This window comes from Salvia hispanica, chromosome 4, assembly GCF_029641045.1.
Source record: "Salvia hispanica isolate PSC_SH4W2 chromosome 4, Shi_PSC_v1, whole genome shotgun sequence".
NCBI lineage: Eukaryota > Viridiplantae > Streptophyta > Magnoliopsida > Lamiales > Lamiaceae > Salvia > Salvia hispanica.
In genome coordinates, this window is record NC_142695.1 from 15,047,995 (window position 1) to 15,192,173 (window position 144,179).

Below are 144,179 nucleotides of genomic sequence, written 5' to 3' on the forward strand. Positions count from 1 at the left end.
TACATCAGCTTGAAAGTCTGAATCTGTATATCCTAAAGGGCAGAGCTCGGCTGCATTGTAAACTAGAACATAGTCCTTAGTCCGATTAAAGTACTTGAGTATGTTCTTTATGGCAGTCCAATGTCCTTGGCCCGGATTTGATTGATATCTTGCTACCATGCCAACAGCAAAGCAAATATCAGGTCTAGTACAAAGCATAGCATACATGAGACTACCAACAGCCGAGGCATATGGTATCCTTCTCATCTCTGTTATCTCAGATGCTGTCTTTAGTCACATCTCTTGAGATAAATGGATGTCGTGTCTAAAAGGTAAGAAACCTTTCTTGGCATCTTGCATGCTAAAGCGTCTAAGTACTGTATCGATGTAAGATTCTTGGGATAAGCACAACGTTCTCTTTGTACGCTTGCGAAGAACCTTGATACTGAGAGTGTGTCCCGCATCACCCATTTATTTCATCTCGAACTGGCTGGACAACCAAGTTCGTAATGATGACAGCATCTTTTTATTGTTTCCAATTAGAAGAATGTCATCTAAATACAAAACTAAGAACACAACATTTCCTTTCTCAACCTTCTTATACACGCAGCTTTCATTAGGGCATTTTTCGAATCCAAACTTTTGAACGGTTTGATCGAAACACTGGTTCCATGATCTAGATGCTTGCTTGAGGCCATAAATGGCCTTCTTAAGCTTCCAAACCATGTGTTCCTTGCCCTTTACCACATAGCCTTCGGGTTGTTCCATGTAGATGGTCTCCTCAAGACTTCCGTTTAAAAATGCAGTCTTAACGTCCATCTGTCATACTTCCCAATCCATGCAAGCTGTTATAGAAAAAAGAATACGGATCGATTTGAGCATGGCTAATGGGGAGAAGGTCTCATCGTAATCGATGCCTTCCCTTTGGTATACCCCTTAGCCACTAGTCTTGCCTTAAAGACTTTAACTCGTCCATCGGGTCCACGTTTACATTTGTTTATCCACTTGCTCCCAATGGCAGTACAACCTTCGGGTAGGATAGAAAAATCATAGACGTCTTTGTCTACCATTGATTGTAGTTCCAAATCCATTGCTTTCACCCATTCGCAATGATCGACATCTGCATGCGCCTCTGCAAGATTCCAGGGATCAAGTACATTGTTGTCCGAGGAGTGATCTATACACTCTCCCAAACCAATGTATCTTTCGGGCTCATGAGAGACCCTCCCACTGCGACGCGGTACTACAACATTTGGAGTTGTAGTTGAAATTTCTGGAATTGTTGTTACACTAGGTACTTGTTCTTGGTTAATAGAACTTGTGACTGAAGTTAGCTCTTCAAGAGCTATCTCACTCCTGGACTTATGATTCATTACAAACTCTTCTTCTAAGAATGTGGCATGTGTGCTCACAATGACTTTCTTATCTCGGAGACTATAGAATTCATAAGCTTTCGATCCTCTAGAGTAACCTATAAATACACATACCTCCATCCTAGATTCCAGCTTAGTTGGATCCTTTTCCAATACATGAGCCGGACAACCCCACACTTTGAGATGTTCTAGATTGGGCTTACGCCCAGTCCACAACTCATATGGGGTAGTAGGAACTGATTTAGAAGATAAATCGTCTAATATATGGCTTGCTGATAGCAAGACATGTCCCCAAAAAGAAATTGGTAACCGTGTATAACTCATCATCGATCGGACCATTTTAACAAGGTCCTATTCCTTCTTTCAGCTACGCCATTCTGCTGGGGTGTGCCCGGCGCAGTCAATCGGGATTTAATTCCCGACGCTGATAGGTAGTACAAACACTCGGCACATAGGTACTCGCCTCCGCGATCAGATTGCAGGCATTTGATACTCTTGTCATGACGCGTCTCTACATTAGCCTTAAACTCCTTGAACTAGTCAAAAGTTTTAGACTTGTAGCGCATCAAATAGAAGTATCCAATTTTCGAGAAGTCATCAATGAAGTTGATGAAGTATCGAAAACCACCCCTTGCCTCGGTTGACATTGATCCACACACATCAGTATGAACGAGCTCAAGTACTTCCTTGGCCCTATTACCCTTTGACCTAAAAGGTCTCTTAGTCATATTGCCTTCCAAACAGGATTCACATTTTGAAAACGGTTCCTTCTCAAGACCTTTAATAAGATCTTGATCAACCATAGCATGAATCCTTCTTTCGTTGGCATGATCAAGTCTAAGGTGCCATAAGTACGTTTCGTTCATTGAAATTGAAGGTTCTTTTCTTTTCTTTGTAACTTTCAATGTAGCATTGAGTTCTGATTTACGTTGATTAAACTGTGTAGAAGTGATTGTGTATAGATTGTTTTCCATGGTACCACGACAGATATAAGAACCATCTTTCTTAATAACGCAATTGTCATTAAAAGAAATCGAATATCCATCAAAAGACAATTTAGAAACTGAAATTAAATTTCTTCAACAAGAAGGTATCAACAAAACATTCTTCAAAATAAAAAATCAATCACTCCTAAAACGTAAATAAACGTCTCCCACTGCAACGACCGCCACTTTAGTAGCATCGCCCAGCTGGACTTCGATCTCACGATCATGTAACCATCTTGTCACCTGCATTAAGTTAGGATCAAAACATATATGATCAGTTGCTCCAGTATCAATAACCCACGTATGAGTAGATGTCGAAGTCAAACATGACTCGACTATTAGAGCATGGTGCATACCTGTAGCCTTGCCCTTTTTAGGACAGTCTGGCTTCCAATGACCTTTCTCTCCACACTTGAAGCATTTTTCAGTAGGCTTTTTATTGGCCTTCTTCTTCTTCTTTCCCTTAGCATTCTTAGCTGCAACTGGGTTTGGTGCCTTTTTCTTTCCTGCGCGAGGCTTAGAGCCAAAGGAATTAGGTGCCAAACTCAGCATAGCTACCTTAGCCTGAACCATGAGGTCCTCCGCCGACTGAAGCTCAGTCAGCAGCTCAGCCAAAGTGTAATCCCGCTTGTTCATCTCGAAATTGAGCTTGAACTGCTAGAAGCTAGGGGGAAGACTCTGAAGGATTATAGTAATCTGGGACTCGGGATCAATCGTCCCTCCCAAAACCTCAATCTGGTTGAGGTGACTCATCATCTCGAGGACATGTTGCCTCACAGATGTGCCTTCCTTCATAGTCTTCCTCATGATACTCCAAAACGCTTGAGACTTAGCCGTTCGATTCTGAGTACCAAAAAGATTTGCAAGATATTGCATAATCTCGGCGGCAGTCGCCATGGCAGAATGCTGATGCTTGAGTACTGAAGACATAGATGCCAACATGTAGCACTTAGTCATCTCATTCGCCTTATGCCACCGTTTATGCGCATTCTGAACTCCCACAAACTTGTACTCTTCTGCTGTGAGAACGATATCCAAATTTTGTTTTCATTCTATGTAATTTTGGCCCTCGAGTTTGTTTTCTTTGAGTATTGCAGAAAGAGGATTAAAAGACATCTTGACGGTTTTTATTGCACTGCAAACAGAAAAATTTACAATTTGTCATAAACTTATGTAAGTAAATTGAGTAGATTAACCATAAAACTTTTCAAAATCTTACAACATCAAAATTAAAAATTTGTACCCTCCAGAGGAGGTTAATACACATTAAAATTTTGGCAATTTTACTGGTCACAACACCGACGAATAGTCCAGAGACCACAAAATGGCATGGCCGCCTAATGTTGCCTAAGCACGACCATCAGATTTAGCATTACAGAACTTTATTTCTACAACACACTCCCATGACAATGTTCATGTGCTGATAACAAAATCAAGTTATCTCATAAATTCTGATTGAACCCTGAAACTCGTAGTTCCTTAGGATAATTGTCCCCACAGAGCAAGTGGTGATAATATTAGGAAGCACTTTCTATTTCATTCTATTTATTATGTGAGAAGTCCGCCCTTATGAACTTACTGTTTCGTAGGTTTATTGTCCCCACAGAGTGGGTGACGATAATATTAGAAACTAGCTTCACAAAATTTGGCAGTCCAACCGATGAAGACCATATATAAACTTTAAGTTCATAACTATCGCTTAGATATTTGGGTTATGGTTTTTAATTAATTATCCTTTAGCCTTAAAGAAAATTAAGACTAATTAAATTCTGTTGGTATTTATGAATTCACTAGATAATTAAATCTTTTATTATCTTTAGTATCTTAGTTTAGGAATTAATTAATTCTAGAATTTAATTCTTATTCATTTAGTACTATAAGATATATCTAAAATAAAGTACATTATTTAAATCTTAATTAGACATGAAAAATTAAATTCAAAATATATCCATGTTCAAGATTAGGAAGAAAATAATTATATTATTTAATGTAATCTTACATATCTATCCTAATTAGGATTCTATATATATAATATTTAAGAATCTATAAAATTGTTCTTATCTATATCATCTAGGATATAAAATATTCCATAGATATAGAAAATAATTAAAATATTCCTAAAATCTAGGGAAATCTTCCCAAAATATTTTATTTCATTAAATTAAATTATTTTTAATGATATTTTTAATTTAGGAATTAAATAATCATCAGAATAATCATTCATCGATATCTCGTTGTTCGAGGTTTGCACGAATCAACGCAATGAAGATGTGCCGGCGATACGCTCGCCGAAACAGCGAGTTCGCCGTCCAGCTTTTTGCCGGCGGCCCGCGCGCGAGGCGCCCCGCTTCCTCTTCCCTCTCCGGCTTGAAAACTCCGCGACTCCCTCTGCCAACATCAACCAGCCCGCGGCTGTCGCCGCGATGTTCCAGCAGATCTCCCTCCGCCGATGTCAACCTGCCGTGAACCAGCAGAATCCGCGCGTGGCGGTGCAGCTCCGGTCCGGCGCCGCGCGGATTAGGGTTCAACTAGGGTTTTGTTTAGGGTTAGGTTAGGGTTATAGTGCCGATGGAGGATCAGCCGCTGCTCTCGGACAAGATGCGAGCTTCGCTATCCTTCTCCGCCGTCAATCTCCGCAGCGCCGGAGTTCCTCGAGCTTCGCGGTCAGGCGGCGGTGTGGACGAGCCCCCGCCCATTTTCACGTCGCCGAAAGATCGCCGCCGCAATACTCCCACTACGAATCGCATGTTGTGCGATTCGTCTCGGCGCAAGCGCCGACGAATCGTATGCCTCGTACGATCGAAAATTCAAGTTCTTTTGATTCGATCGTTCTTGAGTTCATCATGCATAAAATAAACAATAAAAAACAAGAACATGCTTCGTAATCAAATAATACATGCATACATGAATTTCGCGAAATTTAAATCTAAATAATCAAAGCCAAAGACTGGCTCTGATACCAATTGAAGAAACTAGCAGCGGAAGCGCGCGTTTTCAAATTTCATAATTTAATAATTAATCGAACAAATAAATCACATAATAATCAGATCTACTTAGCAGATTATTTAGATAAAATCTATTCGCGTAATTCTCACATGTATCAAGCTCATAACTTGAATTGATCATGCTTTAAGTATATAGAAACCTAAAACATGCTTTTCTACAGAGCAGAAATAATACCTTATTAATTCTCCAAAGAATTGATGATGGCTAGCGACTTCTCCACGTAACACTTTGAATACTAGACCACGGATCTTCTCTCTGGTTCCCGAACTGTACACCAACATCAATGTGGGCTGATCTCACTAGAATACTAGGACTTAAATAAAGAAGACAGAAATTCTACTCCATGGAGGAGAGGAAAATTCAAACTCCTCTCTATAGAGGGGGACGAAAATTTGAGCAATAATAATTATGTTATTTTGTGTCTCCTTTATTCTCCTATTTATATTAAGTTCCTTTTGGGCCCAGACAGGGATCTATGGAAGATTTTGGATATGGGCTCATCCAATTTACTTTTTACTAACTACACTGAACTCACAATTTAATATAAGCTTTAATTGGAATATTACGAGCAGCCACTACAGAAGTAATATTGAACTCTCCCCATCCAAATCCGAAATTATAAGTAATCCGGGTTTCTGTTTTAACTTTCATTTCCTGCGCTTAAGATAAAAATGTCCATTAATTAATTAATGTCTGCTATGGACTTAATTAATTAATTTCTTATTAATTTCAAGAGTGGACTTAGCAAGAAACACTTATTTATTATTCATAGAATAATAAAAACTTGTATAGAAACTCTAACAGCGATAAGCAGCAGGGGAATGGTTTCTCACATGATTGGAGTGCCGCCTCCCCCGCCACGAACCGATCCAACCTTTCCGGAATGGCAACAAGCAGATCATTGCGTACTTACATGGCTCACACAGAATATCGAACCACGACTGGCTGGTCGGGTTTCCAAGCAACCAACGGCTAAACACATCTGGGATGCATTGGCAGTGACATATGGGAGTGGTGAAACAGGAAGTCAGTCACTAGAAGAAACATGGAGTACTCTACAACATCTCTAGTTGTCAATAGATCAAAAACGACAAAATCCCATGAAATACCCTGAAGATATGGTGATTCACGACCAATTCATCCAAGAACAGAGGTTGTTTCAATTCTTGATTGCAATTGATAACAAATATGAATCAACCAAGAGGGAAATAGTCAAAATGGAGCCACTTCCCTCGGTTGATCAAGCTTACAACCTGGTCCGGCGAGAGGAGACGCGGTCTCAGGTTCTACAGCCAGGAACCGGAGCCACCACAGATGGTATCGGCGCTGGATTCGCTGTACGAGGGAGATCGATGCCCAGCCACGGATCTCACGGCGGTTCGCGGGGCGGCAGCAATCGCGGTGGAGGAGGCTGGAACCGACGAAATGATGATGAAGATAAGTCGATATTAGTGTGCTCATACTGCAAACGGAAGAAACACACCAAAGAATCTTGTTTTGAATTGATTGAATACCCAGAGTGGTGGGAAGAGAAGCACGACAAACCTCCAGCACCGACATCTGCTCGCACGCCCTGGAACCGCGGCGGCGGTCATGCTGCGGCGGCCATTGGAGGACAATTGGGGGACGGAGGAAACCATGCTATCACCACCGAGGGAAACCGAGAGGTTGCACAAGCTCGGAGCAGCAACAAAGGGGAAACACACGGAGCAGTTCGGCCAACAAGCTTGACCGGAACGACCAATTTCGCCGGCGGAACCGTGATAGCGAATTGGGCAGATGAACGAAATGGGGAATAGTAAGACGACGGCGGGTGAAGAAGGTAAGTTGGGGTTAGGGGATTACTTTAGGATAAATCCTCATACTCCTAATAAATTGCATATCTCACCCCACTCATTACAAATTGAACCCCAAGCTTCTGATAATTTGCATGTTTTACCCCATCAATTGCAAACTGACCCGTATACTTCTATTTGCTGTGAAAATGCCCAGATTTCATGTGAAAATAGATTTCAACCCCTCGAAAAACTCAGAATTGCATGCAATATGTATAGTGATCATGAGAAAAATAATAGGTGGATATTTGACTGTGGTGCTACTGATACAATTACTTATGATCCATCAGACCTTGAGGGAATTCAAAAGCCTTAGAAATCTCATATTCAGACAACCAATGGCGAGTTTACAAAAGTTGAGGGGGCTGGGACCGTAAAGATATCACCGACTCTGAAATTATCAAATTGTCTTTACATTCCATCCATGTCTCATAAATTATTGTCAATTAGCCATGTCACAAAGGAGTTGAACTGTACTTTGCTAATGCAACCACACTTTTGTTTATTGCAGGATATCCGAAAGGGGAGATTATTGAGCGTGGCACTGAACGCGATGGATTGTACTACGTGGATGAGATAGCTCAAAAAGGAACTGTCATGCTAACTCACGGGTCTGCTGATCGGAAAGCTTGGCTTTGGCATCGACGTCTGGGGCATCCTTCCACGGGTTAATTAAAATTATTATTTCCTGATATTGTTCCTAAGCATGATATGTATTGCGAAACTTGTTTTTTTTTTTTTTTTATCTAAAGGTCATCGTAACTTTTATCCTTTAAGTAATACTCGAGTTGAATCCTTATTTTCCTTTGTGCACTCTAACGTATGGGGGCCTGCACCAATTACTGGGGGGCAAGGTTTTAGATACTGCTTAGTCTTTGTTGATGACTGTACATGCATGACTTGGGTATATTTTATAAAACAAAAATTTGACTCATTTCTCCCACTTCTATAACCTCATACAAACCCAATTTCAGCAGACAGTTAAAATTCTTCGTTCAGATAATTGGGAGGGGGGGAAGGGAGTTCGTCAATTCTGGTATGAAACAATTCTTCCACGAAAAAGGCCTCATTCATCAAACCACCAGTGCATATACTCCTGAAAAAAATAGTGTAGCAGAAAGGAAAAATCGACCCTCCTTGAAATGACCCGATCCTTGCTACTAGAGTAAAAAACCCTAGAACATTTCTGGCCTGAGGCCATTGCCACTTCAGCTTACCTCTTAAACCGGTTACCCACTACTATTCTCCAACATCAAACTCCGTTACAGGTTTTATCCACTCTTACAAACATTCCCCCACCCTTGACCCTTGAACCTCGTGTCTTTGGATGCTCTGTCTTTGTACACATTCCTAAACATGAAAGAACCAAGTTATCTCCATGTGTTGTCAAGTGTGTATTTGTGGGATATGGGGTTAATCAGAAAGGGTATAGATGTTTTGACCCCAAGTCGAACCGCATGTTCACTACAATTAACTGCAATTTCCTTGAGACCGAATATTTATTCATCCATCTTAGCGGTCAGGGGGAGAGTAGTAATCAGGATAATAACGAGAGAGACCCACTAAGCTGGATTTCAATGCCAATGCCAAGTAATCCTGTGGTGGACCTACCAAAGAAGGCAGTAAGCAGTACCGCTGAGCAAGTCCCTGATGTAGTAGAATCCATCATGGAAGGTGACAATGTTTCGACAAACTCTCCAATGCGGAAACCAATGTAAGTACACACATACCTATGGATACAATTATGATTCCTACTGACGCCGAGGTTGTAGAAGGGTCTGACAGTGAAACAGGAGATATTGGTGGGATAGTAGAAGTGGAAGGAATAGATCCAGATACAGGTAGATACATACTTCCTCCAAGACCAAACAGAGGAGTTCCACCAAAGCGGTATACAACAAAGAAGATTAATAGGAAAGCACGATATTCTGCGGTGAATCTAGTGAAGGGGCACCTATCAGAGATGGCTCAGGCATTTGAAGATGCTTTATACGAAGAAGAGGAAATCCCACAATCATGGGAGGAAGCAATGAGGCACAAGCACTGGAGGGAAGCTATGAAAAAGGAGATAGATGCACTGAATCAGAATCTCACTTGGGAAAAGTGTACAATACCGCAAGGGAAATGACCAGTAGGATGTCGTTGGGTGTTCACTATCAAGAGAAAACCTTATGGGTCGATAGAGAGATGTAAAGCCAGACTCATAGTGTCACGACCACACTTACTAATTATAGCAAGATTGGCTATATCGTGACTAAATATAAGGTAAAAGAAAAACGTGAAACATTTGACAAAACGAGACAACCTGAATGGGAAAGGAAAAACAAACATTGACATAATAAGGCGGCTTGAATTAGGTACTCATAGTGAGTTCAAAGGTTCATCGCAAAATAATTAGAGTAGTGAGAGATACTGGTAAATTCTAATAAGTAGTTAGAAGGCCCAATACATCGTGTCTCCATACATGTTGTATTGTCTTGGACATTTCCGCTGCAATGTACTTCCTTTCTATTAAGTTAGGATTTTCGATACTGTTGAACGAGTACCAGTATCTCTCACTACTCTGATTATTTTGCGATGAACCTTTGAACTCACTATGAGTACCTAATTCAAGCCGCCTTATTATGTCAATGTTTGTTTTTCCTTTCCCATTCAGGTTGTCTCGTTTTGTCAAATGTTTCACGTTTTTCTTTTACCTTATATTTAGTCACGATATAGCCAATCTTGCTATAATTAGTAAGTGCGGTCGTGACAGAGTGGTATCAGAGCACCGTTCTTTCGCTCTGGACCCAAGAACCTTCTTCCAAGCCTTAGTCTCGAATGATAGTACTAGACTAGAACATGACTAAAATATTAAACTTAAGGAAACTCAACACCTCGCCTCGTCACGTTCAACTGCAGTAAAGAAGGTAAATACCTATGTTTCTTAAAATTTTCTAAAGGAAAATTTTTTTTTAGTCATGCAAAAACTATGCAACCTTTTTGAAGAAAATGTATCTTTCATGAAACTTTATGAGTTGCATTTGGATGCCAAGTGTAATGTGTTATGCATGATCAACTTTGTGATCTTTGAACTTATGGTGATGATTTTAATAATACGTATCTGGGACTATGCATGTGAATCTAGAGCGCCTAAGAAAGTATATTAGGCTAGAATGCTTAAGAACAAGTAGTTGTGAATGACAACTCTTTCACCTCTTTCAAAAGCGATGGAATCAATGGGAACATCCAAGTTAGGGAGAACCCCTAATTTTTAAAGAAATATGGAATAATAAATGCGAACTACGACCTATTATATTACGACCTCTATATTCCAACGAGGACACGTCCATTTTGAGGACCCTCGTGTTACTCAAAACAAATAGTTATATGTTCTACTTTCCACTTGGAATCACCACTGATCTCTTGATACGACGGCTAGTACTATATCTTTCACATGATGTATATTACTGTTACACTATATATATTCTCCCTTCTCGCGATATTGAGATCCTACCCTTTCGTGCAGATGACATGCCAGCGCTATACCCACCGTAGGCCACTCCGTGCTGGTGCAGATCCCGAGGAAGTCGTTCGCTACTATCGGACTTACTGTCGCTGCCATGGGGATACACTAGTGGAGTTTGTGGTCCACTATGCGAAATTGTGGGATGAGGCCAACCGATATGGGGTAAGGGCCTATGAGGGCATTATGAGACTCGTGGATTTATTTCCCGAGGAGTGGTGGAGATGGATGGCGGCCACCGCCAAGTTGTACACTTCATCTCGGCCACCCACCTATGAGTCTGTTGGGGATATGCCCGGATTTCTGAGCGCGGTCTCAGCAGGGTGTTACCATTTCGGCGATGGGCCCCACCAGAGACGCAGGCACCCGGTAGTGAGAGGTTTCGCAGATTGCCACCATTGGCCCTCATGCAAGGTGCGGACGGGATATTTGAGGAGGGACAGTCATCCCGGGCTCCCACACACAAGAGGGGCCGAGTGGAGAGCACTCCCGACTCGAGTGATGAGACCGAGTCTATGGGGAGCAGCACGGGAGATAAGGATGCTGACGAGGACCCAAAGGAGGAGAGTTCAGACGAAGATGAGACTAGTGGGGAGGACCCCGAAGGAGAGGACACCGATGAGGATCCCGAGGAGGATCTGGAGGGGTGCATGATGGGAGAGGATGATCCCGACGAGGACGAGCCACAAATCGGTAGCCTCACAGACTTGGGGATAGAGTTTGTTCCACCACTTGTCGGACCTCCACCCGAGATACCCCCACCTCCAGTGGAGCCCCACCCTGAGGTGCAACAGCTGTTTCTCCACCCGGTGGACTTGACTTCCTTCAGTGAGCTGTACAACCGCACATGGCGTTTGCGCAGGGATTTGGATATTCCGAAGAGTTACCGTAAGAACAAGGAAGTGGAGTTCTATAATCTGAAACAAGGACGGATGTCCGTTACTGAGTATGACAGAATGTTCTGCGACATGTCTCGCTATGCACCTGATCAAGTTGATACTGATGAAAAGATGGCTGATAAGTTTTGTGCCGGTCTGAGGTACGAAATAAGGATGGCCTTGGCAAGCCTTGGAGGGTTATCATACCCCGAATCACTGAGTCGAGCTTTGGATATTGAGGCAGCCATGCCCAAAGAGAGGTCAACTGTGCCTGTTGCCGCAACACCACCTCAGCAACAACAAAACTTCCGAGAGAAAAGGAAGTGGGATGGAGATCGTGCCCCAAATGAGACTAAGAGACAGCAACTTGCTCTGAGGCCACCACAGAATGGTGGAAGGCAAGCCGCTCTGAATCAGATGGTGGAGTATCGACCTAAGGCTCCTCCCTGTGCTAAGTGCTCAAAGAATCATCATGGGGAGTGCAGGGCTTGATAGGTGCTTCTACTGTGGCAAGGGCGGACATTTCTCTAGAGAATGCCCGGATAAGAATGCTGGAGTAAGAGGGAGACAGAACTATCAGGGGCAGCGTCCGCAACTGCGGGCACTTCAAGCTAAGCCGAAAGGAAAAGCGGCCCTACCCCAAGCTCCACAACACCAGCGGCAGTTACGGCAGAGGCTTCCCACTCAGGCTAGAGCTTTTGCACTGAGATAGAAGCAGCCTAAGATGGAGCAAGGGAACCAGGAGCAGGGCAATCTGGCAGGTATGGGAACTCTCCTCAACATACCTATTGCCATTTTTTTTGATACTGGTGCATCACACTCATTCATATCAGCACCTTGCGTGAATACTTTAGAACTGCCCACTGATGCAATCGAACATAAGACGAGGGTGTCCTCACCCGTAGGAGGCCTTATAGATATCTCACGAACTTGCACTAACGTAGAATTCACTATGGGAAACCTTAAGTTAGTGGCTCACAATTTGCATGTGATGTTGATGTGGAGCGTCGACATCATATTGGGAATGGATTGGTTAGCCGAAAACTACGCTACCATTCTTTGTAAGGAAAGGAAGATCTCGCTGCAATACCCAGGGAAGGAACCCACAATCTTTCACGGAATCTCCATGAGGCGACGAAAGTCCATAATTTCTGCACTACAAGCAACCACTATGATAAGGAAAGGATGCCCTGCATACCTCGTGTATCTGAATGGAGAAGAGAAAGAGGACCGAAAGATAGAGAATGTAGCAGTGGTATGAGAATTTCCAGATGTCTTTCCTGACGCACTACCAGGATTGCCGCTAGACAGACAATTGGAATTTACAATTGATCTCGAGCCAGGATCGGCCCCAGTATCGAAGGCACCATACAGAATGGCGCCTAAAGAGTTAGAAGAACTCAAGATACAGTTACAGGAACTACTAGACCTGGGCTTCATTCGACCCAGTGTATCACCATGGGGCGCACCAGTACTCTTCGTAAAGAAGAAGGACGGAACACTGAGAATGTGTATCGACTACCGAGAGTTGAACAAGTTGACGCTCAAGAACAAGTATCTTCTGCCGAGGATTGATGACCTTTTTGACCAACTTCGAGGGGCTGGTGTATTCTCAAAAATGGACTTGAGATCAGGCTATCACCAACTGAAGGTCCGACCAGACGATGTACACCAGATATGGCCATTACGAGTTCACTGTAATGCCTTTTGGGCTTACAAATGCCCCGGCTGTGTTCATGGACCTAATGAACCGCGTGTTCCACCCGTACTTGGACAAGTTCGTCCTAGTCTTTATAGATGATGTGCTCATCTACTCGAAGAACGAGAAGGAACACGAGGAACATCTGAGAACCACATTGGAGGCGTTAAGAGCCGAGAAGCTCTATGCTAAGTTAGCAAATGTGAGTTCTGGCTTAACGAGGTGAATTTTCCTTGGACATGTAGTAACGGCAGAAGGGATCCGAGTGGACCCTACAAAGGTGGAAGCAGTACAACGTTGGCAGTCACCAACAACACCTAATGAAATTTGAAGTTTCTTAGGTTTGGCTGGATACTACCGAAGGTTTATTGAGGGATTTTCTAAAATAGCCAGACCAATGACTCAACAGCTCAAGAAGGGAGCTAAGGTCAATTGCACGCCGGAGTGTGAGGCAAGCTTCTAGTTGTTAAAAGAAAAATTGACCACCGCACCAGTCATAGCCGTGCCAGCACCAGGAGCAGGTTATATGGTGTATACAGATACATCAAAAATCGGACTCAGATGCGTATTAATGCAGAATGGCAAGGTGATTGCATATGCGTCACTCCAATTGAGGCCGCACGAGTTGAACTACCCAACACATGACTTGGAATTGGCGGCAGTGGTACATGCCTTGAAGATTTGGAGACATCACCTCTACGGAGTTCGATGTGAGATCTTCACGGACCACAAGAGCCTTAAGTACTTTTTCGAGCAGAAAGATTTGAACATGCGACAACGCAGATGGCTCGAATTAGTCAAAGATTATGACTGTGGTATAAATTACCACCCAGGCAAGGCGAATGTAGTGGCAGATGCCTTGAGCAGAAAGGCTACGCCCCAATTGGCCACTTTTCTCACGCAGAATGAGGAGCTCCTACGCGAGTTTGCTAAGATGCGACTGGAAGTAGTAAGAGCACCGGAGACGGTGGAGAGTAGGATCGCCACCTTAGTGATTGAACCAGATTTAAGGGCCAGAATAGTTGAGGCTCAAAGGAGTGACGAAGCATTGGAGAAAATTCGTCTTAAAGTGAGGACGGGAAAAGAAGAGAGTTACCGCGAGGAGGCGGATAATGCCATCACTTTTGAAGGAAGATTGTGGGTACCCAATGACGAGGCACTCAGAAGTGAGATCATGAGTGAAGCGCATGAGACACCCTACACTGCCCACCCAGGAGGTACGAAAATGTATCAAGATATGAAGAAACAGTTTTGGTGGGACGGCATGAAGAGGAGCATAACCTCGTTTGTAGAAAGATGCCTAGCATGTCAACAAGTGAAGGCTTTACATCAACGACCCTATGGAAAATTGCAACCCCTAGAAATTCCCAAGTGAAAATGGGAGCACATTGCGATGGATTTCGTGACAGGATTGCCAAAGTCCCAACGGGGAAATATAACTATTTGGGTGATTATAGATCGCCTCACCAAAAGCGCTCACTTCGTACCAGTTCGTATCACTTACGGATCGGACAAGTTAGCTCAGATCTATGTGCAAGAGATCATACGCTTACATGGAATACCAGTAACAATCACATCTGACCGTGATCCAAAATTTACTTCTAGATTTTGGATAAGCCTGCAGCAAGAGCTGGGCACTAGATTGAATTTCAGTACTACATTCCATCCACAGACAGATGGGCAGTCTGAAAGAACGATCCAGACTTTGGAAGATATGCTGAGAGCCGTATTGCTCGATCGTGGAGGAAAGTAGGAGCCAGTGTTACCACTCATAGAGTTTGCTTACAACAACAGTTACCAGACAACTATAAACATGGCCCTGTATGAAGCACTGTGTGGAAAGAAATGTAGATCACCGCTTTACTGGGATGAAGTCGGTGAGAAAAAGACGCTTGGACCGGATTCTGTAGAGGAGATGATAGAGATCGTCTGTCAGATCCGTGAAAGGATCAAGGAAGCTCAAGATAGACAGAAGTCTTACGCAGATGCTCGTCGAACTAATCTGCGGTTCAAGGCGGGAGACAAAGTGTTTCTGAAGGTATCCCCGTCTAAAGGGATTACGAGATTCGACGTCAAGGGCAAGCTAAGACCACGTTTTATCGGACCCTACGAAATTCTAGAAGAAGTCGGTCCTGTGGCGTATAGATTGACACTTCCGCCGAGTTTCGGGAATGTGCACAATGTTTTTCAGGTGTCACAATTGAGGAAATATGTGTTCGACCCAAAACACATAGTCCACCAAGAGGAAATAGTTTTGGAGCCAGACTTAAGCTTTGAAGAGAAACCAGAGTCAATCTTGGACCGGAAGGTCAAGGAGTTGAGGAATAAATCTGTTGTAACAGTGAAAGTTTTATGGAAGCATCATGGTCACGAGGAAGCTACGTGGGAATTGGAAGACAAAATGAAGGAAAAGTACCCAGAGCTTTTCGAGTGACATAAGCAAATTTCGGGACGAAATTTTCGTTAAGGAGGGTGGAATGTAATACCCGCTCGTTTTTTTTGGTTAAGTTGTAAAAGTTCACCAACTTTGAAATGCATCACTCTCTTGTTACGTTGATATAAATAAGAACTCGTTGCTTTGTGTTTACTTAAGTGTTGATTAGTTGCGAAGTAAAAAGTAGTGAGAGTCGGAACGAACCAAAGCAATTCCATATATTTATGAAACATAACTAACGTGGAAGGATATGAAGAGTTCATTTCCTAACTAGAAAGTTCAACTACTTTCCAAACTACACTTTAGCTTACATAATTAAATACATGTGAGTTTATGAATTTAAGAAAAAGGAATTTTGAATGCTAGTACAAAATATACAAGTATGGGCCTAGAGCTTAGAAGAAAACTATATTTCTATGTAGTGTAGCTTCCACTTTCGGACTTTCTCCTCAGGCCCAAGCCCTTTGGCTCGGCCCTTTTGGTTTGAAATAAGTCAAGTACGAGCGAGCATCTCTTCTGATGCACCTATAACATGAAAAACAAGATCAAATAAAGACCTTGCATGTACTGAGACTAACTGTCTCCCAAGTAAAGAAAAGGGAGCAGCAAACTTTCTAATATAGACCAAATACCTTGCCAAAAAGGGGCAAGGGCAGCTGCAGCTCCTGATCTCCCAACAAGCTCCTGCAAAAACCAACAAATAACATAAATGCATTACCACCAAATTTCAGTTAAAGTTGCTGCAAAAGATCAAAGAAAAGGGAGATTTGCTGCAGGAAAATAACAAGAAAATACAACAGCTTCAATTAAGGCTTCACGAGTACACACTCTTGCCTATAAAATCCCCTCCACACCACCCTTGATCACCCTCCTACACACCTTAAGATTTCCCAGCAACATAGTAAGTTGAGAGTAGGAGATATTGAGTTCTAGGAGCAGAACCAGTAGCTACTGCATAGGTAATACATCTCCATTCTTCTCCCATATGATTTACTCACATCATCATATAGTAACTAAAACCCCAAGCATGTTAGAGCCCCTTCAAAATCTTGACATACTAGAAATGAGAGAAGAACAGTAGCACACAAAGCTCAAACATGCCCTTTTATGACCTTTTATGAAATGGAACAGAAGAAAACGTTACTTTCCTCTTAAACTTAAGATTTCATAACAACAATACTTATCTAATGCTTTTTATAAAAGATTTAGGATTTAGAGCAGACCTCTCCTAATAAAGTCAGATCATCAAGTAACAACTAAGCTTAGCTACTGTCAAATAAAGCCACAACATAAGCTAAATAATGAAAGAAAGAAGACTTAATTTAAGGCCGAGGGGCCGCCTCAGAGACCACCGGCGATGGCACTGCAGGAGCAGTAGCGCGAAATGGCGGCGCCTCGAGCCTCGCCGCGCAGCAGCAGTGAACGGCGGAGGGGCGTCGAGACGGCGTCGCTGGCCGTGTGACGGAGTTGACGCCGGCTCATCATCGCCCAGAGCTAGAAGCTGGCGGTGGAGTGAGCAGGACAGAGAGACGGAGGGAGAAAGGCGATGCCTTTTCGCCGGAGAGGAAAGGCGGAGATGGCTGGAGCCGGCGCCGAGCGACGCAGCAGGCGGCAGCCCTGCTCGTCGGGCAGCCGAGGACTTCTCCGAACTCGACGGAGGGAGAGAAACATGTTGGAGAAGGGGTTCCCACCGACGGAACTCCGAAATTTCGCCGAGGATGAGAGTGACGAATGGCGACGAGCGGCGGTGGGTCTACGTGTCGAGCATCGGAGACGAGTTAGGGAGGGCGCCGTGCGCCGCCGGAGACGCAGAGGAGGCGCCGACCGGAGCAGCGAACGGCGAAGCCGGCGAACCGCCGGCGAGAGAGGGGCGTGAGGAAGAGACGCCGCCGCCTCCCTTCTAATCTAGGGTTGAAATTGGGGATTTTAGTTGAATTGTGAATTGAGAGAGAGAGGCCGATGGTTTTGAGAGAAGGAAGTAAATTGGGCCTCTCCTTTTTCTTTCATTTGGGCTTCTATTAATTAAATACATGGGCTAAGGTTTTATATAGAGAATGGACTAATTCTTTTAATAATCTAAGAAGTTGGGCTAATAATAATTAAAATAAAGTAGGAGTTTGGCTTTAGCCTAATTAAATCATGAGTCCACCTATGTTGCTCAATCAAATAATTGAGGTTAAGTAATGGTCCGCTAATTAATTCCACGATGATAAATTTAATTTCCGGACTTTAGTATTAGCGCTCGAATAATTTATGGTACGCTAATTATTTCTGAAATGATGAATAGACCTCGAGTCTATTTTAGTGCTTGAATAAATGGCATAGGAGGTAACACCCTCTAGTTAAGCATATATTTTTTCCAAATTAATTAAATCTACTGATTTAATTAATATTCAAGAATTCTAGAACTTTTCTAGAAAAATTTAAGGAAAAGAATAAAAGAGCACGCACTTAGGATGCATCCACGTTTAAGCTTAATTGATTTATCAAAGTCTAATTAAGTACTATGTTATTTCCTAAAGGGACGTCTACGAACGTCATCTAAGGCCAAGTTAAGGAAATTACGGAAAGAGCTTTAGCTTTTGAGGTGGGCATTTCTTTCAAAACGTGACTTTAGTATGAAAATGTTATTCTTTATTCAAGTATGTTGTCATGTCATGTTTTGTTTTATGCTTACCTATCTGCTTGGCTATGCCAACTAAGTTAAATCGAATTCGGGTCCCAGTAGGGCCGCAAACCCTACTTGGACCAGTGTACACATAAGGGGAACGTGAGCTAACATAAGAGTTGGCCGGTCCAGTGACCGTCGTGGAATGTGGCCACATTCCCGGTTCACACATGTTCAGATATGGTATAGTTATGTGATGTGATTGCGCAATCAAAATCTTAACGAAAAGAAAAGTATTTAGTGACTCGGGTCTTTTAAGTAAAACCCCGTGATCACTCAACTGTGGCATTGACAAATTTAAAATAGAACTATTTTGGCACTATGTCCACTGAGTATACCAAGTACTAAGCCCTGCATGTTTATTTTTCTAACGTGCAGGTTGAATGTGATCGAGGGACGGCGGTGTTGAGAGGAGAATGGAAAATGCTAATAAGTAGTTAGAAGGCACAATACATCGTGTCTCCATACATGTTATATTGTCTTGGGCATTTCCGCTGCAATGTACTTTCTTTCTATTAAGTTAGGATTTTCGATACTGTTGAACGAGTACCAGTATCTCTCACTACTCTGATTATTTTGCGAGACCTTTGAACTCACCATGAGTACCTAATTCAAGCCGCCTTATTATGTCAATGTTTGTTTTTCCTTTCCCATTCAGGTTGTCTCGTTTTGTCAAATGTTTCACATTTTTCTTTTACCTTATATTTAGTCACGATATAGCCAATCTTGCTATAATTAGTAAGTGCGGTCGTGACACATAGCAAAAGGGTTCACTCAAACGTATGAAGTGGATTACTCAGAAACATTCTCTCCAGTTGCCAAGATGGATACAGTCCGCGTATTACTATCTATAGCAGCAAACAAAGATTGGCCATTACACCAGTTTGATGTGACAAATGCCTTTCTTCATGGAGAATTGAGGAAGGAAGAAGAAGTCTACATGGAAGCACCTTCAGGATTTGCCACAGACTTTAAAATGGGAGGAGGGTGTCGCTTGAAGAAGACTCTATATGGGCTTAAACAGTCTCCGAGAGTGTGGTTCGGAAGATTCACAGGAGCAATGAAGGGATATGGGTATAAGCAGAGCAATTCAGATCATACATTGTTTCTAAAGAAACGAGGTGATAGAATCACCTGCCTGATTATATATGTGGATGATATGATCATTATAGGTGACGACCTCGAGGAGATTGAAAGTCTGAAGAAGAACATATTTCAAGAATTCGAGATGAAGGATTTGGGAGATCTTAAATACTTTCTTGGGATCGAAGTGCTCAGATCTCCGAAGGGGATATTCCTGAGACAGAGGAAGTATATTTTAGACATTCTGGCAGAAACGGGCCTACTAGAGTGTAAACCAGCGGACACCCCCATGGCAATCAACCATGGACTGAAGATCGATGATGGAGTCGAGTTAGCTGACCGAAGTCGATACCAATGACTGGTTGGAAAACTCATTTACCTCTCCTACACTAGGCCTGATATTGCTTATGCAGTCGGGATTGTAAGCCAGTTTATCACAAGCCACAAGCAGACCATATGGAGGCAACACTCAGGATTTGCCGGTACTTGAAAGGGACAACAGGGCATGGAGTGATGTTCTCAAAGAATGAACACCTTGAAATCCACGGCTATACAAATGCTGATTGGGCTAAAATCCGAACGACGGGGAATCTACAGCCGGTTACTTTACCTTTGTTGGTGGGAATTTGGTGACTTGGAAAAGTAAGAAACAAAAGGTGGTAGCTCTCTCAAGTGCAGAAGCAGAGTTCTGTGGAATTAAAAGTGGTTTGACTGAAATTTTGTGGCTCAGAAGGTTAATGAAAGAAATTAACTTCTCACCAAAAAGGAGCCAACTGTACTGCAACAATAAGGCCGCTATCAGCATCTCAGAGAACCCGGTTCAACACGACAGAACTAAGCATGTGGAGGTGGATAGACACTTCATCAAAGAAAACATTGAGAACGGTACTGTCGAGTTTCCTTTTGTTAGATCTGAAGACCAACTGGCTGATATACTGACCAAAGCAGTCAATGCTAGAAGTTTTGAAGAGACATTGCGCAAATTGAGTGTTGGAGATCCCTGTTGGTACTACCGCAGCGGAAGACACGGAAAACAAACAGGTCCTAGACGGATCTATTTAGGTGATTATGCATTCGACTCCAATTTCATGCAACAAACATAGATCTATAGATATAACATCAAATAAACACATAATCATACATATTCGATGTAGATTCGATTGTTACCTCATAATCCATCATTGGATTGACGTTGCTAGCTGCACCACCCAGAGATCCTTGGTTTATCGACCACGAATCTTCCGTACTATTCCCTTGTCCTTGATTCTCCATCCGTGTGGGTGGATCTTAGATAATCAATTAAATAACTTTGAATGGATCTAGGGAAACCCAATACAAACACAAAATTGTCTAGATCTAATCCTATGAATTAGGATAGATAAAGAACAATAATCAAAACCCTAATTCTCCCACGTGCTAGGCACGAAAATCGAGACAAGTGAGAGAGAAGAGGGAGGCGCCGATTTGCCTCCTAGGGTTAGGGTTTTGTGTTGTCTTGGATTGTATGCTAGGGTTTCCATTTCATTCATTATTTATAGTGGACCTTATTGGGCTAGTAAGGGGATCCATGGAATTACTTAAGTGTTGGGCTCACCCATTAGATAATTAACTAATTAAATCAAATTACCCATGATTTAATATATTATCAATGGAATATTATTTTGTTCCACTAAAGAATAATATTGCACTCCCACTTAAATCACCAAATTACAAATAACTTGGGTCCATTTTATTTTATAATATTTCCCTCGTTTAAGATTATCTTGATCCGTCAATTTAATTCTTTTGTCTGCTATGTGACTAGAATTAAATTAATTCTCCAAAGAGTTTTTCTAGTTTGAAACTTTATTTATTATTCGTGGAATCAATTCCAACTGCGCAGTTTTCTGAATAATAAATTCTTTTTTCAAACACCTCTTGGGGATCACCCCTTAGGGATTTAATCATACCACACTGGGCACACGAATTCTATGAAATAATATTCCAATACCTTCATGTTGTTCAATTACTACCAACCAATATATCATGAACTTGAGTTACGTACAAACTCTCACATATTGATAAGTCAAAGTGGCGTTTGATTGAATAAACAATATTGATATTAATATCATAGACTAGAAAATACTAAACTTTCTGAAATATATTCTTTCAGTAGATAGCAATAAAGAATACATTTCGGATTAGATCCTTTCAGTGCTTTATCACACCGGTGTACTAATCTCATCTTAGGTAAGAGAGAATTATCACAAACACCGCAACCGTACCAATAGGTAGCCAAAGCCTATCTAGGTTGTGAATACGTTTTTCTTCTTACTAGATCTGGCCAAGTCCCTTACTGGAAAACTCATGAGGAGATTCATCGAATTTTCCTACTTGACCTTCTTAGTAAAAAGCCTTAGACTTGTTTATTATATTTCAATAATAAATCATTATATTATATTATTTATTCTCATAAATAGGTAAACAAGTGGACGTGGCGTTTCTCGTATACATGCACAAGCTGACTGTACAAAGGCATGTACGCTCGAAGCATCTTTTAGTATACAAACCCCAACAATCCCACCATTCAATTTGAGGGGGATTGTTAGAAATAATAAAGATTTGATTGAGAATCAATTATTCCAATCAAAGATTGATTGAATATATTGTATCGAATAAAGCGATTGATTATAGGAACATACCATGTACATCATACTATATTCTCAATTTAAAGGGAGCAATACTCAATAATAAGATCATCCAATTCCATACAAACCGTATCCTATCTCTCTCTTTTTACAATATGTTTTGTGAAACATTTAACACATTGGACTTTCCACTTGATATTTCAGTTCTTATAAATTTAAAATCGTTGAAATACATTCCACAAATCAATATCTTTTTTGTGTTATTAAAAACATAATAAACTAAAACAACAAGATAATTAACGTTGAATGGCCCATTTTGATATAACTCTCAATAACGAGCTAAAATTGTCACTTAAAATTTTATAAGACTTGAATAATAGTATGATAATTGGAATTGAAATTAAAATAAATAATACTAAGTCAATTTATAAGGTTGTTGTTTCTTCCAAAAGATTCTCTTTGCAAATAAGAATGCTTTGCTTTCCACTTGATATTTCAGTTCTTATAAATTTAAAATCGTGGAAATACATTCCACAAATCAATGTCTTTTTTGTGTTATTAAAAACCTAATAAACTAAAACAACAAGATAATTAACGTTGAATGGCCCATTTTGATATAATTCTCAATAACGAGCTAAAATTGTCACTTAAAATTTTATAAGACTTGAATAATAGTATGATAATTGGAATTGAAATTAAAATAAATAATACTAAGTCAATTTATAAGGTGGTTGTTTCTTCCCAAAGATTCTCTTTGCAAATAAGAATGCTTTGCTTTCCACTTGATATTTCAGTTCTTATAAATTTAAAATCGTGGAAATACATTCCACAAATTAATGTCTTTTTTGTGTTATTAAAAACATAATAAACTAAAACAACAAGATAATTAACGTTGAATGGCCCATTTTGATATAATTCTCAATAACGAGCAAAAATTGTCACTTAAAATTTTATAAGACTTGAATAATAGTATGATAATTGGAATTGAAATAAAAATAAATAATACTAAGTCAATTTATAAGGTTGTTGTTTCTTCCAAAAGATTCTCTTTGCAAATAAGAATGCTTTGCTTATATGCTTATATGCTTTGGTGGCGAACTTTCAATTATAAAACTAACATGAAATTTTAATTGCGCAACGAACAAAGGAATAGGCCAAAAAAAGCGAATAGCATAACTGCTAAAGGAATCATCAAAGTCTTCATACATATTTTTGAGAAAATGATTTTTGCAGCCATCTTTATTGCTGTGAAATCATTGTTTTCAGCCCATGAAGCCATTAGATTAGATTTAGATCTTTCTTTGCTCTTTTTGTCTTTGCTCTTTTTTAAGAGTCCCACTGCAACACAACTGATAGTAGTACTAAATTAATTAAAGCATAAGTGCCAGCTTTTCTTTTATTCTTTCACCACTTTCCGTTGAAAAGAGCAACTTCGAGAGTGAGAAAGATTTTCCTTTTTAAATAAGAGTGAACTACAAAAATGGTCCCTGGACTATGAATTTATCTCGCCCATAGTCCCTGGACTTTAAAAATATCGCCAGTAGTCCCTGGACTAAGGGTTTATCTCGAAATTGGTCCTTTTGGCTTTTTTTGGTACGAAAATACCCTTTGATATTATTTTGGGGGGTTTGGGCAATTTGGTCTTTTTACACTTTTACATTTTAAATATGATATTATCTTAGTTACGTACTAACTTTGATATTATTTCAAAATTATCATTCTTCTTCCATTTTGTTATCCTTCACTGAATTTGTTTTTTTTTTATTTATTTCAATATTAGATTTAATTTTATAAAATTAAATTTAATATTTAGATTTTAAATATCAATAAATTTTTTTAATGAAAACTATTAATTCATGGACACTATAAATATTGATTAAAACTATTAATTTTTGTTATTTAATATAATATTCAATTGAATTGAAGAAGTACAGAAAAATAATATTAATCATGATGGAAAAATAAGAGTTATTCTATTTAGCCTCCGTTCGGTTGTTATAATTGCTTGTGATTAAATATTATGAAGTTGACTAAAAATTTGATCCTACTAAAAATTTTATATATGAGTATTTTTGTTGCAATTTTCTAGTAAATTTTGATTGTTTTTTCAAATTAATAAACGAAAACTATATTAGTCTTACATTAGATGCATATTTATTTCAGAATAAATTGTCTTATATAATCTATTTATGATTAAAGCTACTGTATTAAATATTGATTAAAACTAAGGCATTGTCATACCTTATTGATTACATAGTACTATACACTATCAAATATTGATTATAACTATTAATTTTTGCTATTTAATTATTTTTATAATTAAAAAAATTTATTGATATTTAAAAATTAAAATTTAAAATTTTGTAAAATTAAATCTAATATTGAAATAAAGAAACAAAGTGAAGGATGACAAAAGGGAAAAAGGATGATAAATTTGAAATAATATCAAAGTTAGTACATAGCTGAAATAATATCAGATTTAAAATGTTAAAAGTGTAAAAAGACCAAATTGCCCAAACCCTCCCAAAATAATATCAAAGGGTATTTTCGTACCAAAAAAAGCCAAAAGGACCAATTTCGAGATAAACCCTTAGTCCAGGGACTACTGGCGATATTTTTAAAGTCCAGGGACTATGAGCGAGATAAACCCATAGTCCAGGGACCATTTTGGTAGTTCACTCTTTATATAAAGAGTGAACTACATAAATGATACATGATCTTTCACTTTCGCACGCAAATGGTACCTGATCTTTATTTTATATCGTTTTTGGTACCCAGTGACAAAAATAACCCTAGGTACCAAACATGTTTTTTTTTTTGTTATGGAGGATATTTTTGAAGATTTCCATTGAATAGTAAACATGTGATTATTTTTTTCTTCTCTTCTTTCTTTTTTCTCCATTTTCTTCTTTTTTTTTTAGTATTTTATCTTCCTTTCTTCTTTCTTTTACTCCTTAGTTTATGTTTCCTCTTTTTTCTTTTCTCTTCTTTTTCTTCTTTCTTTTTAGGATTTTATACATAAATCTAATTTCATTCATAATATAAATCAAGAATAAAAAACCTAATTAAATTAATTATTTAAAATAATTAAAGCAATTAAATATTTTTTATTAAATTATTTTATACTCATTTTAGAGTTGAAACACATAACTAAAAATATTCGACTCTTAAATCATTATGAATACACTTCACAATTTTAAATTTTTATTAATACTATATTGATTAGTTATTAATTTAATATAAAATAATAATAATAATAATAATTATTATTATTGTTATTATATAATATTGTGTGATTCATAATTTAAATAATTATATATTAATTTCAACTAGTTTTTATTATTATTACAATCATTAAATATAATTATAACTATAATTATAATTAAGTATATTTGAATGTTAAAAAATAAATAAATTATTAATATATAACATCAAAATAATAATATTAATATTGATTAATAATAATAGTATAAAGAGGGAGAAGAATAAGAGAAGATATTATAATATTGCTTTTGGTACCTAGTTTTGTGTATGTCCAAAATAACATCAAAGACACAAATGGAAAAATGTGTTTGTTTAGAGGACATTTTGGGATGAAAATTGCATCAGGTACCAAAAATGTGATTTATAGGTACCAAAAACGATTTAAAATAAAGATCAGGTACCATTTATATGCGAAAGTGAAAGATCATGTATCACTTACGTAGTTCACTCTTAAATAAAAGATTTGGGATTGGGACCGAGATAAGAAACAAATAAGGTGCGATAGCCAAAAATTAGTTTTTTGATAACAAACATTAGGTTAGTTTCTATAAAGAATTGTCAAATTGACTGGGCAGGCCGAATCCGATCTAGACCTGCCACGGACCATGCAGCCTGCCCGGTGAAGTCCAAGCCCACTTGTTGATGGGCTGGGCTGAGTTGAGCATAAACTTATTTTTGCTTACATTTTTCAAAATTTTCATGTGTTTTCAAACTTTTATGGAATATTAATTAAAAACTATTACTCTATCCGTCCCACTTTAGAAGTTTCATTCGTTTGCACATTCATATAAATCAACCCTCCATATCATTTTAAATGTGGACCTCATTTTTCTGCTCTCTCTCTTGCATTATCAATTGCACATTAAAATACGTGTTATTGATAACTTTGTCTATTTTTTTAACGAATGATGTATTTAAGGCCTCTCAACATAGACCAATAGAAAAAGTTTTAAAATTCATCTTATTAAAATTCTGTTGATTGGAGTTGGAATTTAGTAACTAAACACATAATTAAAAATATGTGGGGACAAAATTAGTGATACTACTAAGAAGGAATATTGTGTAAAAACGAGTAGTAAAAACCAATGGAAGAAAGGGCGAGTTTAGTGCCACTGACATGGTGTCGGCTAACGTGAATACTTGTGTAGTACAACTGAAACAATACTGTACACACATTATGAACAATCAAGATAATGAACAATCTCCACTCTACATATATACACAACTATAATTTGAATAACCGCAAGGATAATCATAGGAGTAATTCAGTTGTAGGAAGCATGAAGATGAGAGTGAAAGAACCAATAATGGTAAAACCAAGGGAAGAAACTCCAAGGGGCAGTGTGTGACTCTCCAATTTAGACTTAGTTTTTCCTAACACCTACCACACTCGGTGGATGTACTTGTACCGCTGGGATGGCGGCGCCGGATTCTTCGACACTGCAACTCTGAAGGCAGCTCTGAGCCGAGTCCTTGTTGAGTTATACCCGTATGCAGGCAGGCTGAGAAAGGACGACAGCGGTCGCCTTGAGATCAACTGCAACAGGGAAGGGGTGTTGTTCGTGGAGGCGGAATGCGACGCCACCCTCGATGAGTTGGGTGATTTCTGCACACCCCGGCCTGACCTCAACCTCGCCCCCACCGTCGACTATTCTCATGGAATTTCCACTTTTCCACTTTTTCTGGTGAAGGTGCGTTTTCAAAAAGCGTAATAGTACTACTAATAGACATCCAATAAATCGAGTCTTTAAATAATTGTGAGTAAGATTTTGATTTTGGTACATGTAGTTAACTCGTTTCAAATGCGGCGGAGTGAGCTTAGGCTTTGCCAACGAGCATCACACATCTGACGGGATCTCCGCAACCCATTTCATCAACACGTGGTCCGAAATCGCTCGCGGCCTAACCACCGTCCCTACTGTTTCCTTGGACCGCCGCGTCCTCTCGGCGCGCAACCCCCCGCAACCCCGCTTCCGCCACATCGAGCACCAACCCCCTCCGCCGCTCAAAACCCCTCTCGATGGCGATGGTGGCACAACATTCTCCACATTCAGGCTAAGCCGCAATCACATCAACACCCTCAAGCAAAAATGCAATGATGGTTCGAATTATACCATGTACGAGGTGGTGGCAGGCCACGTGTGGCGCTGCGTCAGCATTGCCCGCGGCCTGCCACCAGATCAGGAAATGAAGCTGCAGTTACCGGTGGACGCGCGGCAGAGGCTACGGCCCCCTCTCCCGCTTGGATACTTCGGGAACGGGATCTTCTACACCGGCGCATTTGCTCTGATTGGGGAGCTGGAATCGAAGCCGTTGAAGTTTGCGGTGGAGAAAGTGCACGAGGCAATCGTTAGAATGGACGATGCATACATGAGGTCTGCTATGGATTACTTGGAGTTGCATTTGCGAAATGTGGAAGGCATTGTTCGCAGCCAAAACAATGTGAAATGCCCCAATTTCGGGATAACGAGCTGGGTAAGGCTGCCGGTCCACAAGGCGGAATTCGGGTTTGGGAAGCCTGTTTTTATCTGTCCTGGCGGAGCTCTCTCAGAAGGAAAGAGTTTTCTGTTTTCTGATCAGGAAAATGAAGGGATCGTGTTTCTTGCAATCACGCTGCACCAACCACATATGGAACGATTTCAGAAGTTGCTATACAACAACGATTCATGCATCATGTCTAATATTTAAGCATTCTAGTAATAAGTTCCTTCTTTTTATTGTTCACGGTTGGTTAATGTGTGTCCATGTGTGTTTGTACTACTAAGAATTGAACTTCAACTAAGAAATGTTTTTATTTGAACTCATCTACTTATAGTATTTGACTATGAGTATTTTCTATCTCTTTTTTTTCCTACCTTTTTAGTCATGATAATAAAATCTTCTCTTCTATAAATTTCAAAATGAGACATCTTGTTAACTAAAAATTACTCCATCCATCCTATTAATATTGAAGCATTTATTTTGAGAACAAAGATTAAGAAATGAATACTATTACTATTTAACAAGTTAAGTGGAGTGTACTGAGAATAAAACATGAAAGAGAATAAAATAGGAACATTGTAAAAGAATAAAGTGAAAGAGATAAATGAGTTATATTTTGTAAAAGAAAATGACTAAACTTTTAATGGGACAACTTAAAAAAGAATGGAACGGAGAAAATATATTGTTTTATAGGATTTTTAATTAATAATTTATCATGGAAATATTATGGAGTGGTAAATGAGAAATATGTAATGCTTCGTGCATTTCTAAAAAAAAAATAGTCTCTTTTGTTATTTTCATTGATTCTACAAATTGGTCCACATCCAGTTTTAGAACCATGTTCACAACTCATAACCCTTATATATCATATCATGTTTATATTTGTTATTTTCATTGATTCTACAAATTGGTCCACATCCAGTTTTAGAACCATGTTCACAACTCATAACCCTTATATATCATATCATGTTTATAGTAGTACACGAGAGTGATCAATTGCTAACTCATCATTTAATTTCTAACTACAACTAATTTAAGGCCATAGAATTTTAGAAACGTGTGGTCTACAATTTGTCACGTGTAATTTTCTTTTTTATTAATTAAATCGAAAAAGATAAAAAAAACTCCAAATTAGGGTTTTGGATGAAAATGTCAATATAATATTCCGAAAATATAAACACAATGCTTTGAGAATGTCAACACAATGCTTGAAGAATGTTAACACATTGCTTATATTGACGTATTTTATATAGTATGTTGAAATTTCTGTTGTACGAAAAAATTAAAAATTTACGAATTTTTTTTCAAATTTTGACGTCGGAACATATGCTTGTAGGATATCGTTGGATTCCTTATAAAATTATCTATAATTTGATATATGTTATATGAATTTAAAGTTTTGGGATTTCTTTTAAAAGTTAGTTATAACTAATTTTATAGTTAATTGACATTAATACCCCTTATTGATATTTTTTGGAATTAATTCTATGGCCTTATTAACGTTTTTTTTTTATCGTATTGACATTTCAGGGTTGATGATCTAAGCCTTTAATTTGAATATCTAATGGCTATTATTTAGTTGTAATTAGCAATTAAGTATTGAGTTAGCAATATAACACTCCCCTAGTAGTACATTATGCCAAATTTCTCAATAATATTTTTATTATTTGACGGAAATGATAATTTTATGTGCGGTTCGGTTAATGGATAAGTTTTTAAAAATAACTTAAAGTTTATATTGGTTCTTCTAGTGCTAAAATTTATCAGGAGATACTACTATTGGAAAGTACTTCATACTCCATGTTTTATTAAAAAACAAACGTTTTCCTTTGTGGATTATCCCATAAAAAAATTACACATTTCCTAAAATGAAAATAATATTATCTCTACTTTGTTCTCTCCCCACTAAATTTACAAAATAACAATAAATAACATCCACCGAAAAATAAATATTTCATATTTATCGGGACGAAGAATATAAAAGTTAAAAATTATAATATTTATATTTCATATATTTATATATAAAATTTACTTATGTACTACCCCTGTCTACAAAAATTGACCAGTTTTATCATTTTTGGTCGTTCACCAAAATTAGACTAATTTATAAATATGAAAAGTTTTAAACATTAAAATACTATTCCATTTGTCTCACTCTAAGTGGAGCATTTCTAATTCGCATATTTAAGCACTGTTTTTTAAGTAAAGTGGAGAGAATAAAGTAAGAAATGGAGAAAAAGTAGAAAGAACGATGTTTCCATATTTAAAAATATGTCATTTAGATTGGGACATCTCAAAAAGGAAAATGTATGACTTAGAGTGGAACGGATGGAGTACTAGCAATATGGACCTCACAATCCACTAACTCTACTCGTCTCTTATTTCTCTCCGTTCCATAGTAGTGGAAATGTTTTTTTCTGGCACGCGATTTAAGAAAAATTATGTTAAGTGAATTAAGTAAAGAAAAATAAGGAGGAAATGAAAAATGTAGAGAAATGAAGAGAAAATAAAGCTAGAATAAAGTAAGTGAGGAAGAATGTGTTAACTTTTACTTTTAAATAAAGTAGGAGAGAGTAATCAATAACTTAAATCTTATAATAATAGGATATAGGTTAAATACAATATATTTCTATTTAAGCGTGCTCTTCTTCGCCTCCGTTCCAGTGTCGTTGGAGTTCTTTTGCGCACGTTATTTCTTATTTTATGTTTATGTATCTTTCTACTCTTTTCTATTTTGATAATTAACTTTAACTTAAATGTAATTAAATCAAAATTTTAAAAAATAATTTGAATTTAATTTAGTATGAAATATCTTATCCAAAAACTCAAAATGAGATAGATTTTGAGATATCATTAGTGATATTTTGGATTTTACAAATTAGAGATTGCCATTAACCTTGCATATTTTCATTTTTTTAAAAGTATTTTCTAATAAAGTTTATATTGATGAAAATTTTGATAGTTCATGTTTAGTTAATGATAATTTGATAATTCGAGGAAAAACTGTTGGCAAATTGGTTCGATCGGTCTCACTGTTGTCATTTTAAAATGTTGTTATCGACGCATGTTGCCGTTGTTAATCCCTTGTTTTTTTTTTTGTCGTGCAACTTTATTCACGTGTATTGTCATGTTTTCATAATTAAAAATAATCCTTTTGGAAAATGAAACTATAAACATTCCTTATCATTTCCAGAGAATTAACGCCTTGGGCCAATCCTCATTCTTTTCATTCTCCTTTCAAGAAAACTAAACCAAAAAATGGACGGAAGCAGCGTATACCAAAGCACAACCAGTGAATCCAAATCGATCACTTCGCCGCCGGGTAAGAAGCTCCGCCGCGTAAAACTAAAAAAATGGATTGGAAGCTAATTCAATTCCAAATTTCATGTTTGATAAAATGAAGTAGTAATTGATATGGAATTGAATTTGAAGAATTTGTGCGCACACAATATACACAAAATACACACTCACACACACTTTGTCACGACCGCACTTGCTAAGGATAGCCTAGTCGGGGAACCGTGACTCGGGGGAGGGTATAAGAAGCGGGGAAAGAAATAGGGAAAAACAAAATCAAACATTGGTTGCGAGACATGACTAATCAAGTGCTGATACATAGAAGGAAAGATACTCGATCATGAAACTCGAGTAATCGTTTGTAAAAATTTCAATACACCAGAGTTTTGAACAAAATAGACTTGAGTCTTTTAAGATGCACAACGGAAGCAAATGAACGCGGTTCCATGTATGGAGACATGAACCTCCGAGAGTCCTAATCTGACTGAATTAAATGTATTGTCTCAATAGCACTTCATCCACCACTTCGCTGCTCAACCTGCACATTTAGAAATATATGCAGGGCTGAGTACAAAAGTACTCAGTGAACACATTGCCGAAAATACAAATATACATTTGAAAATATTGTCAAGCCACTATCACAGTAACACTCAGGGATTTTATTAAAAAGACCCGAGCTTACTAAAAATCATTTTTCGACTGCAGTGCATTTCTTTCTGTATTTTGCCATATCTGATCATCTTGTGCCGTAGAGATGGTGTTCTCTCACGGTCACATTAACAATCTTGTGCCGTAGAGATGGTGTTCTCTCACGGTCACATCAACATTCTTGTGCCGGGAAGGTGGCCACCTTCCTCGGTCACCAGACCTGCCCTCTGGCCATAGGTCTCCTGTGTACACTAGTCCGAGTAGGGACACCACCCTCACTTGGACCCGAATTCGGTTCACATATCATCATTCACAACTCACTTGGCCTCACGCCAAAACAGATAGGCATCATACACAAAACATTTTGGCAAGACAACATCATTTAAAATAAACAACGAACATATGTTCGAGTTTTTCATAAAATATCACTTCAAAAATAATTTGCATTTTTACATTAGTATGTAGGATAGAAAAGTTCACCTTGTTTTTGCTTCCTAGGATTTTCGTAATTCTCTGTTTCTCAAAGTTATCTTCCTGTATGTTCTTCCTTTTTAGAAACAAAATACAAGCTAAATTTCAGCTTTAAGAATATATATATATATAATAACTTTATGATATGCATCTTATTATATGGTTCTCCTTCTTTAAGCCTTACTCTTCTATTAGGTTTTTATGACTCTCTCTAGAAATTCATTTTCAAATCATTTCATTATAATTCTGGGATTTAATTAGAAGTCTTAAACAACTAATTAAAGAGAAATTTTATTTATTTACTTCCAGAGATTTTATCTTCTATCAAAATATTTTGGTCCTGCCAAAATAATTTAAATTAGCCTAAACAAAGCATGGATCAATTTATAAATCAAGAGCTAAATGGGCCAATTAATATATAGAACTTAGCTCAAGATGAAATTATCGGCAGTGGGCTAAAGGGATACTTCTTACACTAATTCAAATTGAGAAGAATTAATTAAGAATTAGCCCAATTATATATATATACTCCTTACGTCTCTTTCCCTTTCTCCCTCAACTCTCCCTCTATTTCTTCTCCCCCTCGCCTCTCTCTCTCGAATCTCGAATCTGTCGCCGCCGCTGCACGGGCGGCGGTTCCCCGGCCTCCCCACGCCTCGCACTGCCAGAGCAGTTTCCCGACGCCCCGACGGCCGCTGCCTCATCGCCGACTCCTGAGAGGTAAGTTAGAGAAATTCTATCTTATTTTTTTCTGTGTAATTTCTAAAGATTTAATCTTTGATTTAAAGTTTAGGTGTTTCAAACTTGTATATTTTTGAAGGTGGGTGAAATCAGTGATGCATCGGGCTGTGGGGCTGCTACTGTCGTCGATAGGGTGCCGAAGATTAGTCGCCGGAGTCCCGACAGATTTATACTCTCGAGACAAGTTCTTATTTTGTGAAGAATTGCTATTTGTTGTTTTGGTAGCTAAAGTGAAGAATTGTTATTCTTGATCTACATGCTTATATGCAAATTTTGAGAAAAGAAAAGTGCTTGGAGTTTACCTTCATTACGTGGGAAAATGTGTTGTTGGATTGTGGGACTTGACCCTGTAATTGTTTGCAACTCTCCCCCTTTTCTTACTCCTTCTCTCTCCTTTGGATGGTTGAAAGTTTTGGAGTGAGTTCCTATTGTTTTGTAAGTGACGCTGGAAAAAGGAAAGCTCGTTCCCATATATATACATTTACCTTGCCTAGCTTAGCTTGTACATATCTCTGATTTGATATGCTTAGATCTTTAGCAGGGATTTAATATCTTACTTGGCATAATCTGCTCCCTCAATCTCCTGAACAAATCTTGCAATGAGATTATGCATTAAATGTCTACTATCCACTTGCACATTACTTTATCTCCTCATAGTATTTTATTTGATAGAGTATGTGAAAGTGATTGAGAGCAGAAGGAACTTTGTTTCTATTTATAGGCTAAAATAATTTATGTTGCATTCTTTCTATGAAATCTCTGAAATTAGATTCGTATTGAATGCAAATACTGTATAAGATTGGTGATAGATATGAAGAAGTTACCACGTAGTCCCACTTGCAATTATTATATCTATTTCCTTAAGATTTTATTTGATATGGGAATAAATGATCTCCTCAGTAAATCTTATGGAAAATCTTCTCAAAGATTAGCTTAGATTTCTCAATCTATCTCACCGTAGATTTTGATCTTGGCATTAAGTGCAAGATCTTATATGATTTCTACAAATTTTCCCATTTTACGCAGGAACATACATTGGCGGATGTCGGTGACGTGTTGGACTTTGTTGGGATGCTAGCAGTGTTGTCAAACGGGCTGCCCGAGACTTGCACATCTTTCGCTTCCGATCATAATAGGCTAGGCTTTAATTATATTGTAATATTAGACTTGATTCGTGTATCGGGTATTACGACTTTTACTTTGAATTTATTCTTTGGATAGTCATTGAAAATAATTGCTAAACAGCACAAAAGTTTATTAGATGTCTCGTCTATATTTTCTTAACTCAATGTAAGATTCTTTCATATTTTAGTGCCGCTTTGAAATATCTAATATTCGTTGTATCGTGCTTTTATTTAATGTTGTAAAATCCTTTCAAAGTTTTGGGTTGTTACATTCTACCCCCCTTAAAGAAAATTTCGTCCCGAAATTTGTGGTGCTCTTTAGATGGAATATTTGATAATTGTCACCTCTTGTTCGTCTTGTTTCGATAAAATCTTCATGGTTGAGATTGACTTGTTTCGCAGCTGATGGATCATCCGTTCTAGAATTGCCATAGGTTCTTCGTAACTTAAGTTCAGAGATAGGAGGTAGGTCTTTGCGTGAGGTGTCACTTGTTTGTTGTCGAACATGTATGGTAAGGGTTAATATGGTATATGCTTCGTACACCACTTGATCCACTTGTTTGAGATCTCGTAGCGTTGAATAAATCCAGATTTTGGTTTCCGCATAGTATCAATTCTAGATGTTCTTTTACTTCACAAGCTAGACTTCAACTTCGTTCGATTTGTATTGACATACGGCTTTTTCCGGTCTTGTGCCTCCTTGATCATTTCCTAGGTTCGCTTTAGGTATGTGTTGATTTTATTTATTGATTATGGACTAATATCTTTCTTTTGTTTATTTTATCTTAATAAAGTGATGATCAACACTTTCTCCATAAAGATTCTCCTTTGGTGCCATAGTAATGATCACTTGGTAAACATTATAGTATAAGAATTGTATTTGATGTAAGATGAGCTCATAGATGGTTCCTTGGTATCTATTACTGTGTGCGAGTTGTATCACAAGTAAAAGATCAGTTCCTTATCTGCCTCGTTTATCGTGCATGAATACGCTTCTCATATCGTTATGATTTGAATCGCTCTTTTAATTGACAATTGATATATAGAGAGTAAGTTGTGGTTAAACTCAAATTCGTACTCAATTTCTCACGTAAGTTTTCCCCCAAACTCTTGACAAAATTTTATGTTTCGATCCGATGTGAATAACCTTTCCTGTAAGCGCCTGATTTTTCCGCACGTGTAGTTGAGCTAACTTCTCCTATCTATATGCGATGTGGATGGGTACGAGAAATGCCTCCACCTATTCCATGGTTGTCATCTTTTAGCGAATGGTGTAATGCTCGTCTTCATATATGAGGCGTCGTGTGCTTTCACTCGAAATTACGTTCTTTAATACTTTGTCGCAAAATCTTATTTCAAAAGTGTTACGTTTTCTGTCTCTTTCCAGTGCCTTCCGTGGTCACCCAATTTTACGTTCGTTCGTATTTATTTTAGTACTTCATTCATCTTGTCTCCGTGCGTCTACCATTTAACGTCCTAAATTGGATTCCATCACTAAAGTGGCGGTCTTTGTTTCCACTATTTTAAGGTGCTTTACTAACTCCAAGTTCATCTTATCGAATTCTCGCAGTAGTTCTTTTTCTTAGGTAACTAGAATTATTAGTTGTTAAAATTTTTGACTTAGAGCATCTGTTACGCATTAGGCTTGCTACGATGGTAGTTAAAGCTGCAATCGTATCTTCAATCAGCTCGTCATCTTCTGTCCCGCGTGCTCAGTTTCTATTCTCAAAGCGAATATTTAAGATTCTTATGATTAGTGAATTATAGCATCGAACTTTGTACAAGTGATGTCCCCCAAATTTCAGTGCATGTACTATTGTTGTCAATTCTTGATCGTGTGTTAGTATTTTAGCTAGTAGGGCCTAAGTTTCGAGGTGCATAAACGATTACTTCCCCTTTTGCATAAAACTCATCCAAGTCCCTCTTTTTTTTTTTTGTGCGTCTGTGTAGGCTTCAGAACATGCCCTTGGTTCTAGTACTGCTAACACGATGTAGTTGTCACCCCTTTTTTTTTCTTTAGCATCTAAAACTCTCATTCCAATCTACGGTCCACAAAAATTTCGTGCCATTTACGTTCTTCGGCCTTGTATTTAGAGAATCTTTTAATGAGTCCTGCGAAGTAACCTACTAATCCAAAGGAACTTCGAATTTTGTTCGAGGTTATGAGTAAGTTATAACTTTTAATATTTTCTAGCGTGATACTCCACAGTGGTTGCTCACATTTTTCTTTCATCTTAAAATAGGTGGACATCTCATTTTTTTGAGATAGAGATATTCTCTGAACTAAGACCCATCGTATACATTTATTTATTTATTATTTATTTACTTTCTTTTGCATTTACCTTTTATATTTTCGTGAGGCACTTCCTCGCGCAATGTCTACTTTTATAACATATGCATTTGTTGCCGTTCCCAGCCGTACAGACTCCCTTGTGCATTCGGTTGTTCTTAAAATAACAAGCAGGATGTTCTCTTGTGTAATTAGGAGTTCTCTGCCTCTTGAAATCTCGGGAATTGGTTCGTAGAGGTGTTGTATCGCAGTTGACACTGCTATGACCTTCGGCATTGTTGCTCAAATTTCAAAGTTCTTTTGCATATCTTTGCTAGTTCTCTCCTCGTTTCTAGGTCTTCTCCCGTTTATTCTTAGTTGTCAAATCTTCATTTACGTCTCGTCTTAGCATTAGGTCAAAAATAAGTGGGTATTCATACTTTTATTTCTTTGTCATTGTTGTTGTATATATATCTTAATTAGTTTACTTCTTGCTGATCACTTAGTCTTAATTATTTATCGATTAATCACCCAATTGTATACGTTAAGATCTTGTGCACTATGAAGGGACTGATAGGGTCGAATAAAAATTTTCAACAACCATTGTTATGACTCTTTTCTCAAAATCGTATTTTCTAAGTACCTAACGTTCAATCCCCTTGCAGCTCGTCGCATGCAGTGTTTAGTCATAGCATAAATCTAATGGCTTGTCGCTCCGGTCTTGACACTTTTGGTCTGGGCATTATTTTCATAGACGTTCACTTTAGATTATTCAACCTTTAGGCGTTTTCTACAAAGGTCAATACCTTGCCTTCCTCTGGGTCTCACACGAGGGAAATTAGAGGTGATCTAACAGTTTAACTTTGATAGGAACTGAATTTGGGATTCAAAGAGAATTATTCGAATCGTCCTTGCCTTTTGTGGGTTCCAAGGTAACCATGAAAACAAAACGATTATATTTATTTCAATTGCTTGAGTGTTTGGTTTACCGCAAACTCTCACCCGTGGCTTGCAACAAAAGTTTTCATGAAGTGCAAAGACTAGACTCAATCGGGCTCATTATGCTCACTTCAAGAAAAGAAAAGATACAACTTCAAAGGGCTTGAGTTATTTATACCCATAGAATTTGAGAATTTTCTTGTGGGAAGAGCTTGCCAGATGGAATAAATTGCGAAACTGAGGGTACGAATTAACCAAATATAAATTTCAACAATAGGTTGCAAATAATATAATCCAGATGAACAATCAAGTAGAAAAGTTTCAAGTATCCCCAGATGATAACAGTAAGACCTGAGATGGTTGGTCATGGATGGATTTGAAAAGAATAGGAGAAACAAACAATTGAAATTTGCTCAATAACATTGTGATAGAAGATCATGCCAACGAAAATTTTAAAGTTTATAAGTAGCACAAGGAAACTAACTAATAAAGAGGGCAACAAGAGGAAACTAGCCAAGGAAGAAGCAATATGCCAGCTTTAAACATGGAGCTGCAGAAAAACTCGAATTAAGAGACAATAGTCATATTTGAATTCAGAAGATAAGAGTACTCATATAAAATAAAGAGCTTGTCAATAAGTATGTCTGAAAATACAAAGGGTCAAATTTAAAAGTTTAAGGTCTCTCAGATGGCTGCTCCAAATATAGTAAGATTGAAAATGATTGGTCTCGAGTGGATTTGAGAAGGAAGAATAACAAGGAACTACCCTTTTGGGTCAACAACATCGTGATACTATATCACGTTAATGAATTCACAAAGTTTATAACCAAATCACGGAAATTAATTAGTAGAGAAGACAATCAGAGCAAACTAATCCAGGGAGAGAGCAAATTGCTTTAGACTTGGAGTTGTGATAAGACTCGTTTCATGCATCTATTCTGGGGTGAAATTCTGTGATTTTTGGAAACTAACAAGTGATTTGAGCCAGGTGTGTAGAGAATCTTCCGGAATAGAGAATGCATAAGGGAAGCGGGCGGACAACGGATCAAGGAGGAAATGGAGCTATTTTACACCTGCTGCAAACTGATCAAGTGAGCAAAGAGTGGAAGCAGCAAAATGAGATGAAGCATATTTTAAGATCCTGAATTAAAGGGGCAGAATGGACTCTTTTTTTTTTTTTTTTTTTTGACCTTTTTTTTTTTTTGCCCTAGGGATTTGAGCCTCAAGCATCCCTATAAATAGGGAAGGAAAGGAAGATTGAGAAGGACTTATCAAGTTGCTGAAGAGCTTAAAACATGATGGAATAATAATCGTGAAATTAAGAAGAGAGGATTGTTATCTATTAATGAGTGTCACAAGCACATTTGAAAACACAAAATGACTACTAATTATCTTTGAAGAATATATTATCATTGAAGAGACAATTGTTTACGGAAACATGTTCATTCTGAAGGATATAAATAAAGCAGCTCTGTGTATAGGAGTTTGGTGGCAAGAATTCAGAGAGTCAAAGTATTTCTTTAATACAGAACGAGTAAAGAAGGCCTGTAGTCACTGGAGATTATCAGAAAACATGAGGGAGCAAGCTCAAAACTGAAAGTGATTCACAATCTTGACATAGAAGAGGGAAAATAATGGCACATCACTTTGCAAAAGAAGTCATTTAGGATCAAAAAGTATTTTGATCAAGGGGGGTGTGAGAAAATGGAATTCATGGGAATCCAAGTAAACGTTGCTGATGAACCTTCCTGGTTAACTACAATGGTGATACTCCATTGTTTAACTCTTTATAGAGAATGGTAAATGAGTTATAGGCAACTTTGGTCACAAGCTAATTTCACTTTGCGATCACGTCAGATGACCATATGTGGGGATTACGACTCTTTGGTACTCTCGGTTCGTAATAACGCCTATCCTCGTAACACGCCGTTTCTGTTTACTTATTATCGTAGAGCTAGGTTCTTTTGTTTACATTGTAATCATATTCTCTTATTATGTATGTGTACATCGCTTAGTTGAATCAAAGATATGATCCTTTGGAGTGATTAGATTGTCAAGAAAGACAATGGCTACCCCAGATTATTCATGTCATTGGGACGTAGAAAATGGCATCTAACACCTACCATCTTTCTAGAAACATTGTTTTGTTCTATGTTGGATTGCTTTTCTCATGACGAAATTTCTTTATTATCGCGTACCTTTCTTTTCGTCGCTCAGGAAAGCGAGAAATGTTCATACTGCACTTCTAAGTTCGAGTTCATATTGTGTTCTAGAAGGATCACATAACTAAGTATTCTAAGCTCTTAGAAATTTCGATTTCCCCATACTAGCAACATGATTCAATGACTAACTCAAAAAGAGATATTATTTCACAAACTCAAAAGAGACATCATTTCAACAATTGGTACCAGGCTCGTATACTTATACTTTCATGTTTCAGTGCTTTTACTACTTAGGAAAGTTACTTCTTTTATTCATATATTCACAGTCTTTAGCCAAGAAAAGACATGTTAACTCTTTCGTTAAGCACGTTACCCAATCAAGAAAACATCAACTCTTTCTTTAAACTTAGTATTTCATCTGTTCACTCAAGTTAACTGCATGAGTTATTTCTCCATTTCAAACTTTTAAACATCTTCACTTTCTTTTGAAAACGAACAAGTTACCTTTTTCCTCGTTGAGCGCGATGGGTGGGAGTGCTAAGAGCATTTCATGGAGTGCTAAGAGCATTTCATTGATTAGACAGTCTAGTGGAACAAGGCTAAACCAATATTTTCAAAGAAGACTCTCGGGTTCAGAGCGTGAAAGAATGCTCTGCTACCACTCTGTCACGACCGCACTTGCTAAGGATAGCCTAGTCGGGGAACCGTGACTCGGGGGGAGGGTATAAGAAGCGGGGAAAGAAATAGGGAAAAACAAAATCAAACATTGGTTGCGAGACATGACTAATCAAGTGCTGATACATAGAAGGAATGATACTCGATCATGAAACTCGAGTAATCGTTTGTAAAAATTTCAATACACCAGAGTTTTGAACAAAATAGACTTGAGTCTTTTAAAATGCACAACGGAAGCAAATGAACGCGGTTCCATGTATGGAGACATGAACCTCCGAGAGTCCTAATCTGACTGAATTAAATGTATTGTCTCAATAGCACTTCATCCACCACTTCGCTGCTCAACCTGCATATTTAGAAATATATGCAGGGCTGAGTACAAAAGTACTCAGTGAACACATTGCCGAAAATACAAATATACATTTGAAAATATTGTCAAGCCACTATCACAGTAACACTCAGGGATTTTATTAAAAAGACCCGAGCTTACTAAAAATCATTTTTCGACTGCAGTGCATTTCTTTCTGTATTTTGCCATATCTGATCATCTTGTGCCGTAGAGATGGTGTTCTCTCACGGTCACATTAACAATCTTGTGCCGTAGAGATGGTGTTCTCTCACGGTCACATCAACATTCTTGTGCCGGGAAGGTGGCCACCTTCCTCGGTCACCAGACCTGCCCTCTGGCCATAGGTCTCCTGTGTACACTAGTCCGAGTAGGGACACCACCCTCACTTGGACCCGAATTCGGTTCACATATCATCATTCACAACTCACTTGGCCTCACGCCAAAACAGATAGGCATCATACACAAAACATTTTGGCAAGACAACATCATTTAAAATAAACAACGAACATATGTTCGAGTTTTTCATAAAATATCACTTCAAAAATAATTTGCATTTTTACATTAGTATGTAGGATAGAAAAGTTCACCTTGTTTTTGCTTCCTAGGATTTTCGTAATTCTCTGTTTCTCAAAGTTATCTTCCTGTATGTTCTTCCTTTTTAGAAACAAAATACAAGCTAAATTTCAGCTTTAAGAATATATATATATATAATAACTTTATGATATGCATCTTATTATATGGTTCTCCTTCTTTAAGCCTTACTCTTCTATTAGGTTTTTATGACTCTCTCTAGAAATTCATTTTCAAATCATTTCATTATAATTCTGGGATTTAATTAGAAGTCTTAAACAACTAATTAAAGAGAAATTTTATTTATTTACTTCCAGAGATTTTATCTTCTATCAAAATATTTTGGTCCTGCCAAAATAATTTAAATTAGCCTAAACAAAGCATGGATCAATTTATAAATCAAGAGCTAAATGGGCCAATTAATATATAGAACTTAGCTCAAGATGAAATTATCGGCAGTGGGCTAAAGGGATACTTCTTACACTAATTCAAATTGAGAAGAATTAATTAAGAATTAGCCCAATTATATATATATACTCCTTACGTCTCTTTCCCTTTCTCCCTCAACTCTCCCTCTATTTCTTCTCCCCCTCGCCTCTCTCTCTCGAATCTCGAATCTGTCGCCGCCGCTGCACGGGCGGCGGTTCCCCGGCCTCCCCACGCCTCGCACTGCCAGAGCAGTTTCCCGACGCCCCGACGGCCGCTGCCTCATCGCCGACTCCTGAGAGGTAAGTTAGAGAAATTCTATCTTATTTTTTTCTGTGTAATTTCTAAAGATTTAATCTTTGATTTAAAGTTTAGGTGTTTCAAACTTGTATATTTTTGAAGGTGGGTGAAATCAGTGATGCATCGGGCTGTGGGGCTGCTACTGTCGTCGATAGGGTGCCGAAGATTAGTCGCCGGAGTCCCGACAGATTTATACTCTCGAGACAAGTTCTTATTTTGTGAAGAATTGCTATTTGTTGTTTTGGTAGCTAAAGTGAAGAATTGTTATTCTTGATCTACATGCTTATATGCAAATTTTGAGAAAAGAAAAGTGCTTGGAGTTTACCTTCATTACGTGGGAAAATGTGTTGTTGGATTGTGGGACTTGACCCTGTAATTGTTTGCAACTCTCCCCCTTTTCTTACTCCTTCTCTCTCCTTTGGATGGTTGAAAGTTTTGGAGTGAGTTCCTATTGTTTTGTAAGTGACGCTGGAAAAAGGAAAGCTCGTTCCCATATATATACATTTACCTTGCCTAGCTTAGCTTGTACATATCTCTGATTTGATATGCTTAGATCTTTAGCAGGGATTTAATATCTTACTTGGCATAATCTGCTCCCTCAATCTCCTGAACAAATCTTGCAATGAGATTATGCATTAAATGTCTACTATCCACTTGCACATTACTTTATCTCCTCATAGTATTTTATTTGATAGAGTATGTGAAAGTGATTGAGAGCAGAAGGAACTTTGTTTCTATTTATAGGCTAAAATAATTTATGTTGCATTCTTTCTATGAAATCTCTGAAATTAGATTCGTATTGAATGCAAATACTGTATAAGATTGGTGATAGATATGAAGAAGTTACCACGTAGTCCCACTTGCAATTATTATATCTATTTCCTTAAGATTTTATTTGATATGGGAATAAATGATCTCCTCAGTAAATCTTATGGAAAATCTTCTCAAAGATTAGCTTAGATTTCTCAATCTATCTCACCGTAGATTTTGATCTTGGCATTAAATGCAAGATCTTATATGATTTCTACAAATTTTCCCATTTTACGCAGGAACATACATTGGCGGAGGTCGGTGACGTGTTGGACTTTGTTGGGATGCTAGCAGTGTTGTCAAACGGGCTGCCCGAGACTTGCACATCTTTCGCTTCCGATCATAATAGGCTAGGCTTTAATTATATTGTAATATTAGACTTGATTCGTGTATCGGGTATTACGACTTTTACTTTGAATTTATTCTTTGGATAGTCATTGATAATTGCTAAATAGCACAAAAGTTTATTAGATGTCTCGTCTATATTTTCTTAACTCAATGTAAGATTCTTTCATATTTTAGTGCCGCTTTGAAATATCTAATATTCGTTGTATCGTGCTTTTATTTAATGTTGTAAAATCCTTTCAAAGTTTTGGGTTGTTACATTCTACCCCCCTTAAAGAAAATTTCGTCCCGAAATTTGTGGTGCTCTTTAGATGGAATATTTGATAATTGTCACCTCTTGTTCGTCTTGTTTCGATAAAATCTTCATGGTTGAGATTGACTTGTTTCGCAGCTGATGGATCATCCGTTCTAGAATTGCCATAGGTTCTTCGTAACTTAAGTTCAGAGATAGGAGGTAGGTCTTTGCGTGAGGTGTCACTTGTTTGTTGTCGAACATGTATGGTAAGGGTTAATATGGTATATGCTTCGTACACCACTTGATCCACTTGTTTGAGATCTCGTAGCGTTGAATAAATCCAGATTTTGGTTTCCGCATAGTATCAATTCTAGATGTTCTTTTACTTCACAAGCTAGACTTCAACTTCGTTCGATTTGTATTGACATACGGCTTTTTCCGGTCTTGTGCCTCCTTGATCATTTCCTAGGTTCGCTTTAGGTATGTGTTGATTTTATTTATTGATTATGGACTAATATCTTTCTTTTGTTTATTTTATCTTAATAAAGTGATGATCAACACTTTCTCCATAAAGATTCTCCTTTGGTGCCATAGTAATGATCACTTGGTAAACATTATAGTATAAGAATTGTATTTGATGTAAGATGAGCTCATAGATGGTTCCTTGGTATCTATTACTGTGTGCGAGTTGTATCACAAGTAAAAGATCAGTTCCTTATCTGCCTCGTTTATCGTGCATGAATACGCTTCTCATATCGTTATGATTTGAATCGCTCTTTTAATTGACAATTGATATATAGAGAGTAAGTTGTGGTTAAACTCAAATTCGTACTCAATTTCTCACGTAAGTTTTCCCCCAAACTCTTGACAAAATTTTATGTTTCGATCCGATGTGAATAACCTTTCCTGTAAGCGCCTGATTTTTCCGCACGTGTAGTTGAGCTAACTTCTCCTATCTATATGCGATGTGGATGGGTACGAGAAATGCCTCCACCTATTCCATGGTTGTCATCTTTTAGCGAATGGTGTAATGCTCGTCTTCATATATGAGGCGTCGTGTGCTTTCACTCGAAATTACGTTCTTTAATACTTTGTCGCAAAATCTTATTTCAAAAGTGTTACGTTTTCTGTCTCTTTCCAGTGCCTTCCGTGGTCACCCAATTTTACGTTCGTTCGTATTTATTTTAGTACTTCATTCATCTTGTCTCCGTGCGTCTACCATTTAACGTCCTAAATTGGATTCCATCACTAAAGTGGCGGTCTTTGTTTCCACTATTTTAAGGTGCTTTACTAACTCCAAGTTCATCTTATCGAATTCTCGCAGTAGTTCTTTTTCTTAGGTAACTAGAATTATTAGTTGTTAAAATTTTTGACTTAGAGCATCTGTTACGCATTAGGCTTGCTACGATGGTAGTTAAAGCTGCAATCGTATCTTCAATCAGCTCGTCATCTTCTGTCCCGCGTGCTCAGTTTCTATTCTCAAAGCGAATATTTAAGATTCTTATGATTAGTGAATTATAGCATCGAACTTTGTACAAGTGATGTCCCCCAAATTTCAGTGCATGTACTATTGTTGTCAATTCTTGATCGTGTGTTAGTATTTTAGCTAGTAGGGCCTAAGTTTCGAGGTGCATAAACGATTACTTCCCCTTTTGCATAAAACTCATCCAAGTCCCTCTTTTTTTTTTTTGTGCGTCTGTGTAGGCTTCAGAACATGCCCTTGGTTCTAGTACTGCTAACACGATGTAGTTGTCACCCCTTTTTTTTTCTTTAGCATCTAAAACTCTCATTCCAATCTACGGTCCACAAAAATTTCGTGCCATTTACGTTCTTCGGCCTTGTATTTAGAGAATCTTTTAATGAGTCCTGCGAAGTAACCTACTAATCCAAAGGAACTTCGAATTTTGTTCGAGGTTATGAGTAAGTTATAACTTTTAATATTTTCTAGCGTGATACTCCACAGTGGTTGCTCACATTTTTCTTTCATCTTAAAATAGGTGGACATCTCATTTTTTTGAGATAGAGATATTCTCTGAACTAAGACCCATCGTATACATTTATTTATTTATTATTTATTTACTTTCTTTTGCATTTACCTTTTATATTTTCGTGAGGCACTTCCTCGCGCAATGTCTACTTTTATAACATATGCATTTGTTGCCGTTCCCAGCCGTACAGACTCCCTTGTGCATTCGGTTGTTCTTAAAATAACAAGCAGGATGTTCTCTTGTGTAATTAGGAGTTCTCTGCCTCTTGAAATCTCGGGAATTGGTTCGTAGAGGTGTTGTATCGCAGTTGACACTGCTATGACCTTCGGCATTGTTGCTCAAATTTCAAAGTTCTTTTGCATATCTTTGCTAGTTCTCTCCTCGTTTCTAGGTCTTCTCCCGTTTATTCTTAGTTGTCAAATCTTCATTTACGTCTCGTCTTAGCATTAGGTCAAAAATAAGTGGGTATTCATACTTTTATTTCTTTGTCATTGTTGTTGTATATATATCTTAATTAGTTTACTTCTTGCTGATCACTTAGTCTTAATTATTTATCGATTAATCACCCAATTGTATACGTTAAGATCTTGTGCACTATGAAGGGACTGATAGGGTCGAATAAAAATTTTCAACAACCATTGTTATGACTCTTTTCTCAAAATCGTATTTTCTAAGTACCTAACGTTCAATCCCCTTGCAGCTCGTCGCATGCAGTGTTTAGTCATAGCATAAATCTAATGGCTTGTCGCTCCGGTCTTGACACTTTTGGTCTGGGCATTATTTTCATAGACGTTCACTTTAGATTATTCAACCTTCAGGCGTTTTCTACAAAGGTCAATACCTTGCCTTCCTCTGGGTCTCACACGAGGGAAATTAGAGGTGATCTAACAGTTTAACTTTGATAGGAACTGAATTTGGGATTCAAAGAGAATTATTCGAATCGTCCTTGCCTTTTGTGGGTTCCAAGGTAACCATGAAAACAAAACGATTATATTTATTTCAATTGCTTGAGTGTTTGGTTTACCGCAAACTCTCACCCGTGGCTTGCAACAAAAGTTTTCATGAAGTGCAAAGACTAGACTCAATCGGGCTCATTATGCTCACTTCAAGAAAAGAAAAGATACAACTTCAAAGGGCTTGAGTTATTTATACCCATAGAATTTGAGAATTTTCTTGTGGGAAGAGCTTGCCAGATGGAATAAATTGCGAAACTGAGGGTACGAATTAACCAAATGTAAATTTCAACAATAGGTTGCAAATAATATAATCCAGATGAACAATCAAGTAGAAAAGTTTCAAGTATCCCCAGATGATAACAGTAAGACCTGAGATGGTTGGTCATGGATGGATTTGAAAAGAATAGGAGAAACAAACAATTGAAATTTGCTCAATAACATTGTGATAGAAGATCATGCCAACGAAAATTTTAAAGTTTATAAGTAGCACAAGGAAACTAACTAATAAAGAGGGCAACAAGAGGAAACTAGCCAAGGAAGAAGCAATATGCCAGCTTTAAACATGGAGCTGCAGAAAAACTCGAATTAAGAGACAATAGTCATATTTGAATTCAGAAGATAAGAGTACTCATATAAAATAAAGAGCTTGTCAATAAGTATGTCTGAAAATACAAAGGGTCAAATTTAAAAGTTTAAGGTCTCTCAGATGGCTGCTCCAAATATAGTAAGATTGAAAATGATTGGTCTCGAGTGGATTTGAGAAAGAAGAATAACAAGGAACTACCCTTTTGGGTCAACAACATCGTGATACTATATCACGCTAATGAATTCACAAAGTTTATAACCAAATCACGGAAATTAATTAGTAGAGAAGACAATCAGAGCAAACTAATCCAGGGAGAGAGCAAATTGCTTTAGACTTGGAGTTGTGATAAGACTCGTTTCATGCATCTATTCTGGGGTGAAATTCTGTGATTTTTGGAAACTAACAAGTGATTTGAGCCAGGTGTGTAGAGAATTTTCCGGAATAGAGAATGCATAAGGGAAGCGGGCGGACAACGGATCAAGGAGGAAATGGAGCTATTTTACACCTGCTGCAAACTGATCAAGTGAGCAAAGAGTGGAAGCAGCAAAATGAGATGAAGCATATTTTAAGATCCTGAATTAAAGGGGCAGAATGGACTCTTTTTTTTTTTTTTTTTTTTGACCTTTTTTTTTTTTTTTGCCCTAGGGATTTGAGCCTCAAGCATCCCTATAAATAGGGAAGGAAAGGAAGATTGAGAAGGACTTATCAAGTTGCTGAAGAGCTTAAAACATGATGGAATAATAATCGTGAAATTAAGAAGAGAGGATTGTTATCTATTAATGAGTGTCACAAGCACATTTGAAAACACAAAATGACTACTAATTATCTTTGAAGAATATATTATCATTGAAGAGACAATTGTTTACGGAAACATGTTCATTCTGAAGGATATAAATAAAGCAGCTCTGTGTATAGGAGTTTGGTGGCAAGAATTCAGAGAGTCAAAGTATTTCTTTAATACAGAACGAGTAAAGAAGGACTGTAGTCACTGGAGATTATCAGAAAACATGAGGGAGCAAGCTCAAAACTGAAAGTGATTCACAATCTTGACATAGAAGAGGGAAAATAATGGCACATCACTTTGCAAAAGAAGTCATTTAGGATCAAAAAGTATTTTGATCAAGGGGGGTGTGAGAAAATGGAATTCATGGGAATCCAAGTAAGCGTTGCTGATGAACCTTCCTGGTTAACTACAATGGTGATACTCCATTGTTTAACTCTTTATAGAGAATGGTAAATGAGTTATAGGCAACTTTGGTCACAAGCTAATTTCACTTTGCGATCACGTCAGATGACCATATGTGGGGATTACGACTCTTTGGTACTCTCGGTTCGTAATAACGCCTATCCTTGTAACACGCCGTTTCTGTTTACTTATTATCGTAGAGCTAGGTTCTTTTGTTTACATTGTAATCATATTCTCTTATTATGTATGTGTACATCGCTTAGTTGAATCAAAGATATGATCCTTTGGAGTGATTAGATTGTCAAGAAAGACAATGGCTACCCCAGATTATTCATGTCATTGGGACGTAGAAAATGGCATCTAACACCTACCATCTTTCTAGAAACATTGTTTTGTTCTATGTTGGATTGCTTTTCTCATGACGAAATTTCTTTATTATCGCGTACCTTTCTTTTCGTCGCTCAGGAAAGCGAGAAATGTTCATACTGCACTTCTAAGTTCGAGTTCATATTGTGTTCTAGAAGGATCACATAACTAAGTATTCTAAGTTCTTAGAAATTTCGATTTCCCCATACTAGCAACATGATTCAATGACTAACTCAAAAAGAGATATTATTTCACAAACTCAAAAGAGACATCATTTCAACAATTGGTACCAGGCTCGTATACTTATACTTTCATGTTTCAGTGCTTTTACTACTTAGGAAAGTTACTTCTTTTATTCATATATTCACAGTCTTTAGCCAAGAAAAGACATGTTAACTCTTTCGTTAAGCACGTTACCCAATCAAGAAAACATCAACTCTTTCTTTAAACTTAGTATTTCATCTGTTCACTCAAGTTAACTGCATGAGTTATTTCTCCATTTCAAACTTTTAAACATCTTCACTTTCTTTTGAAAACGAACAAGTTACCTTTTTCCTCGTTGAGCGCGATGGGTGGGAGTGCTAAGAGCATTTCATGGAGTGCTAAGAGCATTTCATTGATTAGACAGTCTAGTGGAACAAGGCTAGACCGAATATTTTCAAAGAAGACTCTCGGGTTCAGAGCGTGAAAGAATGCTCTGATACCACTCTGTCACGACCGCACTTGCTAAGGATAGCCTAGTCGGGGAACCGTGACTCGGGGGGAGGGTATAAGAAGCGGGGAAAGAAATAGGGAAAAACAAAATCAAACATTGGTTGCGAGACATGACTAATCAAGTGCTGATACATAGAAGGAAAGATACTCGATCATGAAACTCGAGTAATCGTTTGTAAAAATTTCAATACACCAGAGTTTTGAACAAAATAGACTTGAGTCTTTTAAGATGCACAACGGAAGCAAATGAACGCGGTTCCATGTATGGAGACATGAACCTCCGAGAGTCCTAATCTGACTGAATTAAATGTATTGTCTCAATAGCACTTCATCCACCACTTCGCTGCTCAACCTGCATATTTAGAAATATATGCAGGGCTGAGTACAAAAGTACTCAGTGAACACATTGCCGAAAATACAAATATACATTTGAAAATATTGTCAAGCCACTATCACAGTAACACTCAGGGATTTTATTAAAAAGACCCGAGCTTACTAAAAATCATTTTTCGACTGCAGTGCATTTCTTTCTGTATTTTGCCATATCTGATCATCTTGTGCCGTAGAGATGGTGTTCTCTCACGGTCACATTAACAATCTTGTGCCGTAGAGATGGTGTTCTCTCACGGCCACATCAACATTCTTGTGCCGGGAAGGTGGCCACCTTCCTCGGTCACCAGACCTGCCCTCTGGCCATAGGTCTCCTGTGTACACTAGTCCGAGTAGGGACACCACCTTCACTTGGACCCGAATTCAGTTCACATATCATCATTCACAACTCACTTGGCCTCACGCCAAAACAGATAGGCATCATACACAAAACATTTTGGCAAGACAACATCATTTAAAATAAACAACGAACATATGTTCGAGTTTTTCATAAAATATCACTTCAAAAATAATTTGCATTTTTATCCACATTAGTATGTAGGATAGAAAAGTTCACCTTGTTTTTGCTTCCTAGGATTTTCGTAATTCTCTGTTTCTCAAAGTTATCTTCCTGTATGTTCTTCCTTTTTAGAAACAAAATACAAGCTAAATTTCAGCTTCAAGAATATATATATATATATAATAACTTTATGATATGCATCTTATTATATGGTTCTTCTTTAAGCCTTACTCTTCTATTAGGTTTTTATGACTCTCTCTAGAAATTCATTTTCAAATCATTTCATTATAATTCTGGGATTTAATTAGAAGTCTTAAACAACTAATTAAAGAGAAACTTTATTTATTTACTTCCAGAGATTTTATCTTCTATCAAAATATTTTGGTCCTGCCAAAATAATTTAAATTAGCCTAAACAAAGCATGGATCAATTTATAAATCAAGAGCTAAATGGGCCAATTAATATATAGAACTTAGCTCAAGATGAAATTATCGGCAGTGGGCTAAAGGGATACTTCTTACACTAATTCAAATTGAGAAGAATTAATTAGGAATTAGCCCAATTATATATATATACTCCTTACGTCTCTTTCCCTTTCTCCCTCAACTCTCTCTCTATTTCTTCTCCCCCTCGCCTCTCTCTCTCGAATCTCGAATCTGTCGCCGCCGCTGCACGGGCGGCGGTTCCCCGGCCTCCCCACGCCTCGCACTGCCAGAGCAGTTTCCCGACGCCCCGACGGCCGCTGCCTCATCGCCGACTCCTGAGAGGTAAGTTAGAGAAATTCTATCTTATTTCTTTCTGTGTAATTTCTAAAGATTTAATCTTTGATTTAAAGTTTAGGTGTTTCAAACTTGTATATTTTTGAAGGTGGGTGAAATCAGTGATGCATCGGGCTGTGGGGCTGCTACTGTCGTCGATAGGGTGCCGAAGATTAGTCGCCGGAGTCCCGACAGATTTATACTCTCGAGACAAGTTCTTATTTTGTGAAGAATTGCTATTTGTTGTTTTGGTAGCTAAAGTGAAGAATTGTTATTCTTGATCTACATGCTTATATGCAAATTTTGAGAAAAGAAAAGTGCTTGGAGTTTATCTTCATTACGTGGGAAAATGTGTTGTTGGATTGTGGGACTTGACCCTGTAATTGTTTGCAACTCTCCCCCTTTTCTTACTCCTTCTCTCTCCTTTGGATGGTTGAAAGTTTTGGAGTGAGTTCCTATTGTTTTGTAAGTGACGCTGGAAAAAGGAAAGCTCGTTCCCATATATTTGCAATGAGATTATGCATTAAATGTCTACTATCCACTTGCACATTACTTTATCTCCTCATAGTATTTTATTTGATAGAGTATGTGAAAGTGATTGAGAGCAGAAGGAACTTTGTTTCTATTTATAGGCTAAAATAATTTATGTTGCATTCTTTCTATGAAATCTCTGAAATTAGATTCGTATTGAATGCAAATACTGTATAAGATTGGTGATAGATATGAAGAAGTTACCACGTAGTCCCACTTGCAATTATTATATCTATTTCCTTAAGATTTTATTTGATATGGGAATAAATGATCTCCTCAGTAAATCTTATGGAAAATCTTCTCAAAGATTAGCTTAGATTTCTCAATCTATCTCACCGTAGATTTTGATCTTGGCATTAAGTGCAAGATCTTATATGATTTCTACAAATTTTCCCATTTTACGCAGGAACATACATTGGCGGATGTCGGTGACGTGTTGGACTTTGTTGGGATGCTAGCAGTGTTGTCAAACGGGCTGCCCGAGACTTGCACATCTTTCGCTTCCGATCATAATAGGCTAGGCTTTAATTATATTGTAATATTAGACTTGATTCGTGTATCGGGTATTACGACTTTTACTTTGAATTTATTCTTTGGATAGTCATTGAAAATAATTGCTAAATAGCACAAAAGTTTATTAGATGTCTCGTCTATATTTTCTTAACTTAATGTAAGATTCTTTCATATTTTAGTGCCGCTTTGAAATATCTAATATTCGTTGTATCGTGCTTTTATTTAATGTTGTAAAATCCTTTCAAAGTTTTGGGTTGTTACACACTTTATACAAAATACACATATTATACATACAGACACACTTCACACACTAAACACTCTACACATGCTATACACAAAATACACACAAAATACACAAAATACACTTAAAAGTATTTTCTAACAAAGTTTATATTGATGAAAATTTTGATAGTTCATGTTTAGTTAATGATAATTTGATAATTCGAGGAAAAACTGTTGGCAAATTGGTTCGATCGGTCTCACTGTTGTCATTTTTAAATGTTGTTATCGACGCATATTGCCGTTGTTAATCCCTTGTTTTTTTTTTTGTCGTGCAACTTTATTCACGTGTATTGTCATGTTTTCATAATTAAAAATAATCCTTTTGGAAAATGAAACTATAAACATTCCTTATCATTTCCAGAGAATTAACGCCTTGGGCTTATCCTCATTCTTTTCATTCTCCTTTCAAGAAAACTAAACCAAAAAAATGGACGGAAGCAGCGTATACCAAAGCACAACCAGTGAATCCAAATCGATCACTTCGCCGCCGGGTAAGAAGCTCCGCCGCGTAAAACTAAAAAAATGGATTGGAAGCTAATTCAATTCCAAATTTCATGTTTGATAAAATGAAGTAGTAATTGATATGGAATTGAATTTGAAGAATTTGTGCGCACACAGTATACACAAAATACACACTCACACACACTTTATACAAAATACACATATTATACATACAGACACACTTCACACACTAAACACTCTACACATGCTATACACAAAATACACACACTGCATAGAGAGTGTGAAGTGTTTGAAATGTGTGTAGTGTGTGAAGTACGTGCTGTGGATATATAGTGAAAATATTTAATTTTATAACTGTTTGGAATTCTAATTTTCTACTTTTGATATGGAATTCAAATTTTGGAATTGAAAGATTTGGAATTGCATTTCAATTCCAAATCTATGGTACCATACATTAAATTTGGAATTAAAGACTCCAATTCTAATTCCACCCCTTCAATTCTTCTCAAACATAGGCTAAGTGACATTGCAATCAAGAATTATAGGTAGATAGAAACATTTTGTTCGTGAATTAATGTTGCAAAATGGAGTTAGTTTAATTCAATTCATGGTTAGTTATTGGTTTCGGTTCTCTTTTAAAACTGATGTAGCCGAGCGAGCATAGGTTCAATACATGGTTGTAAATACTACAAGGAGGTCATCCACGAGCCAATTTGTTATAGGATAAGAGTGGCTCATGAAGAGACCGATTTCAGTTCTTTTAACATTGATAAAAGATATTCTTATATACTTTCTCCATCTCTGAAAAGTCTGCCACTACATTAATAGTTATGTGGACCTCATTATCCACTAACACTATTTCTACTAATCAAATGTTTATACACTCTTTGTCCCAAGTAAAATACTCAATCCTTAGGCGACACGTGATTTTATGCAACTTTATTTTGTCTGTTAAGTAGAGAGAATAAATTAAGTGAAATAAATGCATATATATTTTTAGTAATCAGTCATCTTGGTTGAGATAAACCAAAAAAGAAAAGTGGTCATTTTCAAGGGGACGGAGGGAAGGGAGTATAATATTTTATTTAAAATTTTGGCAACACAGTTAACCCGATTCAAATGCGGCGGAGTGACCCTAGGTTTTGCCGGTGAGCATCTGATACGTTGCCATCGGCCGCACAACAACAGCAGGAGGCTAGACGGAACAGAGGAGTACAGGCAGTGGACAGGGAGAGCTGGTAGAGGCACCAGCGGCAGTCAACGAGGCTTCAATCTCGAAGACGAAGCCCAAGCGAAGCGTGAAGCCTCCAAACAAGTTCGGCGACTTCGTCGCCAAATAGTTATCTTAATATCTTTTATTTATTTATTTTGCATAGTCAAACATTAGTATTTTCGTAGTTACTGATTTATCTTTTATTTTTGGTATTTTGGCGTCGAGCGTAATTATAAGCTCTGTCAGGTTTTTTTTGTTGGTTCTTTCTTGATGTTTAGGATTAGGTCGAACCAAACCTAGGGTCCTTTTTGTTCATAATCTTCTCATGAATGAAATTAATATTTCCCCAACATCTCGTTGATATTTTACAAACCCTAGGAAATCCTAGAACACCGCCGACCCGAAGACGGGCACCGGTAGGTCAGTTGCCGTCGAGAGGAGTCTGCGGAGTGTTTGAGGGAAAAGCCCTTAACATCTGGTGCTTTTTGTTCGTACTCAATGAAACGCTACAACAACAACGACAAAGGAGTATGGGGGGCACCACCCCCAGACGCGTCGCGCCGCTATCAACTTTCTTTTCGTCGGGATTTTGGTGGCCTGAATCGACAGCCGTTGGATGAAACCGATTTGGATGGACGACTTACCGAGGACCCACCATCGGGTGACCCGGTTAACGTCAAGTTGGATCGGCTTCTAGACCGATTCGATAAACTGGATGTATGGAGGGATGAAACGGACCGAAAGTTTGATAATCTGGAGCCGATGATGACGCACGAATTCGAACCGCCGCCGGGTTATGGGGATGGTGAGGAGTTTGGGGAGGATGACGGTCGTCGCCGACGATCGTGGGACAGAGGGCAGCGTCCCCGATTTCAGAATTCTGGTCGCCGGGACAATAGGAACCGGGACAATTGGGGTACCGACTTCTCGCGCAATAGGGGCGGAGGATTTAACCCTGGGTTCGACAGGCCAGCATCTTGTTGGGACCCCTGCAGCGTTTTCGCAGGGATACGCAACCGTTTGAGAAACCACAACGGGTTAAGATGGATGCACCGAGGTTCGATGGATCAGATGCGACGAATTGGGTATCCCGAGTTCAGTACTATTTCGATCATATGATGATGCCAGAGGCTCAACGTTTGCATTACGCAGTGATGCTTTTCGATCCCCCTGCGGCGGAGTGAGTGTTTAATTACTGCGCAAATAATGACTTTGTAACTTGGCACGATTTTTTGGAGGATGTGAGGCATCGTTTTGATAGGCAGAGCTTTAAGAATTATTTTGGCCTTATAGAAAAGTTAACACAGACGGGGTCGGTTCTGGATTATCACGACACGTTTGAGAAGAACCTAAACCGGGTCCAGGGCATTCCCGAGTCAGAGCTATTTACACTATTTGTTGCAGGTTTAAAGCCAGATATACAAGAGCGGCTGCACCTACATCGCCCCTCATCCTTGGTTGAGGCAATGACGCTCGCTTTGGAGCTGGCAGATTCACAGATTGACCGACAACAGATTCAGACGACATCTAGACGTCCGTGGCAGAACCGGGACAACCGTAACCAGCCACCCTCGACCACGGGTCAGCCGCCTCCTCCAAAGGGTCAAGGAGCAGGTCGAGCCGTTAAGGAAATTACGGAAAGAGCTTTAGCTTTTGAGGTGGGCATTTCTTTCAAAACGTGACTTTAGTATGAAAATGTTATTCTTTACTCAAGTATGTTGTCATGCCATGTTTTGTTTTATGCTTACCTATCTGCTTGGCTATGCCAACTAAGTTAAATCGAATTCGGGTCCCAGTAGAGCCGCAAACCCTACTTGGACCAGTGTACACATAAGGGGAACGTGAGCTAACATAAGAGTTGGCCGGTCCAGTGACCGTCGTGGAATGTGGCCACATTCCCGGTTCACACATGTTTAGATATGGTATAGTTATGTTATGTGATTGCGCAATCAAAATCTTAACGAAAAGAAAAGTATTTAGTGACTCGGGTCTTTTAAGTAAAACCCCGTGATCACTCAACTGTGGCATTGACAAATTTAAAATAGAACTATTTTGGCACTATGTCCACTGAGTATACCAAGTATTCAGCCCTGCATGTTTATTTTTCTAACGTGCAGGTTGAATGTGATCGAGGGACGGCGGTGTTGAGAGGAGAATGGAAAATGCTAAGAAGTAGTTAGAAGGCCCAATACATCGTGTCTCCATACATGTTATATTGTCTTGGGCATTTCCGCTGCAATGTACTTTCTTTCTATTAAGTTAGGATTTTCGATACTGTTGAACGAGTACCAGTATCTCTCACTACTTTGATTATTTTGCGAGACCTTTGAACTCACCATGAGTACCTAATTCAAGCCGCCTTATTATGTCAATGTTTGTTTTTCCTTTCCCATTCAGGTTGTCTCGTTTTGTCAAATGTTTCACATTTTTCTTTTACCTTATATTTAGTCACGATATAGCCAATCTTGCTATAATTAGTAAGTGCGGTCGTGACACATAGCAAAAGGGTACACTCAAACGTATGAAGTGGATTGCTCAGATCTCCGAAGGGGATATTCCTGAGACAGAGGAAGTATATTTTAGACATTCTGGCAGAAATGGGCCTACTAGAGTTTAAACCAGCGGACACCCCCATGGCAATCAACCATGGACTGAAAATCGATGATGGAGTCGAGTTAGCTGACCGAAGTCGATACCAATGACTGGTTGGAAAACTCATTTACCTCTCCCACACTAGGCCTGATATTGCTTATGCAGTCGGGATTGTAAGCCAGTTTATCACAAGCCACAAGCAGACCATATGGAGGCAACACTCAGGATTTGCCGGTACTTGAAAGGGACAACAGGGCATGGAGTGATGTTCTCAAAGAATGAACACCTTGAAATCCACGGCTATACAAATGCTGATTGGGCTAAAATCCGAATGACAGGGAATCTACAGCCGGTTACTTTACCTTTGTTGGTGGGAATTTGGTGACTTGGAAAAGTAAAAAACAAAAGGTGGTAGCTCTCTCAAGTGCAGAAGCAGAGTTCTGTGGAATTAAGAGTGGTTTGACTGAAATTTTGTGGCTCAGAAGGTTAATGAAAGAAATTAACTTCTCACCAAAAAGGAGCCAACTGTACTGCAACAATAAGGCCGCTATCAGCATCTCAGAGAACCCAGTTCAACACGACAGAACTAAGCATGTGGAGGTGGATAGACACTTCATCAAAGAAAACATTGAGAACGGTACTGTCGAGTTTCCTTTTGTTAGATCTGAAGACCAACTGGCTGATATACTGACCAAAGCAGTCAATGCTAGAAGTTTTGAAGAGACATTGCGCAAATTGAGTGTTGGAGATCCCTGTTGGGACTACCGCAGCGGAAGACACGGAAAACAAACAGGTCCTAGACGGATCTATTTAGGTGATTATGCATTCGACTCCAATTTCATGCAACAAACATAGATCTATAGATATAACATCAAATAAACACATAATCATGCATATTCGATGTAGATTCGATTGTTACCTCATAATCCATCATTGGATTGACGTTGCTAGCTGCACCACCCGGAGATCCTTGGTTTATCGACCACGAATCTTCCGTACTATTCCCTTGTCCTTGATTCTCCATCCGTGTGGGCGGATCTTGGATAATCAATTAAATAACTTTGAATGGATCTAGGGAAACCCAATACAAACACCAAATTGTCTAGATCTAATCCTATGAATTAGGATAGATCAAGAACAATAATCAAAATCCTAATTCTCCCACGTGCTAGGCACGAAAATCGAGACAAGTGAGAGAGAAGAGGGAGGCGCCGATTTGCCTCCTAGGGTTAGGGTTTTGTGTTGTCTTGGATTGTATGCTAGGGTTTCCATTTCATTCATTATTTATAGTGGACCTTATTGGGCTAGTAAGGGGATCCATGGAATGACTTAAGTGTTGGGCTCACCCATTAGATAATTAACTAATTAAATCAAATGACCCATGATTTAATATATTATCAATGGAATATTATTTTGTTCCACTAAAGAATAATATTGCACTCCCACTTAAATCACCAAATTACAAATAACTTGGGTCCATTTTATTTTATAATATTTCCCTCATTTAAGATTATCTTGATCCGTCAATTTAATTCTTTTGTCTGCTATGTGACTAGAATTAAATTAATTCTCCAAAGAGTTTTTCTAGTTTGAAACTTTATTTATTATTCGTGGAATCAATTCCAACTGCGCAGTTTTCTGAATAATAAATTCTTTTTTCAAACACCTCTTGGGGATCACCCCTTAGGGATTTAATCATACCACACTGGGCACGCGAATTCTATGAAATAATATTCCAATACCTTCATGTTGCTCAATTACTACCACCCAAGATATCATGAACTTGAGTTACGTACAAACTCTCACATATTGATAACTCAAAGTGGCGTTTGATAGAATAAACAATATTGATATTAATATCATAGACTAGAAAATACTAAACTTTCTGAAATATATTCTTTCAGTAGATAGCAATAAAGAATACATTTCGGATTAGATCCTTTCAGTGCTTTACCACACCGGTGTTACTAATCTCATCTTAGGTAAGAGAGAATTATCACAAACACCGCAACCGTACCAATAGGTAGCCAAAGCCTATCTAGGTTGTGAATACGTTTTTCTTCTTACTAGATCTGGCCAAGTCCCCTACTGGAAAACTCATGAGGAGATTCATCGAATTTTCCTACTTGACCTTCTTAGTAAAAAGCCTTAGACTTGTTTATTATATTTCAATAATAAATCATTATATTATATTATTTATTCTCATAAATAGGTAAACAAGTGGACGTGGCGTTTCTCGTATACATGCACAAGCTGACTGTACAAAGGCATGTACGCTCGAAGCATCTTTTAGTATAGAAACCCCAACAATCCCACCATTCAATTTGAGGGGGATTGTTAGAAATAATAAAGATTTGATTGAGAATCAATTATTCCAATCAAAGATTGATTGAATATATTGTATCGAATAAAGCGATTGATTATAGGAACATACCATGTACATCATACTATATTCTCAATTTAAAGGGAGCAATACTCAATAATAAGATCATCCAATTCCATACAAACCGTATCCTATCTCTCTCTTTTTACAATATGTTTTGTGAAACATTTAACACATTGGACTTTCCACTTGATATTTCAGTTCTTATAAATTTAAAATCGTTGAAATACATTCCACAAATCAATATCTTTTTTGTGTTATTAAAAACATAATAAACTAAAACAACAAGATAATTAACGTTGAATGGCCCATTTTGATATAACTCTCAATAACGAGCTAAAATTGTCACTTAAAATTTTATAAGACTTGAATAATAGTATGATAATTGGAATTGAAATTAAAATAAATAATACTAAGTCAATTTATAAGGTTGTTGTTTCTTCCAAAAGATTCTCTTTGCAAATAAGAATGCTTTGCTTTCCACTTGATATTTCAGTTCTTATAAATTTAAAATTGTGGAAATACATTCCAAAAATCATTGTCTTTTTTGTGTTATTAAAAACCTAATAAACTAAAACAACAAGATAATTAACGTTGAATGGCCCATTTTTATATAATTCCCAATAACGAGCTAAAATTGTCACTTAAAATTTTATAAGACTTGAATAATAGTATGATAATTGGAATTGAAATTAAAATAAATAATACTAAGTCCATTTATAAGGTGGTTGTTTCTTCCCAAAGATTCTCTTTGCAAATAAGAATGCTTTGCTTTCCACTTGATATTTCAGTTCTTATAAATTTAAAATCGTGGAAATACATTCCACTTTAAAATTCTTTTTTGTGTTACTAAAAACATAATAAACTAAAACAACAAGATAATTAACGTTGAATGACCCATTTTGATATAATTCTCAATAACGAGTTAAAATTGTCACTTAAAATTTTATAAGACTTGAATAATAGTATGATAATTGGAATTGAAATTAAAATAAATAATACTAAGTCAATTTATAAGGTTGTTGTTTCTTCCAAAAGATTCTCTTTGCAAATAAGAATGCTTTGCTTTCCACTTGATATTTCAGTTCTTATAAATTTAAAATCGTGGAAATACATCCACAAATCAATGTCTTTTTTGTGTTATTAAAAACCTAATAAACTAAAACAACAAGATAATTAACGTTGAATGGCCCATTTTGATATAATTCTCAATAACGAGCTAAAATTGTCACTTAAAATTTTATAAGACTTGAATAATAGTATGATAATTGGAATTGAAATTAAAATAAATAATACTAAGTCAATTTATAAGGTGGTTATTTCTTCCCAAAGATTCTCTTTGCAAATAAGAATGCTTTGTTTTCCACTTGATATTTCAGTTCTTATAAATTTAAAATCGTGGAAATACATTCCACAAATCAATGTCTTTTTTGTGTTATTAAAAACATAATAAACTAAAACAACATGATAATTAACGTTGAATGGCCCATTTTGATATAATTCTCAATAACGAGCTAAAATTGTCACTTAAAATTTTATAAAACTTGAATAATAGTATGATAATTGGAATTGAAATTAAAATAAATAATACTAAGTCAATTTATAAGGTTGTTGTTTCTTCCAAAAGATTCTCTTTGCAAATAAGAATGCTTTGCTTTCCACTTGATATTTCAGTTCTTATAAATTTAAAATCGTGGAAATACATTCCACAAATCAATGTCTTTTTTGTGTTATTAAAAACCTAATAAACTAAAACAACAAGATAATTAACGTTGAATGGCCCATTTTGATATAATTCTCAATAACGAGCTAAAATTGTCACTTAAAATTTTATAAGACTTGAATAATAGTATGATAATTGGAATTGAAATTAAAATAAATAATACTAAGTCAATTTATAAGGTGGTTGTTTCTTCCAAAAGATTATCTTTGCAAATAAGAATGCTTTGCTTTCCACTTGATATTTCAGTTCTTATAAATTTAAAATCGTGGAAATACATCCACAAATCAATGTCTTTTTTGTGTTATTAAAAACCTAATAAACTAAAACAACAAGATAATTAACGTTGAATGGCCCATTTTGATATAATTCTCAATAACGAGCTAAAATTGTCACTTAAAATTTTATAAGACTTGAATAATAGTATGATAATTGGAATTGAAATTAAAATAAATAATACTAAGTCAATTTATAAGGTGGTTATTTCTTCCCAAAGATTCTCTTTGCAAATAAGAATGCTTTGTTTTCCACTTGATATTTCAGTTCTTATAAATTTAAAATCGTGGAAATACATTCCACAAATCAATGTCTTTTTTGTGTTATTAAAAACATAATAAACTAAAACAACAAGATAATTAACGTTGAATGGCCCATTTTGATATAATTCTCAATAACGAGCTAAAATTGTCACTTAAAATTTTATAAAACTTGAATAATAGTATGATAATTGGAATTGAAATTAAAATAAATAATACTAAGTCAATTTATAAGGTTGTTGTTTCTTCCAAAAGATTCTCTTTGCAAATAAGAATGCTTTGCTTTCCAATTGATATTTCAGTTCTTATAAATTTAAAATCGTGGAAATACATTCCACAAATCAATGTCTTTTTTGTGTTATTAAAAACCTAATAAACTAAAACAACAAGATAATTAACGTTGAATGGCCCATTTTGATATAATTCTCAATAACGAGCTAAAATTGTCACTTAAAATTTTATAAGACTTGAATAATAGTATGATAATTGGAATTGAAATTAAAATAAATAATACTAAGTCAATTTATAAGGTGGTTGTTTTTTCCCAAAGATTCTCTTTGCAAATAAGAATGCTTTGCTTTCCACTTGATATTTCAGTTCTTATAAATTTAAAATCGTGGAAATACATTCCACAAATCAATGTCTTTTTTGTGTTATTAAAAACCTAATAAACTAAAACAACAAGATAATTAACGTTGAATGGCCCATTTTGATATAATTCTCAATAACGAGCTAAAATTGTCACTTAAAATTTTATAAGACTTGAATAATAGTATGATAATTGGAATTGAAATTAAAATAAATAATACTAAGTCAATTTATAAGGTGGTTGTTTCTTCCCAAAGATTCTCTTTGCAAATAAGAATGCTTTGCTTTCCACTTGATATTTCAGTTCTTATAAATTTAAAATCGTGGAAATACATTCCACAAATCAATGTCTTTTTTGTGTTATTAAAAACCTAATAAACTAAAACAACAAGATAATTAACGTTGAATGGCCCATTTTGATATAATTCTCAATAACGAGCTAAAATTGTCACTTAAAATTTTATAAGACTTGAATAATAGTATGATAATTGCAATTGAAATTAAAATAAATAATACTAAGTCAATTTATAAGGTGGTTGTTTCTTCCCAAAGATTCTCTTTGCAAATAAGAATGCTTTGCTTTCCACTTGATATTTCAGTTCTTATAAATTTAAAATCGTGGAAATACATTCCACAAATCAATGTCTTTTTTGTGTTATTAAAAACCTAATAAACTAAAACGACAAGATAATTAACGTTGAATGGCCCATTTTGATATAATTCTCAATAACGAGCTAAAATTGTCACTTAAAATTTTATAAGACTTGAATAATAGTATGATAATTGGAATTGAAATTAAAATAAATAATACTAAGTCAATTTATAAGGTGGTTGTTTTTTCCCAAAGATTCTCTTTGCAAATAAGAATGCTTGCTTTCCACTTGATATTTCAGTTCTTATAAATTTAAAATCGTGGAAATACATTCCACAAACCAATGTCTTTTTTGTGTTATTAAAAACCTAATAAACTAAAACAACAAGATAATTAACGTTGAATGGCCCATTTGGATATAATTCTCAATAACGAGCTAAAATTGTCACTTAAAATTTTATAAGACTTGAATAATAGTATGATAATTGGAATTGAAATTAAAATAATTAATACTAAGTCAATTTATAAGGTGGTTGTTTCTTCCCAAAGATTCTCTTTGCAAATAAGAATGCTTTGCTTTCCACTTGATATTTCAGTTCTTATAAATTTAAAATCGTGGAAATACATTCCACAAATCAATGTCTTTTTTGTGTTATTAAAAACATAATAAACTAAAACAACAAGATAATTAACGTTGAATGGCCCATTTTGATATAATTCTCAATAACGAGCTAAAATTGTCACTTAAAATTTTATAAGACTTGAATAATAGTATGATAATTGGAATTGAAATTAAAATAAATAATACTAAGTCAATTTATAAGGTTGTTGTTTCTTCCAAAAGATTCTCTTTGCAAATAAGAATGCTTTGCTTTCCACTTGATATTTCAGTTCTTATAAATTTAAAATCGTGGAAATACATTCCACAAATCAATGTCTTTTTTGTGTTATTAAAAACCTAATAAACTAAAACAACAAGATAATTAACGTTGAATGGCCCATTTTGATATAATTCTCAATAACGAGCTAAAATTGTCACTTAAAATTTTATAAGACTTGAATAATAGTATGATAATTGGAATTGAAATTAAAATAAATAATACTAAGTCAATTTATAAGGTGGTTGTTTCTTCCCAAAGATTCTCTTTGCAAATAAGAATGCTTTGCTTTCCACTTGATATTTCAGTTCTTATAAATTTAAAATCGTGGAAATACATTCCACAAATCAATGTCTTTTTTGTGTTATTAAAAACCTAATAAACTAAAACAACAAGATAATTAACGTTGAATGGCCCATTTTGATATAATTCTCAATAACGAGCTAAAATTGTCACTTAAAATTTTATAAGACTTGAATAATAGTATGATAATTGGAATTGAAATTAAAATAAATAATACTAAGTCAATTTATAAGGTGGTTGTTTCTTCCAAAAGATTATCTTTGCAAATAAGAATGCTTTGCTTTCCACTTGATATTTCAGTTCTTATAAATTTAAAATCGTGGAAATACATCCACAAATCAATGTCTTTTTTGTGTTATTAAAAACCTAATAAACTAAAACAACAAGATAATTAACGTTGAATGGCCCATTTTGATATATTTCTCAATAACGAGCTAAAATTGTCACTTAAAATTTTATAAGACTTGAATAATAGTATGATAATTGGAATTGAAATTAAAATAAATAATACTAAGTCAATTTATAAGGTGGTTATTTCTTCCCAAAGATTCTCTTTGCAAATAAGAATGCTTTGTTTTCCACTTGATATTTCAGTTCTTATAAATTTAAAATCGTGGAAATACATTCCACAAATCAATGTCTTTTTTGTGTTATTAAAAACATAATAAACTAAAACAACAAGATAATTAACGTTGAATGGCCCATTTTGATATAATTCTCAATAACGAGCTAAAATTGTCACTTAAAATTTTATAAAACTTGAATAATAGTATGATAATTGGAATTGAAATTAAAATAAATAATACTAAGTCAATTTATAAGGTTGTTGTTTCTTCCAAAAGATTCTCTTTGCAAATAAGAATGCTTTGCTTTCCAATTGATATTTCAGTTCTTATAAATTTAAAATCGTGGAAATACATTCCACAAATCAATGTCTTTTTTGTGTTATTAAAAACCTAATAAACTAAAACAACAAGATAATTAACGTTGAATGGCCCATTTTGATATAATTCTCAATAACGAGCTAAAATTGTCACTTAAAATTTTATAAGACTTGAATAATAGTATGATAATTGGAATTGAAATTAAAATAAATAATACTAAGTCAATTTATAAGGTGGTTGTTTTTTCCCAAAGATTCTCTTTGCAAATAAGAATGCTTTGCTTTCCACTTGATATTTCAGTTCTTATAAATTTAAAATCGTGGAAATACATTCCACAAATCAATGTCTTTTTTGTGTTATTAAAAACATAATAAACTAAAACAACAAGATAATTAACGTTGAATGGCCCATTTTGATATAATTCTCAATAACGAGCTAAAATTGTCACTTAAAATTTTATAAGACTTGAATAATAGTATGATAATTGGAATTGAAATTAAAATAAATAATACTAAGTCAATTTATAAGGTTGTTGTTTCTTCCAAAAGATTCTCTTTGCAAATAAGAATGCTTTGCTTTCCACTTGATATTTCAGTTCTTATAAATTTAAAATCGTGGAAATACATTCCACAAATCAATGTCTTTTTTGTGTTATTAAAAACCTAATAAACTAAAACAACAAGATAATTAACGTTGAATGGCCCATTTTGATATAATTCTCAATAACGAGCTAAAATTGTCACTTAAAATTTTATAAGACTTGAATAATAGTATGATAATTGGAATTGAAATTAAAATAAATAATACTAAGTCAATTTATAAGGTGGTTGTTTCTTCCCAAAGATTCTCTTTGCAAATAAGAATGCTTTGCTTTCCACTTGATATTTCAGTTCTTATAAATTTAAAATCGTGGAAATACATTCCACAAATCAATGTCTTTTTTGTGTTATTAAAAACCTAATAAACTAAAACAACAAGATAATTAACGTTGAATGGCCCATTTTGATATAATTCTCAATAACGAGCTAAAATTGTCACTTAAAATTTTATAAGACTTGAATAATAGTATGATAATTGGAATTGAAATTAAAATAAATAATACTAAGTCAATTTATAAGGTGGTTGTTTTTTCCCAAAGATTCTCTTTGCAAATAAGAATGCTTGCTTTCCACTTGATATTTCAGTTCTTATAAATTTAAAATCGTGGAAATACATTCCACAAACCAATGTCTTTTTTGTGTTATTAAAAACCTAATAAACTAAAACAACAAGATAATTAACGTTGAATGGCCCATTTGGATATAATTCTCAATAACGAGCTAAAATTGTCACTTAAAATTTTATAAGACTTGAATAATAGTATGATAATTGGAATTGAAATTAAAATAATTAATACTAAGTCAATTTATAAGGTGGTTGTTTCTTCCCAAAGATTCTCTTTGCAAATAAGAATGCTTTGCTTTCCACTTGATATTTCAGTTCTTATAAATTTAAAATCGTGGAAATACATTCCACAAATCAATGTCTTTTTTGTGTTATTAAAAACATAATAAACTAAAACAACAAGATAATTAACGTTGAATGGCCCATTTTGATATAATTCTCAATAACGAGCTAAAATTGTCACTTAAAATTTTATAAGACTTGAATAATAGTATGATAATTGGAATTGAAATTAAAATAAATAATACTAAGTCAATTTATAAGGTTGTTGTTTCTTCCAAAAGATTCTCTTTGCAAATAAGAATGCTTTGCTTTCCACTTGATATTTCAGTTCTTATAAATTTAAAATCGTGGAAATACATTCCACAAATCAATGTCTTTTTTGTGTTATTAAAAACCTAATAAACTAAAACAACAAGATAATTAACGTTGAATGGCCCATTTTGATATAATTCTCAATAACGAGCTAAAATTGTCACTTAAAATTTTATAAGACTTGAATAATAGTATGATAATTGGAATTGAAATTAAAATAAATAATACTAAGTCAATTTATAAGGTGGTTGTTTCTTCCCAAAGATTCTCTTTGCAAATAAGAATGCTTTGCTTTCCACTTGATATTTCAGTTCTTATAAATTTAAAATCGTGGAAATACATTCCACAAATCAATGTCTTTTTTGTGTTATTAAAAACCTAATAAACTAAAACAACAAGATAATTAACGTTGAATGGCCCATTTTGATATAATTCTCAATAACGAGCTAAAATTGTCACTTAAAATTTTATAAGACTTGAATAATAGTATGATAATTGGAATTGAAATTAAAATAAATAATACTAAGTCAATTTATAAGGTGGTTGTTTCTTCCAAAAGATTATCTTTGCAAATAAGAATGCTTTGCTTTCCACTTGATATTTCAGTTCTTATAAATTTAAAATCGTGGAAATACATCCACAAATCAATGTCTTTTTTGTGTTATTAAAAACCTAATAAACTAAAACAACAAGATAATTAACGTTGAATGGCCCATTTTGATATAATTCTCAATAACGAGCTAAAATTGTCACTTAAAATTTTATAAGACTTGAATAATAGTATGATAATTGGAATTGAAATTAAAATAAATAATACTAAGTCAATTTATAAGGTGGTTATTTCTTCCCAAAGATTCTCTTTGCAAATAAGAATGCTTTGTTTTCCACTTGATATTTCAGTTCTTATAAATTTAAAATCGTGGAAATACATTCCACAAATCAATGTCTTTTTTGTGTTATTAAAAACATAATAAACTAAAACAACAAGATAATTAACGTTGAATGGCCCATTTTGATATAATTCTCAATAACGAGCTAAAATTGTCACTTAAAATTTTATAAAACTTGAATAATAGTATGATAATTGGAATTGAAATTAAAATAAATAATACTAAGTCAATTTATAAGGTTGTTGTTTCTTCCAAAAGATTCTCTTTGCAAATAAGAATGCTTTGCTTTCCAATTGATATTTCAGTTCTTATAAATTTAAAATCGTGGAAATACATTCCACAAATCAATGTCTTTTTTGTGTTATTAAAAACCTAATAAACTAAAACAACAAGATAATTAACGTTGAATGGCCCATTTTGATATAATTCTCAATAACGAGCTAAAATTGTCACTTAAAATTTTATAAGACTTGAATAATAGTATGATAATTGGAATTGAAATTAAAATAAATAATACTAAGTCAATTTATAAGGTGGTTGTTTTTTCCCAAAGATTCTCTTTGCAAATAAGAATGCTTTGCTTTCCACTTGATATTTCAGTTCTTATAAATTTAAAATCGTGGAAATACATTCCACAAATCAATGTCTTTTTTGTGTTATTAAAAACCTAATAAACTAAAACAACAAGATAATTAACGTTGAATGGCCCATTTTGATATAATTCTCAATAACGAGCTAAAATTGTCACTTAAAATTTTATAAGACTTGAATAATAGTATGATAATTGGAATTGAAATTAAAATAAATAATACTAAGTCAATTTATAAGGTGGTTGTTTCTTCCCAAAGATTCTCTTTGCAAATAAGAATGCTTTGCTTTCCACTTGATATTTCAGTTCTTATAAATTTAAAATCGTGGAAATACATTCCACAAATCAATGTCTTTTTTGTGTTATTAAAAACCTAATAAACTAAAACAACAAGATAATTAACGTTGAATGGCCCATTTTGATATAATTCTCAATAACGAGCTAAAATTGTCACTTAAAATTTTATAAGACTTGAATAATAGTATGATAATTGCAATTGAAATTAAAATAAATAATACTAAGTCAATTTATAAGGTGGTTGTTTCTTCCCAAAGATTCTCTTTGCAAATAAGAATGCTTTGCTTTCCACTTGATATTTCAGTTCTTATAAATTTAAAATCGTGGAAATACATTCCACAAATCAATGTCTTTTTTGTGTTATTAAAAACCTAATAAACTAAAACAACAAGATAATTAACGTTGAATGGCCCATTTTGATATAATTCTCAATAACGAGCTAAAATTGTCACTTAAAATTTTATAAGACTTGAATAATAGTATGATAATTGGAATTGAAATTAAAATAAATAATACTAAGTCAATTTATAAGGTGGTTGTTTTTTCCCTAAGATTCTCTTTGCAAATAAGAATGCTTGCTTTCCACTTGATATTTCAGTTCTTATAAATTTAAAATCGTGGAAATACATTCCACAAACCAATGTCTTTTTTGTGTTATTAAAAACCTAATAAACTAAAACAACAAGATAATTAACGTTGAATGGCCCATTTGGATATAATTCTCAATAACGAGCTAAAATTGTCACTTAAAATTTTATAAGACTTGAATAATAGTATGATAATTGGAATTGAAATTAAAATAATTAATACTAAGTCAATTTATAAGGTGGTTGTTTCTTCCCAAAGATTCTCTTTGCAAATAAGAATGCTTTGCTTTCCACTTGATATTTCAGTTCTTATAAATTTAAAATCGTGGAAATACATTCCACAAATCAATGTCTTTTTTGTGTTATTAAAAACATAATAAACTAAAACAACAAGATAATTAACGTTGAATGGCCCATTTTGATATAATTCTCAATAACGAGCTAAAATTGTCACTTAAAATTTTATAAGACTTGAATAATAGTATGATAATTGGAATTGAAATTAAAATAAATAATACTAAGTCAATTTATAAGGTTGTTGTTTCTTCCAAAAGATTCTCTTTGCAAATAAGAATGCTTTGCTTTCCACTTGATATTTCAGTTCTTATAAATTTAAAATCGTGGAAATACATTCCACAAATCAATGTCTTTTTTGTGTTATTAAAAACCTAATAAACTAAAACAACAAGATAATTAACGTTGAATGGCCCATTTTGATATAATTCTCAATAACGAGCTAAAATTGTCACTTAAAATTTTATAAGACTTGAATAATAGTATGATAATTGGAATTGAAATTAAAATAAATAATACTAAGTCAATTTATAAGGTGGTTGTTTCTTCCCAAAGATTCTCTTTGCAAATAAGAATGCTTTGCTTTCCACTTGATATTTCAGTTCTTATAAATTTAAAATCGTGGAAATACATTCCACAAATCAATGTCTTTTTTGTGTTATTAAAAACCTAATAAACTAAAACAACAAGATAATTAACGTTGAATGGCCCATTTTGATATAATTCTCAATAACGAGCTAAAATTGTCACTTAAAATTTTATAAGACTTGAATAATAGTATGATAATTGGAATTGAAATTAAAATAAATAATACTAAGTCAATTTATAAGGTTGTTGTTTCTTCCCAAAGATTCTCTTTGCAAATAAGAATGCTTTGCTTTCCACTTGATATTTCAGTTCTTATAAATTTAAAATCGTGGAAATACATTCCACAAATCAATGTCTTTTTTGTGTTATTAAAAACCTAATAAACTAAAACAACAAGATAATTAACGTTGAATGGCCCATTTTGATATAATTCTCAATAACGAGCTAAAATTGTCACTTAAAATTTTATAAGACTTGAATAATAGTATGATAATTGGAATTGAAATTAAAATAAATAATACTAAGTCAATTTATAAGGTGGTTGTTTCTTCCCAAAGATTCTCTTTGCAAATAAGAATGCTTTGCTTTCCACTTGATATTTCAGTTCTTATAAATTTAAAATCGTGGAAATACATTCCACAAATCAATGTCTTTTTTTTGTGTTATTAAAAACCTAATAAACTAAAACAACAAGATAATTAACGTTGAATGGCCCATTTTGATATAATTCTCAATAACGAGCTAAAATTGTCACTTAAAATTTTATAAGACTTGAATAATAGTATGATAATTGGAATTGAAATTAAAATAAATAATACTAAGTCAATTTATAAGGTGGTTGTTTCTTCCCAAAGATTCTCTTTGCAAATAAGAATGCTTGCTTTCCACTTGATATTTCAGTTCTTATAAATTTAAAATCGTGGAAATACATTCCACAAATCAATGTCTTTTTTGTGTTATTAAAAACCTAATAAACTAAAACAACAAGATAATTAACGTTGAATGGCCCATTTTGATATAATTCTCAATAACGAGCTAAAATTGTCACTTAAAATTTTATAAGACTTGAATAATAGTATGATAATTGGAATTGAAATTAAAATAAATAATACTAAGTCTGTCACGACCACAACTTCCTACGTGGGAGTGACTGCCTCTATACTTGCTTTAAATAACATATCAGAATCAAAGGGATAGAGTAAGCATGATTTGTAAGATGAAACTGGGATAACAGTCTCACAGACGAAGGTGAAATAGGTCAACATAACATCAGAGTGCTTCCTGGGTTCATAAATTCTTATTTCAAAATCTTATATCAGCGGAAATGTCCAAGACAGGGTAGCATGTATGAGGACACACTACTCTGGGCTACCTAAAGACTTATTTAAAATTTTACTCCCAACACCGTCGTCTGCCCGTCCACGTTCAACCTGCACATTAGAAAAGAAACATGCAGGGCTGAGTATTTGATATACTCAGTGGGCACATTGCCAAAATAATTTTCATAAAGAGTTTTGTCAGCCCGTTGAGTGAACACGGGGTTTTAACTTGAAAGGCCCGTGTCACTAAAATCCTTTTCATTTCATAAAGTTGATTGCGCAATCATATGACATAGATCTACCATATCTGAACATTGTGTGAACCGGGAATGTGGCCACATTCCACGACGGTCACTGGACCGGCCAACCCCTTTTGTTAGCTCACGGTCCCCTTATGTGTACACTAGTCCGAGTAGGGTTTGCGGCCCTACTGGGACCCGAATTCGATTTAACATATATTGGCATAGCCAAGCAGATAGGTAATCCATAAAAACATAAAGTGGCATGACAAAACTTAAGTAGCATAATTTTCACATAATCATGAAAAAGGCAAGTTCACATTTTGAAAGAAATGCCCACCTCAAAGGCTATCTCTTAGCCGAACAAACTCCTTAGCTTGATTTTTAGATGACGCGCGAAGACGCCCCTTTAGTAACATGGAAATAATACTTAATTAGGCTTAAGAAGCCAAATGAACTCAAACGTAAATGCATCCTAAGTGCGTGCTCTTTTTTTTTTTTTGTTATTCTCTTTCTTATTTTTCTAGAAAAAGTTCTAGAATTCTTGAACATTAATTAAATCAGTAGATTTAATTTATTTGGAAAAATTATTCGCTTAACTAGAGGGTGTTACCTCCTATGCCATTTATTCAAGCATTCAAAATAACTCGAGGTCTATTCATCGTTAGCATATCAATTCTTATCATTAATTATTCGAGCACTTAAGCTAAGGTCCGGAAATTAAATTTATCGTCGTGGAATTAATTAGCGGATCATTACTTAACCTCAATTATTTGATTGAGCAACATAGGTGGGCTCATGATTTAATTAGGCTAAGGCCCAATCTCCTACTTTATTTTAATTATTAGCCCAACTTCTTAGATCATCAAAAGAATTATAGCCCATTCTCTATTTAAAACCTTAGCCCATGATTTTAGTTAATAGAGGCCCAAAACAAAAACTAATAGTGGCCCAAGCACTAATGGCCCAAACTTCCTCTTCCCATCTCCATCGGTCCCTACTCTCTCTCTCTCTTCTTTCTCAAAATCCCCAAATCCTAAATCCCTAATTGAGAGAAAAACCGCTCGGAGGAGAAGCAGCGGCGCGACGCCTCATCCCTCGTCGTTCGCCGCTCCAGTCGGCGCCTCCTTGCGCCGCCGAAATTCGATCCCCTTCCCCTCTTCTATCTAAGTCGCGAGGATAGAGAAGCAGCGCCTCTCATCTTCCCTCGCGGTCTCCGGCGAATTCGCCATCGCCGCTCGTCGCCATTCGCCGCTGCCTCCTTCGCGAGGCAGCTACGACACTCACCGAAGACTCACGTCTGTTGCCTCCGTCTCACACTCACGTCCTCGGCGAGTCCAGCAGCAGAGAGGAGGCATCGCCTCCCTGACTCCCCCTCTCGACTGCTACACAACGGTGCAGCACCTCCAGCCAGCCGCCAGCTCTGGAACGACGACGAGCTGGTGCCGTCGCTGCCACGCGGCTGAGGCCTCGCCGCTTCTCCGCGGCAGCATCCGTCATCGCCGTCCAAGGCTCGGGGAGCGGCAGCTGCTGCTCCGCGGTGATCCTCGGGGCTCCGTCGCCTGCCGGGCAGCCCTTCTAAGCTAAGTCTCGTATTTAAGCCCTTAGTTTACATTTTATTCTAGATTTCCAGTTTTGAGCATGTCCTTTGTGATGTTGGAGGTCTTGGCTAATGTGTTTTAAAGTTGTGATTTTGGGGAAAGTTTAGTTCATTGGAAGGAGTTTTGATTATTATGAAAGTTGCTAAAAGCAAATCTTAAGCACACTGTTTCTCGGAGTTCCCCTTTTGTGAAAGCTACTTAAGATTTTGAAATTCTAATATGCCGTGCCTACTTGTTCTCAAGTGTTCATGCTTTCATGTTTCTATAAGTATGGTGGGGAAGAGAGGGTGTTATACCTCTTGCAGTAGCTATTCTCTTACAAAATTCTGCTCCTAACTCTTCCAAGGTCACTTGCCACTCTGGAACTCCTTGTTGTGAAGTAAGGGAAGTGGTGAGTGGTGAAGGGAAACAGATATTGAAGGGGAAGACATTTATATAAGCTGCTGCTGCAGTTTGTTGAGATATGGCAAAAATCGAATCTGCATTCTTTGGCTCTTTTGTTCACATTGGTTGGCTGTTTGTGAGATAGTACTTGTGAAGGAATAAATGGACTGAGCTTCCCCTTTGTTTTCTTATTGCAGCAAGATCCCTTTTGGCGATCTTCATCCTACTTTGTTTAGTTTGGTTTGTTTCTATCTTTGGAGTACATGTACTCTTGCATTTAAATACTTTGTTGGTTTGTTGCAGGTAGTGATTGGAGAGAAGGCAGGAGCTATTGGGATTAGGAGATGCTGCAGGTGGGTTTAATACCTTCTTGGATAAGTCCTTGGTCCTCCATTGTTAAAGATGGGTTGTCTCCTTTCCTCTAATAAAAGTTCTTTAATTTCTTATGTCTTTATTCATCAACTATGGTTTGTATCTTGCAGGTGGTAGTCATAGGAGGAAGAGTTATTGGGCTGCTCTTTGGGCCGACAGCCCTCTACCAACGGGCTGGACTAATGAGCCTCGGGTGTGGTTTGTGCCTGAAGAGAATAGGCCCAAGAAGCATTTATTCACTTATTTAATTATAGGTGCACTATTAGTTTCTTTTGTACTTAAAAACTTTATATACTTAATTCATATACATCCATTTATGTATTGAACACTAAGCTTTGGTATTTGTACCCGTTCTAATCCAAAGTGTCGACTTGTATCCATTATGAACTTGACTTTAGCTTTAAAGAAAAGCACATACTCGATCTTGGTTCGCTTGCCTCTTCTTATTCGAGAGTATTTCATAAATCAACTTTTAATTATGCATGAAATAAAAGTTTTAACATCCATTTCATTTAATCGAAAAAATAACTAAATGATGACATGTATCTCAAGTTTCGCGAGAAACTTAATAGTAAAACAGTGGGTATTACAAAGTCAATTTATAAGGTGGTTATTTCTTCCCAAAGATTCTGTTTGCAAATAAGAATGCTTGCTTTCCACTTGATATTTCAGTTCTTATAAATTTAAAATCGTGGAAATACATTCCACAAATCAATGTCTTTTTTGTGTTATTAAAAACCTAATAAACTAAAACAACAAGATAATTAACGTTGAATGGCCCATTTTGATATAATTCTCAATAACGAGCTAAAATTGTCACTTAAAATTTTATAAGACTTGAATAATAGTATGATAATTGGAATTGAAATTAAAATAAATAATACTAAGTCAATTTATAAGGTGGTTGTTTCTTCCCAAAGATTCTCTTTGCAAATAAGAATGCTTTGCTTTCCACTTATTTCAGTTCTTATAAATTTAAAATCGTGGAAATACATTCCACAAATCAATGTCTTTTTTGTGTTATTAAAAACATAATAAACTAAAACAACAAGATAATTAACGTTGAATGGCCCATTTTGATATAATTCTCAATAACGAGCTAAAATTGTCGCTTAAAATTTTATATGACTTGAATAATAGTATGATAATTGGAATTGAAATTAAAATAAATAATACTAAGTCAATTTATAAGGTGGTTATTTCTTCCCAAAGATTCTCTTTGCAAATAAGAATGCTTGCTTTCCACTTGATATTTCAGTTCTTATAAATTTAAAATCGTGGAAATACATTCCACAAATCAATGTCTTTTTTGTGTTATTAAAAACCTAATAAACTAAAACAACAAGATAATTAACGTTGAATGGCTCATTTTGATATAATTCTCAATAACGAGCTAAAATTGTCACTTAAAATTTTATAAGACTTGAATAATAGTATGATAATTGGAATTGAAATTAAAATAAATAATACTAAGTCAATTTATAAGGTGGTTGTTTCTTCCCAAAGATTCTCTTTGCAAATAAGAATGCTTTGCTTTCCACTTGATATTTCAGTTCTTATAAATTTAAAATCGTGGAAATACATTCCACAAATCAATGTCTTTTTTGTGTTATTAAAAACATAATAAACTAAAACAACAAGATAATTAACGTTGAATGGCCCATTTTGATATAATTCTCAATAACGAGCTAAAATTGTCGCTTAAAATTTTATAAGACTTGAATAATAGTATGATAATTGGAATTGAAATTAAAATAAATAATACTAAGTCAATTTATAAGGTTGTTGTTTCTTCCAAAAGATTCTCTTTGCAAATAAGAATGCTTTGCTTTCCACTTGATATTTCAGTTCTTATAAATTTAAAATCGTGGAAATACATTCCACAAATCAATGTCTTTTTTGTGTTATTAAAAACCTAATAAACTAAAACAACAAGATAATTAACGTTGAATGGCCCATTTTGATATAATTCTCAATAACGAGCTAAAATTGTCACTTAAAATTTTATAAGACTTGAATAATAGTATGATAATTGCAATTGAAATTAAAATAAATAATACTAAGTCAATTTATAAGGTGGTTGTTTCTTCCCAAAGATTCTCTTTGCAAATAAGAATGCTTTGCTTTCCACTTGATATTTCAGTTCTTATAAATTTAAAATCGTGGAAATACATTCCACAAATCAATGTCTTTTTTGTGTTATTAAAAACATAATAAACTAAAACAACAAGATAATTAACGTTGAATGACCCATTTTGATATAATTCTCAATAACGAGTTAAAATTGTCACTTAAAATTTTATAAGACTTGAATAATAGTATGATAATTGGAATTGAAATTAAAATAAATAATACTAAGTCAATTTATAAGGTTGTTGTTTCTTCCAAAAGATTCTCTTTGCAAATAAGAATGCTTTGCTTATATGCTTTGGTGGCGAACTTTCAATTATAAAACTAACATGAAATTTTAATTGCGCAACGAACAAAGGAATAGGCAAAAAAAAGAGAATAGCATAACTGCTAAAGGAATCATCAAAGTCTTCATACATATTTTTGAGAAAATGATTTTTGCAGCCATCTTTATTGCTGTGAAATCATTGTTTTCAGCCCATGAAGCCATTAGATTAGATTTAGATCTTTCTTTGCTCTTTTTGTCTTTGCTCTATTTTAAGAGTCCCACTGCAACACAACTGATAGTAGTACTAAATTAATTAAAGCATAAGTGCCAGCTTTTCTTTTATTCTTTCACCACTTTCCATTGAAAAGAGCAACTTCGAGAGTGAGAAAGATTTTCCTTTTTAAATAAGAGTGAACTATAAAAATGGTCCCTTGACTATGGGTTTATCTCGCCCATAGTCCCTGGACTTTAAAAATATCGCCAGTAGTCCCTGGACTAAGGGTTTATCTCGAAATTGGTCCTTTTGGCTTTTTTTGGTACGAAAATACCCTTTGATATTATTTTGGGGGGTTTGGGCAATTTGGTCTTTTTACACTTTTACATTTTAAATATGATATTATCTTAGTTACGTACTAACTTTGATATTATTTCAAAATTATCATTCTTCTTCCATTTTGTTATCCTTCACTGAATTTGTTTTTTTTTATTTCAATATTAGATTTAATTTTATAAAATTAAATTTAATATTTAGATTTTAAATATCAATAAATTTTTTTAATGAAAACTATTAATTCATGGACACTATAAATATTGATTAAAACTATTAATTTTTGTTATTTAATATAATATTCAATTGAATTGAAGAAGTACAGAAAAATAATATTAATCATGATGGAAAAATAAGAGTTATTCTATTTAGCCTCCGTTCGGTTGTTATAATTCCTTGTGATTAAATATTATGAAGTTGACTAAAAATTTGATCCTACTAAAAATTTTATATATGAGTATTTTTGTTTCAATTTTCTAGTAAATTTTGATTGTTTTCAAATTAATAAACGAAAACTATATTAGTCTTACATTAGATGCATATTTATTTCAGAATAAATTGTCTTATATAATCTATTTATGATTAAAGCTACTGTATTAAATATTGATTAAAACTAAGGCGTTGTCATACCTTATTGATTACATAGTACTATACACTATCAAATATTGATTATAACTATTAATTTTTGCTATTTAATCATTTTTATAATTAAAAAAATTTATTGATATTTAAAAATTAAAATTTAAAATTTTGTAAAATTAAATCTAATATTGAAATAAAGAAACAAAGTGAAGGATGACAAGAGGGAAAAAGGATGATAAATTTGAAATAATATCAAAGTTAGTACATAGCTGAAATAATATCAGATTTAAAATGTTAAAAGTGTAAAAAGACCAAATTGCCCAAACCCTCCCAAAATAATATCAAATGGTATTTTCGTACCAAAAAAAGCCAAAAGGACCAATTTCGAGATAAACCCTTAGTCCAGGGACTACTGGCGATATTTTTAAAGTCCAGGGACTATGAGCGAGATAAACCCATAGTCCAGGGACCATTTTTGTAGTTCACTCTTTAAATAAAGAGTGAACTACATAAATGATACATGATCTTTCACTTTCGCACGCAAATGGTACCTGATCTTTATTTTATATCGTTTTTGGTACCCAGTGACAAAAATAACCCTAGGTACCAAACATGTTTTTTTTTTGTTATGGAGGATATTTTTGAAGATTTCCATTAAATAGTAAACATGTGATTAATTTTTTCTTCTCTTCTTTCTCTTTTCTCCATTTTCTTCTTTTTTTTTTTAGTATTTTATCTTCCTTTCTTCTTTCTTTTTCTCCTTAGTTTATGTTTCCTCTTTTTTCTTTTCTCTTCTTTTTCTTCTTTCTTTTTAGGATTTTATACATAAATCTAATTTCATTCATAATATAAATCAAGAATAAAAAACCTAATTAAATTAATTATTTAAAATAATTAAAGCAATTAAATATTTTTTATTAAATTATTTTATACTCATTTTAGAGTTGAAACACATAACTAAAAATATTCGACTCTTAAATCATTATGAATACACTTCACAATTTTAAATTTTTATTAAAACTATATTGATTAGTTATTAATTTAATATAAAATAATTATTATTATTATTATTATTATTGTTATTATATAATATTGTGTGATTCATAATTTAAATAATTATATATTAATTTCAACTAGTTTTTATTATTATTACAATCATTAATATAATTATAACTATAATTATAATTAAGTATATTTGAATGTTAAAAAATAAATAAATTATTAATATATAGCATCAAAATAATAATATTAATATTGATTAATAATAATAGTATAAAGAGGGAGAAGAATAAGAGAAGATATTATAATATTGCTTTTGGTACCTAGTTTTGTGTATGTCCAAAATAACATCAAAGACACAAATGGAAAAATGTGTTTGTTTAGAGGGCATTTTGGGATGAAAATTGCATCAGGTACCAAAAATGTGATTTATAGGTACCAAAAACGATTTAAAATAAAGATCAGGTACCATTTATGTGCGAAAGTGAAAGATCATGTATCACTTACGTAGTTCACTCTTAAATAAAAGATTTGGGATTGGGACCGAGATAAGAAACAAATAAGGTGCGATAGCCAAAAATTAGTTTTTTGAGAACAAACATTAGGTTAGTTTCTATAAAGAATTGTCAAATTGACTGGGCAGGCCGAATCCGATCTAGACCTGCCACGGACCATGCAGCCTGCCCGGTGAAGTCCAAGCCCACTTGTTGATGGGCTGGGCTGAGTTGAGCATAAACTTATTTTTGCTTACATTTTTCAAAATTTTCATGTGTTTTCAAACTTTTATGGAATATTAATTAAAAACTATTACTCTATCCGTCCCACTTTAGAAGTTTCATTCGTTTGCACATTCATATAAATCAACCCTCCGTATCATTTTAAATGTGGACCTCATTTTTCTGCTATCTCTCTTGCATTATCAATTGCACATTAAAATACGTGTTATTGATAACTTTGTCTATTTTTTTAACGAATGATGTATTTAAGGCCTCTCAACATAGACCAATAGAAAAAGTTTTAAAATTCATCTTATTAAAATTCTGTTGATTGGAGTTGGAATTTAGTAACTAAACACATAATTAAAAATATGTGGGGACAAAATTAGTGATACTACTAAGAAGGAATATTGTGTAAAAACGAGTAGTAAAAACCAATGGAAGAAAGGGCGAGTTTAGTGCCACTGACATGGTGTCGGCTAACGTGAATACTTGTGTAGTACAGCTGAAACAATACTGTACACACATTATGAACAATCAAGATAATGAACAATCTCCACTCTACATATATACACAACTATAATTTGAATAACCGCAAGGATAATCATAGGAGTAATTCAGTTGTAGGAAGCATGAAGATGAGAGTGAAAGAATCAATAATGGTAAAACCAAGGGAAGAAACTCCAAGGGGCAGTGTGTGGCTCTCCAATTTAGACTTAGTTTTTCCTAACACCTACCACACTCGGTGGATGTACTTGTACCGCTGGGATGGCGGTGCCGGATTCTTCGACAATGCAACTCTGAAGGCAGCTCTGAGCCGAGCCCTTGTTGAGTTCTACCCATATGCAGGCAGGCTGAGAAAGGCTGAGAAAGGCAGCTGAGTTCTACCCGTCGACTATTCTCATGGAATTTCCACTTTTCCACTTTTTCTGGTGAAGGTGCGTTTTCAAAAAGCGTAATAGTACTACTAATAGACATCCAATAAATCGAGTCTTTAAATAATTGTGAGTAAGATTTTGATTTTGGTACATGTAGTTAACTCGTTTCAAATGCGGCGGAGTGAGCTTAGGCTTTGCCAACGAGCATCACACATCTGACGGGATCTCCGCAACCCATTTCATCAACACGTGGTCCGAAATCGCTCGCGGCCTAACCACCGTCCCTACTGTTTCCTTGGACCGCCGCGTCCTCTCGGCGCGCAACCCCCCGCAACCCCGCTTCCGCCACATCGAGCACCAACCCCCTCCGCCGCTCAAAACCCCTCTCGATGGCGATGGTGGCACAACATTCTCCACATTCAGGCTAAGCCGCAATCACATCATTGTTGGAATCTATGCCCGGTCAATGGACTTTGACCAATTATAATTTCAACGAGACATTTAATTTTGTAAAATTAAATGATATAGCGTCGATCTACGTTCGGAGTAGATGACCGTGGTATATTTATTTTCTCAAATCCGATTCCCGGTGAGTAAGAAATAATTATTTAAAGTTGTGCAAAAATTGCAAACTTAATAAGCTATGAGAGGAGATTAGGGAATAATTAAGAGAGTTAATTATCCCAAATTGAAAGTTTCAACCTTATTAAACTAGTATTTAATAAGAAGGATTATTACATGTAATAATTATAGTGGACTAAGATGGGCTGTAAGAGCCCACACGCGCGCACACGCGCGCGCCGCCCGCCCTGCCGCGAGCCGCGAGCCTCGAGCCTCGAGCCCGCGCCCGCGCTCGTGCTCGTGCTCGTGCCCGTGTCCTTGTCCTTGTCCTTGTCCTTGTCTTTGGGTGGTCTTTGGGCTGTTCTTTGGGCCTGGTCGTGGGCTTGGTGCTTGGGCCTAGTTGCGGGCTTGGCCCAAGTCTAGTGGGTCTAGTTCTTTTTAGACCACCACCGTTTCCACGTCAGCGAGCCAAGCGGGATGCCACCTCGTCAGTATGACGCGGTAAGCCAACGTGGCTGACACGTGATAGTCCACGTCGTGAACGAATCTAGAAGCTTCTAGATCAGCCTCTCTAGCTCTGAGCGCGTAACGGCTTGTAACGCCCGAACGTTACAGCTCGTAACCGACGACCGTTACGGTCTACCATTAATGACGGCCATTATGGCCGTTGACCCCCTGCAGTGGACTGAGCCTATAAATAGGCTAGCCATTCTAGCATTCTACACACATCAGAAAACTAGAATACACTCTGCATCATACACTCTCTTCTCCCTCTGCATTGTTCTTCTGTCGAAGCTCTGCCCTCTCCTCCATCCAGTTCGCCGGAGTTCTGCTGATAGCGGTGCTGCTTCATCAGAGACGTAGCCGTTTTATCTTTGGGGATGAAACGCCAATCCGAAGAGCACTACCGGGGCGTATCTCGTCTTGCGGAAAGAGGCCTCCTCGACTCGGCTTTTCCAGTTTATTTGTTTCGAATCTTCTTTGAATTTCGTTTCAGTTACTTAGTTCTTGTATTCCTTCTTGTAAGTCTATAAACCAACAATCGCAAGACGAGATATAACTTGCTTTTGAAGGAATTTGGACAAAACTGAACCTAAAACTTTCGAAACGTTTAATCACCTTTGCTGGAGATGTCGACCGAATCAAACTCTGCCGCTTCCACCACTCCGGCCACCACCGCCGCCATCATTTCCTCCACCATGGCATCCACCACTATGATGCCAACTCCCGGGCTCTATCCATCTTCATCAACAACCCCTTGGGTGCATACTACTACCCAGGGGCTCACTGGTGGATCCACCTCGAGTGGGTCGGTTGGTTCCACATTTAGTGGTTCCTTCGGATCCTTTAATGGATCGAGTGTTGGGGCCTTCGGGTCTCACACGAATGCGGGGACCTTCGGAACATGTTGTAGTATCCAAGTTCATGGACTACAAAATGGTCGACTCTAGACCGGTCATGGAACAAGTTCAAGAGTTCCAAATGATCATCCACGGACTCGTGGCTGAAGGGATGAATTTGCCCGACAACTTTGTGCGGTGCATACTCATTGAGAAGCTTCCTCCTAGTTGGAAGGACTTCAAGCACTATCTCAAGCACAAGCGAAAGAAGATGAGTCTTGAAGACTTGATCGTGAAGCTGCGCATTGAAGCGGATGTGCGCAAGATCGACCTAAAGGCTAAGGGCTTTAGCCCACTTGACGCCAAAGCCAACTTGTTGGAGCGGGGCGGACCCTCCAACAAACGCCCCCGCCCAAATCAGAAAGACAAAGGGAAGGGAAAGCAGCCTGCAAAGAAATTTGAAGGCGAGTGCTACAAGTGTGGCAAAGTTGGCCACTTTGCCAAAGACTGCCGCAGCAAGAAGAAGAAGCCGGCAGCCCACGTCGTTGAGAAAGACTTCAAGGACTGGAATGAAGATGACCTCGTTGCCGTGGTCACTGAAGAAGTCAACATTGTTGACAACAAGGGCGGCTGGTACATCGACACCGGCGCTACTGCTCATGATTGCTCCGATAGGAGCAAGTTTGCCTCCTACACCGCTGTCGAAGGGAGGAAGATCAACATGGGGAATCAAGCATCGTCCGAGGTCCTCGGCATTGGCAATGTGATACTCATGATGACATCTGGAGTCACGATCACTTTGAAGGATGTGCTACATGTCCCGGACATCCGCAAGAACCTAGTGTCAGGATCAATACTAGTTAATAAGGGGTTTAAACTTGTATTCGAGTCTGATAGGTTTGTTTTGTACAAGTTTGGGAAGTCCCTCGGAAAAGGTTATGTAACCGACGGACTTTTCAAGCTTAGTGTGGCTACGCGCCTTGTTCCAAAGCCTTTGGCTAACAATAATAATAAAGCATCTACTTCCTCTTATTTGACCGAGTCTTCAAATTTGTGGCATTGTAGATTGGGACATGTAAATTCAAAAGCCGTAAAAAGGTTAGTAAATTTAGATTTACTAAAGGCAATTGAAGTAGATACCCAAGACAAATGTGAAATATGTCTTGAGGCAAAAATGACTAAGTTACCGTTTCACTCAGTTGAACGAAGAACAAAACCCCTTGAATTAATTCACACGGATGTATGTGATTTAAAGATGGTGCAAACTAGAGGTGGTAAAAAGTACTTTATCACTTTTATAGATGATTGCACAAGATATTGCTACATTTATCTTTTAAGAAGTAAAGATGAAGCAATTGAAGCGTTCAAAAATTATAAGAACGAAGTTGAGAATCAACTTGGTTGTAGAATCAAAGCGATTCGAAGTGATAGAGGAGGCGAGTATATAGCCCCGTTTGAGGAGTTATGCAACGCAAGTGGTATAATTCATCAAACAACAGCTCCATACTCACCACAATCTAATGGTGTAGCAGAACGCAAAAATCGAACTCTAAAAGAGATGATGAATGCGTTGCTACTAAGTTCAGGATTACCACATAACATGTGGGGGGAGGCTATTTTGACAGCCAACTATATCCTAAACAAAATTCCACTCAAAGGAAAAGACATCACTCCTTATGAATTGTGGAAAGGTAGGAAACCATCCTACAAATACCTCAAAGTGTGGGGGTGTTTGGCCAAGGTGATGGTTCCCCCGCCCAAAGAAGTTACAATTGGCCCTAAAACAGTCGATTGTATCTTCATTGGATATGCACTTAACAGTAGTGCATATAGATTTGTTGTTCACAAGTCTGAAATATCGACTATTACAGTAGGAACAACAATCGAGTCAAGGAATGCCGTATTTCTCGAAAATACATTTCCCTGCAAGGACAAAGAAGAAGTCCCAATCAATTCCGAGACAAGAATTGAAGATAAGGCCACTAGTTCTAAAACAGTGGATGAAGCCACTAGTACTAAATCCGCGGATGAAGAGCCTAAATCGCGCAAGCGAGTGAGGCATGATCCAAGTGATGCAGTATTAAGACGTGGTAGTAGGGTCAGAACACCAAAAACATTTGGTCCTGACTATATTGCTTTTATGTTGGATGAAGAACCAACGTCAATAAATGTAGCCTTCGATGGCCCAGACGGGTTACATTGGAGAGAAGCTGTTCAAAGCGAAATTGATTCAATTTTGCTAAACCACACTTGGGAGTTGGTCGATTTGCCCGAAGGTGCGAAACCTTTAGGGTGCAAATGGGTGCTTAAAAGAAAATTTAAGGCCGATGGAACAGTGGATAAGTATAAAGCCCGATTGGTGGTAAAGGGTTTTAAACAAAAGGAAGGACATGACTTCTTCGATACCTATTCACCTGTAACGAGGATTACATCTATCCGAGTGCTTCTCGCGATTGCTGCATTGCACAACCTTGAGATTCATCAAATGGATGTTAAGACTGCGTTTCTAAATGGTGAACTAGAGGATGAAATCTATATGGAACAATCCGAAGGGTTTGTAGTGCCCGGACAAGAGAAGAAGGTATGCAAACTGGTTAAGTCCCTCTATGGATTAAAACAAACGCCGTTGCAATGGCACTTGAAGTTTGATAATGTGATGTTATCAAATGGGTTTAAAATCAACGAGTGTGACAAATGTGTCTATATTAAGAGCACTAATAATGGGTACGTTATAGTGTGTCTCTACGTTGATGACATGTTAATCATGGGGAGTACCACTCAAGTGATTAACGAGACAAAAGCCATGTTAAAGAGAAACTTTGACATGAAAGACATGGGTCTAGCCGATGTAATTCTTGGAATGAAAATTCTAAGAACATCCGATGGAATCATCTTAACCCAATCTCATTATGTTGAGAAGATATTGAAGAAATTCAATGCCTATGATGGCGCGCCGGTTAAGACTCCAATTGAACTCAATGTTCACTTGAGCAAAAACAAGGGCGAACCCGTTGCACAAGAAGAATATGCACGGGTAATTGGGTGCATTATGTACTTAACTAATTGCACTCGACCGGACATTGCCTGTGCCGTGAACAAGTTGAGTCGCTACACGAGTAATCCAAGCAAAGAGCATTGAAGAGCTCTTGTAAGGGTTTTGAGATATCTAAAACATACTCAAAATCATGGGCTACACTTTTCGAGATACCCCCCGGTACTTGAAGGGTACTGTGATGCGAATTGGATATCCGACAATAAGGACTCACTTTCAACAAGTGGATACGTCTTTACTATTGGAGGTGGTGCTGTCTCGTGGAAATCCACGAAACAGACATGTATAGCCCGTTCAACTATGGAATCAGAATTCATAGCTTTAGATAAAGCTGGGGAAGAAGCCGAATGGCTTAAGAACTTCCTTGAGGATATTCCAGGTTGGTGTAAGCCAGTGCCTCCAGTGTTGATTCACTGTGATAGCCAAGCCGCTATCGTGAGGGCGAACAATGGCTTCTATAACGGCAAGTCTCGACATATTCGACGACGACATAATACCGTGAGACATTTGATCACAACAGGCGTGATTACAATTGACTATGTGAAGTCAATAGATAATCTAGCGGATCCGCTAACCAAAGGGTTAAATCGTGATCAAATGAATAAGTTGCTAGAGGGAATGGGTTTGAAATCCACAAACTAAAGAATTGTCATAGTGGTAACCCAACCATGATGACTGGAGATCCCAAGAACTTGGTTCAATGGGAAAACTAAGCTATGAGAGTTCGTGAGAAACACTCATCGACATCTATTCCCTAGAGAGCAATAGAGTGTTTGAAAACTTGCCTTGTGGTGAGGATAAGTCTATGACTTTTAATGATTTCTAAGGATCTCAAGGAGATTGAGTTCTCAAAGAGACCGAGTAGGGCAAGATACTTGAGTAGGAATCACCTATGTAAGTGTGAAGTGTGGCCGCTTCAAATTACACACTTATGAATCCAAAGTGGTGTCCAAGGCCGCAAAGGACACAAAACGTGAGAACGGATGAGGTTGAGGTGTTTAAGTGTTAACACCATTGTCTCGGTGCACGCCGTGGGGGACTAGTTCAAAGCATCGCGCTACTAGGCCGCCTGTGTATCCGATGGCGTTGACTATGGAAGGTTCAAAGCTAAAAGCTACCTATCCTTATGCTTATATACCTCTCGAGGGTTGAGCTTGTGTCTGCATGCATTTGCATTTGGCTATTTCCACTCATGTGGGGGATTGTTGGAATCTATGCCCGGTCAATGGACTTTGACCAATTATAATTTCAACGAGACATTTAATTTTGTAAAATTAAATGATATAGCGTCGATCTACGTTCGGAGTAGATGACCGTGGTATATTTATTTTCTCAAATCCGATTCCCGGTGAGTAAGAAATAATTATTTAAAGTTGTGCAAAAATTGCAAACTTAATAAGCTATGAGAGGAGATTAGGGAATAATTAAGAGAGTTAATTATCCCACATTGAAAGTTTCAACCTTATTAAACTAGTATTTAATAAGAAGGATTATTACATGTAATAATTATAGTGGACTAAGATGGGCTGTAAGAGCCCACACGCGCGCACACGCGCGCGCCGCCCGCCCCGCCGCGAGCCGTGAGCCTAAAGCCTCGAGCCCGAGCCCGCGCCCGCGCCCGCGCTCGTGCTCGTGCTCGTGCTCGTGCCCGTGTCCTTGGACTTGGACTTGGACTTGGATCTTGGCAATTGGTCTTTGGGTGGTCTTTGGGCTGTTCTTTGGGCCTGGTCGTGGGCTTGGTGCTTGGGCCTAGTTGCGGGCTTGGCCCAAGTCTAGTGGGTCTAGTTCTTTTTAGACCACCACCGTTTCCACGTCAGCGAGCCAAGCGGGATGCCACCTCGTCAGTATGACGCGGTAAGCCAACGTGGCTGACACGTGATAGTGGACTGAGCCTATAAATAGGCTAGCCATTCTAGCATTCTACACACATCAAAAAACTAGAATACACTCTGCATCATACACTCTCTTCTCCCTCTGCATTGTTCTTCTGTCGAAGCTCTGCCCTCTCCTCCATCCAGTTCGCCGGAGCTCTGCTGATAGCGGTGCTGCTTCATCAGAGACGTAGCCGTTTTATCTTTGGGGACGAAACGCCAATCCGAAGAGCACTACCGGGGCGTATCTCGTCTTGCGGAAAGAGGCCTCCTCGACTCGGCTTTTCCAGTTTATTTGTTTCGAATCTTCTTTGTAATTTCGTTTCAGTTACTTAGTTCTTGTATTCCTTCTTGTAAGTCTATAAACCAACAGTCAACACCCTCAAGCAAAAATGCAATGATGGTTCGAATTATACCATGTACGAGGTGGTGGCAGGCCACGTGTGGCGCTGCGTCAGCATTGCCCGCGGCCTGCCACCAGATCAGGAAACGAAGCTGCAGTTACCGGTGGACGCGCGGCAGAGGCTACGGCCCCCTCTCCCGCTTGGATACTTCGGGAACGGGATCTTCTACACCGGCGCATTTGCTCTGATTGGGGAGCTGGAATCGAAGCCGTTGAAGTTTGCGGTGGAGAAAGTGCACGAGGCAATCGTTAGGGACGATGCATACATGAGGTCTGCTATGGATTACTTGGAGTTGCATTTGCGAAATGTGGAAGGCATTGTTCGCAGCCAAAACAATGTGAAATGCCCCAATTTCGGGATAACGAGCTGGGTAAGGCTGCCGGTTCACAAGGCGGAATTCGGGTTGGGGAAGCCTGTTTTTATCTGTCCTGGCGGAGCTCTCTCAGAAGGAAAGAGTTTTCTGTTTTCTGATCAGGAAAATGAAGGGATCGTGTTTCTTGCAATCACGCTGCACCAACCACATATGGAACGATTTCAGAAGTTGCTATACAACAACGATTCATGCATCATGTCTAATATTTAAGCATTCTAGTAATAAGTTCCTTCTTTTTATTGTTCACGGTTGGTTAATGTGTGTCCATGTGTGTTTGTACTACTAAGAATTGAACTTCAACTAAGAAATGTTTTTATTTGAACTCATCTACTTATAGTATTTGACTATGAGTATTTTCTATCTCTTTTTTTTCCTACCTTTTTAGTCATGATAATAAAATCTTCTCTTCTATAAATTTCAAAATGAGACATCTTGTTAACTAAAAATTACTCCATCCATCCTATTAATATTGAAGCATTTATTTTGAGAACAAAGATTAAGAAATGAATACTATTACTATTTAACAAGTTAAGTGGAGTGTACTGAGAATAAAACATGAAAGAGAATAAAGTAGGAACATTGTAAAAGAATAAAGTGAAAGAGATAAATGAGTTATATTTTGTAAAAGAAAATGACTAAACTTTTAATGGGACAATCGAAAAAAGAATGAAACGGAGAAAATATATTGTTTTATAGGATTTTTAATTAATAATTTATCATGGAAATATTATGGAGTGGTAAATGAGAAATATGTAATGCTTCGTGCATTTCTAAAAAAAAAAATAGTCTCTTTTGTTATTTTCATTGATTCTACAAATTGGTCCACATCCAGTTTTAGAACCATGTTCACAACTCATAACCCTTATATATCATATCATGTTTATAGTAGTACATGAGAGTGATCAATTGCTAACTCATCATTTAATTTCTAACTACAACTAATTTAAGGCCATAGAATTTTAGAAACGTGTAGTCTACAATTTGTCACGTGTAATTTTCTTTTTTATTAATTAAATCGAAAAAGATAAAAAAAAAACTCCAAATTAGGGTTTTGGATGAAAATGTCAATATAGTATTCCGAAAATATAAACACAATGCTTTGAGAATGTCAACACAATGATTGAAGAATGTTAACACATTGCTTATATTGACGTATTTTATATAGTATGTTGAAATTTCTGCTATACGAAAAAATTAAAAATTTACGAATTTTTTTTCAAATTTTGACGTCGGAACATATGCTTGTAGGATATCGTTGGAATCCTTATAAAATTATCTATAATTTGATATATGTTATATGAATTTAAAGTTTTGGGATTTCTTTTAAAAGTTAGTTATAACTAATTTTATAGTTAATTGACATTAATACCCCTTATTGATATTTTTTGGAATTAATTCTATGGCCTTATTAACGTTTTTTTTTATCGTATTGACATTTCAGGGTTGATGATCTAAGCCTTTAATTTGAATATCTAATGGCTATTATTTAGTTGTAATTAGCAATTAAGTATTGAGTTAGCAATATAACACTCCCCTAGTAGTACATTATGCCAAATTTCTCAATAATATTTTTATTATTTGACGGAAATGATAATTTTATGTGCGGTTCGGTTAATGGATAAGTTTTTAAAAATAACTTAAAGTTTATATTGGTTTTTCTAGTGCTAAAATTTATCAGGAGATACTACTATTGGAAAGTACTTCATACTCCATGTTTTATTAAAAAACAAACGTTTTCCTTTGTGGATTATCCCATAAAAAAATTACACATTTCCTAAAATGAAAATAATATTATCTCTACTTTATTCTCTCTCCACTAAATTTATAAAATAACAATAAATAACATCCACCGAAAAATAAATATTTCATATTTATCAGGACGAAGAATATAAAAGTTAAAAATTATAATATTTATATTTCATATATTTATATATAAAATTTACTTATGTACTACCCCTGTCTACAAAAATTGACCAGTTTTATCATTTCTGGTCGTTCACCAAAATTAGACTAATTTATAAATATGAAAAGTTTTAAACATTAAAATACTATTCCATTTGTCTCACTCTAAGTGGAGCATTTCTAATTCGCATATTTAAGCACAGTTTTTTAAGTAAAGTGGAGAGAATAAGTAAGAAATGGAGAAAAAGTAGAAAGAACGATGTTTCCATATTTAAAAATATGTCATTTAGATTGGGACATCTCAAAAAGGAAAATGTATGACTTAGAGTGGAACGGATGGAGTACTAGCAATATGGACCTCACAATCCACTAACTCTACTCGTCTCTTATTTCTCTCCGTTCCATAGTAGTGGAAATATTTTTTTCTGGCACGCGATTTAAGAAAAATTATGTTAAGAGAATTAAGTAAAGAAAAATAAGGAGAAAATGAAAAATGTAGAGAAATGAAGAGAAAATAAAGCTAGAATAAAGTAAGTGAGGAAGAATGTGTTAACTTTTACTTTTAAATAAAGTAGGAGAGAGTAATCAATAACTTAAATCTTATAATAATAGGATATAGGTTAAATACAGTATATTTCTATTTAAGCGTGCTCTTCTTCGCCTCCGTTCCAGTGTCGTTGGAGTTCTTTTGCGCACGTTATTTCTTATTTTATGTTTATGTATCTTTCTACTCTTTTCTATTTTGATAATTAACTTTAACTTAAATGTAATTAAATCAAAATTTTTAAAAATAATTTGAATTTAATTTAGTATGAAATATCTTATCCAAAAACTCAAAATGAGATAGATTTTGAGATATCATTAGTGATATTTTGGATTTTACAAATTAGAGATTGCCATTGGCGGATGTCGGTGACGTGTTGGACTTTGTTGGGATGCTAGCAGTGTTGTCAAACGGGCTGCCCGAGACTTGCACATCTTTCGCTTCCGATCATAATAGGCTAGGCTTTAATTATATTGTAATATTAGACTTGATTCGTGTATCGGGTATTACGACTTTTACTTTGAATTTATTCTTTGGATAGTCATTGAAAATAATTGCTAAATAGCACAAAAGTTTATTAGATGTCTCGTCTATATTTTCTTAACTTAATGTAAGATTCTTTCATATTTTAGTGCCGCTTTGAAATATCTAATATTCGTTGTATCGTGCTTTTATTTAATGTTGTAAAATCCTTTCAAAGTTTTGGGTTGTTACACACTTTATACAAAATACACATATTATACATACAGACACACTTCACACACTAAACACTCTACACATGCTATACACAAAATACACACAAAATACACAAAATACACTTAAAAGTATTTTCTAATAAAGTTTATATTGATGAAAATTTTGATAGTTCATGTTTAGTTAATGATAATTTGATAATTCGAGGAAAAACTGTTGGCAAATTGGTTCGATCGGTCTCACTGTTGTCATTTTTAAATGTTGTTATCGACGCATATTGCCATTGTTAATCCCTTGTTTTTTTTTTGTCGTGCAACTTTATTCACGTGTATTGTCATGTTTTCATAATTAAAAATAATCCTTTTGGAAAATGAAACTATAAACATTCCTTATCATTTCCAGAGAATTAACGCCTTGGGCTTATCCTCATTCTTTTCATTCTCCTTTCAAGAAAACTAAACCAAAAAAATGGACGGAAGCAGCGTATACCAAAGCACAACCAGTGAATCCAAATCGATCACTTCGCCGCCGGGTAAGAAGCTCCGCCGCGTAAAACTAAAAAAATGGATTGGAAGCTAATTCAATTCCAAATTTCATGTTTGATAAAATGAAGTAGTAATTGATATGGAATTGAATTTGAAGAATTTGTGCGCACACAGTATACACAAAATACACACTCACACACACTTTATACAAAATACACATATTATACATACAGACACACTTCACACACTAAACACTCTACACATGCTATACACAAAATACACACACTGCATAGAGAGTGTGAAGTGTCTGAAATGTGTGTAGTGTGTGAAGTACGTGCTGTGGATATATAGTGAAAATATTTAATTTTATAACTGTTTGGAATTCTAATTTTCTACTTTTGATATGGAATTCAAATTTTGGAATTGAAAGATTTGGAATTGCATTTCAATTCCAAATCTATGGTACCATACATTAAATTTGGAATTAAAGACTCCAATTCTAATTCCACCCCTTCAATTCTTCTCAAACATAGGCTAAGTGACATTGCAATCAAGAATTATAGGTAGATAGAAACATTTTGTTCGTGAATTAATGTTGCAAAATGGAGTTAGTTTAATTCAATTCATGGTTAGTTATTGGTTTCGGTTCTCTTTTAAAACTGATGTAGCCGAGCGAGCATAGGTTCAATACATGGTTGTAAATACTACAAGGAGGTCATCCACGAGCCAATTTGTTATAGGATAAGAGTGGCTCATGAAGAGACCGATTTCAGTTCTTTTAACATTGATAAAAGATATTCTTATATACTTTCTCCATCTCTGAAAAGTCTGCCACTACATTACTAGTTATGTGGACCTCATTATCCACTAACACTATTTCTACTAATCAAATGTTTATACACTCTTTGTCCCAAGTAAAATACTCAATCCTTAGGCGACACGTGATTTTATGCAACTTTATTTTGTGTGTTAAGTAGAGAGAATAAATTAAGTGAAATAAATGCATATATATTTTTAGTAATCAGTCATCTTGGTTGAGATAAACCAAAAAAGAAAAGTGGTCATTTTCAAGGGGACGGAGGGAAGGGAGAGGAGTCTGCGGAGTGTTTGAGGGAAAAGCCCTTAACATCTGGTGCTTTTTGTTTGTACTCGATGAAACGCTACAACAACAACGACAAAGGAGTATGGGGGGCACCACCCCCAGACGCGTCGCGCCGCTATCAACTTTCTTTTCGTCGGGATTTTGGTGGCCTGAATGGACAGCCGTTGGATGAAATCGATTTGGATGGACGACTTACCGAGGACCCACCATCGGGTGACCCGGTTAACGTCAAGTTGGATCGGCTTCTAGACCGATTCGATAAACTGGATGTATGGAGGGATGAAACGGACCGGAAGTTTGATAATCTGGAGCCGATGATGACGCACGAATTCGAACCGCCGCCGGGTTATGGGGATGGTGAGGAGTTTGGGGAGGATGACGGTCGTCGCCGACGATCGTGGGACAGAGGGCAGCGTCCCCGATTTCAGAATTCTGGTCGCCGGGACAATAGGAACCGGGACAATTGGGGTACCGACTTCTCGCGCAATAGGGGCGGAGGATTTAACCCTGGGTTCGACAGGCCAGCATCTTGTTGGGACCCCTGCAGCGTTTTCGCAGGGATACGCAACCGTTTGAGAAACCACAACGGGTTAAGATGGATGCACCGAGGTTCGATGGATCAGATGCGACGAATTGGGTATCCCGAGTTCAGTACTATTTCGATCATATGATGATGCCAGAGGCTCAACGTTTGCATTACGCAGTGATGCTTTTCGATCCCCCGGCGGCGGAGTGAGTGTTTAATTACTGCGCAAATAATGACTTTGTAACTTGGCACGATTTTTTGGAGGATGTGAGGCATCGTTTTGATAGGCAGAGCTTTAAGAATTATTTTGGCCTTATAGAAAAGTTAACACAGACGGGGTCGGTTCTGGATTATCACGACACGTTTGAGATGAACCTAAACCGGGTCCAGGGCATTCCCGAGTCAGAGCTATTTACACTATTTGTTGCAGGTTTAAAGCCAGATATACAAAAGCGGCTGCACCTACATCGCCCCTCATCCTTGGCTGAGACAATGACGCTCCCTTTGGAGCTGGCAGATTCACAGATTGACCGACAACAGATTCAGACGACATCTAGACGTCCGTGGCAGAACCGGGACAACCGTAACCAGCCACCCTCGACCAAGGGTCAAGGAGCAGGTCAAGCCGTTACACATGGGCGTTCCTCAAAAGTGGAGCGACCGCCGTTGATTCAAGTGTCACAGGCAGATAAAGCGGAACGTGCACGGAAGGGCCTTTGTTATTACTGCCCCGAGAAGTGGATTATTGGCCCTGTTTGTAAGCAGCGCCACCTCTGCTTTGCGGAGGATTAGGACGACTTCGAGGAGGACAATCTCGAGAGGCTGGCGACAGAAGAGCTAGCGGAAACAGATATCACACACATCCATACGATGAAGGGCAGCCATAGATCACGTCCTCTCAAGGTTATGGGGCACATTCAGGGACGGGAAGTGAGTATTCTCATCGATGCTAGGAGTGATAAGGATTTTCTCCACCCGGGGATTGCAGAGAGTTTACACTTGCCCCTATCACCAATTCAACCTTTCCGAGTCATCGTCGAGAACGGCGAATCGCTATTATGTTCTTATATCTCCAAGCAGACGAAACTAGAGGTTCAGGGCACTACTTTTCTGGTTGACCTCCATATTCTGCCAGTACATGGGCCGGATGTGGTTCTCGGGATGGATTGGCTGGAGTCGTTGGGAAAAGTGACAGCGGACTTCGCAGGAAAGACCTTGGAGTTTGTTCAGGGTGACAAACCAATAGTTCTCCGAGGCGTGCTTCCCCCCCGCGTCGCATGACTCTGCACTCTTTGGCGTCTCTTATGCCATCACGAGACACCGTTGACATTTTCGAGTTGCTGCTGCTGGACCAGGAGACTGCGTATCCTTCTCCGACTGAACCGGAAACGTTTCCCTCTGATCTGCCATCAGGTGTGGGGCTGGTTTTGGATCAGTTTCAATCAGTTTTTTGGCTGCCAGATGGGATACCTCCTAAGCGTCCGTTCGACCATCGAGTGCATATGCTGCCAGGTGCGAAGCCCGTGAATGTACGCCCCTATCGATACCCTTATTTTCAAAAGAATGAGATCGAGCGCCAGGTCAAGGACATGTTAGATCAGGGGATTATACAACGCAGCAACAACCCTTTCTCTTCTCCAGTGCTTTTGATTCGTAAAAAGGACGGTACATTCCGCTTTGCAATGACTATCGGGTGCTGAACAATGCAACGGTTCCCGATCATTTCCTGATACCAACGGCGGACGAGCTATTCGACGAGTTGGGGAAGGCTCGGGTCTTCACTAAATTGGATCTGCGCTTAGGGTACCATCAAATCAGAATGCATGACGAAGACATCTTCAAAACGGCTTTTCAAACTCATGATGGTCACTTCGAGTTCTTGGTGATGCTCTTTGGATTGACAAATGCACCGTCCACGTTTCAAGCAGCAATGAATGCCATATTGCAGCCTATACTGCAAAAGTTTGTTATCGTTTTTTTCGACGATATTTTAGTCTACAACCCCTCGACTGAGGAGCACGCCCGTCACCTCGCGGCAGTTTTGGGAATTTTACAAGACAACAATTTCTTCGTTAAGTTATCAAAGTGCTCTTTCTGCAGTTCTTCGGTGGAATATCCGTGGAATTTAATCGAGGATGGAGCGTTGAAGGCTGATCCCGACAAAATCAAGGCGATAACGGCATGGCCGAGACCCCGAACGGTCAAGCAACTTAGAGGATTTTGGGGTTAACTGGATATTACAGGATGTTTGTCGCTGGGTATGCCGGGATTGCAGCGCCCTTGAACGAGCTGTTAAAAAAGGATGTGTTTGACTGTTCTTCTGAGGCAGAGGCGGGTTTCCAGAATTTAAAGAAGGCAATGACCTCAGCCCCTGTATTGAGACTGCCCGATTTTGAACGGCCTTTCTGCTTGGAAACTGATGCTTCCGATTGGGCATTGGAGCAGTTCTTTTGCAGGATAATCACCCAATCACTTTTTATAGCAAGAAGCCGGGCCCACGGCGTCGAGTAGCTTCCACGTACTACAAAGAATTGTACGTGATTTGGAAGCGGTGCAGAAATGACGGCAATACCTCTTGGGGCGTGAGTTCATTATTCGCAGCGATCAGAAGAGCCTAAAGGAATTGCTTCAGCAGGTGATACAAACTCCAGATCAACAATTATATGTGAGGAAACTGATGGGTTTCAAGTTTAGAATTGAATACAAGAAAGGCGCCTCCAACTGTGCAGCAGACGCACTCTCGCGTCGCGATGGTTCGCCGGACAGCGGTGTGGGGAGCAGTGCGAGTTCCAATGAGACAATGGGGGACGATGCTGAGTCCTCGTGTACGTTATTGGTGGGGATCAGTCAGCCGGTTCCCAATCTGATCGATTTACTAATGAAGGAGACAGCCTCATCACCCGAGATGCGCGAGCTTACAAAGGAGATTAAGGAAGGGCGCTCACCGAGCCATTTGTCGTGGGTGGATGGTTTGGTTTATTATCATCATTGAATTTATGTGAGCTCCCGCTCATTTGCTAGGGCGCCATTATTGGCGGAGTACCACAGTTCGCAAGCAGCTGGGCATCCGGGCTTCGAGAGAACGCTACGACGACTATCGGCGGAATTCTATTGGTCGAATATGAAGAAGGAAGTGCGCCGTTTTGTAGAGGCTTGTGTGGTTTGCCAAACTACGAAATATTCGACTCAAAAGCTGGCGGGATTGCTGCAACCGTTACCTATTCCGTCACAAGTGTGGGAGGATGTGTCGATGGATTTCATCACGGGCCTCCCTCCGTCGCGGGGTTATACGGCGATTGTGGTGGTGGTGGACCGTCTATCTAAGTATGCCCATTTCGCGGCACTACCTACTCGCTTCGATGCTTTGAGGGTGGCTCATTTGTTTGTTAATACGGTGGTTCGGCATCACGGTTTCCCTAAGACACTGGTCTCAGATAGGGACTCGGTATTTTTGAACAAAATTTGGGAGGAAATTATGCGGCTTAGTGGGACCAAGTTGAATTTCTCTGCTGCTTATCACCCGCAGTATTTGCGGGCATTTGCGGCGGACCGCCCTTCAAAGTGGACGAACTTTCTTCCTTGGGCAGAGTTGGCCCTTAATTGCTTTCATCACGCGGGGTTGGGGATGTCCCCGTTTAAGGCGCTTTACGGCAGAGAACCTCCAAGCGTGATCTTTGCGCCTCCTTCAGCGGCAACGCCACCTTCGCTGGCCGAGCTTATACGTCAGAGGAACGAGCTGTTAGTTGAGCTCCGTCGTAATCTTGAGAGGGCCCAGCAGCGCATGCGTGATTCGGAAAATAAGCATCGCCGCCATGTGGAGTTTGTGCCTGGGGATTTGGTGTTGCTTAAACTCCAGCCTTATAGGCAGCATTCGGTCGTCCGGCCTCTATCGGTGAAGTTGGCCAGGCGCTATTATGGTACAATTAAGGTGCTTGATCGCATTGGAATTGCCGGAAGGGAGTCAGATTCATAATGTCTTCCATTTCAGGGAATAGCGCAGCCGCGCCGGCCGATCTGCCATCGGATTTCTTTGGTGGCAGGACCATTGTCTATCCGGTTCGGGTTTTGGATAAGACGGTGTTATGGCGGGGGGATCAACCCCGGGAGCATGTGTTGGTTCGTTGGTCAGACGGCTCGGCTTCGCCGACTTGGGAGCCGGTGGATGTGGTGAAGAGGAATTTTCCGAATGTGCTCCTTGAGGACAAGGATGTTGCTATGGAGAGGGGGGTTGATACGTTGCCATCGACCGCACAACAGCAGCAGGAGGCTGAGACGGAACAAAGGAGTACAGGCAGTGGACAGGGAGAGCTGGTAGAGGCACCAACGGCAGGTAACGAGGCTTCAATCGCGAAGACGGAGCCCAAGCGAAACGTGAAGCCTCCAAACAAGTTCGGCGACTTCGTCGCCAAATAGTTATATTTTCGTAGTTACTGATTTATCTTTTATTTTCGGTATTCTTGTGTCGAGCTTAATTATAAGCTCCGTCTGGTTTTCTTGTTGGTTCTTTCCCGATGTTTAGGATTAGGTCGAACCAAACCTAGGGTCCTTAGTCTAATAAGGCTATTTTGTTCATAATCTTCTCATGAATGAAATTAATATTTGCCCAACATCTCGTTGATATTTTACAAACCCTAGGAAATCCTAGAACACCGCCGACCCGAAGACGGGCGCTGGAAAGTCAGTTGCCGTCGAGAGGAGTCTGCGGAGTGGTTAAGGGAAAAGCCCTTAACAGCATCACACAACAGACGGGATTTCTGGAAACAACTTCATCAACACGTGGTCAGCAATAGCCCACGGCCTAACAACCGTCCCACCTGTTTCCTTGGACCCGCGTCCTCTCGGCGCGCAACCCCCCGCAGCCCCGCTTCTGCCACATCGAGCACCAACCCCCTCCACCGCTCAAAACCCCTCTCGATGGCGATGGTGGCACAACATTCTCCACATTCAGGCTAAGCCGCGACCACATCAACACCCTCAAGAAAAAATGGGGTTCGAATTATACCATTTTTCGAGGTGGTGGCTGGCCACGTGTGGCGCTGCGTGAGCATTGCCGGCGGCTTGCCGAGTGATCAGGAGACGAAGTTGCAGTTACCTGTGGACGCACGACAGAGGATACGGCCCACTCTCCCGCCTTGCTATTTCGGCAATGGGATATTCTACACGGGCGCATTTGCTGAGGTTGGGAGATGGAATCGAAGCCGTTGAGATTCGCGATGGAGAAAGTGCACGAGGCAATCGCTCGAATGGACGACGAATACATGAGGTATGCTTTGGATTACTTGGAGTTGCATATGCGGAATGTGGAAGGCATAATTCGCAGCCAAAACAGTGTAAAATGCCCCAAATATCGGGATAACGAGCTGGATTAGGCTGTCGTTAGTGGATTTTGGATGGGGGAAGCCTTTTTATGCTGAACCTGGCGGAGCTCTCTCTGAAGGGAAGAGTTTTCTGCTTTCCGATCCTCAAAATGAAGGGGGTGCTTTGCTTGCGATCACGCTGCACCAAAAACACATGAAACAATTTCAAAAGTTGCTATATAACGAAGATTCGTGCCTCATGTCTATAATTGATTAATGTGTGTTGAAATTGAATTTGAAATACGAATTGTTTTCAATTTAATTCCTACGACCTCAACATCCAACTATTCCCACACTCCTTTCACTTCACATTCACTACCTCACAATCTCAATAGCATAGATATATACAAATACTTCTCAGCTTCAACAGGCAGTGGTATAACGTCTGTCGTCGCGATCGGAGGCGGCGGAGAAACGGTGGTGTGGTATTAGTTATTGAGAGATGGAGATTCTATTTAGGGATTTATCGGGAGAGGGATGGGGGAAATGGCCGACATCTCTCATCATTTAATCATTTGGGCTTGGAGAGAGTAAATTGGATTCATAGGCCTCCTTCAGCCCACTTTCATTTGGTTCACGGAATTGGAGGTGTGGAATTGGAATTGAAGCATTCAACTCCAAATCCAATGTTTGGTATTATAAAAAATTTTGGATTTAGAATTAAATTCCAATTCCAAATCCTCCAATTTCACAATTTTGAATTCCATATCTAAAGTAGTGGAATTCCAAATATTCACACTTCACACACTACACAAATTTCACACATTACACACATTTCATACCCTATACACATTTCACACACTACACAATTTTCACACGCTAAACACATTTCACACACTACACACATTTCATACCCTATACACATTTCACACACTACACAATTTTCACACACTAAACACATTTCACACACTACACACACTTCACATACTACACAATTTCACCTATTTCACACACTCACACATTTCACATACTACACAATTTCACACACTTCACACATTTTACATACTACGCACACTTCACACACTACACACATTTCACAAACTACACAATTTCACACACTACACACACTTCACACACTACATACACTTCACACACCACACATTTGAACAGTGTGTAGTGTGTGTAGTGAGTGAAGTGTGTGTAGTGTGTGAAGTGTATGTAGTGTGTGTAGTGTGTGAAATGTGTGTAGTGTGTGAAATGTGTGAATTTGTGTAATTTGTGAAATGTGTGTATTGTGTGTAGGGTGTGTGTATATTTATCAAACATGTCAATTCAATTTTATATAAATTCTCATTTTACCAAACATAGGATTCGGAATTGAATTATAATCTTCCAATTCAATTCCATAGAATTTCAATTCCAATTCAATTCCAAAGCCTAGGAGGAAAAAATCAATATCGTATATTAAATTATCATCAAAGGTTATTGGATAAAAACATATTTCAATTAAAGGTCCTTTTACACAGTTTTCGATTTCATTTTTTATTTATTCAATTTTTGCTTAACAATAATTTTAATCAATTTAATATGGGAGTTGTGGATAGTTAAGGGGGGCAGCGGAAGCACGCATAAATCGATCACATAATAATCCTGATCTATTTAGCAGATTATTTAGATAAATTCTATTCGCGCAATTATCACATGTATCATGCTCATAACTTGAATTCATACACGTTTTAGCATAATTGAAATCCTAAAACATGTTCATACGGAGTTAGCCAATTTACCTTTCTGATTCTCCAAAGAATCGAAGATAGTTCACGCTTCTCCACGTGAAGATCTTGATTACTAGACAATGAATCTTCTGACTGGTTCCTGGACAGTACGTTGATATCAGTATGGGCTGATCTCACCAAAGTACAAGGACTCGAATAATGGAGGATAGAAAAACTGTTCACGGAGGGAGCTGAAGGATGAAAATTTCGCCCTCTCCTGCACACTGAGGGGGGGAAATTTTAGTCTCTAAAATTGTGTGTCTTCTGTCTCCTTTATTCTCCTATTTATATTAAGTCACACATTGGGTCCAGTCAGGAATCTATGGAAGGCTTTGGATATGGGCCCCCCCAATTAGCTTTTCTCTAATTAAATTGAACCCACAATTTAATACAAGCTTATATTGGAATATTACGAACAGCCACTACAGAAGTAATATTGTACTCCTCATCCAAATCCGAGATTACAAGTAATTTGGGTTTCCAATATTTATTAATATTTATTTCCCGCGCTTAAGATAGAAACGTTCATTAATTAATTAGTGTCTGCTATGAACTTAATTAATTAACATATTTACTCCAAGTGTAGACTCAGCAAGAAACACTTATTTATTATTCACAGAGTAATCAAACTTCAACTAGCTAGGTTCCGAATAATAAAGTCCTCGTTTCGAGCTCCTCTTGTGAACGTTATCAAATGAGACTCAGCTCGCACACGATTCAATATGATAGCATACCTAGCACCTCTAGATATTAATCTACACTACCGAATATGCCAGGATTCTTGGGTTATGAAAAACCTGCACCTATTGGCAAGTCAAAGTAGTGTTCAATCAATACCGTATGCTCATTGCTAACGTACATTGATTAAGAAAAAAATTATCAAGACCTCGTCTTTCAGTAGATAGCATAAAGACTTGTCTTGCTATTAGATCCAATTCAATGTTATACCACACCAACGTCATCTTATTTCATTAAGGCTTAGAAATAATCGGACTAACATTGCAACCTTTCACGATAGGTAGTCTAGGCCCATCTAGGTTGTGAAATTCTTATTTTCTTTGTTCAGAACTGACCGTGTTACCTTACAGTGGACGACGCCCACAACTGGTCTACTAAAACAAAGACTTAGACTTTGTTACGTTGATTATACATTTAAATATGCAATAAACATCCATTAAATGTAAAACATAACAACATTACGACAAAAATAATCTGTTACATTAATTGGAAAATAAACTATAGACTTTTGCAGTATCCAATCACTCGAAATGTGATTTCTAGTATACAAACTCTAACAGGTCCTTGGCCCGGTGAGACTAGGGTTTCTGGTCACTAAGTTCAATGGTTTCTCCGTTGTGACTGTTGGTAGAAGCCGTTGGTAGATCCTTGGCCCGGTTAGTCGTCGTTGCGACCTGAGCCATAATTGTTTCTAGCCCATGAAGCCATTAGATTAGATTTAGATCTTACTTTGCTCTTTTTTTTAGAGTTCTATTAGTTGCAACACAATTGATTCTAGATTAATTAAAGAGGGAATATCTTTTTTGGTCTATGAACTTTGTCAAATTATCATTTTAAGTTCGTGAATTTTGAAAATATCATTTGAAGTCTGTCAACTATGAGTTAATATCAATTGAAATACTTTTTTTCTATTACCAAGTTTTTACGGATAAAAATACACTCAATACTTTGAAGGGTATATATTTTGAGTAAACTTATCAGATACTCATATTTTTTTAATTTTTTTATAAATATCTTTACTATAAATTTTTGACAAATTTTTAAAATATAATTTGACCTTCAATATTATCGCTTAATTTTGAAACATGCAAACAAAGTTTATTGTTCAACTTTTTATAATTAAATAATTATAAAATATTTTAACGATATGGATACTCTTAAAAATTAATATCACACTCAAAAGACGATACATGAATATTGATATATTGATATTATTTAATTTTTAAATAATATATATCAATATTCAAGTATTATCTATTAATTGTGACATTAATTTTTACGAGTATCCATATTTTAAAATTATTTACTTTAAAAAAAATTGAAGAATGAACTTTTCTTGCATGTGACAATATTAAGTGATACTACCTCCGTCCCACAATAGGAGTCCACATTTGACTCGACACAAGTTTTAAGAAATGTAAAAAAAAGTGAGTTGAAAAAATTAGTGGAGTAAGGGTCTCACTTTTATTTATTAGTTTTATAATGAATGTGAGTGGAATAAGTTAGTGGTATGTGAAACCTACCTACCATTTATAGTAAAAGCAAAAGTGGGTTCTTATTGTGGGACAGACTAAAATAGCATAAGTGGACTCTCATTGTGGGACAGAGGTATTAATATTAAAGGTCAAATTATATTTAGAAAATTTTCCTAAAATATACAGTAAAGATATTTATAAAAAAATATACGCCATTATAATTTGATTGGTGATACGCATGTGTGGCTGTTAAATACATTATGCAATATTTAAGAGATAATCAAAGATAGTAAATTCGTAAAAATAGTCTGCTACCGTCTCCTAAAAATTGTACTACTATTTTTTTTTCAATCTGATATGTTCAACAAAATTACTTCACTTTTAATGTAGAAATTTTTTTCATTACATATTACACTAATATAAATCCCACTATCCACTAAGGTGGTGTTTGGTTTTCAAGATAAAATAATATCAAAATATAATCTAGGATTGAGTTGTGAGATTATTTTAGTCATAGAAGGTTAGCTATGACTAATTATCCAATGATTATCCATCTAGGATTGAGTTGTGTAGTTAAATCTCATGAACCAAACTCACTACAAATTTGATTTCGGATTGTAAACTGAACACCCCCTAATAGTATATCACTCTCAACCTACCATTGATATTAACAAAAATTATAAACTCTTTATGGCTTTAATATTTCAAAACCAGTTGTTTAGTATAGCTAGTTAAAGATAGAAGAGAACAATGCCGCCCAAAAATGAGCCTAACGTTTCAAAATTACACAAGTAATCAAACCCAAGCATATTAAACAACACAAAAGGATCATCTAAAATCTTGTCACGCACCAACAATATAGTCAATTTCAGGTTTTCTTAAAACTCTCTCTAGGCATACCTAGAAATCTTGATGTTAGGCGCTACTACTAAATGTCCCTTTAAGCAATATAATATGACCTTTTGCAAAATCGGGAATATCTTCAGTGAAGCAAAGAATCATGATATATACAAATAATCATAAGACAAGCAGGAATAGAACCAGGTAAATGTTTTTACATAGTAACTTATAGTATAAATCTACGAAGTCCAGCTTCTGCCAAAATTGTGCATTAATCAATCACATAAGACTCTAGGGTCAAAATGAAGATATTTCTAACACAAAATTATGCAAAGATTTATACAAAAACACAAACTCACTAATCTCCAAATCCCCGCTCTTCAGTTTGACAAATCTCGTTGTAATAAACCTTCCCTGCTGATAGAAAGCTCTACTTCATGTGTTAAATTCTGCAACCTTGATCCTGTTATACGCTGCTCTCAACACCGAACTCGTCCCCACACTTGTCCTTCTACTTCTACACCTCATCACTCGACCCAATATAAATATACGGTAGAAGAAACAGAAGCTTTTATTAGTATGTTTATATTCAGCAAGAAATAGAAGAACAAGGTGCTTTTTAATATCCAACTGCGAGGATGTTGAAATAGTGACAGAGGAGTTGATTCCTCCCTATTGGGCTTCAATAGGAATCAAAGAATACTTTTTCATTGATTCTTCCTCTAATGTCTTCAATGGAGAACCAAACGAGCTGCTGCGAGCAGATCCTGTAATTGATCGATTATGAGATTGAAAGAAGAACTGAATATCGTTTTTAAAAGAAAAACTCAAAATCGTTTAGGAACAAAATCTGGGTAATTGTAAGAAAACCAAGAAACGATGTAAGAGTGCAAAATTTACTAAGAGCATCTCCAACCATTCCACTAAACTCAAACTCATTTTAATGTAAATCTCACACTAAATATTGATTTTACTCCAACCATTTACACTAAACTCAAACTTAAAAGAATATTCTCTATATTATACCTTTTTTTGTCACGACCGCGCCTTGCTAAGGATAGCCTTGCTCGGTAAATCGTGACCAGGGGAGGGAATTAAGAAGAGGGGATAGAAAGGGGACGAAGAATCAACAACAAGACACACAAGTACTTCTTCATAAGGTACAAGAGGTTCACAAGACAACAAAAGATCATGAAAATTTAAAAGAGCGTTTATCACAAGTCACTCGTTACTGATCATTTTTCCTATGACCCATCTACTACAAAATACCACAACAAAAGCACAGCGGAAGGAGTTGTAACCATGTGGTCATGTGTATGAAGACACATGCCACGGATGAGACGACCCCCAACTCCACTCAGCCACCAGTTCATCACCTGCTCAACCTGCACATTTAGAAATACATGCAGGGCTGAGTACGGGGTACTCAGTGAACACATTGCCGAAAGATACACATACAAGAAAAAGTTATTATCATGCCATCACAGTAACACACGGGGGTTCTCTTAAAGGCCCGAGCTTACTAAGTTCATTTTCATAAAGTTCGCTTGATCAAGCTAAGTTCATTCCATCAATCCGCCATATCTGATGGTTCATTGTGTGTCGGGAAGGTGGCCACCTTCCACGATCACATTGACCGGCCAACCCTTACGATGACTCACGGTCCATTCCTTTGTGTACACTAACTCGAATAGGATCTTGCTCCTATTGGAGCCGAATTCGTTTCATTCGTTCCTTTGGCATCGCCAAACAGATTGGCATCATAAAATAAATAATTTATGGCACGATAACATTTGAAAAAAAAAGCAAGTGCAATTTTATCAAACAAAAATCATTTCATATATTTGATAATTTTATCCACACTTAATGTGTTGGATATAAAGCCCACCTCAAAGCTTCCAAATGAAATGCTACAAGAGCTTGGCCTGGAAATTAAACTCCGCGAACACGCCCTTCTTGAAATAGCATAATGATTTAAATTAGTTTTATGAACATACATAAGGTGCATGACATGAAATGATCCTACATGGAGTATGCGTCCTACGTTCGGGGTTCGATCAAGATAACTTCATCCCACTTAAAATGTGGATCTCTATTTCATAAGGGGCCTTAAAATTTATTATTTGGGAGGTGGTTCACTTAGCTCCTACATTCTTAACTTCAAGAAATTTAATTAATTAATTAAGGAGGATAAGGTATTATTTAATTATTTAAAAGCTTCAAACAATTCAAGTAATATTGCATCCAAGAAAAAATTTAGAGATAAGGTCCATTTTATTACTTATGCTTCAAAGCCCAAAATAAATAGGCTACTTATTCCTATTCTTTTCTACACTTTGACCCATAACAATGAGAAGCCCAACATAAAAGGATGAACCCATATGAAAGCCCAAAAGTGTGGTGCCCTAATTGTACTAAAAGAATTAGCCTCCCTTCTCTCTTTTATTTTAAAAAAAAAACGTTTCTCCCCTTCACTCCAACATCTCACTCACTCGTCACTCTCTGCCGGCGGTCTTGGCATCGCCGGTGAGCGACGCCGGCCGCCGGTCGCGTCCCTCCTCTCTCCTCTTTCTCTATCTCGGTCTCTCTTTCTCTCTCTGCCGTCGGGGACCACCACCTCCGCCGTTGTCGCCAGGCAGCTGCTACCGTCGTCGGTGGCCGCTGCCGCCGTCGCTGGTGGGCCGCTGCCGCCGTCGCTGCAGGGTACACGGCGGTCTCACCGCCGTTGACCGAGAGGTAGGGTTCCCCCCCCCCCTTTTTTTTCTTCCTTCTTTCTCTTCTTCTTTGTTTTTCTTAAATTGAGGGCTTACAACTAACAATTAAGTCTTGAAAAGTGTAGGTTTGGATAGATCGTGAAAACGGGGTCAAAAGAGATTAATTTCGTTGTGAAAAGTCGGACAGCCGCCGGAATGCTGCCAGAAAGTTGCCGGACTGCCATCGCCGCCGGTGGGCCACTGCCGGGCAGCACCTCCGGGGTCCGGCAGCTCCTTCACTCACGAGGTAAGCTTTCCAAGATCGTTATTATTGTGCGATGAAGTTGTCTAAGAGCTTAGGCATTGCTTAATTGATTTCTTTGTCCAAGTTTTCTTTAGTTAAGGCAAAAGCTATTCTAAAAAGTCATATGCATAGTTGATATGAAAACCATTAAGGGAAAAGGCATACAAAAATAATATGGTGTTTGTCATGGGAAAAATCCTAATGTTCATGCTTTGGATGATATGAAAATGGCTATGTAGTGAAAATAGTTATTAGTAGAATTACCTTGAGAAAAGGAAGAGAAGAATGATAGTGAGTAGGAAATTGGACTCCTCTTCTTCAAACACTTATATACATTCTCATTTTGATAGAATTTTGTTTAGAGAATTTTTTTTGAAGGAGCCAAAAGGTAGAGGATGATATGGTGTGGTATTTATAAGGAAGAAAGGTGCATGAGTTTATATGGTTAAAACTTGATTCATATGTGGAGGTGAAATGTCCAAAGGTTATGGACTTTTTGCCATAAGAGGCAAGTTGGCTAATCAACCATTCCTTTTACCTAAAAAGGAAAGAATATTATGTCTCGTCGCTTAAAAAGACGCGAGCCGTCGTTTGGAAAACGTGAGCCGCCGTTTGATTTGCGTGTTTGATGTGATTTGATTTCGTCGATCGTCTCGTCTTGATTTAACACGCTTCTTATCCATTCGTGTAGGTATCGGGATTCAAGGCGTGACTATTGAGCAAGATCCGAAGGGCATGGAGAGTATTTTATTTTTAGTTAATCTTTACTTAAACGTTGAACTCGTGTACGGACTTTTATTTGAAACTCGGTCTTCACAAACGGACTTTTATTAGAGCAAACTTTATATTGAAATATTACTATTTTTGTTCACTACTCAAAATATACTTCACAACGATTAATCATAACGAGAAGTAAAAGAAAAAGTTTAGACGCGAAACTTATATATATATATAGATCGATGTTCTAAGCCTTAGGGTAATAAAAGTCGGGGTGTTACATTTTTACTCACAAAATTTGAAAAACTTTTAGGTATTGGTTTAGTGTAAACCTAAAGATAGGTATTTTTTTCTCAAAAACCAAAAATAGGATTGGTTTTTGAGTACTATTGGAGCTAAATACCCATCACATTTTAGGTTTTAGTGTACCCTTGGAGATGGTCTAAGTTAAACAATAACGTTTTGTTACAAGAACAGAATTCCGGCGAATTCCGCGTCAACTTTCCGATAACCTCCAGTGATCCACCTATGCTTTATTTTGCTAGCTCACCTAACACACTATTAAGAACTAATACCCCTTAATAATTCATAAAATCTGACAACCAAAATAAAGTGAAACATTTTTAACATAAAATATAAAATAGAGGGAGATGTACTAACTTAAAAAAAAAAAAAAAAAAAAAAAAAAAAAAAAAAAATGCCGTATATGATCAAAATTTTGTGATTATTTTAGGATGTTGGCCATTGCTTGTTGTAAGGTTTTAAAAATATGTGCCGATTTGGGCTACTTTGCTTAATTAGAGTGAATTGTAAAATGTCGCTAGTCTATTTTTATGAGTAATAGTATCAAATTGCTATTCCACCCATGCTTCACGCCTATTACATCAAATTGTATATAAATTATAAGGTAATCCACGGCACTATCTCTTATTCAGCATTTAACCATCTCATCCATTAATTATTCATGGGTCTTACTGTACTTTTCACTACATCTCTTAACTAAGAGACAACACTCGCGTCCCTCTATCTCTTAACCATCTCATCCCTTAACTATTCATTCAATTTTATTTTTTTTTTATTTCCAACAAATTCAATTAATATTTCATTAAAATATTAAATTAATACTAATAATTCATTAAATCATTAAAAACCACAAAAATTACAACATTTGAAAATACGAAAAATACATAATTGAAATCCTATGGAGTATTTTTAATTTTTATTTTTATTTTTTTATTTTCAATTTTTATTACAATATTGAAAAATACAAAAATTAAAAATTACTCCCTCCGTCCCCCATTAGGAGTCACACTTTGACCGGGCACGAGTTTTAAGATATGTAAAGAAAAGTTGGTTTGAAAAAGTTAGTGGAATGTGGGACCCATTTTTTTATATTGGTTTTATAATAAAATGTGAGTAAATTGAGTTAGTGGAATGTGGGACCTACTTACCATTTATGGTAAAAATGAAGTGTGACTCTTAATTGGGGACAGACCGAAATGGAAAAATGTGACTCTAAATAGGGGACGGAGGGAGTACTATATTTTTATTTTTTTTATTTTCGAATTTTTCTGAATTTGTTTTTGAAAAAAACAAAAAAAAATATTTTAAACGGTTATAAACGACGCCCACTCGCGGGCCAGCGAGTGGGCGTCACGCACGAACCGGAGCACGCCACGTCGCCAAGGCGCGTAGCAAGACAACTCATCGCGACGCCCTTCCGCGCGAGACACAGGACGCGTTGGCTCGTCTCTTCGAGACGGGATGGAGGTTGCAATGTTATCTCGTCGTCGTCTCGTCTCTACGGGACGAGATAGAGATGGCGATGAGACGCGTTGCTGATGCTCTAATTAATCCCATATGGGGTATTCGGTTTGCAAGATTCTATCTCGGATTAAATATGTAGTGTATTTGGTTCATGAGATTCAATCCCACAACTCAATCCTAGATGAATAATTATAAGATAATTAGTCATAACTAACCCCCTTAAAATATTACTACCAAAGTACTATGATTTTGTCACGACCGCACTTTTCGAAGGATAGCAAACGCGGTTTATCGCGACTAGGGGAGGATTAAAGAAGCGGGGAAGAAAGGGGAATCTCGGCAAAACTGATGTAAGCGAAATCAAATTGGAATAACTGAAAAAATATATCAGAGTGCATGATACAAAGGAACATAAGTTCAACTTTTATACTGCAGCGGAAGAGTCAAGAGAGAATGACACCGTGTATGGAGACACGATTCATCCGAGCATTATAATACTGAAACACATTCGCTATCTTTGCTCAACACCGCCCTTCGTCATCACCGCTTAACATGCACATTTTTAAAACATATGCATGGCTGAGTACTTGATGTACTCAGTGAACACAATGCCGAAATATATTTTCATAAAAACTGGTTTTGTCAAGCCATAACTGAGTGAACTCGGGGTCCCAAACTCAGACCCGAATTCGATTCACAACATAACTGGTCTAGTAGGGACGCTCCCCTTTCTAGACGAACATATAGGTAATGCTCAAAACAAAAAAAACATGGCAAGACAAAACATACTTTGAATTTAAATAACTGAAAGCATTTTTCACCACATAATAATGTAGGATAGAAAGCCCACAGAATACTTTAGTTCGAAAGCCCACCTCGTTCATTTAATTTTTCCTTAACTTGAATTTCTTGCTCTGACCTTGACTTGCGGAGATAACCTTTTTTTGAAAACATCACAATATAAATATAACACACTAGTTAGACTTTAATTAGACTTCAATAAAATCTTAAACTTTAATAGGAATGCATGCCTCCTAATTAATCCCTTTTATTTTTCTCTATTCTTTAAGACATTTCTAAAACTCGCATATTATTTAATGTTTCTTCTTTCACTATTCCCGGCTTCGATTGAATTGAACTTTATGCTTAACTTCAAAATTTACTCTTATGCAAAACTCTAAGATAAATCCAAAGAACAATTATTTTATCTTAGTTACATCACGAGAAGAAAAAAAAATATTAATCAAACCTTGATTTAAAACATAGTCTAAAATATAATTAAATTTTGAAAATGGGCCTTCCTACATTTATTTATTGCAGCACAAAATTATTAAAAGGTTGGGCCTAGATTCATTTTCTTTTTCACTAGCCCAAATGAATTATCATTAGCCCAATAGCAAATAATAATAAAACAATAAACTATATATATACTCCCAATTATCTTCTTCCTCATTTCACCGTAACCTAAAATTAGAGGAACTCCCCCCCTCCCCTTTCAATTGCTGCCACCACCGCCGCCATCCTCAGCGCCGCCGTCCGCCGTCGCCGCCTCCGGTGGCGCCCTCTCTCTCTTTCTTCCCCCACTCCCCTCTCCTTTCTCTCTCTCTTTCTCCCCCTCTAATCTCTCCCTCTCTCGGACCTGCTCGCGCCGCCGCCGTCGCTGCTGTGCGCGTGGCGGCTCGCCGTTGCGGCCTTCCATCTCTCCCTCTCGGATTCCGCCGCCATCACCGCCATGCACCGACAGGTAAGGTAGGCCAATTTATCATTTATCCCTTTTGTTTTAACTCTAAAGATTTAATCTTTAATTTCAAAGCCTTGGTATTTTTAACTTGTAGATTTGTAAAGGCTGCGATTTTAGAGATGGATTTGGGGTGGGGGCTGTTACCGAAACTCAGTCGCCGGAATTTCGGCAGAATCCTATTTTGGAGATAAGTTTCTTGACTTGTTTTTACTATGGTTGTAGGACTTGGGTTGGCTATTCTATGGATTTGGTGACTCTTGAATAATGTGTTGCTAATTGGAGGATTTATGGTGAAACATGTAAATCTTGGTGTGAAATGCTAACTTTGGGCAGATTCTACTTGCAACTATATGTATGCAGACTTGTACATATATGAAAGAAAAGAAGGGTTTGGGATTTACCTTTTTGCTGTGAAAACAAAGTGTTGTTGGATTGGGGACTTGATCCTCCAATTATCTGCAACTCTCCCTCCTCGTACTCTTTTATTCTATGTGGGTGCGAAGAGAATGTTTGATTGTGATGGGTGGCTGTATTTGGAAATGTTGGTGTTTGTATAGTTGTTATTTTTGGGCAAGTTGCTATCCAACTTGGGGAGGTTTAACTGCCTAAAAATCTCCTCAAAATCTCCTCAATGATCTAATTTGGATCCTATTTCTTGATCTTACGGCTAAAAATATGGCTTGAGAATTGAGGGAGCATTTGAAATACAAAGGGACAGTATTTTGAATACTACAGTCATCACCTATTTGTAATTATTTGTAGTTATGCTCATAATAATAATAATAATAATAAGGTTCAAAAGTTTGGGATGTTACATTCTACCTCCCTTAAACGAAATTTTGTCCTGAAATTTGGTGCTACTATTATCTCATCATCTTGTCTTCCAATTCCCCAGAAGCTTCTTCGTAGCCTTGGTGTTGGTACCGGTGTTGGTAGGTGGGTGGGGATGGGTCTCTATTTACTTCGGCCTGAAGCGCATGAAGTTGTGGGTGTGATCCATTGTAGTACTTTCTTACCCTCATCTCATCTTTCTTATTTGGGCATTCTTTGGAGAAATGTCCACTCCTGCCGCATTTGTAGCACTCATTGGTGCCGGCCTTGCACACACCAAAGTGGTGCTTGGAGCACTTAATGCAAAGTGGGACCTTAGGTCCGTATTCACCTCTTTGACTGGGAATGTCTCGTCTCCCATCGTATTGCATTTGATTTCTGGTGGGTTCTTGCCTCTTGGCATCATATGGAGTCCGATCCTCATCCCATTTCCTCTTATTTCGGGAGTAATGTTGTTGCTGTGACAGTAGTGGTGTAGGTACTGATGCATCCTCTTTAGGCATGGTTGCCTCAATGTCCAACGCACGTCTCAAAGATTCCGCGTAGGGTAGTTCCCCTTGACTTGCTAGTGTCATTCTTATCTCATGCCTCAAACCGCCACAAAACTTCGCTGCCATCTTCGCGTCAGTGTCAACTAGCGCAGGCGCGTAACCGGACATGTTGCAAAACGTTCTATCTTAATCAGTCACAGACATTTTGCCTTGTGTTAAGTTGTAGAACTCGACTTCTTTTTCCTTTCGATAACTCCGTGGGATAAACTTGTCATATATTTGTTCCTTGAAATCTTCCCAAGTTAGCTGTGCTAGTTGTTCCGGAGTCATGATCTTTCTCCGAGCTTCCCACCAATAGTCAGCCGGGCCCTCCAGTTGAAAAGAAACACAATTTAGTCGTTCTGGATTAGTGCATTGTAGTAGATTGAAAATACGTTCCATGTTGCGTATCCACGTCTCGGCATTAGCTGGGTCTCCCATCCCATCGAATATAGGCGGGTTTTGTTTGAGAAATGTTTCCTCTACACGCCGTCGTGGGGGTGGAGGTGGTGGACGCATATCATCCCGTTCCTCATAACATTCATATTCATTCCTTGGGACTCGCTCGTTCCTTCTTGGCCGTCCGACTCTCCTCGGTAACATCCTGATTTGTTAACACCTATAGATTAACAAAGTCGTTTGCTATTATAGCTTAAAATTCATTTCCTCTTGAGTTCTTTTCCTTTTCTCAACTTCTTTCTATGTTCTGTTTAATTTTAATCGTTCTAGAATACGATAGTAAAATCATTGTGATTCGAGGTCGAACCATATTCTTTTAGATGAGAGGCATGCATCCTAAAGCATTCTATGTTCTGTGAGTAACGTATTAGTTCTCTATACTATACTTGTGCTCTAAAAAGATACCCTTTTCTTTCAAGCATTTTAAACTTTTCACAAAAAAATAACCACATCGAAAGAAAACTTTCACATTGACAATCAACTATTTATCTGAGTTCAAAATCTCAAAAACACTTTAACTTTGAATTAAATAACTAACTTTTTAAATTTCAAATCTCACTCATTTCTCAAAAACTCACTTTCCTTTTTCACTTCTGTCCCTTAAAGGGAATACGTTTCCTCTTCCTTAACTGGATATAACCTGTCAACAACTTTTCTTTCTTCTTTTCAAAGAGTAAAAAGTTACCTCTTCTCTTGGTTGAGCGGGGCGACGAGTCGGGGAGTTGAGCCTATGGCGCTTAACCTTTTTGTCTAGGAATACAAATCTAGACTAACATTGAAAGAAGACTCCTGGGTCCAGAGCGGAAAGAAAAATTGCTCTAATACCACTCTGTCACGACCGCACTTTGCTAAGTATAGCAAACGCGGTTTATCGCAATTAGGGGAGGATTAAAGAAGCGGGGAAGAAAGGGGAATCTCGGCAAAACTGATATGAACAAAATCAAATTGGAATAACTGACAAAATATATCAGAGTGCATGATACAAAGGAACATAAGTTCAACTTTTATACTGCAGCGGAAGAGTCAAGAGAGAATGACACCGTGTATGGAGACACGATTCATCCGAACATTATAATACTGAAACACATTCGCCATCTTTGCTCAACACCGCCCTTCGTCATCACCGCTTAACCTGCACATTTTTAAAACATATGCAGGGCTGAGTACTTGATGTACTTAGTGAACACAATGCCGAAATATATTTTCATAAAAACTGGTTTTGTCAAGCCATAACTGAGTGAACTCGGGGTTTTATTGAAAATGCCCGAGAACATTAAAATCATTTTCTCTTAAAAACTGTGATCGGACGATCCATTTTCCTGGAACATATACCACATCTGAACTTCATTTTGGTGCCGGGAATGTGGCCACATTCCACGGTCACAATGACCGGCCAACTCGAAAGAAGGCTCACGGTCCTTGGTGTACACTAGCCCGAGTAGGGAATCTCTCCCACACTCACGCCGCCGCTGCCCCTCTCTCTCCCGATCTGCCTGCTGCTGTGCATGCACAGCGGCTTCGCCGCTTCTTCTCCGCGCCTCACGCTGCCGGAGCAGCTTCCCGGCGCCGCCACTCCAGCCCCGGCCGCTGCCTCCTCACTGACTCCCTAGAGGTAAGTTAGGAAAATTCTATTCTGTTCCCTTTTTGGTTTTATTTCTAAAGATTTAATCTTTGATTTAAAAGTTTGGTGTGTAATTTGCAAATTATAGAGATTGTGAACTCATCCTCGCCAGTGAGAGGTGCGGGCTGCCGGAGTGTCGTCGCTGGAAATCCGGCAGATTTGAGATAAGATTCCTCATTCTTTCTACTACCTCCGTCCCCCAAAATTTGCTACACTTTGACCCGACACGGGTTTTAAGAAATGTAATGGAAAGTGAGTTGAAAAAGTTGGTGGGATGTGAGTCCTACTTTTAAAGTATTAGTTTTATAATAAAATGTGAGTAAGAATGAGTTAGTGGAATATGGGGTCCACTACCAAAAATGGTAAAAGTGAAGTGTATCAAATTTTCAGAGACGGACTAAAATAGTAATATGTATCAAATTTTCAGGGACAGAGGTAGTAGTTATTAAGATAGTAGGTTCCTACTTTGGTTCTATTTATTGAATTTGGTGATTTGTGATTATATGCCTTGCTATTTGGAAGACTCTATGGTGAAATACGTTGTTAAGTTTGTCGTGACAGATTCTATTTCCTAATCAAATGCATATGCTTGTACATATATGAAAGAAAAGAAGGGCTTTGTGTTTACCTTTTGATGTGGGAACAAAGTGTTGTTAGATTGTAGGGCTTGATCTTAAGATTATCTGCAACTCTATGCAACTCTTCTTCCTCGTACTCCTCTATTCTATATGTGTGTATGAAGAGAATTTGTAGAATGTTTAATAGTGATGAGTTTCCTGAAGTTGTAAGGCTGGGGTTATATAGTTGGTATTTCATTGCAAGTTGCTATGCAAGTAGAGGGAGTTTAATCTTGGGGAAGGTTTAACATGGGGGAGGTTTAATCTGGGGAGGTTTACTGCCAAAAGATATGGTAAACCTTGTGTCAAGATTCTAGCATTTAATGTCAAATTGATAATGGCCATTGGATATCATACTATTTGCATCTCTACTGTATTCACGAAACCCCTATAGATTTGATCAGAGATTTGCAAATCCTCTACCTCTTTGTAACTTGCAAAGTAGAGAGCCCTCTTTAATTTAAAATCTTCTGTAGAATTATGATTGGATGTGGAGTAAATCTCCTCCCTTAATCATCTTTCTCTAACTCTCTTCTTTTGTAGGAAATAACATCCAATTAAGGAGCATGGGCGATTCTTGTCGATCTATCGAATTTCCTTGTAGCACAAGCTGTCCGGGACTTGCACATCTTTCTCCTCAATTGTAATAGACTAGGATTTGCTAGTTTGAAATGTTGGGCTTTATCGAACTTCTCGTGCATGTATCGGATATCATGTACTATTATCCGGATTTATAATTTTAAATTAATCGTGGTAAAACAATCAATTTCTTTGTATCTTTCGTCTTGATTTCGTTATAACTCAAAAGATCGATATTTAAAATACAAAGGGACAGTTTTTTGAATACTACAGTCATCACCTATTTATAATTATTTGTAGTTATGCTCGTAATAATAATAATAATAAGGTTCAAAAGTTTGGGATGTTACAGATTTCATGGCCAAATTTTAATTTCTCGGGTTCCATCCTTCCACAAAAAAAAGTCACAATTTATTATTTTAAAATATGTCCATAAAAAACAGTGCTATTTCTAAAAATAAAAAATTTATCTTTTAGACTTTACCCACATTTTTTTTCATATCTCTCATACTTTATCTTTTTTTATCCATATCACTCTTTCTTAATAAATTTCGGTTGGATATTGACTCCAATTATATTGATAGCCCAAAATAATGTTAATATGTCTTAATATATTACTCCATCTGTTCCATAATAGATGTCACACTTTTTTTTTTTAGTTTGTCCCACAAAAGATGTCACATTTCTTTTTCTGGAAAAAGCTCCCTCTCACATTAATATAAATACATACTATTTTCTCTCTCCACCTAAAACACAAAACAACATCACCTAAAGTCATGTGTCAATCCCGAAGTATGCCATCTATTATGAGACGGAGGGAGTACTTACTACCTCTGTCCCACAATAGGATTCATATTTGGTATGTGCACGACTTAAAAAAATGTAAGGAAAAGTGGGTTGAATATGTTAGTGGATTATGAGTTCCACTTATATGTGGAGTATTAGTTTTATAATAAAATATGAGTGAAATAAGTTGATGGAATATGAGGCAGAAATCCTCTGCTGTGGGAGGAATCACAACATTGCATGCTGTGCTGTTATACTACGCCGTTTTGGCATAAAATTAAGCACCCATTTTTTATTCTTTCAACAGCTTTTCATGTATTTTTTCTTTCACTTAAATATCGTGTCTTTATCAATAAACGGTTGATATATTTTGCCTATAATTAATTCACTTTGCGATTTCAGTATTTATCTCTTGAATTTGGTTGTCAATTGTTTATTATTTTCAAAAGTTTTTGTTTTTGGATTTTGCTTAAAAATTTTGCATATAAATAAATCATTTTTTTCTATTTTTATTAGGATAATTTTTCTTCTTGTTTCATGTGTTTGTTATATTGACCAAATATTTATCCCGTAAATTCAATTGTCCTACATGTTTCTCAAATTTAATTATTTTACAATTATAATTACATTACAAGTATGCAAGTAGATATTTTTATAAAATATATAACAAAATTGTGACACCCCGACATTTTCTACCTTTTATTTGTTCTTGAAAGGACGTCGTTTGTGCATCTGAATTTTTTTCGCCTTTGTTTCTTTTGTCGAGAGAAGGATTTTACATTTTGGGCCTATTACATTTATTTTATAACAAGTCAAATTATTTTTCTTGAGGAAACCCATTTATTCTTTTGAGCCCCAATTCAACGAGAAAATATTCGGTACTCCTTCCACACCACTATGGCATGATGAGGTGGTGTGTCCAACCAATTATTTATTGTCAAATAGAAATTTAAAAGAGCACACATCCAACTAGACATGCAATTATTAAGAAAACATTCATTATAACACTTTTATGGAAAATGCATAATATAAATATGGATATTACCAATATATTTTAAGCTTCTATATATATATATTATATTTATATTTGCACTTACAATAATAATAATAATAATATACATAAATAAATATGTGTGTGCATATAACTAAAAATTTGACAACATAAATTAAAAATTTGACAACATAATTAAAATACGTACATATATTTATTTATGTATATAAAAGTAAGAAAAAGAAAATCATACACATAAAATAATATTAACAAAATGATGTAGGATTATATTTTTAATGATATTATTATTATTGTAAGTGCAAATATAAATATGAAATATATATAGAAGCTATATTGGTAATATCCATATTTATATTATGCATTTTTCATAAAAGTGGTACAATAAATGTTTCCTAAATAATTGCATGTCTAGTTGGATATGTGCCATTTTAAATTCTTATATGTCAATAAATGATTGGTTATACACACCACCTCATAGTGCCATGGTGGTGTGGATGGACCTCTGAATATTTTCTCCAATTCAACTTCATTATTTCTGCAGATCAGCCCAATTAATCCCCTAATTGTCGTGTGTTTATTTCACAAATCTGTTTCCACAAAATCTGCCCCTCTGAAAATATGGAACGGAATTCATAAGATTGTATATAATATACATATCTTCCTCAATCACACGATCTCTCTCCACATTCTTTCAATTGATCGGTTTTATACAATCACTCACTGTTGTAATTTGAGATTTGGGATTGTATTGTTTTCATTGATGTTCTGAATTAAAGTTACATGCATTCTCCACCCTTATATAGGCTATGGAGTCTCTGCAAAGGAAAGAATAATATGCCTAACTTACATCAATTTAAATAAGGTAAAAGCTCCTACCTAGTTTCCTATAATATTTGGTAATATTTCTTCCTTTGTTTAACACTCCCCCTCAAGTTGAGTACACTCTGGAAATTTTTAGTGCCTACTGCCTTGGTCAGTATGTCTGCGAGTTGATCTTCAGATCGAACAAAAGGAAGTGCAACAATCCCAGCCTCGATATTCTCCTTTATGAAATGTCTATCAACATCCACATGTTTCGTTCTGTCATGTTGAACAGAATTTTCTGAAATACTGATCGCAGCTTTGTTGTCACAAAAAAGTTGACAAGTTTTTGGTGACAATAGGTCTAACTCCTTCATTAATCTCCTCAACCATAGTACACAAGTTAATCCACTTTTGATCCCTCTAAACACAGCCTCAACACTGGACAGTGCTACCACCTTCTGCTTTTTGCTTTTCCATGTAACCAAATTTCCACCCACAAAGGTGAAATATCCTGCAGTAGATCGTCTGTCAATTGGATTTCCTGCCCAGTCTGCATCCGTGTAACCATGGATCTCCAAATGATTATTCTTTTTTAACATAATTCCATGATCAAAAGTTCCCTTCAAGTATCTTACAATTCTCACTACTGCTTCAAGATAATCAGCGTGGGGTTTATGCATAAATTGGCTCACTACACTTACCGCATAAGCTATATCAATTCTGGTATGAGATAAGTAAATTAACTTCCCAACTAGACGTTGATATCTTCCACGATCCGCCAATGGAGCTCCCTCTACTATCTGCAAACCATGGTTCAGGGCTATTGGAGTTTCTGCAGGTTTGCAGTCAACCATCCTGACTTCTGCTAGAAGATCTAATATGTATTTCTTTTGATTGATAAAGATTCCTTGTCGTGATCTCAACACTTCAACTCCCAAGAAATATTTGAGGTGCCCCAAGTTCTTCATTTCGAATTCTATAGCCAAGTTCTTCTTCAGCTTATCTATCTCTTCTAAGTCATCCCCAGTGATGATCATGTATCCACATAAATCAACAGGAACATAATCTTCTCTCTTCTCTTCTTTGTGAATAACGTATGATCAGCATTACTTTGACTATACTCGAACTTCTTCATCGCCTCTGTAAATCTTCCGAACCCGGCCCTTGGAGACTGTTCTAAGCCATAGAGAGTTTTCTTCAGTTTGCATACTTCCCCGTCGCCGAACTCATCAGAGAATCCAGGGGGAATTTCCATATAGACCTTCTTCTTCAGTTCTCCATGGAGGAAGGCATTAGTCACGTCAAACTGATGTAGAGGCCAATCCTTGTTTGCTGCAATCGACAGTAGAACTCGAACAATATCCATCTTAGCTACTGGTGAGAATGTTTCCGAATAATCAACCCCATATGTTTGTGTATACCCTTTGGCAACCATGCGAGCTTTATATCTTCCGATAGTTCCACCGGATCTTTCTTTTGATAGTGAATACCCATCTACACCCTACTTGTTTCTTTCCTTCAGGAAGTTGGCACTTCTCCCATGTATGGTTTTGTGAGGATAGATCTTTAGGGTGAGGATGATTGTGTGGCATTGGTAACCAACTTAACGAGTCAACACGTTCGTCAAGTTTCTCCCTCTGACTGTTAAGTTGGGTATGATAAAAGAATTCGGTTTCCAAGAAATCACAATTCATAGTAGTTATCACCTGGCAATTTTTTGGATCAAAGCACCTATACCCTTTTTGGTTTATCCCATACCCAATGAAGACACACTTAACGGGACAGGGAGAAAGTTTGGAACGTTCATGTTTTGGAATGTGTACAAATACAGAACTGCCAAAGACATGAGGAGGAAGGGATAAGGCGGCAGGAATAGAGATTAAGGTGGATAACTCAAAGATTGGGGTTTGGAGTTTAAGAATCCTAGTGGGTAGCCGATTTTGTAAGTAGACGGAGGTAGGTACAGCTTCGGGCCAGAAATATTTGGGGACTTTAGAGTCAAGAAGAAGAGCTCTAGTTACTTCTAAAATAATTCTATTTTTTCTTTCTGCAACACCATTATGTTCTGGGGTATAGGCACATGATGTCTGAAATGAGACTATTTTTTACAAAGAATTCTTTCATTTGTGTGTTAACGTATTCCCCCCATTGTCAGATCTAAGAATCCTAATTTTTTCTGAAACTGTGTAAGGACCATGGAATAAAATTCAGTAAATTTGAAAAAAACATCGGATTTATTCTTAAGGAAATATACCCAAGTCATTCGTGTGAAGTCATCGACAAATAAGACAAAATATCTAATCCCATTACCCCCAATAGTTGGTGCTGGACCCCACACATCAGAATGAATTAAAGAAAACGGAGAATCAACTCTAGTATTACTGGGTAAAAAGGAATGTCTGTGGCTTTTCGCCAAAACACAGGTTTCACAATTAATAGAATGATGTTCAACAAAATGAGGAAACAAAATTTTTAAATAACCAAATGATGGATGCCCTAACCGCCTATGCCACAACCACGCCTCCCGTTCTGTAGTTCCGTGAGCTAGCATTGTCTTGCCAGTTGAGCTATCTCATCCACATAGTATAACCCATGACGTTCAGTGTCACACCCAATCATCGTTCCTGTCAAAATATCCTGTAGAAGACAAAATTTTGGATGTATTAGGAGGGTGCAAATAAGCTAACGAGTTACATGACTGACAAACACTAATTTTTGTGTCAAAGATGGGACATAAAAGCAATTAGAGACTTTTAGGGTAGGAGATATTTGAATAGTGCCAGCACCCTCTACCCGTGAAATTTCCCCACCAGCAGATTCCATATAAGCACGCTTAAACTTATGAAATAATTCTATGTCAGACTTATCATACGTCATGGTGTCGATTGCCCCACAGTCAAAAATCCACCCTCTATCCTTTTTTCTACCCAATTCACTTACTCGACACGAGACAGCAACATCAGGCTCATTTTCTAATGCCGAGAAACGATTTTTGCACACTATATCATCAGAAATTTTGTTTGGGGGTTTAAAATGCACATAATCTAAGGTATGAGGGCCACTATCTAAACAATTGGGGTGATTGTGTGAAAAAGGCAAACTGTGGGGTTCTCTTTTTAAAAAATGGGGTTGTTTTTGTGATTTTTGTAAAAGAGAAGGGTTTGGGAATAAATCCCCAAACCCGTTACCTTCTTCGGATACGCCTCCTCCGTAATTCGCCCTAGCCGCTGCTGATTCAGTTGGCTCATCTCCCTCTCTGTTAATTCCGGTCGCCCACCAGCCTGCTCCGTTCATGGGTTCCTCCGGCCGACTCGCGAGACCTCCGGCGCAGGCGATCTCTTGGTTGCCCGGGGAGTTTTCCTTCATCTCATCATCCTGTCCCACCGCCATTTTTCCTTTTGCAGTTGATCGATTGATCTTATGTCCATCCTCCCACCACTCTGGGAAGCCAATTAAATGAAAGCATGTTTCCCTTGTGTGCTTCGACATGCCGCAATGAGAACAAAGGAGTTTGGATTTGTCGATTTTTGGCATTGTGAGAGGGGTTTCCGCTATTAGGCGGTGGTGCTCCCTTGTGCGGTGGCGTTGGCGGTGGCGGACCTCTGTTCTGGCGATTGAATTGAGTCTGCGGTGGTGGTGTTCCATATCGGGCCCCAAAGCCTGAGCCGATACCCGACTCATGTGTTGCCGGCTTCCAGATCATTGTTCGATTCTCCTCCTGTTTGATGACGCCGAATGCCGCTTCGGCGGTTGGCTCTGGGGTTTCCTTCAATAAACTTCGTCGGAGCGCGTCGTATCGATCATCCAGCCCCGACAGAAACTGGTACAATTTCTTTGTCTCACTCTCTCTGTGGTATGTAATTACTGCTTTGTCGCAACACGTATATGGGCAGGGCTTTCTTGTTTCGACGTTTATCCCCAAATTTTGTAACTCACTCCAGTATTCTTCTAGAGTTTGACTTCCTTGTACAAACTTGCCTATTTTTGTGTTGAGATCGTAGACTTGTAGTGGATCGGCCCTCACTCCGAATGTTGTTGTGAGACTCTTCCACATGCCTTTTGCGGTTTGATGTTCAATCTTGGCTCCATATTTTGAACAAGCCATGAGTTAACGGTGTAGTCCGCTGCCTGCCATGCCTTGCACTCGGGATCGGTTGGTTTCGGTGGTGCTGCCTCACCCTCAAGGTGATCAAGTTTCTCCCGGCTGCCTACAGCGCATCAGCGGAGACCAAACGGGGAAGTTTTTCCCTTCGAGTTTGATTCCTAAAGCCACCGTTTCAATAGTTTTGGCCATATTGATTGATGCTCACTTGATTTTGGTTTTCTGGTGTGTAGGGGATGATTTGTTTGCTGATTTTGGCTGATTGGTTTGAGAAGGGTTACAACAATGATGATTTGAATCTGAGTTCACAAAAAATAAGGATCGAAACTTGCTCTGATACCATGTTGTAATTTGAGATTTGGGATTGTATTGTTTTCATTGATGTTCTGAATGAAAGTTACATGCATTCTCCACCCTTATATAGGCTATGGAGTCTCTGCAAAGGAAAGAATAATATGCCTAACTTACATCAATTTAAATAAGGTAAAAGCTCATACCTAGTTTCCTATAATATTTGGTAATATTTCTTCCCTTGTTTAACACTCACCATTCCACAACCCCTACCTCACGGTGTCGCGATGAGAAAATTTGGGCTGAATGAGACGAGAGAGTTGGTGGAGTAAAGTAGAATGTCTTGTTGTTGTTTTGATCTTTTAAAATGAGTTACTCTCATATTTGGATGAGTTTAGTTATTTGAAGAGTTTGGTTAAGAAGAGTCAGATTTGGAAAGAAGAGAGAGTTGATGGGTGAGAGTGCTATGGGAGCTCGAATGGCCAGAGACGACACCAACTACACCGTGACAGTGACCGAGCGGCGATTTCTTGGCTGCCGGAATCTTTGGTGGTCTCGTTAGTCCAGATTTTAGACGACGGCGACTTCAGTCTTGCACCACGACGGTGGGAGAAAGAGTTTTGGGCAAGAGAGAAAGATGACAGCGTGTGTTTCAACTGAGAAGAAGAGGATTTCAATCCCATTCTGGAATTTCACGTAATGTGAGGAAGACTAAGGATTGGGCCTTGTTTTATTAATGTTTTGGACCAAGTGAATTAATTTAAATATTTGAGCCTTTTTTTCATAAAGGGGATGGATTAGAGTTAATATGATACTTGGGCCATATTAATAAATAGAAGATTGGGCTGGAGTACATCAAATTAATGGGTGACTTCATGTACGCTTTTCGAGGATGGAATGGAACACAAGTTAAGGCTGTAAACGAACGAGGTGGGCTTTCGAACTAAAGTATTTTTAAGAGCGTTCGTTTTAATACATCAGTTTGAGCATCATTTTATGTTACGAAACGTCTGTGATTGTAATTATTATTAATTTAACTTCGTGAGATGTGATTGATGTGTTTCAAGTGAAAGTGATGTTATGTGATATATGTGTTGATTTATTGAGTGATATTGTCATTTGCTCGACTTGTTGATGTGATATGAGATGATGCTCGACATTGATAGAAAAATTATTTATGTTTCAAATACGTTTTATGGGAAAAATGGAGTTTGCAAAGGGTATGTCATGCCATATTTTTGTTTTGAGAAATGCCTATCTGTACCTATTGAAATCGAATTCGGGTCTGACTAGGGAGTGAGTCCCTACTTAGGCTAGTATACACCATTAGGGATCGTAAGCCGTCTTTTAGGATGTTGAGATTATTGATGTTGAGGTTGTTGAGATGATGATGTTGATGATTGCTTAGTGGGGAGTGAGTCCCTACTATGAGTTTAATCGAATTCGGGTCCTAGCAAGGGTGCGTCCCTACTTGGACTAGTGTACATGATGAGGACTCTGAGTCATCGAATGGGTTGACCGGTTTTCGTGCTCGTGGAAAGTGGCCCCCTTACACGGCACTCTAAAGAACAGATATGACAGATTCTTAAATAATCCAAGAAGAAATGGTTGTGTTTTTTGAAATGATGTGGAAAAGGACTTTGAGAAGAGTTGAAAGTTTGTGCTTGAAATATATATAGTGTCTTGGGCCTTTTCAAAGTTAAAATCCCGAGGTCACTCAATGGTGGCATAACATAACTGTTTTTGTTAAAATATTTTGGCATTTGTTCACTGAGTACATCAAGTACTTAGCGGTGCATCCAGATGTATAGTGGCCAGTTCTTGTCGAAGGGCTTCAAGTATTGGAAAATCTATGATAGGCTGAAGGATCTCCCCAAATTCCGGACGGAGATGCACAACGCGCTGCACGGGAAATCGGTGCGCTCGCGACTTAGCGGTGCGGAGAGTGAGGGCAGCGCGATCCCCATCGACTTGTCTGAGGATGGTCCGCACGAGCGCCCTGTGGGAGCGAAGAAGGCGAAGGGGAGGCGGAAGGGGAGGGGCACATCGTCAGATGCCCCGTCGGAATCCCCGTTCTTACAACAAGCCACGTTCTCTTCCAATGCCGCCACTCTGGCGCAGTTGTACACGCTGTACTTCACCGGCGGCGGAACCCCAGAAGAGAAGCAGTCCCTCTGGTCGACCATCCAAATATGAAGATCAAGATGGGCCTCTCGCCGGACGCTCCTCCCTCTTAGTTTTTTAAATCCTTGTTTTTTATGGTTTTTTATTTGTAGTTTTTTTTTTCTCGTTGTATTATATTTTCCAATGATTAATACAACGACGAATTGTTCATTTATAAATCTATTTATTAAACACATTTGTAGTGAAAATTAAATAATATTAAAAATGATGATGTAAAAATGAAATGTAGAGTTAGGGGGAAATAAGGGAGAAATAAGGGAGAAACCATTGGAGCAGTTGGCTAAAAGTTGGCTAAAAACTGAGGATAAATTTTGGTGCTGATGTGGCGCTGATGTGGCAGGAGTTAGGGAGAAATAAGGGAGTTTTTAGGGAGAGCATTGGGAGTGCTCTAAAAACAGACCTAATTTTGAAATGATATGAGATTGAATGTGGTGTTAATCGATAAAGTATGAAAGAGATAGAAAGAAAAAATTATTGAAGCATTATTAGTAGAAAAAGAAACTCACCATATTAGAGAAAAAATAGTACTAATTTTTTATTTGAATGCATCTAATTTACAATCTAAAATAATCCATCCGTCCGTGAAATGTTGTCCAATTTTACTATTTTGGTTCGTCCGTAAAAAGTTGTCCATTTTGCTTTTGTTTCTATTTCTGGTAAATGGACTCTACTTTCCACCAACTCTTTATACTCACATTCTATTATAAAACTAATATATAAATATGGGACCCTCATTATACTACTCCCTCCGTCCCTGAAAATTTGTCACATATTTCCTTTTTCGTTCGTCCCTAAAAATTTGTCACCTTTCACTTTTACCATTTTTGGTAGTGGTCCCTACATTCCACTAACTCTTTTATACTCACATTTTATTATGAAACTAATATATAAAAGTAGGACCCATATGCCACAAACTTTTTCAACTCACTTTTTTTACATTTCTTAAAACCCGTGTCGGGTCAAATGGTGACGAATTATTGGGGATGGAGGGAGTACCTTTTTCAACTCACATTTCTTCACATTTCTTAAAACTCAGGTGAGTAAACTTAGGACAATATTCAGAATGAGTATAAAACTAAACTATTTTTAAGGGAACAGGTGGGTATCATTTTCCAAAAATTAACATAAATTATTGATGTATTACAAACTTTATCATAAATTATTGATGTAATAGTATTAGTAACTTTATCAAACCAGCTGGGCATTTGAGTGCGCTGACTATTAACTTGAATATAGGATTTTTTTTATTATAGTGAACTACACTAATATTTGTCGAAAAATACATTAATGGTCCCTAAAAAAGTTTTATAGCATGGTCCCTAAAAATTACATTTATGGTACTTGTCGATCTTTTATACCCATGGAGGGCATTTTCGGTATCTGGAAATTACAGTTTTGGTACCTCTTCAATCATATAATTATTTTGGACATACATAAAAGCACCTTATACAACAAAAAATATTTTTTTTAGAATTAATTCACTTAAATTTTTTAAATAATTACTTGAATAACGTATAGATTAAGCTTTATAATGAAAAAATTACTATAGTTCAATTTAATATTTTTAGTAAATATATGTTACTTGCAAAAGTTCTCTTTAATTTACGTTAGATATTATTTACTTAAATTTTAATTATTATATTTAAAAAATATTTTTCACTATACTATATTTTAATTAACGTAATTAAAAAATGTTACTGTTAAATATAATTTTTTTTCACAAACATACAAATTAAGCTATATAATAAATAATATTTAATTTTAAAAAGAAATAAAGCATAATTAAAACATTTGGTTTCTTATTAAAATTTTTGAAATTATAGAGCATTTAAATGAAAGTATAATTGAGCTTATAAAAGAAAATGGTGATGGAAGAAAAAATGAAAAAAATTAAAAGGAAAGTAGAAAGGGTCCAAAATGCCCCAGAACATTAAATATTCACACCAGTGGTGCTTAGGGTTATTTTAGTCTTATCGTACCAAAAATGATATAAATTTTTTTAGGGACTATTGATGCATTTTTCGACCAAATCAAAGACTATTAGTGTAGTTCACTCTATTTATTAACGCATGAGTATTTTTTAACAACCCATGCACGCGGCTACTAATCTTGATGGAAGTGCTATGAGTTGTTCATGACTTAAAACCCATGTTATTTACAAGTTTGTCATTTTTTAGGGATGAAGAAAGTATAAAAGTTAGAACCACCTTCTATTCACTTTTTCCACTCATTTTCTGATGCAGTTATAGAAGACAAGACTTGGAGGCTAAACAAGTTATATTTTAGGTTTTATTTATTTTCTAATTAATATAATTAGTAGATGGAAAAATATTACATTAATAGTTTTTCCTTCTACAAATTAGGTTTCCTATTTTGCTTATTTTCCTTTTAGTTATTTCCTTTGAGTTTTATTTTCCATAAATTTCGGATTTTCCTTTACCTATATAAATGCGCAAATGTTGATCTTAAAAGAAAAACTTTTGAATAATAATTTTGGTAATAATATTTTCGTTTTCTCATAAACTAGGGTTTCTTTGATTACTTCTCCGTTCAGTCTGTTTTCTCATACGTTCCTGCATTACTTTCTACTCTCTCCGTCCCACAATAATTGTCACTCTTTTCCATTTCGGTCCATCTTGCAATAATTGTCACACTTCATTTTTACCATAAATGGTAAGTAGGTCTATATTCCACTAACTCATTTCACTCACATTTTATTATAAAACCAATATAAAAAGTGGGTCCTACATTCAACTAACTTTTCCAACCAACTTTTTTTTAACATTTCTTAAAACTCGTGCTCACAATAAGAGTGACAATTATTGTAGGACGGAGTACTATATTTCTTAAAATCCGTGCCCGGTTAAATTGGTAGACGGAGAGTATTTTGTTGTTTTAATTTTATTAGTAATGAATAAAATGAATTTTACGTTATATACATGTTCATTGTATTATAATTTTGCAACTAAAATGGTAAATATTGGCAGTTAATGTTTGTGAACTGTGAGTAGATCGAGGAGAGGTGAGGGCTTGAGACTTGGGCTTTGCACGGTAAAAAGAAAATGAAAAAGAAAAAAACATGAAGATCATAGTAAAGGAGCTAATATATTCTGTCGGCCATACTAGTATTGCCTCTAATGGAAGAACCCAATCAACAATCTTAACTATAAATTGAACAATCGGAAGTAGTAAAATGATATCATAGTTGTGGGAAGCATGAATATGAGAGTGAAAGAATCAATATTGGTAAAACCAATGGAAGAAACTCCGAGGGGCAGTGTGTGGCTCTCCAATATAGACTTAGTTTTTCCTGACACCTACCATACTCGGTGGATGTACTTGTACCGCTGCTGCGATGGCGCCGCCGGCTTCTTTGACACGACGACGCTGAAGGCAGCTCTGAGCCGAGCCCTTGTTGAGTTCTACCCTTATGCGGGGAGGCTCAGTAAGGACGACAACGGCCGCCTTGAGATCAACTGCAACGGGGAAGGAGTGTTGTTCGTGGAGGTGGAGTGCGACGCCACCCTCGATGACTTGGGTGATTTCTGCACACCCCGGCCTGACCTCAGCCTCGCCCCCACCGTTGACTATTCTAAAGGAATTTCCAGTTTTCCACTTATTATGGTGAAGGTGCGTTTAATAGATATCTAATGTATCGACTCTTCTAATAGTAGTATTAATATTTTGTTGGTACATGTTGTAGTTAACTCGTTTCAAATGCGGCGGATTGAGCTTAGGTTTTGCCACTGAGCATCACACAGCGGACGGGAGTTCCGTACTCCATTTCATCACCATGTGGTCGGAAATCGTTGGCGGCCTTACCGCCTTGCCTACTAGTATTTCCTTGGACCGCCGCGTCCTCTCGGTGCGCAACCCTCCTCGGCCCCGCTTCCCCCACATTGAGTACCAACCGCCTCCGCTGCTCAAAACCCCTCTCGATGGTGACACTGACACAACAACCTCCACATTCAGGCTGAGCCGCGATCACATCAAAGCTCTCATGCAAAAATGCTCGAATTATACGACGCACGAGGTGGTGGCGGGCCACGTGTGGTGCTGCGTGAGCATTGCCCGCGGCCTGCCTCCGGATCAGGAGACGAGGCTGCAGTTTCTTGTGAACGTGCGGCAGAAGCTACGTCCCCCTCTCCCGCAGGGATTTATCGGCAACGGGATATTCTACTCGGGCGCATTGGCTGTGAGTGGGGAGCTGGAATCGAAGCCTCTGAGATTCGCGGTGGAGATAGTGCACGAGGCAGTCACTCGAATGGACGACGAATACCTGAGGTCTGCTCTGGATTACTTGGAGTTGCATTTGGGGAAAGTGCAAAGCATGGTTCGTAGCCTAAGCAATGTGCAATGCGCATATTTCGAGATAACCAACTGGATTAGGCTTCCGTTCTATCAAGTGGATTTTGGATGGGGGAAGCCTGTTTTTGTCGGACGTGAAGGACCTCTCTATGAAGGGGAGAGTATTCTGCTTTCTGATCCTCAAAATGAAGGGGGCGCGTTGCTTACGATCACGCTACACCAACACCACATGAAGCAATTTCGAAACTTGCTAAATGACGACACTTCATGCATGTCTAAAATTTGACCTATTTTTAAGTACCACTATATGTTTTTATCTTTCAGTCCATTAATAACAATAATTAGTTAATATGTTCTGTGTATGTACTACTCTAAATTGAATTCGATTTACGAATCGATTTCATTTTAGTTCATCTACTTATACGGTGCATGTCGTACTCCCTTCGTTCCATAGTAATGGATGCGTTTCTTTTTGGCATGGAGATTAAGAAAAATTGTGTTAGGTGACATAAGTAGAGAGAGAATAAAGTGGAAAATGAAAAAGGTAGAGAGATAATAGAGAAAAAAATAAGAGAGAGTAAAGTATGTATAGAAAAATGTGTTGACTTTTACTAAAAAGGGAAATGACTCTATTACTATGGAACGTACCAAAATGACGAAATGACTCTATTACTGTGAAACGGAGGAAGTAACTCTTAAAAGTTCTAAGTTTTTTGTGATTCCATATAATTTAGGATAGGATTGCTTGTATTTGTAAGGTTTTTAAAATCAATGCCGATTTTGGCTATTTCATTTATTAGAATGGATTAATTTAATTAGAATACCTAACTCAAAAATTGTTGAAAAAAAATGAAAAATTGATATATTATAATACAGAAAATATTAATAAAATACGCCCACTTAAGACGACACACCAAAATGTCCACACCCGCTGACTAATGAAAACAGTAATTCCCCAAACTCTAAAATTCAAACCACACGCTTCATAGCTTCACCACAATCACTCAGAGAAAGCCTAAACAAACCCGAGGGCCACTCGTTCCGCAACTGAAAACCATCTACCTACCGCTTTTTCCCTCTCCACCATAACCGCGTGGATTGCGACCACGATGTGATCGCGTCCCTCGTGGTTGCCCAACTCCGCCGCGAACACCTTCCTGAGAAATAGACCGAGTCCTACTTGACTATGGAAAAACCGTTGTTTTTTTATTTTTATATTTCCAAAATGGGTTAGAAAATATAAATTACGTGCATAATTTAACTTTTTCAGTATTTTAAAATAAAAATAGTTGATTTGAAATAAATTACTACATGGAGTACTAATCATCTCGTAATACTTTAAGAATAAAATCGAAAAATTAACTTAATTATATAATTGTATATTTAATAAGAAATTTATATTTTATTGAATAGGGGAGTGTGAGGAGTGTTATATTGCTAACTCATAACTTAATTGCTAAGTACAACTAAATAATAGTCATTAGATATTCAAATTAAGGGCTTAGATCATTAATCCTTAAATATCAATATGATCAACGAAAAACGTCAATAAGGCCATATGATTAATTCCAAAAAATATCAATAGGGGTATTAATGTCAATTAACTACATGTTAAGTTATAAATAACTTTTAAAAGAAATCCCAAAACTTTAAATTCATATAACATATATCAAATTAAAGATAATTTCATAAGGATTCCAACGATATCCTACATGCATATGTTCCGACGTCAAAATTTGAAAAAAAAATTGAATTTTTTAAATTTTTTCGTACAAGCAGAAATGTCAACATACTATATAAAATATGTCAATATAATACATGTAGAATGTCAATATAAGCAATGGGTTAGCATTCTTAAAGCATTGTGTTGACATTCTCAAAGCATTGTGTTGACATTCTCAAAGCATTGTGTTGACATTCTCAAAGCATTGTGTTGATACTTTCGAAACACTATATTGACATTTTCATCCAAAACCCTAATTTGGATTTTTTTTATCTTTTTTTAATTTTATTAATAAAAACGAAAATTACACGTGGCAAATTGTAGACCACGCGTTTTCTAAAATCCTATGGCCTTAAATTAGTTGTAGTTAGCTATTAAATAATGAGTTAGCAATTGATCACTCCCCAGAGGAGTGTTATATTGCTAACTCATAACTTAATTACTAACTACAACTAAATAATAGTCATTAGATATTCAAATTAAGGGCTTAGATCATTAATCCCTAAATGTCAATACGATCAAAAAAAAACGTCAATAAGGTCATAGGACTAATTCAAAAAAATATCAATAAGGGTATTAATGTCAATTAACTACATGTTTATTTATAACTAACTTTTAAAAGAAATCCCAAAACATTAAATTCATACTCCCTCCGTCCACAAAAAATAGATCACTTTTGCCATTTTGGGACGTCCACAAAAAATAGATCACTTTCTAAAAATGGAAAGTTTATCTCTCATACTTTTCCCACTTTTTCTTCCCTCTCTCATACTTTACTCACTTTTTCTCCTTCTCTCTCTTACTTTACCAATTCTACATTAAAACCCGTGCCGAACAACAATAGATCTATTGTTTGTGGACGGAGGGAGTATAACATATATCAAATTAAAGATAATTTCATAAGGATTCCAACGATATCATACATGCATATGTTCCGACGTCAAAATTTGAAAAAAAATTCAAAATTTTTAATTTTTTCGTACAAGCAGAAATGTTAACATACTATATAAAATATGTCAATATAATATATGTAGAATGTCAATATAAGCAATGGGTTAACATTCTTAAAGCATTGTGTTGACATTCTCAAAGCATTGTGTTGATATTTTCGGAACACTATATTGACATTCATCCAAAACCCTAATTTGGAGTTTTTTTTTATCTTTTTCGATTTAATTAATAAAAACAAAAATTACACGTGGCAAATTGTAGACCACACGTTTTCTAAAATCCTATGGCCTTAAATTAGTTGTAGTTAGCAATTAAATGATGAGTTAGCAATTGATCGCTCCCCTTATTGAATATTACTCCGTATATATTAAACTCAAATTAAACTCTAAATTATGTTAAAATTTAATACATTTTTTTATATCATTTCTTTTTTCCTGCTAATATGATAAACAACAAAACTAATTATTATTTAATTTGATAAAAGCTAAAGGAAAGTAAAGTGAGTCACTGGGACGAAGAGAGTATATTTATCACTATTCTTAAAATTATAACTTCTCCTATATATAGGAATGGACGCATAAATTTTTGTTAATAAAGATGACCCCTTCCTTAGGCGGCACGGAATTTTATGCAGTTATATTTTGTGTGTTAAAAGGAGAGAGTAAAGTAAGAAAGAGATAATAAAGTAGAGATAAAAGAGTTTCCATTTTAAATAATGGGTCATCTTAATTGGGACAAACAAAAAAGGAATGTGGGTCATCTTCAATGGGACGGAGGGAGTACTTCGTAATATTTCATTCGTTTTGTAAAAATAGATATTTTTGAGATTGCACGAGTTTTAAAATAGAAAGAATTTCTACTTTTATGGAACTGAGATAATATATACTCCATGAAAAACAATAACCACAACAATGGTATAAATTAAAATATTACTATGTGATAGCTATAGAAGCAAAGAAGCACTTAAAACAAATTAAAATTATCCTTTCAAACTCAAAATATATCTTAAGTAAAAAGTACAAAACGACCTTCATGGTTTAGAGAATTACCAACGGCAATTGACCGTTGGTAATAATGCAGAAATTTTATACAGCACCATTTCACTCTTCATCATACCTGTACACAACATCATGTTTCTAGCTATATAATTAAATCTATAACAAACAAATAATGACCAACAAAATAAGAATCACAATAGATAAACTTCAGAATTCTTCTCCAAAACATAACCAATATTGTACGAATCAAAAAGAAGCATAGAGTATCAAGTTTAGAAGTTAGTTTGTGAGACATCAGTTCTAATAACTAATAGCAGCAGCAGCATCATCAATTCTAGCTAGTAGCATCATCATCATCGTCATCATCAACAACAGGAGTGTGACTTGATTGTTGGGGTAGCTTGGACATAAACCGCTTCATCATCTCTTCCATCTCCAGTTTTCGCTCGCGTCTTTTCTTAAGCAATTCTAGCTCCATTTAAGCCATCATTTTCTGTTGCACACACTGTGACTTTTATATTCAGACCTCCATCCCCCTCTCACTCTCTCACACTCTCACACACACTGTGACTTTTATATGTGTAACTCCCGTCCTCGTAAGTGTGTAGTGCGTGGAACGAGTCATAAGTAAAAAAAGCAGTAAGTCCAAAGGGAAATAGTAAACATATGCTAGCAGGTAGAAACACATGCTGCCATGAAAATGATGTAATATTGAAAAATATAGGACATATTTTCATTGAAGTTCCAGAAAAAATAAATGAGCTTGCACGAGCAGTAGGAAGCAGAAAATTGGTCCTTCTAGCTAAAAGTTTTGGTTACTCAGTTACTCTGCTCAAATTGCAAAAAAGTAAACAACACAGTGGATGATTGAGAAAGTTTTCCAAATATTCAAATATCTGGCCCTCTATAATTGTGATTTCTATCCACCTTATATATGTATCTGGCAGTGGATTGCATCAACCCTGAAGCTTACCAGTCCCGGGTCCATCAGATTCGGACATTCGGGCTTTCCTTGCAGCATCTGATTTCTTAATAATAGCAGAAATCTTCCAGTAAGCAATCAATCTAGTCCAAAACTCATTAGGTACATAATTGGCTTAGGTCGACCACTGAAGTACATTGTCTTCAAGTCATTAATATATCCAGAATATCTTTCACCGGCTTTCGTAGACCATACATTCTTTACCTCACTCTCCCAATCAGAAGGCCAGTAGAATGTTTTCTATAGAAATGTGAAATGTTAGAATGTTAATGCAAATCAAAATAAACTTCTACATAATAAAAAATAACTTACTTCAAATTCTCCAAAGTATAGTTCCCTGACCGTGTCAGGTGTTAATGCGCATGTAAAACCAGTAATGTTAGGAATGAGATGGAATGAACTAGTGATCACCCTTGCTATCTTGCTGAATACAGTGATCTTCCTATAAAAGCACGAAAGGTGAATGAAAATACGAAATCAACTGTGAAATAGAAGATAGAAATGAAGAATTTTTACCCGGTATTAGGTTTCCTATGAAGTGGAATCCTGCAGCAAAGCAAAGCAAAACCGATGATAAAATACGAAATACAGGATTTGCAATAAAATGATTGGATCCTTATTTCATCCAATAAGCAATAAAAAATCATACCTTATGCAACAGCCCGGATTTCTAGGGTATAATAAATACGGCGACTGCTACCAAAACGAACTTAAAAGCAATAAAAACATAGGCTAGGGTTTCATTTAAAGAGGTTTGACCAAGGTATTAAACGAACCATCAAAGCAATAAGTCAACAGTTTAACCTAGAAAATCAATGGAGAATAGATACCATAAACTATGATAAATAATCAAGGGTTCAACATAAATTCAACAAAACCACAACATGTCTCAATCTTTTAAACCAAAGGGAACAAGTTCAAAACAACCAAATGATAATAATAAGTTTCATACTTCAGCGGAAGCAACCAAGAGAAAGTGAAGCCATGTATGAAGACACGACCACACTCGAAGTTCAAAATATCCATCTTATTAAATTAAATTTGCTCAACACCCATCAATGCTCGTCGCCGTTCAACCTGCACATAAGGAAAACACATGCAGGGCTGAATATTTTGAAATAACCAGTGGACTCATGTCAAAACATTTTATTAATTATGCCACCCTTACCATAGTGAACTCGAGTTTTGCAATTATCAAAATAAATATCATCGAGTATCACAAAAATATTTTAATAGACTGGCCAGTCAAACAATCTCCCCACTTTCTCATCGATTTCCACAATCACAACATTTCCATAGTGCAACGAAAGTGTGGCCACACTTTTCGCCCACGAGACCGGCTGACTAGCAAGGACGGCTCCCGATCCCACCATGTACACTAGCCTGGTAAGGTTTGCGGCCTACTCAAACCCGAATTCGTTTATACATATCCATAGCCCTATAGCCCAATGGAGCGAACTCTCAAACTGGGCATCAGGCACACAACATCATCACAAATAATCACAGGCATGGCATAACAGTGTAAACCACCCTTATCTCTCCACATTCAGAAATTTGCAACATAAAAGAGTTTAAGAATAAAGCCCACCTCGACTGCTTAGATTTCAAGTATGATTCCCTCTTTTGTTATCCGGCTTCGCAACCAAAGTTTCACCTTTTAATCACATATGCACATATCATGTATCAGTTTCAACATCAACTCCTAAATCATGCATGTCTCAACGCTTCCCCTTTTTCCCACCGATCCGGTTTACTTTTATCATTCAAAACAAGGCATATTCATCATATATGTTTATTCACTCAACAATCCTAGATCTATCATCAACTTATGTCACACATGAGGGTCGTTCCCGTGTCACACACACACATACACACACACATATACACACACGCGCGCGCGCGCACACGTACGCATACACACACACACGCACACGCATTTTCCATATACCATTTAACCCCAATTTCACTCAATCTAGATGCATGGGGGGGGGGGGTTTCAAGAATACCGATTAATCGGTTAGATGAAGAAGATTAATATATATGTAACATCCCGGATTTTAGAACCCTAATTTTTTTGAGCCCTAGAATTTATTGTTGATGACGTGGCATCGAGAATGCTTTTATTTCATGAGTTGATATGGTCAATTTGAGTTAGGGTTTGTGTGAACGTTTGAAAAGTCAAACTATTTGACTTAATGATGTGGCATGTGATTTATTTATTTGTGTGATTTATGTGGTAAATTATTTGTTTAAGGGTGAGTGAGAATATTAGAGAAAATTTCCATAAATACTTGTCACCCCAATTCTTGCAATTTTCGAACCCTAGACCCCTTGGAGAAAGAATTTCTATTTTTCTGGAATTTATTTAATCCTTGGGATATTTATCCAAATTAAATTCCAAGAGCCAATTATTTCCTTGTTTAAAGATGGAAAAATCGAGCCCCCTTATTTTCTAGTGATTTTCGAAAATCACTCTACTTGGGAAGGAAAGAATTATTTTATTTTATTTGACTCCTTACTTGATTTCCTTCCATACCTAGAATTTAAATATTCTACCAAATCTTTCCATACTTCAAGAGATCTTGCCTTACTTTATTTTAGTCAATATTCAAGAAATCCATGCCTTATTTAAAGGGCATAGAAATCGGCCCCTACCTTGTTTCATGGAGGATTTTCCTTATTTTTATTTTGCTCCATGATATTTTATTCTATATGGAAAAATACCAAAAACAAAACCATGGCTAATTACCTAGCCTAATTTTTCGAAAATTAGGAGATATTGCCATCTTCTATTTTTGTTAATTCTTCTTCCCTACTTCACAATATTATTTTATTTATTTAATTAATTGGGAGAATGAGATCTTACCAAATATTCTATTCTAATTACCTAAAGATCTTGTTGAGTACTATAAATAAGAGAAACCCCTAAACCTAGCCCCCATATTTTCGGCCCCCTCACCCCCATTCACTCTCTGAATTTTCTTCCACTTTACTCCATAAATCCTTCATCTTTTGAGAAGAAATCGAAGTTTAATCCGAGGATATTGAAGAACCAAGTCTCTACTTTGTTTCTACCGATTGATTTTCTCTAAAAAGGTATTTTTGCTTAAGAGTTATGTTGTTCTTCTTCTACCCCTCCTTTTCTTTTTCTTCCAACCGATTTAATCGGTGTTCTTGAACCTTCATGCATATTAATTGAGTGAAAAAGGGATAAGAAGGGATATGGGATCATGTGTGTGTGTGTGTGCCGAGAGTGTGAGGTGTGTGCCGTGTGTGTGTGTTATGCGTGTGGGTGTGTGTTGAAGTGTGTGTTGTGTAGTGTGTGCTTGATGGCTAAATACTTTTGTATGACATATGATGATAGATCTAGGGTTGAGATGCTAAGAAATATATGTATGCTAAGCGTGACTTGAAATTAGTAATTTATGATGAGTGTGACTTGAAATTGATAAGTTATGAAGATTTAGGTGAATCGATGGGAAAGAGGGAAGTAACGAGACATGCATAAGTTAAGAGTTATAATTGAACCTAATTTGTGAATATGTGCCTATGTGAATTTAAAGGTGAAACCTCGGTTGTGAAGCCAGATAACGGAAAAGCGAAACTACTTGAAATCTAAGTAGTCGAGGTGGGCTTTACTCTCAAAAACTCTCTTTTATTTTGTCAAAGATAATTATCGGAGCTATAAGGGTGGTTTAACTGTTATGCCATGCCTATGTTTGTTTTATTGTGAGATTGTGTGCCTGATGCCTAGTTTGTGAGTTCGCTCCATTGGGCTATAGGGCTATGGATATGATATACGAATTCGGGTCTGAGTATGGGCCGCAAACCCTACCAGGCTGTGTACACGAGGGGATCGGGAGCCGTCCTAGCTAGTCGGCCGTTCTCGTGGGCGAAAAGCGTGGCCACGCTTTCGTCGCACCATGGAAAGATTGTGATATGTGATTGTGGAATTTGATGAGAAAATGGGGAGTTATTTTGACTGGCCAGTCTATGGAAAATATTTTGTGATACTCGTGATATTTCTCTTAACTGCTTAAAACTCGAGTTCACTTGGTAAGGGTGGCATAACTTTTGAATAAAATGTTTTGGCAACGAGCTCACTGAGTATTTCAAAATACTCAGCCCTGCATGTGTTTTTCCTACGTGCAGGTTGAATGATGACGAGCGGTGGCGGATGTTGAGCAGCTCAATTAATTAATGGATATGTTGAACTCTAAGTGTAGTTGTGTCTCCATACATATCTATGCTCCTTCTCTTGGTCGTTTTCCGCTAAGTTCTAATACTCTGATATTGATTTGGTTGATTGGCACTCTTCTTCGTTTTTGAGGCCTTATACTTTTCTCGTGACGTTATCTTGAAACCTATGTCATTCTCTTAAGTTTTGATCGTCATTTATAAAACTCCCTTTTGTTTACCTATTTAAGTTTCTAGGTTAAGTTGTTGCATTAAATACTCTGATATTTCCTTCGTTTCCTTTGGTCGGTATTCTTTGAATGAAACCCTAGCCATGTATTGATTTCTTGGAGTCGGTTTTGGGTAACAGCCGCCGCATTTATTGTACCCTAGGAGGGCGGGTTGTTACAGTTGGTACCAGAGCCTCAGTTCTTTCCGCTCTGTACCCAAGAGTCTTTCTTCTTTTCGAACTTTAGGTTGTCTTTGTAATCTTTTTGTAAATGAACTAAATGCGAAGGGCTCAACACCGCAACTCGTCTCGTTCAACCGCAAAGAAAGAGGTACTAGATATTTTGTGACTTGTATGTGAAACTTGATGCTTTTGGAAATATTGTGAATGAGAAGCGATGCTTCTCAAACGATGATTTGTGAAATATGAGAACTTGTGAAAAGCATGCCTTATGTGCTCGAAATGTTATGAATGCGAAGCGATGCTTCCTGAATGATGAATTATTGAAAGTGTTGTGTGAGAACTTGTAAGAATTGTGAAATACGAATGTGATTACGTGAAAGCACGTTGAAACGTTGTGATGCTTAGACTTGGACTTTTGGAACCTAGCATGACTTAGCTATACGATCACAACGCTTGTATTAACACTAGGAACGTGGAAGGACTAGGATAAGGTCGTTAGTGTATGTGAGAATTCGACGAAACGCGAACAAAAAACGCACGAGTAGTTGTTCTAGGGACGAGAACTTTGACGCGACACTACGCTTTGAACCATCACCCTCTGGACTTTTATACACTTTCGCAGCACCATTTGAGATCACACACCTTCCATTCTTTTCCACCTTTTGAGACGGTGCTGACTTGTTCCTTTTTCCTCCTTTTGTAGATGGTTCAACCCTATCACGCCCTTATGCGTCACCGCTATGCCAAGAATAGGAACTTTCCCGTGGAGCGCTTTAGAGAGATGGAATGGGACGGAGAGCAGTTCCTTCTGAACTTCGTCACCGATTTCTATGGTCATTGGCTTGACGCCTACGCGTACGGAACTACCCATCACGAGGGAATCATGCGACTTATCAATATACTACCTTCCCCTTGGAGCGAGTGGACCGCTCAAGCCTCAGTATCCTACACGTGGTTTAGCCCTCCCAAATACACGCCTCGAGGAGACTTCGTCGGCCTAATGAGAGTTTTACTTCCGGCCATGTCTGCCGCCGTTGATGGACCTCCACTTCACCCGCCAATGCAAAGGTACTCGCCAGGAGCAGCACGTCGAATGAAGTATTGCGATGACGAGGAACCGCATGTTGCTCGCGTTCCCCGTAAAAGAACCCTTAGGATGCGCGTATCAACCCCTCGAGCAATCATAAGAGAGACCGAAGAGATGCTTGCTTCGATTCCGTCGCCCCTAGGCAACGAGGAGAAAGACGAGGAGATGAGAACGTTCGAGAGAGGAGAGAGTTCAAACGCGGAGAGTGTCGGAGAGTCGGGAGAACCCGAAGAGGACGAGGGTAGAGATGTTTAGTGCCCGAATAGGAATTTTGCTTTCCCTTTTCCCCACGTTTTGTTTTGAATTCAGAAACTTCTATTTATGTTGTTATTTTCCTTCCGCGATTGAATCGCTCTTTTCATTCATTGTACCAAGACCTTTGAGATTACTTTTTGAAAATTAATGGGGAATTCGCACCTTTCATTCTATTACATGGCAATGAAGCCGTCTTCACTCTTCTCTATTCTTGTCCCATTATCTTCCAACTGTTTTCCACCTTATCATACTATTTTATCGTGTTCTTCCATACACGACTGTTTTCCACCTTATCATACGATTTTATCGTGTTCTTCCATACACGACTGTTTTCCACCGTATCATACAACTTTATCGTGTTCTTCCACACACGACTGTTTTTCCACCTTAGGGTGCAACCGTATTGTGTTCTCTGTTTACCTTACAACTGTTTTGCGTGGTCTTTCTTTAGACCCTAATTGTGAATGAGTTGAAGATTCCTTTTCCTTCTTTTCAAAAGTACCCTATCACTGCCTTGAGTTTTAAATAAGTACGCTAACGAATCGAGTGTGATAAATCAGAATGCCGCCTAGACGCAACGTGAGGAACGAGGAACCTACCTCCCAGGCTTCGGTAGAAGAGAGTGTGACACAACCAAGACCGCCGTCGCCACCACCACCTCCACGAGTAGATAGGGAAGTCGTGAAGCTTTTCCTTGATCAAAAACCTCCTACCTTCGATGGGGTGGGTGAGCCTGCCAAGGCCGAAACTTGGATACGAGCCTTAGAACGCATCTTCCGAACCTTAGTGTGCAACGATGCGGAAAAGATGATCTGCGTGACGCATCAGCTGACTGGATCCGCCGATTTTTGGTGGGACACCAAACTGAAGACCATGTCCCAGGATCGCATAGACGAGATGACTTGGGAAGAATTCAAGACCGAGGTCTACAGCAAGTACGCACCCAAGAGCTACCGCAAGGCAAAAGCCGCCGAGTTTCACAACCTTACCCAAGGACGTCTGACCGTAGCCGAATACGACCGTGCACTCTGTGACATGACCCGTTATGCGCCGGAACAAACCGACACCGATGAGAAGCTGGCTGAGAAGTTTCGTGAGGGCCTTAGGCACGAGATTAGGATGGCGTTAGCAGTCCGTGGAACCCTTACGTACGCCGAGGCGCTAGCCCTCGCCCTCGATGTGGAGGCAGAGATGCCAAAGGAGAGGAGCGCGGGGAACACCGCAATGACATTACCCCCGCCACGTCCTAACCACGATAAGAGGAGATGGGAGGAGAATAGGGTCCCCTACGACAACAAGCGATACCGCCCCACTCAGAGCAGGCCGCCATACGGAGGAGGACAGACTTCGTACAACCCAAGGAACGACCCCCGTGCCAGACCGCCACAGTGTAACGTTTGCGCCAAATACCATTTCGGGGAGTGTAGAGGACCGAACCCGACTAGGTGCTTCAACTGCGGAGGGAACGGTCATTTCTCTAGGGATTGTCCGAGTAGGAACGTAGGAACCGGGTCAAGGCAGAACCAACAGAGTTTCCGTCAGCAGCCGAGGGCGCCACCTACGGGCTCAGGAGCGAACCGGAACCAGCCACTGCGGCTACAACAGCCTGTCCGCCCCAGACTTCCCGCCCCGGCTAGAGCGTACGCTATAGAGCAGAAGCAGCCCAAGGTCGAGCAAGGAAAGCCCGAGAGTGGAAATCTAGCAGGTATAGGCGAAATCCTTGATACCCCTATTGTTATTTTGTTTGACACGGGCACATCTCATTCGTTCATCTCTGAGTTATGTGTTCATACCCTTAGCTTGCCTACTAGAAAATGTGATCATAGGATGATGGTGTCCTCACCAGTAGGAGGACTAGTAGAGATTTCCCGCTTTTGCTTGAACATAGAAATCGTACTAGGAGAACTTAAGTTAGTTGCTCACAACCTGCGAGTTATGGCGATGAGAGACGTTGACGTAATCCTAGGAATGGATTGGTTAACTGCGAACTTTGCGACGATTAGTTGTAAGAAGCGACAGATAACCCTATAAACCCCGGGTGTGGAACCCGCCGTGTACCACGGAATCTCAATGAACCGACGAATCGCTGTAGTCTCTGCGTTACAAGCCACTGCTATGCTGAAGAAAGGACGCCCGGCCTACCTTGTCTATCTCCACGGAGAAGAGAAGGAGGAAGCGAGGCTTGAAGACGTTGCTGTCGTACGAGAATTTCCCGATGTCTTTCCCGAGGAGTTACCCGGACCGCCGCCCGATAGGCAGTTAGAATTTACGATCGACCTTGAACCTGGAGCCGCACCCATATCAAAGGCGCCGTACCGCATGGCACCGAAAGAGTTGGAGGAGTTAAAGATCCAGCTGCAAGAGCTCATGGACTTAGGTTTCGTTAGGCCCAGTATTTCGCCATGGGGCGCACCGGTGCTCTTCGTTAAGAAGAAAGATGGGTCAATGAGAATGTGTATCGACTATAGAGAGTTGAACAAGTTGACCCTCAAGAACAAGTACCCTTTGCCGAGGATAGACGACCTATTCGATCAACTCCGAGGAGCCGGAGTGTTCTCTAAGATGGATCTGAAGTCAGGATACCACCAGCTGAAAGTGCGAAAGGAGGATATCCCTAAAACCGCGTTTCGTACCAGATATGGTCACTATGAGTTCGTCGTGATGCCGTTCGGTCTAACCAACGCCCCAGCCGTGTTTATGGACTTGATGAACCGCGTTTTCCACCCGTACCTAGATACGTTCGTTTTAGTGTTCATAGACGATATCTTAGTCTACTCGAAGGACGAAAAGGAGCACGCGGAGCACCTACGGATCGCGCTGGAGACGTTGAGGAAGGAGAAGTTGTACGACAAATTCAGCAAGTGTGAGTTCTGGCTGAAGGAAGTCAACTTTTTAGGACACATCGTGTCAGCAGAAGGAATCCGAGTGGACCCCGCCAAGGTCGAAGCTGTGCAACAGTGGAAGTCACCCTCGACGCCGAACGAGATCCGAAGTTTCCTAGGTCTAGCAGGATACTACCGTAGGTTCATAGAAGGGTTTTCCAAGATCGCGAAGCCGATGACCCAGCAGCTCAAGAAAGGAATCAAGGTGAACTGGACGCCGGAGTGTGAAGCGAGTTTCCAGCTTTTGAAGGAGAAACTGACCACACCACCAGTGTTGGCCGTGCCGGAACCAGGAGCGAATTACGTAGTTTACACCGACGCTTCGAAAGTCGGGTTAGGATGCGTGTTGATGCATAACAACAAAGTGATCGCTTACGCATCGCGACAGTTGAAACCGCACGAGCTGAACTACCCTACCCATGATCTAGAGTTAGCCGCCGTAGTACATGCCCTAAAGATTTGGGGGCACCATCTCTACGGAGTAAGGTGTGAGATCTTTACGGATCATAAAAGTTTGAAATACTTCTTCGAGCAGAAGGACCTGAACATGCGACAACGGAGGTGGCTCGAGCTGGTAAAGGACTATGATTGTGGTATCAACTACCACCCTGGCAAGGCAAACGTGGTAGCAGACGCTTTAAGCCGTAGGGACCATTCGCAACTCGCTGTTTTTCTAACGGAAGAGGAAAGTTTAGTGCGAGAGTTGAGTAAGTTGCGTATAGAGGTAGTTAGAACACCCGATACCGTGAAAGGTCGAATCGTCGCGTTAGTAGTAGAACCTGATCTAAGAACGAGGATCGTTGCAGCACAACGGCTAGATGAGAAGTTAGAGGAGATTCGAGTCGAAGTGATAACCGGTGAATCCGGAAGTTTTAGTGAGGCTTCCGATAACGCTCTTACCTTTGAAGGGAGACTGTGTGTGCCGAACGACGAGAGTCTTAGGAACGAAATCTTGAGCGAAGCTCACGAAACCCCGTACACTGCACACCCCGGGAGCACAAAGATGTACCAAGATCTGAAGAAATCCTTTTGGTGGAACGGCATGAAGAGAGACGTCGCAGCTTTCGTGGAGCGCTGCTTAGCCTGTCAACATGTCAACAGGTGAAAGCCTTACACCAACGACCGTACGGGAAGCTACAACCGCTGGAGATACCCGAGTGGAAATGGGAGCACATCGCCATGGACTTCGTGACGGCGTTACCAAGGACCCTCAAAGGGAACACCGTGATCTGGGTGATCATCGATCGACTTACCAAGAGCGCGCATTTCATACCAATCCCCGTAACCCACGGATCGGATAAGCTAGCTCGGATCTACATTCAAGAGATCGTGCGATTACATGGAGTCCCAGTGACGATTACGTCTGATCGTGACCCGAAGTTCACTTCAAAATTCTGGATTAGCCTACAACGCGAACTAGGAACTCGATTAAACTTTAGCACCGCTTTTCACCCACAATCCGATGGACAGTCCGAGAGGACGATACTAACTCTCGAGGACATGTTAAGAGCCGTGGTGCTCGACCGAGGCAGAAGTTGGGAGACCGCACTCCCATTGATCGAGTTCGCATACAACAACAGCTTTCAAGCAACGATCGGCATGGCGCCATATGAAGCACTCTATGGGAGAAGGTGTAGATCTCCACTCTACTGGGATGAGGTTGGCGAACGAAGAGTGCTCGGACTCGATGCAGTCGAAGAAATGGTCGGGATCGTTCGACAAATCCGCGCACGAATGAAGGAAGCCCAGGACAGACAGAAGTCGTACGCCGACGTTCGACGGACGGACCTACAGTTCCACGCTGGTGATAAAGTTTTCCTCAAGGTGTCCCCGTCGAAAGGGATAACGCGTTTTGGAGTCAAAGGCAAACTGAAACCGCGATTTATCGGACCGTACGAAATTCTAGAAGGTGTAGGACCCGTAGCTTATCGTTTAGCGCTGCCGCCCAGCCTTGGGAGCGTGCACAACGTCTTTCATGTGTCGCAGTTGTGAAAGTATGCGTTCGATCCGAAGCATGTGATTCGTTACGAGGATATTGCTGTAAGCCCGGATCTGAGCTACGAGGAGCAACCCCAGTTAGTCTTAGATCGCAAGGTCCAAACCTTGAGAAATAAAACCACTGCCTTCGTGAAAATCCAATGGAGAAACCACGGGCCCAAGGAAGCCACGTGGGAGCGTGAGGATAAGATGATAGAGCTTTACCCGGAACTCTTTCCGTAAAAGGTACCAAATTTCGGGACGAAATTTTTTTCTAAGTGTGGTAGGATGTAACAACCGGGATTTTAGAACCCTAATTTTTTTGAGCCCTAGAATTTATTGTTGATGACGTGGCATCGAGAATGCTTTTATTTCATGAGTTGATATGGTCAATTTGAGTTAGGGTTTATGTGAAAGTTTGAAAAGTCAAACTATTTGACTTAATGATGTGGCATGTGATTTATTTATTTGTGTGATTTATGTGGTAAATTATTTGTTTAAGGGTGAGTGAGAATATTAGAGAAAATTTCCATAAATACTTGTCACCCCAATTCTTGCAATTTTCGAACCCTAGACCCCTTGGAGAAAGAATTTCTATTTTTCCGGAATTTATTTAATCCTTGGGATATTTATCCAAATTAAATTCCAAGAGCCAATTATTTCCTTGTTTAAAGATGGAAAAATCGAGCCCCCTTATTTTCTAGTGATTTTCGAAAATCACTCTACTTGGGAAGGAAAGAATTATTTTATTTTATTTGACTCCTTACTTGATTTCCTTCCATACCTAGAATTTAAATATTCTACCAAATCTTTCCATACTTCAAGAGATCTTGCCTTACTTTATTTTAGTCAATATTCAAGAAATCCATGCCTTATTTAAAGGGCATAGAAATCGGCCCCTACCTTGTTTCATGGAGGATTTTCCTTATTTTTATTTTGCTCCATGATATTTTATTCTATATGGAAAAATACCAAAAACAAAACCATGGCTAATTACCTAGCCTAATTTTTCGAAAATTAGGAGATATTGCCATCTTCTATTTTTGTTAATTCTTCTTCCCTACTTCACAATATTATTTTATTTATTTAATTAATTGGGAGAATGAGATCTTACCAAATATTCTATTCTAATTACCTAAAGATCTTGTTGAGTACTATAAATAAGAGAAACCCCTAAACCTAGCCCCCATATTTTCGGCCCCCTCACCCCCATTCACTCTCTGAATTTTCTTCCACTTTACTCCATAAATCCTTCATCTTTTGAGAAGAAATCGA

The 144,179-nt window shown here is 37.4% G+C and overlaps 3 protein-coding genes, 12 long non-coding RNA genes and 3 pseudogenes across 22 annotated transcripts; 13 read left to right on the forward strand and 5 right to left on the reverse strand.

Annotated features, from left to right (window-relative positions):
* The first annotated feature begins 10,687 nt into the window (after positions 1-10,687).
* LOC148927329 (uncharacterized) lies at positions 10,688-15,695 on the forward strand (annotated as a pseudogene).
* A 200-nt stretch (positions 15,696-15,895) lies between these two features.
* Positions 15,896-17,010, reverse strand: LOC125195958 (uncharacterized). Its single transcript, XR_016128728.1, has 2 exons — positions 16,328-17,010; positions 15,896-16,220 (listed from the first exon to the last, which is right to left on the reverse strand). It is a non-coding gene; the product is annotated as an uncharacterized LOC125195958 (long non-coding RNA).
* Positions 17,011-26,554: 9,544 nt separating this feature from the next.
* Positions 26,555-28,175, forward strand: LOC148927330 (rosmarinate synthase-like). The gene is made up of 2 exons (XM_089056158.1): positions 26,555-27,028; positions 27,126-28,175. Exons 1-2 carry the CDS (start codon positions 26,735-26,737, stop codon positions 28,023-28,025), a joined length of 1,194 nt encoding a protein of 397 aa, XP_088912284.1. The 5' UTR covers positions 26,555-26,734; the 3' UTR covers positions 28,026-28,175.
* A 3,241-nt stretch (positions 28,176-31,416) lies between these two features.
* LOC125193300 (uncharacterized) lies at positions 31,417-33,409 on the reverse strand. Of its 2 annotated transcripts, XR_007171559.2 has the most exons (3): positions 33,278-33,409; positions 32,244-32,310; positions 31,417-31,653 (listed from the first exon to the last, which is right to left on the reverse strand). It is a non-coding gene; the product is annotated as an uncharacterized LOC125193300 (long non-coding RNA). The 2 variants fall into 2 exon arrangements; XR_007171558.2 differs by lacking the exon at positions 32,244-32,310.
* Positions 32,504-34,307, forward strand: LOC125193297 (uncharacterized). Of its 2 annotated transcripts, XR_007171553.2 has the most exons (3): positions 32,772-32,954; positions 33,055-33,410; positions 34,002-34,307. It is a non-coding gene; the product is annotated as an uncharacterized LOC125193297 (long non-coding RNA). The 2 variants fall into 2 exon arrangements; XR_007171552.2 differs by having other exon boundaries at positions 32,504-32,954; positions 33,055-34,307.
* A 6,063-nt stretch (positions 34,308-40,370) lies between these two features.
* LOC148927331 (uncharacterized) lies at positions 40,371-42,246 on the reverse strand. 2 transcript variants are annotated; one of them, XR_016137668.1, is made up of 3 exons: positions 42,115-42,236; positions 41,081-41,147; positions 40,371-40,490 (listed from the first exon to the last, which is right to left on the reverse strand). It is a non-coding gene; the product is annotated as an uncharacterized LOC148927331 (long non-coding RNA). The 2 variants fall into 2 exon arrangements; XR_016137667.1 differs by lacking the exon at positions 41,081-41,147 and having other exon boundaries at positions 42,115-42,246.
* Positions 41,341-43,141, forward strand: LOC148927332 (uncharacterized). Of its 2 annotated transcripts, XR_016137666.1 has the most exons (3): positions 41,610-41,791; positions 41,892-42,247; positions 42,839-43,141. It is a non-coding gene; the product is annotated as an uncharacterized LOC148927332 (long non-coding RNA). The 2 variants fall into 2 exon arrangements; XR_016137665.1 differs by having other exon boundaries at positions 41,341-41,791; positions 41,892-43,141.
* Positions 43,142-49,090: 5,949 nt separating this feature from the next.
* Positions 49,091-50,032, reverse strand: LOC125193299 (uncharacterized). Its single transcript, XR_007171557.2, has 2 exons — positions 49,922-50,032; positions 49,091-49,327 (listed from the first exon to the last, which is right to left on the reverse strand). It is a non-coding gene; the product is annotated as an uncharacterized LOC125193299 (long non-coding RNA).
* Positions 50,033-50,214: 182 nt separating this feature from the next.
* LOC125193298 (uncharacterized) lies at positions 50,215-51,817 on the forward strand. Of its 3 annotated transcripts, none has more exons than XR_007171554.2 (3): positions 50,444-50,631; positions 50,732-51,087; positions 51,560-51,817. It is a non-coding gene; the product is annotated as an uncharacterized LOC125193298 (long non-coding RNA). The 3 variants fall into 3 exon arrangements; XR_007171555.2 differs by having other exon boundaries at positions 50,445-50,631; positions 50,732-51,001; XR_016128640.1 differs by having other exon boundaries at positions 50,215-50,631; positions 50,732-51,817.
* A 19,836-nt stretch (positions 51,818-71,653) lies between these two features.
* LOC148927333 (uncharacterized) lies at positions 71,654-73,397 on the forward strand. The gene is made up of 2 exons (XR_016137706.1): positions 71,654-72,998; positions 73,128-73,397. It is a non-coding gene; the product is annotated as an uncharacterized LOC148927333 (long non-coding RNA).
* A 5,521-nt stretch (positions 73,398-78,918) lies between these two features.
* LOC125194714 (rosmarinate synthase-like) lies at positions 78,919-87,085 on the forward strand. Its single transcript, XM_089056558.1, has 5 exons — positions 78,919-79,132; positions 79,198-79,214; positions 79,295-79,535; positions 81,641-81,796; positions 86,320-87,085. The coding sequence occupies exons 1-5, from the start codon at positions 78,919-78,921 to the stop codon at positions 86,946-86,948; spliced, it is 1,257 nt and encodes a 418-aa protein (XP_088912684.1). The 3' UTR covers positions 86,949-87,085.
* A 4,429-nt stretch (positions 87,086-91,514) lies between these two features.
* LOC148927334 (uncharacterized) lies at positions 91,515-92,782 on the forward strand (annotated as a pseudogene).
* A 3,794-nt stretch (positions 92,783-96,576) lies between these two features.
* On the forward strand, positions 96,577-97,564 carry LOC125194715 (shikimate O-hydroxycinnamoyltransferase pseudogene; annotated as a pseudogene).
* Positions 97,565-103,250: 5,686 nt separating this feature from the next.
* LOC148927335 (uncharacterized) lies at positions 103,251-114,099 on the reverse strand. The gene is made up of 3 exons (XR_016128873.1): positions 113,407-114,099; positions 108,472-108,534; positions 103,251-103,500 (listed from the first exon to the last, which is right to left on the reverse strand). It is a non-coding gene; the product is annotated as an uncharacterized LOC148927335 (long non-coding RNA).
* Positions 104,574-105,970, forward strand: LOC125191716 (uncharacterized). Its single transcript, XR_016129118.1, has 3 exons — positions 104,574-104,851; positions 104,955-105,115; positions 105,804-105,970. It is a non-coding gene; the product is annotated as an uncharacterized LOC125191716 (long non-coding RNA).
* Positions 109,065-114,171, forward strand: LOC148927336 (uncharacterized). 2 transcript variants are annotated; one of them, XR_016128871.1, is made up of 3 exons: positions 109,065-109,345; positions 109,432-112,769; positions 112,867-114,171. It is a non-coding gene; the product is annotated as an uncharacterized LOC148927336 (long non-coding RNA). The 2 variants fall into 2 exon arrangements; XR_016128872.1 differs by having other exon boundaries at positions 109,065-109,340.
* Positions 114,172-120,263: 6,092 nt separating this feature from the next.
* Positions 120,264-122,041, forward strand: LOC148927337 (uncharacterized). The gene is made up of 2 exons (XR_016137677.1): positions 120,264-120,399; positions 120,571-122,041. It is a non-coding gene; the product is annotated as an uncharacterized LOC148927337 (long non-coding RNA).
* A 4,254-nt stretch (positions 122,042-126,295) lies between these two features.
* LOC148927338 (rosmarinate synthase-like) lies at positions 126,296-127,747 on the forward strand. Its single transcript, XM_089069611.1, has 2 exons — positions 126,296-126,783; positions 126,857-127,747. Exons 1-2 carry the CDS (start codon positions 126,370-126,372, stop codon positions 127,745-127,747), a joined length of 1,305 nt encoding a protein of 434 aa, XP_088925737.1. The 5' UTR covers positions 126,296-126,369.
* Positions 127,748-144,179: the final 16,432 nt, after the last annotated feature.

Bases quoted from the DNA above. Each gene is read 5' to 3' on its own strand.
- LOC148927330 (XM_089056158.1), top strand. From the start codon at position 26,735: ATGTACTTGTACCGCTGGGATGGCGGCGCCGGATTCTTCGACACTGCA. The intron at 27,029-27,125 runs GTGCGTTTTCAA...TGGTACATGTAG, and splicing joins TTCCACTTTTTCTGGTGAAG to TTAACTCGTTTCAAATGCGG.
- LOC125194714 (XM_089056558.1), top strand. From the start codon at position 78,919: ATGGTAAAACCAAGGGAAGAAACTCCAAGGGGCAGTGTGTGGCTCTCC. The intron at 79,536-81,640 runs GTGGCACAACAT...TGGTCACTGAAG, and splicing joins AACCCCTCTCGATGGCGATG to AAGTCAACATTGTTGACAAC. The intron at 81,797-86,319 runs GCAATGTGATAC...CCTTCTTGTAAG, and splicing joins GTCCGAGGTCCTCGGCATTG to TCTATAAACCAACAGTCAAC.
- LOC148927338 (XM_089069611.1), top strand. From the start codon at position 126,370: ATGAATATGAGAGTGAAAGAATCAATATTGGTAAAACCAATGGAAGAA. The intron at 126,784-126,856 runs GTGCGTTTAATA...TACATGTTGTAG, and splicing joins TTCCACTTATTATGGTGAAG to TTAACTCGTTTCAAATGCGG.